Genomic DNA, 144,179 nt, shown 5'->3' on the forward strand with positions numbered 1-144,179 from the left:
CTTTTGCTCCAGATACTTCGGAAGTGGCAGTTGGTTTTGGTCTTTTTGTACCTTCCTGTTCATAATTGTTCCAACTGCATATATGTGCAGTTTAGTTGCTTATAATGTCTTTATGTTTTGTTGCCTGAAGAGATGTTTTTCCAGGTATAAGCACTGCAGCAAAGGGTCTCAGGTCCCAGACTGTCTCACTGGTGTGTTTTTATACCTTAACATTTTCAGGTTATTCACCAGAGTACGGTTTATCCAGTTTGCTAATTTCAATGTTTGCTAATAAAATAAATAGTTTATTTGAAATAAATATTTCCAATAAATATGTGTGAGCTAAATGTTTTCTCGTTTAGATGATTACAGTGCTTAAGACAATAGTAGTGACCAGCTTAGTATTCATTATAAACATAGCTTTGTTTGTGGTACCATTGATCCTATAACTAACTGGATGGAAAAATAAGTGAATGAATATAGCAATAAAGTAAACATCAAATGACTTTCGTAAGTAGTTTACATTTTTATTTCTTCCTTTTCCTATTCCCTCAATTTTTTTAAGATGCTAAAGAAATAAGCACTATTATTTTTATGCATAGTCTTATCATTTCCTTTTCACTTGCTAGTTTTGGTTGATATTTTATTTTGTATATAAGTAATGGCTATGAAAGGGAAGTAAGTGAACTAGTTTTTTTTGTTTTTTAAGAGAAAGTATTCTTTTAAATTGCATATGTTTTTAGATTTGTATTTTTATTTTTTTATTTTTTTAATTTTTATTTATTTATTTACTTTTTTATTAGTTGGAGGCTAATGACTTCACAATATTGTAGTGGTTTTTGTCATACATTGACATGAATCAGCCATGGATTTACATGTATTCCCCATCCCGATCCCCCCTCCCACCTCCCTCTCCACCCGATCCCTCTGGGTCTTCCCAGTGCACCAGGTCCGAGCACTTGTCTCATGCATCCAACCTGGGCTGGTGATCTGTTTCACCCTGGATAATATACATGTTTTGATGCTGTTCTCTTGAAACATCCCACCCTCGCCTTCTCCCACAGAGTCCAAAAGTCTGTTCTATACCTCTGCGTCTCTTCTTCTGTTTTGCATATAGGGTTTAGATTTGTATTTTTAAAATTACAACCAAATAAGCTGGCATGCTTGTGCAAAACCAGTTCAAACATAGATAATCATTGCTGAACAATATATAGTCACTGGGTATCAATATTTATAGTAAAATGAGCATATAGAATGGCTAGTGTTCAGATTGACATCTATTAAAAATTTTAAGCTAGTGAATTTACTTACTGAATACTCTTTTTTCCTACTTCAAAATAATGATATTATTTTCTATTTATAACCTTGGTACTTTAAATCAGCATTTAGGAACTCAAATGCTGCTCATATTTAGAAGGAATCTAGTATATTTTATGCCATCAAATTCTTGGTTCTCTCTCTAGGGAAGCTTCCCTAGAGACTCAGTTGGTAAAAAATTTGCCTGCAAAGCAGGAGACCTGGGTTCAATTCCCAGGCCAGGAAGATCCCCTGGAGAAGAAAATGGCAACCCACTCCAATAATCTAGCTGGGAAAATCCTGTGGGCATAGGAATCTGGTAGGCTACTGTCCATGGGGTTGCAAAAGAGTACGACAAAAGACTGAGTGACTTTGCTTTCACTTTCCCCTTAAGGATAAAGCTATTTCAAGTAAAATAAATGCACTGAAGCTATTTATTGAGATTTGATTATGACTACTTCAAATCCTGAATGATGATGCTGTTAAAGTGCTGCACTCAATATCCCAGCAAATTTGGAAAACTCAGCAGTGGCCACAGGACTGGAAAAGGACCGTTTTCATTCCAATCCTAAAGAAAGGCAATCCTAAAGAATGCTCAAACTACAGCACAATTGCACTCATCTCACATGCTAGTAAAGTAATTCTCAAAATTCTCTAAGCCAGTCTTCAGCAATATGTGAACAGAGAACTTCCAGATGTTCAAGCTGGTTTTAGAAAAGGCAGAGGAACAAGAGACTAAATTGCCAATATCCGCTGGAGCATTGAAAAAGCAAGAGAGTTCCAGAAAAACATCTATTTCTGCTTCATTAACTATGCCAAAGCCTTCGACTGTGTGGATCACAATAAATTGTGGAAAATTCTGAAAGAGATGGGAATACCAGACAACCTGACCTGCCTCTTGAGAAACCTATATGCACATCAGGAAGCAACAGCTAGAACTGAACAAGGAACAACAGACTGGTTCCAAATAGGAAAAGGAGTACGTCAAGGCTGTATATTGTCACCCTGCTTATTTAACTTATATGCAGAGTACATCATGAGAAACTCTGGGCTGGAGGAAGCACAAGCTGAAATCAAGATTGCTGGGAGAAATATCAATAACCTCAGATATGCAGATGACACCACCCTTATGGCAGAAAGTGAAGAAGAACTAAAGAGCCTCTTGATGAAACTGAAGGAGGAGAGTGAAAATGTTGCCTTAAAGTTCAACATTCAGAAAACTAAGATGATGGCATCTGGTCTCATCACTTCAAGGCAGCTAGATGGGGAAACAGTAGAAACAGTGTCAGACTTAATATTTTTGGGCTCCAAAATCACTGAAGATGGTGATTGCAGCCATGAAATTAAAAGAAGCTTACTCCTTAGAAGGAAAGTTATGACCAACCTTGATATCATATTAAAAAGCAGAGACATTATTTTGCCAACAAAGGTCCGTCTGGTCAAGGCTATGGTTTTTCCAGTGGTCATGTATGGATGTGAGAGTTTGACTGAGAAGAAAGCTGAGCGCCAAAAAATTGATGCTTTTGAACTATGGTGTTGGAAAAGACTCGTGAGAGTCCCTTGGACTGCAGGGAGATCCAACCAGTCCATCCTGAAGGAGATCAGTCCTGGGTGTTCATTGGAAGGACTGATGCTGAACCTGAAACTCCCTCATGTGAATACTTTGGCCACCTCATGTGAAGAGTTGACTCATTGGAAAAGACCCTGATGCTGGGAGGGGTTGGGGGCAGGAGGAGAAGGGGATGACAGAGGATGAGATGACTGGATGGCATTACCGACTCGATGGGCATGAGTTTGAATAACTCCAGGAGTTGGTTATGGACAGGGAGGCTTGACGTGCTGCTATTCATGGGGTTGCAAAGAGTCGGACATGACTGAGCGACTGAACTGAACTGAACTTGAATATTATTTCACAAAATTTTGAATGGTCTTATAATGAAGTTGAAGCCTACAAAAAAGAAAGTAAAAAGAGGGAAAGTGGAAGGAAGTAGTCTGGCTGTCAGAGCTCAGGTTTGCTAACCATGTGACTTTATATAGGTCACTTTGTACATCCAACTATCATCTATGAATGGAGAGTAGTAATAGCTCTTCTGCTTATTTTAAAGTTTTTTTTTGGAAGTATTACATTGGATAATATATTTGACAGTTGTCACAAATATGATGTGATTTGACAAATGAAAAGTACCACTAGAAATTGAAGCAATGCTCATTATTGAGATGCATAATTTACTTAGGCATAAACAGGATAAATCATGCTTTTTTAAAATTCTGTGACAGCACTTAGTAACCACTCTGGGTGACTGGGTATTGTTGCTGTCAGGATCTATATATACATTTCATTCATTATCTCATTTAATCTTTACAGCAAATTTCTGAGATTATGAAATTCATTAAGCTTAAATCTATATGATTCTAACTAAAGAAGTTGCATTAATCAGTATTTATAGTGTTGTCAGCACATTAAATATCTGAGAGTATGGAGATTCCGATATTCCTACACATCAAAGAAACAGAACTTGCAAATGGAGATAAGCCATTCAAATATTCACAATACAAGTTTGTATATGTGATGGATTTTTAAAGTATGTAACAAAACACTTTAGAGCGAGTTAAATCATGTACATGATTAGCAAGTATCACTTTTTTTTTAAAATATGCAATTTTATTGAGACATAGGGGATAATCAAAGATGAATGGAAGAGCACCTTAGAAATTTGGCAAGTGAATCAGTACCCTACAAATAATTATACTAAAGCAATAGACTTAAGTCAGGACTGTCTAGGCAAAGCAGGATGGAGAGTCACCAAAACAATGTTATTAATTTTTTTAGAAATAAAAATAAAAATATCAAGTCTTTCTACACATTCTTAAGAGAAACAACATATTCAAAATATATTTTTGTATTTCAAGGGTATGAATTGCTTCAGTAGTAAAGTTTGCCTTATGCAAACATACCTTACAAAGAAATATTTACTTTATATTCTACATGGTAGCAATATCATTCTGGACATTACTAAATTGAAAAGAAAATAGCTGTAAAATCTAGTGGCACTTTTTTAGACTGAATTTAATCTTATTGAGCAAGTAACTACTTCATTAGTCAATTATGCCTCAAATAATCTTACTCCCTGTTCATTTTGGTATTTGTTTTGAGGACTACAATGTCTGTTTAGAATTCAACTTCATGAACTGGAATCCTCTGTATTTGTTAATATGTACACTAATGACCCAGATAATCACAATGGTGTGGTCACTCACCTAGAGCCAGACATCCTGGAATGCAAAGTCAAGTGAGCCTTAGGAAGCATCACTATGAACAAGGCTGCTGGAGGTGATTGAATTCCACCTGAGCTATTTCAAATCCTAAAAGATGATACTGTGAAAGTGTTGCACTCAATATGCCAGGGAATTTGGAAAGCTCAGAAGTGGCTACAGGACGGGAAAAGGTCAGTTTTCATTCCAATCCCAAATAAAGGCAATGCCAAAGAATGCTAAAACTACCGCACAATTGTACTCATCTCACATGCTAGCAAAATAGTGCTAAAAATTCTCCAAGTCAGCCTTCAACATAGGTGAACTGAGGACTTCCAGATGTTCAAGTTGAATTGAGCAAAGGCAAATGAACCAGAAGTCAAATTGCCAACATCCATTGCATCATAGAAAAAGCAAGAGAATTCCACAAAAAAATATCTACTTCTGCTTTACTGACTACGCCAAAACCTTTGTCTGTGTAAATCACAAAAAAGTCTGTGGAAAATTATTAAAGAGATGGGGATATCAGATGACCTTACCTGCATCCTGAGAAACCAGCATGGAAGTCAAGAAGAAACACACAGAACCAGACATGGAACAATGAACTGGTTCCAAATTTGGAAAGAAGTATGTGAAGGTTGTATATTGTCACCTTGTTTATCTAACTTATATGCAGAGCTTCATGCAAAATGTCAGCATGGATAAAGCAAAAGCTGCAATCAATACTGCTGGGAGAAATATCAATAAACTCAGATTTGCAGATGACACCACCCTTATGGCAGAAAGCAAAGAGGAACTAGACCCTTTTGATGAAAGTGAAAGAGGAGAGTGAAAAAGCTAGCTTAAAACTAAACTTTTAAAAAATGAAGATATGGCACCAGTCCCTTCATTTCATGGAAAATAGATGCACAAGCAGTGACAAGTTTTATCTTCTTGGGCTGCAAAATCACTGCCAATGGTGACTGCAGCCATGCGATTAAAAACTGCTTGCCACCTTGGAAGAAAATATATGACAAAGCTACACAGCATATTAAAAAGCTGTGACATTACTTTGTGGACAAAGGCCCATCTATTCAAAGCTATGGTTTTTCCAATAGTCATGTATGGATGTGAGTGTTGGACTGTAAAGAAAACTGAGTGCCAAAGAATTGATACTTTTGAACTGTGGTGTTGGAGAAGAGTCTTGAGAGTCCCTTGGACTGTAAAATCAAAGCAGTCAATCATAAAGGAAATCAGTCCTGAATGTTCATTGGAAGGACAGCTGCTGAAGCTGAATGTGCAATACTTTGGCCACCTGATGCAAAGAACTGACTCATTGGAAAAGACCCTGATGCTGGACAAGACTGAAGGCAGGAAGAGAAGGGGACAAAAGAGGATGAGATGGTTGGATGTCATCACTATCTCAATGGACATGAGTTTGAGCAAGCTCTGGGAGCTGTGATTTACAGGAAGCCTGGCATGCTGCAGTCCATTGTGTTGCAAAGAGTTGGACAGGACTAAGCGAATGAACTGACCTGAAATGAAGTCTCTTCAGAGGTGTCCAACTCTTTGTGACTCTATCCTATGTCGTTCATCTGTCCATGTGTTTCTCCAGGCAAGAATTCTGGAGTGGGTGGCCATGCCCTCCTCCAGGGAATATTCCTGACCCAGAGACTGAACACATATCTCTTGGGGCTTTTGAACTGCAGGCAGATTCTCTATCACTCAGCCACCAGCAAAGCAAATTTGTTAGTATAGAATCAACTAAATATCAGTTTGCCCTCTTTCTTCCTTCTTTTCTTTCTTTCTGTCTTTATTCCTGTCTCCCCTTCCCATTCCCCCTCTCTTCCCTTTCCTTTCCTCGTTTACACTTCAATTTTTCTTTTTTTTTAAAGCAAGATATTACTTTTCACAAAGAACAAGGTAGACCTTTCTGCAACATAACATTTCCTAAAAGTTATCTTAAATATTTTAACTATCAGTTAATTTTTCCTTAAAAACAGTTTTCTAGTGCCTCATGTCTTGTCTCATGATGTGCTATTTGCTGATGGCACATTGATTCACCTTTCAGAGCTCTACCTGCCCACACATTATAATCCACTCTTCCCTTCAACCTGCAAATAATGTAAAATTGACTCACACTCAGCTAGGTAATCCAGAATGCTTGCATTTACCCAGTCTGCAGGTTTCTTTATTATGTATCCATTTCCCTTATCTGAATAGTACTTCATGTGGAAAACCCTCTTTGCTAGCAAGTTAGAATCCTTCCTCCTGCTCTCAGGAGCAGAACAAGCCTAGTTTGACTGAAAATATTCAGCTAAAATGTTCTTTGAAATAAAAATTTCCAAGATAATTTTGAAAAAGACTAAGTCACAGTTTGTGACATACAAGCATATAAACACTTTACTCTTATGTTTGATTTCTCTTCAGTTTTCCAACATTCAGTTCAGTTTCGTCCAGTCATTCAGTCGTGTCCTACTCTTTGTGACACCGTGAACCACAGCACACCAGGCATCCCTGTCCATCACCAACTGCTGGAGTCCACCCAAACCCATGTCCATCGAGTCGGTGATGCCATCCAGCCATCTCATCCTCTGTCGTCCCCTACTCTTCCTGCCCTCAATCTTTCCCATCATCAGGGTCTTTTCCAATGAGTCAGCTCTTCGCATAAGGTGGCCAAAGTATTGGATTTTCAGCTTCAACATCAGTCCTGCCAATGAACACCCAGGACTGATCTCCTTTAGGATGGACTGGTTGGATCTTCTTGCAGTCCAAGAGACTCTCAAGATTCTTCTCCAACACCACAGTTCAAAAGCATCGATTCTTCAGTGCTCAGCTTTCTTTATATTTCAATTCACATCCATACATGACCACTGGAAAAACCATAGCCTTGACTAGATGGACCTTTTTTGGCAAAGTAATGTCTCTACTTTTTAATATGCTGTCTAGATTGGTCATAAATTTCCTTCCAAGGAGTAAATGTCTTTTAATTTCAAGGTTCCAATCACCATCTGCAGTGATTTTGGGGACCAGAAAAATAAAATCAGTCATTTTTTCCACTGTTTCCCCATCTATCTGCCTTGAAGTGATGAGACCAGATGCCATCATCTTAGTTTTCTGAATGCTGAAATTTAAGTCAACTTTTTCACTCTCCTCCTTCAGTTTCATCAAGAAGCTCTTTAGTTCTTCTTCATTTTCTGCCATAAGGGTGGTGTCATCTGCATATCTGAGATTATTGATATATCTCCTGGCAATCTTGACTCCAGCTTGTACTTCCTCCATCCCAGAGTTTCTCATGATGTACTCTGCATATAAGTTAAATAAGCAGGGTGACAATAAGTCGAAGGCTTTGGCATAGTCAATAACGCAGAAATAGATGTGCTTGTTTGTTTGTTTGTTTTCTGGAACTCTCTTGCTTTATTGATGATCCAGCGGATGTTGGCAATTTGATCTCTGGTTCCTCTGCCTTTTTTAAAACCAGCTTGAACATCTGGAAGTTCATTGTTCACACATTGCTGAAGCCTGACTTGGAGAATTTTAATTTTTACTGCTTTATTAACTATTCCAAAGCCTTTGACTATGCGGATCACAATAAACTGTGGAAAATTCTGAAAGAGATGGTCATACAAGACCACCTGACTTGCTTCTTGAGAAACCTATATGCACGTCAGGAAGCAACAGTTAGAACTGGACATGAAACAGCAGAATGGTTCCAAATTGGAAAAGGAATATGTCAAGGCTATATATTGTCACCCTGCTTATTTATTTATATGCACAGATATATTTCACAATATTTATATATCTTGAAAATTGTCTGGCTGAATGAAGCACAAGCTGAAATCAAGATTGCCAAGAGAAAATCAATAACTTCAGATATGCAGATGACACCACCGTTATGGCAGAGAGTGAAGAAGAACTAAGGAGCCTCTTGAAAGAGGAGAGTGAAAAATTGGCACAAATTCAACATTCAGAAATCTAAGTTCATGGGCATCTTTTCCTACCATTTTTTGGCAAATAGATGGGGAAATAATGGAAGCAGTGAAAAATTTTATTTTCTTGGTCTCCAAAATCACTGCAAATGGTAACTGTAGCCATGAAATTAAAAGATGTGTACTCCTTGGAAGAAAAACTATTACCAAAGAAGAAGAAGAAAAACTATGACCAACCTAGACAGCATATTAAAAAGCAGAGACATTACTTTGCCAACAAAGTCTGTCTAGTCAAGGCTATGGTTTTTCCAGTAGTCATGTTTGGATGTGAGAGTTGGACTATAAAGAAATCTGAGCACTGAAGAACTGATGCTTTTTAACTGTGGTGTTGTTGAAGATTGTTGCAAGTCCCATGGACTGCAAGGAGATCAAACCAGTCAATCTTAAATGAAACTAGTCTGAATACTCACTGGAAGGACTAATGTTGAAGCTGAAACTCCAATATTTTGGCCACCTGATGTGAAGAAGTCAGTCATTGGAAAAGACCCTGATAATGGGCAAGATTGAAGGCAGGAAGAGAAGGGGACACAAGTGGATGAAATGGTTGGGTGTCATCACTGACTTGATGGATGTGAGTTTGAGCAAGCTGTAGCTGTTGGTGTTTGACAGGGAAACCTGCCTTGCTGCAGTCCATGGGATCACAAAGATTCGGACATGACTATGCAACTGAACTGAGATGAACTGTTTTTCTCCCTGGAGTTATCTATATGCATCATTCCTCTCTTCTTCATTGCTAAACGAATATTAATTTTATTTTCATGGCTACTTTTTATCATAAGAGAGAGCCCATGTAAGAGACAGAGAATGGGCAGATTAAAGATCATCACAGGAGTCGCTGAACCCAGCCAAACCTGAAGCCAGACTGCTTCTGGCTTCCTAGGTCATATTATTCAATAACTTAATTTATTATCATCAAAGATGATTGATTGGGATCTCTTCATTTGTAACTGAAGGAGGTCTGATTAATTTGCAGGAGGTCTGGGGAAAAGTTTACTGCTCATGTACTTCTGGCTATACAAATACATTCACTACCAATTTCATTAAGATGTTTTTGCTAAAAAATCAGTCTTTTTTTTTTTTTTTTGCATGAGTGGAACGTTTGGTTGTTGTTGTTCAGTTGCTCAGTAGTGCCTGACTCTTTGCGACCCCATGGACTGCAGCACACCAAGCTTCCCTGTCTTTCAATATTTCCCTGAATTTGCTCAAACTCATATCCATTGAGCTGATGATACCATCTCTGTGGAGAGAGCAAATTAGCCAAGATGGCATGTTCAGGCTCTCTCACCCACGTTTGTTGACTATGTAACAGCTGAGATTACTTGTAGCACTGTGCATGTGTATCACGAGGTACTCGCTTAATCATGGATTTGTGTGTGGCACGCCTGCATGAGCTCCACCCATAAAGTGATGGGAACTGCTGCTGCATCATGGCTCTGTCCTTCAGGTCAGCCACAAGTGGAAGAATATAGTGTGAATACTGTTATGGCTTCTGTGGCAGCCAGAAGAGAATAAATGTGTCTGCAGTTTCCATGGCATCTTCTTCCACGCTCTTAACTTGTGCCTTACTTACCCTGGGTTCAGCGAACAGTGCAGAGAGTGTGAACAGCAAGACATTTGGTGCCACAAACAGGATGAAGCACAATACACCATCCAACCATCTCACTCTCTGTTGGCCCCTTCTCCTCCTACCCTCAATCTTTCCCAGCATCAGGGTCTTCTCGAATGAGTTGGCTCCTCACATAAGGTGGCCAAAGTATTGGAGCTTCAGCTTCAGCATCAAAACTTCCAAGGAATATTCAGGACTGATTTCCTTTAGTCTTGACTGATTTGATCTCCCTGCAGTCCGAGGTACTCTCAAGAGTATTCTCCAATACCACAGTTCAAAAGCATCAATTCTTTGTCTCTCAGCCTTCTTAATGGTCCAACTCTCACATCCCTGGATAACCATAGCTTGGACTAGATGGACCTTTGTCAGCAAAGTGATGTCTCTGCCTTTTAATGCCCTATGTTTTTCATATATTTTCTTCCAAGGAGAAAGTGTATTTTAATTTCATGACTGCAGTCACTGTCTGAAGTGATTTTGGATCCCAAGTAAAAAGAAAAGTATCTCAATGTTTCCTTTTTTTCCCATCTATTTACCATGAAGTGATGGAACCAGATGCCATGATCTTAGTTTTCTGAATGATGAGTTTTAAATCAGCTTTTTTACTCTCCTCTTTCACCTTCATCAAAAGGCTGCTTAGTTCTCCTTTTTTTTCCTGCCATTAAGATGGTATCATCTGTATATCTGAGACTATTAATATTTCTCCCAGCAATCTTGACTCAATCTTGTGCTTCATCTGGCCTGGCATTCCACATGATGTACTCTGCATATAAGTTAAATAAGCAGAGTGACAGTATACAGCCTTGATGTACTTCTTTCCCAGTTTTGAACCAGTTCATCATTCTATGTGTGATTCTAACTGCTGCTTTTTGACCTGCATACAGGTTTCTCAGGCAGCACCTCATGTGGTCTGGTGTTGTATCGTAAACATAATACAAAAACCACAGTGTGTTTATATGTCTACAACTGATATTTATTTCCTAATAATCATTTATGGGTTCATATTTCTTTCCTTGTTACTGACTTTACTATAATAAGATTCCTTTAAAGATGAGACAAAGTACATTTACTCTTCTGTCGCAAAAGACCAGGTTAGTCTATATCCATTCATTGGATATCTTGATCAAAGTAATATTCCTTCATTTTCAAAAATTGTCTAAGACTTCCTTATGACATAAAATAATATGTTTGATGCAGAGACACATTCATGAACCTGTGTACATGGCAGAAACTTCTGGACCTTCTGATAAAATAGAACTAGAATCTGGAAATACATTAATAACTGTTTTTGTAAAAATGGCATGCACTAAGAGTTGGATATGACTGAATTGACTTAGCATGCCTGCATGCTATAGAGCATATACCAGGAGTACATAGGAAATATGAACAAACATTTTCAGGAATGTAACAGGAATGCAAAGACAGAACAAAATGTGATGGGAACACTGACAACCTGATAGTAGTAGTAACTATGAAGCAGATAATAGAATACTTTTCCCTTTAACAAAGATCAAGGGTGAAACTTTTTGAGAAAAATATTCAATAGCAGGGGAAGAGCTACTTTATTCAGCAGAATTATTCCTTTTTACTTATCCTACTACACATTCTCAGAATATAAGTAACAGTTGAGTTGTAGCAGTGTGGTTCCTCTATTTCAATATAGCCTCTTTATTTTCACCAGAGATAATTTTGTATCTAGGACATGGGCATGTTTTTTCAAATGACATTTTTTGATAATTTATTTTCAATTCATAAGTGCATGTAATAGATGTATGTAATCCAGTGAGATTTCTTTCCTGTGGGATGAGAGAAAGATAAGTTTGGAGATTTCATAAAAGCTTCTCATCACCCATCAGTATGGTCATAAATTCATGTGCCCCTGAGCACTCACAATAATATCTCATGCACAGTTTAAACTGCACTATCATATGTGAGTAAAATCTTGTCTTTTTTTCTTGAAACTTCATCATTCTACATAAAGCTTCAGAGATTATGACTCCTCAAAACAGTGATTTGGGTAGAGTGACAAGTGGGCACAGTAAACCTTGTATTTATCCTTTCTTAATTGTTATTTAGCACAAAGAGATGTTTGAAGTAAGTATCACATCTAAACTACATGAAAGTGAAAGTGCTAGTATCTCAGTCGTGTACAACTCTTTGTGACCCCATGGACTGTAACCTGCCAGGTTCCTCTGTCCATGGGTTTCTCCAGGCAAGAATACTGGAGTGGGTTGCCATTCCCTTCTCCAGGGGATCTTCCTGACCCAGGGATCAGACCCAGGTCTCTCACATTACAGATGGATTCCCATCTGAGCCACCAGGGAAGCTCTCTAAACTATATATATACACACACACACATATACATATATATGTATGCACATATGCATATGTATATGTATATATGCATATGTATATATACTATATATGAATATAAACTATAAACTATATATAAACTATAGATAAACTATTAACTATAAACTATAAACTATATATATTATAAATATATGCATATGTATATATACATATATAAATACATATATTTAATATATATAGAATACATACATGCATACATATATACATACATATATGCATATATTAACATGCATATATTTACATATATATAAATATATATTTAATGCACACATAAATACATATACATATAAAATACATATATAAATATATATACTATATATAAAATATAAACTATATATAAAGTTAATAAACTATATATAAACTACATATACTTGTATGCGTATGTATATATGTATACATATATATGCTTATATACTTACTATTGACATTCCTGGTATTGCTAAACCTCTATAGAAGATCAAAAGCTAAAGTCTGCACTATTACTTTAAGAAACTACTATAGACTATTAACAAGGGCTTGACTGTAGAATATTTTAGACATTGTGCCCTGATTTAATTTTATAGTTATTTAAAATATAGTCTATATCAAAGCCATCATACTTTTTTAGAGAAAATATTTTGATTAGATTTTATTTTTGAAGTACTAAAATGATGAACCACAAAGAATCCCAAGAGTTAACATCACAGTTAGACAGGACTTGGAAGTTTCGCTAGAACTCTTGACAAGTTGTTGGTATCTGTCAAGAGATGGAATATGGTAAGATCCTGAGAAAAGAGGTGCAAAGTTTAAAGTCTGGGAGTTCAGCATTAATATTTCTGAAACTTCTTCAAAAATTTTAATCAGTATATAAATTTTATCACAATTTCAGTATAAGTATAAATATAATAACACAGCTACAATGATAATGTAACTACATACTAGACAACTACATTATAAATAGCATTAAAATTTACCCTGAAGTTGGGAATGCTCTGGGAGTTCAGTGGTTAGAACTCTGTGTTTTCACTGCTTGGGGGCCTGGGATTCAATTTCTGTTCTGGGACCCTAAATCCCACAAACTGCATGGCCAATAGGAAAAAAAAAATCAGTATTACTTTGATTTATGCTAAATCAATTTTTAGCCAGTAAACTATTGTGCTTTGTGTGATTGAAACTTGTAATCAAAATGATATTTCGATCCATTTTGGCCCAATGTCAAATGTGAGCTACGTAGTAAAGCACCAGAAATATTGTGATCAGGTTTTGCCAAAGAAAGTAAGGGCAAAGTTTCTGCATTGTGACTAGAACTGAGTTGAATTAATTTGGTCCCTATAAACATTAAACATTTTCTAGTGCAGACTAGGTAGACAGAGAAGAATTTAACTGTGATTCAACACAGGTCTGTTTTATATATAATACTTGTTTGAAAAAGTTCTTATTAAAAATATCAATGCTGCCTCAGCAATCCAACTACTGGGCATATACCATGAGAAAACCATAACTCAAAAACACACATGTACCCCGATGTTCACTATAGCACTCGTTACAATGGCCAGGACATGAAAGTAAATTAGATATCCATCAACAGATGAGTGGATAAAGAACCTGTGGTACATATATGGAATGGAATATTACTAAGCCAGGAAAAGGAAATAATTTCAGTCAGCTATAGTGAACTGGATTAGCTTAGAACTTGTTAAACATAGTGAAGAAAGTCAGAAAGAGAAAAACAAATATTGTATAATAATGCACATATTTGGAATCTAGAAAAATGGTTGGTAAACCTATTTGAAGGGCAGGAATAGAGATGCAGACATAGAGAACAGATGCGTGGACCCACGGGGAAATGAGAGGATGGGAAGAATTGAGAGAGTAGCACTGAAACACATACATTGCCATATGCAAAATAGATAACTAGTGGGAAGCTGCTGTATAACACACAGAGCTCTGTAACAAATTAGAGGGGTGAGATGGGAGAAAGGTTCAAGTGGGTGGAGACGGGTGTATACCTATGGATGGTTCATATTGTTTTATGGTATAAAACAACACAAAATTGTAAAGCAATTACTCTACAATTAAAAAAATTGCTTAAATAAATATAGCACAGCATAAAAAGATATATATTTAAGATTCTTAGAGACAAACGAGGTTGTTTTTTGGCCCTCCAGTGATGATACTTTTAGTGATGTAGTGGGCAATCAATTTGCACATCTCAAAATCTATTTTACACTGCATATCTTTTTCCCCTTCGTGGATCACAGCCTTGTTACCACGAAGGTGCTTGTATAAGTCAATGAAGCAATAACTCAATGAACGATGCCATGCAGGGCCACACAAGACGGATAGATCATAGTGAAGAGTTCTGACAAAACATGCTTCACTGGAGAAGTAAATAGCAACCCACTCCAGTATTCTCATCTGCAGAACCCCATGGACAGTATGAAAGGCAAGAGGATATAACGCTGGAAGATGAGCCCTCTAGGTTGGAAGGTATGCAATATAATATTGGGGAAGAGCAGAAGGAAATTATTAACAGCTCCAGAAAGGATGAAGCAGCTGGGCCAAAGCAGAAATGACACTCCATTGTGAATGTGTCTAGTGGTGAAGGTAAAGTCCAATGCTATAAAGAACAATATTGCCTATGAACCTGGAATGTTAGGTCCATTAATCAAGGTAAATTGGATATGGTCAAGTACGAGATGGAAAGACTGAACACTGACATTTTAGGAATCAGTGAATGGGAATGGAGGGGAATGGGTGAATTTAATTCAGATAAAATTGTATCTACTACTGTGTGCAAGAATCCCTTTGAAGAAATGGAGTAGCCCTCATAGTCAACAAAAGAGTCTGAAATACAGTAATTAATTTCAGTCTCAAAAAATGTAGAATGATATTGGTTCATTTATCACAGTAATCCAAGTTTATGTTCCTAACACTGATGCTGAAGAAGCTGAAGTTGACTGGTTATATGAAAACTTATAAAACCTTCTAGAACTAAGACCATAAAAAGATGTCCATTTCTCCATAAGGAATTGGAAAGTAAATGTCAACAGTCAAGAGATACCTGGAATAACAGGCAAGTTTAGGCTTGGAGTACAAAATGAAGCAGGGCAAAGGCTAACAGGATTTTATCAAGAGAAACCACTGGTGATAGTGAACAGGGTTTTTCAACAAGCCAAGAGATGTTTCTACACATGGACAGGACCACGTGGTGAACAGTGAAATCAGATTGGCTATGTTCTTTGCAGCCAAAGATGGGAAATCTCTATACAGTGAGCAAAAACAAGACTTGGAGCTGACTGTGGCACAAGGTTCATCAACTCCTTATTGGAAAATTCAGGCTTAAATTGAAGTAGAGAAAACCGCTAAGCCATTCAGTTATAACCTTAATAAAATTCCTTATGATTATAGAGTGGAGGTAACAGATACATTTAAAGGATTTGCTCTGGTAGACAGACTGCCTGAAGAATTATGAATGGAGGTTCATAAGATTGTACAGGAAGCAATGACTGAAACCATCCCAAGGAAAAAGAAATGCAAGGAGGCAGAGAGTTTCTCTGAGGAGGCTTTATAAATAGCCTCCTATTTATAGGAGAAAAGAAGAGAAGCAAAAGGCAAGGGAGAAAGGGAAGAATATACCCAACTGAACACAGAGTTCCAGAAAATAGCAAGGAAGGAAAGATAAGAAGGCCTTCTTAAATGAACAATGCAAAGAAATGGAGGAAAACAATTGAATGTGAAATATCTCTTCAAGAAAACTGGAGACATCAAGGGAAACTTTTATGCAAGGATGGTCATGATCAGGGAGACAAAGGGTAAAGACTTAACAGAAGCAGAAGGGATGAAGAAGAGCAGACAAGAATACACAGAAGAATTAAGCAATGTCTTAATGACCCAGATAACCAGGATGGTGTGGTAACTTACCTAGAGTCAGATATCCTGGAGTGTGAAGTCAGGTGGGCCTTAGGAAGCATTACTATGAACAAACCTAGATGAGGTTACAGAATTCCATCTGAGCTATTTAAAATTTTAAATGCTGATGCTGTTGAAGAGTTGCACTCAATATATCACCAAATTTGGTAAAGTCATCAGTGGCTACAGGAATTGAAGAAGTCAGTTTTCATTCCAGTCCCAAAGAAGGGCAATGCCAAAGAATGTTCCAATTACCATATGTGTGTTAGTCGGTCAGTCATGTCTGATCTTTGTGACTCCATGGACTGTAGCCTGACAGGCGTGGGATTCTCCAGGCAAAAATACTGAAGTGGGTTGTCATTTCCTTACAGTTGTGCACATTTGAGCACAATGTTGTACTCAAAATCATTCAAGCTAGACTTCAGCACTCCATGAACCAATAACTTCCAGATGTACAAGCCAGGTTTAGAAAATTCTGAGATAACAGAGATCAAATTGACAACATTCTTCAGATCATGGGAAGAACAAGAGAGTTCCAGAAAAATGTGAACTTCTTCTTCATTAACTACACTAATGCCTTTGACTATGTGGATCACGAAAAACTGTGGAAAATTCCTAAAGAGATAGGAGTACCAGATCACCTTACCTATCCTGAGAAACATGTATGCAGGTCAAGAAGCAAAAGTTACAACTGAGCATGAAAAAATTGACTTGTTCAAAATTGTGAAAGGACTACAAGACTGTGTATTATCACCCACCTTATTTAACTTCTAGGCAGAGTACATCATGCAAAATGCTGGGCTGGATATATCACAAGCTGGAATCAAGATTGCCAGGAGAAATATCAATAACCTTGATGAAAAATAAAAGAGCCTCTTGATGAGGGTGAAAGAGGAGAGAGAAAAAGCTGGTTTGAAACTCAACATAAAAACTAAACTAAGATCATGACATCTGGTCCCATCATTTCATGAAAAATAGAATCAGAAAAAGTAGAAGTGGTAAAAAAAATGTATCTTCTTGAGCTCCAAAATCACTGTGGATAGTGACTGCAGCCATGAAATAAAAAGACACCTGCTCCTTTTTAAGAAAGCTATGATGAACCTCGAAAGTGTATTAAAAAATGTCTTAGATATCTAAAAATAATCATTCTTTATTGACTGAGTCAACAAACATATATTGATTTCCTATCATGTGTCAAGTCTTGAGAGAGGTTCTGCTGAAATTAAACATGACATGGACAAGCCCTCAAGGATTTTTATTTCAAGGAAGAGACACATAGCTTAATTAACCATTAAACTATTAATACGATACAGTCAATGATTTCCCATTTAAGATGCACAAGCCAAGAAGATTTGTGGGTACTCACTCCAGCTTTCTTGCTGACTGTGACAACTCTAAGCTATGTGGCACATGATTTTTAACAGGCTCTCTGTCAGACAGGAGCCTTACATTCACAGCAATAACCTTTTTATTTAATCAATCTCTTCCGTATTTTATTTTCACACTCCCCTGCGATAATCCCGGGAACCTCAACTGTGGTAACTTCATGCAAATTATTTACTTCAATTCTTATTTTGGAAGAATCCAAGCTGAGACAGATAGCAAACCTTATGTCTTTGGGAATTATGGTTGATCAGATGTGGGCATGGGTCTGGAATAGTGCCAGCTGTGCCTCGAATTGATGCTTAAAGCAGCTTGCTTTTTCTGCCAGTGTTTCAATTGGTGCAGCCAACACCATGTTCCTTTCACATGGAGATCTATCTGTTTACAGGAGGTGGGAAAGGTGTGTGAAATAACATGTCTTAGAAGTTCCGATAATTTTTCTCCAGTTGTGCAAACTATCTGGCATTCTTCCTAGTTAGGTTACTGATAAATCTCATTTCTTATTTAAAAAAAATTTCATTTTCGTTTATATTGTATGTGATCAAAAGTCATGTATACTGAACACCCTGAAGGGAAAGAACTGATTAAGTAAGAGAATTTGGTGGCAGAGAGGTTCAGGAGAAAGGGGACAGACATAGATAAACATATGGCTGATTCATGTTGATGTATGGTAGAAACCAACACAATATTGTAAAGCAATTATATGCAAATTAGCATTGAAATATATGCACTACCATATGTAAAATAGATAACCAGTGGGAGTTTAATGTATGACACAGGTAACCCACAGTCTATGCTCAGTGACAAGCTAAAGGGCTGTGGTGGGAAGGAAGGTGGGAGGGTGGGGGTTCAGGAGTAAGGAGACATAACATAAAATTATGTTAAAAAGCTTATTACGACCTACTGAAAATAGTAGTTTTATCTTCTTTTTTTGCTATAATTCCTATTGTTGTTATTTCTTTTTCATTTTTTTTTAATTAGTTGGAGGCTAATTATTTTACTATATTGTAGTGATTTTTGCCATACATTAACGAGAATCAGTCATGGATTTACATGTGTCATTGTTTTTAAAGTTGAATTGGCAATGATTTTGCAATATTGGTCAATTTTAAAGAAAATATTAATATTGTATAATTATAAAACAAAAAGAAAAAAATATTTGTAAATATTTTCTGACTTGCCAAGAGATATAGCTCTCTTTTTACTTTCATTAAGCTTTTTTTTTTTACTTTTTTTTTTTCATTTATTTGTATAAGTTGGAGGATAGTTACTTTACAATATTGTAGTGGTTCTTGTCGTACATTAACATGAATCAGCCATGGGATTACATGTATTCCCCATCCCGGTCCCCCCTCCCACCTCCCTCTCCACCCGATCCCTCTGGGTCTTCCCAGTGCACCAGGTCCGAGCACTTGTCTCATGCATCCAACCTGGGCTGGTGATCTGTTTCACCCTTGATAATATACATGTTTTGATGCTGTTCTCTTGAAACATCCCACCCTCGCCTTCTCCCACAGAATCCAAAAGTCTGTTCTATACATCTGTGTCTCTTTTTCTGTTTTGCATATAGGGTTATCATTACCATCTTTCTAAATTCCATATATATGTGTTAGTATACTGTATTGGTCTTTATCTTTCTGGCTTACTTCACTCTGTATAATGGACTCCAGTTTCATCCATCTCATTAGAACTGATTCAAATGATTTTTTTTAATGGCTGAGTAATATTCCATGGTGTATATGTACCACAGCTTCCTCATCCATTTGTCTGCTGATGGGCATCTGGGCTGCTTCCAAGTCCTGGCTATTATACACACTGCTGCGATGAACACTGGGGTGCACGTGTCTCTTTCAGATCTCGTTTCCTCGCTGTGTATGCCCAGAAGTGGGATTGCTGAGTCATAGGGCAGTTCTATTTCCAGTTTTTTAAGAAATCTCCACACGGTTTTCCATAGCGGCTGTACTAGTTCGCATTCCCACCAACAGTATAAGAGGGTTCCCTTTTCTCCACACCCTCTCCAGCATTTATTGCTTGTAGACTTTTGGATAGCAGCGATCCTAACTGGTGTGGAATGGTACCTCATTGTGGTTTTGATTTGCATTTCTCTGATAATGAGTGATGTTGAGCATTTTTCATGTGTTTGTTAGCCATCTGTATGTCTTCCTTGGAGAAATGTCTGTTGAGTTCTTTGGCCCATTTTCTGATTGGGTCATTTATTTTTCTGGAATTGAGCTTCAGGAGTTGCTTGTATATTTTTGAGATTAATCCTTTGTCTGTTGCTTCACTTGCTATTATTTTCTCCCAATCTGAGGGCTGTCTTTTCACCTTTCTTACAGTTTCCTTTGTTGTGCAAAAGTTTTTAAGTTTCATTAGGTCCCATTTGTTTATTTTTGCTTTTGTTTCTAATATTCTGGGATGTGGGTCATAGAGGATCCTGCTGTGATTTATGTCGGAGAGTGTTTTGCCTATGTTCTCCTCTAGGAGTTTTATAGTTTCTGGTCTTACGCTTAGATCTGTAATCTATTTTGAGTTTATTTTTGTATATGGTGTTAGAAAGTGTTCTAGTTTCATTCTTTTACAGGTGGTTGACCAGTTTTCCCAGCACCACTTGTTAAAGAGGTTGTCTTTTTTCCATTGTATATCCTTGCCTCCTTTGTCGAAGATAAGGTGACCATAGGTTCGTGGATTTATCTCTGGGCTTTCTATTCTGTTCCATTGATCTCTATTTCTGTTTTTGTGCCAGTACCATACTGTCTTGATGACTGTATGTATACAGTCATATATATATGTATATGTAGAGTATAGTATACTATAGTATACTATAGTCTGTATAGTAGACTTTAATAGTATAGTCTGTAGTCAGGCAGGTTGATTCCTCCAGTTCCATTCTTCTTTCTCAAGATTACTTTGGCTATTCGAGGTTTTTTGTATTTCCATACAAATTGTGAAATTATTTGTTCTAGTTCTGTGAAAAAATACCATTGGTAGCTTGATAGTGATTGCATTGAATCTATAGATTGCTTTGGGTAGTATAGCCATTTTGACAATATTGACTCTTCCAATCCATGAACACGGTATGTTTCTCCATCTGTTTGTGTCCTCTTTGATTTCTTTCATCAGTGTTTTATAGTTTTCTATGTATAGGTCTTTTGTCTCTTTAGGTAGATATACTCTTGTTGACGAAAATGGGGAGATCACAACAGAGAACACTGAAATACAAATGATCATAAGAGAGTTCTACCAGCAGCTCTATGCCTATAAAATGGACAACTTGGAAGAAATGGACAAGTTCTTAGAGAAGTATAACTTTCCAAAACTGAACCAGGAAGAAATAGAAGATCTTAACAGACACATCACAAGCAAGGAAATAGAAACTGTAATCAGAAATCTTCCAGCAAACAAAAGCCCAGGACCAGATGCCTTCACAGCTGAATTCTACCAAAAATTCAGAGAAGAGCTAACACCTATCTCACTCAAACTCTTCCAGAAAATTGCAGAAGAAGGTAAACTTCCAAACTCATTCTATGAGGCCATCATTACCCTAATTCCAAAACCAGACAAAGATGCCACAAAAAAAGAAAACTACAGGCCAATATCACTGATGATCATAGATGCAAAAATCTTTAACAAAATTCTAGCAAACAGAATCCAACAACATATTAAAAAAATCATACACCATGACCAAGTGGGCTTTATCCCAGGAAAGCAAGGATTCTTTAGTATCCACAAATAAATCAATGTAATACACCACATCAACAAATTGAAAGATAAAAACAGTATGATCTCAATAGATACAGAAAAAGGCTTTGACAAAATTCAACATCCATTTATGATTAAAACTCTCCAGAAAGCAGGAATAGAAGGAACATACCTCAACATAATAAAAGTTATATATGACAAACCCACAGCAAGCATTACCCTCAATGGTGAAAAATCGAAAGCATTTCCCCTAAAATCAGGAAGAAGACAAGGGTGCCCACTCTCACCACTACTATTCAACATAGTTTTGAAAGTGTTGGCCACAGCAATCAGAGTAGAAATAGAAGTAAAAGAAATCCAGAAAGGAAAAGAAGTGAAACTCTTTCTGTTTGCAGATGACATGATCCTCTACATAGAAAACCCTAAAGACTCTACCAGAAAACTACTAGAGCTAATCAGTGAATATAATAAAGTTGCAGGATATAAAATTAACACACAGAAATCTCTTGCATCCTATACACTAACAATGAGAAAACGGAAAGAGAAATTAAGGAAACAATGCCATTCACCTTCCATTAAGTTTTCAAATCCAGGGAATTTCAAATTTTTATTAAGAAAAAATAAAAAGTTCTAATGCTTTTATAAACCATTTATTTTAATGTTTTTTTTTTTTTAATGTATGGTTTTTACATTATCTTGTTTGAATGGATGGAAGATACAGTCTAATTTTTCACTCTTACTTCATTTCTAATTACTCCATCCTATAAGATTGCCAATGTGTTTTGCCTATGTTCTCCTCTAGGAGTTTGATAGTTACACTCTCCGACATAAATCACAGCAGGATCCTCTATGACCCACATCCCAAAATTTCAGAAATAAAACCAAAAATAAACAAATGAGACCTAATGAAACTTAAAAGCTTTTGCACAACAAAGGAAACTATAAGCAAGGTGAAAAGACAACCCTCAGTTTGGGAGAAAATAATAGCAAATGAAGCAACAGACAAAGGATTAATCTCAAAAATATACAAGCAACTCCTCCAGCTCAACTCCAGAAAAATAAATGACCCAATCAAAAAATGGGCCAAAGAACTAAACAGACATTTCTCCAAGGAAGACATACAGATGGCTAACAAACACATGAAAAGATGCTCAACATCACTCATTATCAGAGAAATGCAAATCAAAACCACAATGAGGTACCATTACACGCCAGTCAGGATAGCTGCTATCCAAAAGTCTACAAGCAGTAAATGCTGGAGAGGGAGTGGAGAAAAGGGAACCCTCTTACACTGTTGGTGGGAATGCAAATTAGTACAGCCGCTATGGAGAACAGTGTGGAGATTTCTTAAAAAGCTGGAAATAGAACTGCCATATGACCCAGCAATCCCACTTCTGGGCATACACACCAAGGAAATCAGATCTGAAAGAGACACGTGCACCCCAATGTTCATTGCAGCACTGTTTATAATAGCCAGGACATGGATGCAACCCAGATGCCCATCAGCAGACGAATGGATGAGGAAGCTGTGGTACATATACACCATGGAATATTACTCAGCCATTAAAAAGAATTCATTTGAATCAGTTCTAATGAGATGGATGAAACTGGAGCCCATTATACAGAGCGAAGTAAGCCAGAAAGATAAAGACCATTACAGTATACTAACACATATATATGGACTTTAGAAAGATGGTAATGATAACCCTTTATGCAAAACAGAAAAAGAGACTCAGATGTATAGGACATACTTGTGGACTCTGGGAGAAGGCGAGGGTGGGATGTTTCAAGAGAACAGCATTGAAACATGTATATTATCTAGGGTGAAACAGATAACCAGCCCAGGTTGGGTACATGAGACAAGTGCTTGGGCCTGGTGCCCTGGAAAGACCCAGAGGGATCGGGTGGAGAGGGAGGTGGGAGTGGGGACTGGGATGGGGAATACATGTAAATCCATGGCTAATTCATTTCAATGTATAACAAAAACTACTGTAATGATGTAAAGTAATTAGCCTCCAACTAAAAAAAAAAAGTTTGTAAAAAAAAAAAGAGAAAGGAAATTAAAACTACATTGAGATACAAAAAAAAAAAAAAAAAAAGATTGCCAATGTGATCATTATAAAATATAGCTCTGAATGGTAAAATTCTTCCTAAATTTTTTTTTATTAAAACCTATATATTGTTAGTATACTAAATTCTATGCCACCCCTTCTGGAAAATAAACTATGTAAAGGCTACAATATTTAGAGTTGATAAAATATTAAGTGATTTAAGTACTATATCTGTAATCTACATTGACTGAATTCTGGGTCAGAGCAGAAGTTTAGTAACTAAATTAAATGCAAAAATGGCATTTATTAACTATTCTCATGCATTTGCAAAAATAGTCACTCAAGAGAACATTTGAGGATTGTTCACTATTTGTGTGTGAAGAACTGCAGTTAATAAAATAGATTTAGCTGAATATATTTGGATAGGGATACATAGGAGAGGAATAGCATAGAATTAATTCACTTGTTTTAAGTTATGACAGACTTTCAGCTGTCACTGCATATATTCATAACAAGTACCCTCCACATGAATATATATATATCAACTTCTAAACCCAATGATGATGGGAAATTTAGTTTTGAACTAAGTATATCTGCAAAGCTTTGGCTTATTTTAAATTAAATCCACATCTACTTTTTTTTTTTTTTCACTGTCTACTGCATTTCAGTAATCTCATTTCCTCAATTCATTGACATATGTTGCTAGTTGGTATCAAAGCTCCATCTCAGAAATGTCAAACTAAATGAATAAGGCAAAATCATGGAAAACAAGGTATCCTGTGAGCTCTCTAAGTTCCCAGGTTCTGAATGGTCTGATTCATCAGCCTTGCTGAGCTCAAGGAAGCACACTGCAGTACTCTGGCTGACCAGTGGCCCTGAGTTCCAGTGCCTCAAAAGAACATTTCTAAGAAGCAGCTTAGTGTCAAAATGCCCTGTCTCCCAGATAGTACCAGTTAAGCTCAAAGTAGAAATGGTGGAATACATTCAAATTTTTGTATCTTTAAGTTGCAAAAAAATTTAATCACAATGAAATATTTAAGGAAATAACATGTATTATAGCTGTACTCTGGTATTTACAATTTAAATATGACAGTAATAGTGATTGATAAATTGTGCTGAAGTGTGTTGGAATAATAACTTGTTCTTCTAAAGTAGAAGAACCATAATATCTTGAAAATAAATAATTTATAACAAAATTTTGTTCTGGTTGCTAAAGATGCAATGTCTACAGCAAGAATAAACTTATGATCATGGAAATTCAGAATTTAAATTGAAATATTTGATAATTGAGAAAGAAAAATTAGCTTAAATAATACCAATGCTTTTCTGAAGACTACGTGGTCTGCCAGTCACATAGGCATTCCAGGTTTCTTACTGTTTCATGGGGTATCTTTGTTTCATTATTCTACTTTCAACTTACTGTTGTCTCTATATGTCAAAGTAATTTCTCTTACATTTAATGTAGTCAGTGCTATTTTTTTTTTCAGTATGTTTGCTTCTGCATTTCAATTGAAATGTTTTGAAAAAATCATTCTTAATGCAATTGCTGCTATATATGGCTTTAAATAAGTCATCCTGCTATTTGTTTTCTACTTCTTCTATCTGTACTTTGTTCCTTTTCAATCGTCTCCTTTTGGATTAAGTTATTTTACATTTTCATATAATCTCTTATTAAAGAGGAAGTCGTATTTCAACTTTCCAAACTGTAACTGGAAGTAATTTTGACTTTTGACCTGATGACAGACACCACAGAGAATGGCCATGGCTTGTGGCAAGGTATGATGTAAAAATATAAAGCCAGCTGGTCCCAGATTCTTTCATGGGGACATGAGTGAGGAAATATGGAGAGAATTTTCCACTCAATGGTAGAGACTGAAGTTGAAAGGTCATGACGCAGAGATAAAAGACAAGGGAAGCTGTGCTGTGTCATCTACATGTCAATATTTACAAAAGATTTGAAACTTTAAACATGGAGAGATATTTGCATATAGAATAAAGAGATGAAACTATATAAGATACTAAAGGAGAAAGATGACCATTATGTTTAGACTACTCACCCTCTTTTTCCCTTATTTTTCAATTCTAATCCCACTCTGTGAATGCCACCAATAAAGTTATCTTAGAGTAGCTTGAATGACTATGCTCCTCAAATTAAAAAATCTGAGTAGTATCACTTCACTTATCTGGTGCTTACTTCTAGCACTGAAATAGTAAAAGAAAAGAAAATCTTCTTGTTTCTTATAGTTTCTAAAGAGTATAGAAAAAATATTGGCAACAAAATAAGTATACATATATATACCTAGTTGTTCTACTCACTATTCTATAGCCATGGAAAAAAGTTTAAATGGTCATCATAAATATTAAAATATTTAATGTATTTTAAATAATGACGCAATGCTATTTTTTTCTGACGCAACTGTGTTGAAATAATTACAACTGACTTTTTTGTGAAATTATAATTTTAATTTTGTTTATCCATTTTTTTTAATATAACTGGGATGAGTTTAAATGGATGGCTGATTATTTATCTATGAAACAAAATAATTTGCTTTCTTTGAATCACTCTAATATGAAAAGCAATGAAATAATATGCTTCATTTGCTAACTACTTTGAACACATCTAATCACTAAAGCTCAATTTTACTTTAAGATTGGTCATCACATTAACCCATTTGCTTTCCAAATCATTTTAATTATTTTTGTTTAATTTCTTAAAGACCTTAAAACAACTATGGCATTAGCATTAACTCTGCTTCCACAGGAGATTTAGTAGTTTTCCCCTGATTCTTTCATTTGAACCCATTAATTACAAGCTAGCATAATTTTATTCAGACTTTAAGTGAAATAGAGTTGTATGAGAAGCCAGTGATGAGGTGTTTTCCCAATAAAACAACAAATAAATTTCCACCATAAGCATATTCTTCAGAGTCTTTACTACTGATTCCAATTTTTGCATCCTAAAGTGAGGATTGCTCATCTCTACCCATCTTACCTGTCTGCAGGATTTAAAGGTGAACACTGTGAAATTAACATGAATGAGTGTTTTGCTTCTTTGTCACAACTGTGGTGACTGTAAAGATGCGTCAACAATTTAAGGTAGATAAACACATCTAGATACATGCTAATGGCATACATACCTATGGCAATGAACACATTGAACAACCCTTCTGCTATTAACAATTTGGTTATTTGACATTTGACTTTAAAATTTTATATCAATGGAATTATTAATTATCTTGTTTATAATGAATGCTTGCAGACCTAGGTTTTCTCAACCTCTGTGAGAAACAGTGTTTCTTTAAACCTTGCAACAATAATGGAAGTTATGTGGATCTGACAAATAGGTTAGCTGCTACATTTTTTTCTGAATCAATTACTTTATATGTAAAATGCAACAATAATAAAGATGCATGTACCCATTATTCAACTTAAGAAAGAGAACATTGCCAATACACTTGCGTTTGTCTTCATGTAATGGTCTATAGGGTAACAAAGACTCAAACACAACTGAAGTGACTTAGCAGGCATGCACTCTTCACTCTTCCACCCAATTATATTGAATATCCTGAATTTATGTTTATTTCCCTTGCTTTTAGTGTACATAATTTAACAGATTATATGTATGCCTGAACAAAACATTCTTTAGTTTGCATATCAATATAACTGAGGTAATACTGTATATAGACTTCTGACATAATTCATTCTCTTGAAGATGGCATTTCTGCATTATCTGTTGGTTATGCACCTGTTAGCTCATGCTCATTTTTAACTATTGTAGAATCTTCCATTTAAGTATATGTCAATAGCATTTATCATTCTCTTGGGTGTGGATATTTGGGTTATTTGTCTTTTATGTTTTAGAAATAATAATATTATTGAGGTTTTCAAATAGTCCTCCAAGTCTCAGAATCACTGTAGGTTTCCTATCCAGAGAATAGTTGGACAATGGGTAGACATGTTCACACTTACTCTGTCAGTTGTTGTTGTTGTTGTTGTTTTTATTCACTTTGAAAATGAAATGTTCACACCCTTAACAGCAGTGAATAACATTTTTTGCACTGTCAAAATTTTCTGTTTGGACTTATCTGCTACTTATGAATCATAACTCCTCATAGTTTTCCTGTTTTGCCCTGATGCTTATGAGACTAGGCACTTTTTCATTACATTCCAAGATGTTTCATTTCTTTTCTAGAAATGACTTTTTATGACTTATGCCTATTCTTGTTCTCTTCTTATTGATTTATAAGAACCTTTATATTCTGTTAGTTGTACATACTATTGAAAATATCTTCTACTGATTGTGACTTGGCATTTCACCTTGTTTATGAAGATTTTTGAGTTCAGTTCAGTTCAATCACTCAGTCGTGTCCAACTCTTTGTCACCCCATGAATCACAGCAAGCCAGGCCTCCCTGTCCATCACCAACTCCTGGAGTCTACTCAAACTCAGGCCCATTGAGTCGGTGATGACATCCGGCCATCTCATCCTCTGTCATCTCCTTCTCTTCCTCCCAACATCAGGGTCTTTTCCAATGAGTCAACTCTTCGCATGAGGTGGCCAAAGTATTGGGAGTTTCAGCTTCAGCATCACTCCTTCCAATGAACACCCAGGACTGATCTCCTTTAGGATGGACTGGTTGGATCTCCTTGCAGTCCAAGGGACTTTCAAGAGTCTTCCTCAACACCACAATTCAAAAGCATCAATTTTTCAGTGCTCCACTTTCTTCACAGTCCAACTCTCACATCCATACATGACCACTGGAAAAACCATAGCCTTGACCAGATGAATCTTTGTTGGCAAAGTAATGTCTCTGCTTTTTAATATGCTATCTAGGTTGGTCATAACTTTCCTTCCAAGGAGTTAGTGTCTTTTAATTTCATGGCTGCAATCACCATCTGCAGTGATTTTGGAGCCCCCCAAAAATAAAGTCTGACACTGTTTCCGCTGTCTCACCATCTATTTCCCATGAGGTGAGTAATAAGGCTTAATTTTAATGTAACTAAATTAGTCATTTTAAAATGATGTTTCTTATATTACCTCTTAAAATATTTAAAGTTCTGCCCTTTATATTTAAATCTTCATCTACTTGAATATTGTGTATGATGTAAGGTAGGTATATAAGTTCATTTTCCCCCCAGTTTTGGGAGAATGCATATTTCTGAGATTTGATACAATTCATTCAGGGTATAGTCTGTCTTCAGTTAAGTGTTTCCATCTCTCATCACCAAAAGTGGAATCTAACACATGCTCTGGAACCAATGAGAAATGCCTAACAGAAGGCAGGGGAAAACTGACACCAGCTTCTAAGTCCACTTTTTCAGAGCATTTAAAAGAAGGCTTATATGATGAGAAGTACAGACTCCTTTAGTCAGAGAGGAGTATTTGCCTCTCCAAGTAAGGAAGTTAAGGTGAACTCAAAAATTTGCAGAACTGAGCCATATCTATCTCCTGTCTACAAAGTTATTATCCAAGCTGTGTTGATTTGCTGTTGTCATTCTCAAAAGATTGAAACTACATATTAAAAAAAATAACTGTCATTTATTATTATTTTTGAATCTGTGGCCTTTGAAATTTGACTAATATCATTGTGTTCACCCAAGTTTCTCAGGGACACAGCTGATGGGGAAGGGTGTTTGCAAGTCTGTTACAGAAGCTGAAATGGCTCCACTAGAAATTTATCTTATCCTCTTTGGACTACCATGTTCTTCTCATGAAAGGGCAGAGATTCAAGAGAACAGCAGAAATATGGAAAACTTCTTAAGCCCTTGGCTCAGAAATAGCACCCTTCCTCTTTACCTATAGATTACTGTTCATAAAGACTCATGGCCAATCCTGAAAGTGTGGGGAAAATAAGTCATCTCCTTCCCATGGGTAAGCTCTGGCCAGGAAATATGGGGGAGAATTAAGAATTTTAAAAAAAATGTTATGAACTAAACAGGATCCAGGATTAGAACCTGGAAAATAGGTCCGTTATTTATAGACTGAAGCATGGGATAGTGATTGCCCTGCAGGAGACCTGAGATTTCTGAGGCAGAGACTGAGATGAAATACATAGTAGAACCAAAATCCAAATGAAGGTTTTTCATATGAATTCATTATATGTCCCATAAAGACCACTTTCCCAATTCCAATATAAGATCTTAAAGAGATACAGGGAGAAGCCACTCAAAATGCCCTCTGCTTAAAAGAGAACCACATTTTGGGTCCATGATCACAAGAATGATGAGTTCATTTATCGAGAGCTGACTTGATAACAGGGTTGATGTTGACCCTTCAATGTATCTTATGACAGTAACTTGTTTACCAAACTGAGAAAACCCATAAAAAGCTTGATGGAAAATAGCTAAGTACTACTGGTGAGCAAGCTGACAGCCCAACATGCAGATCACTGAAGAGTTTTTGTACATATTAATCCTCAATCTTGACTCATGTATAGGAAAAATGTCTGCCAATACAATATTCTGACTGAAATGTAATTGAAATACAGCCTCTTCAGACTTGAAATGGATATTTGTGATTTCTGGATATGGCTCTTGATTACCAGATTACTGGTGCCCTGCACACTGCCAGCATCTTGTTTCAAAGGACCTCTCCGGAGTTCAGAAAGTTAGCGAAGGTATTGTTGATATGCCAGCAAAGGCTGGTTCTATTTAGAGATATCTTTGGAAGACGATAGTGTAACAAACAGGATAAATTTAAAAACCCAAGAGATTTCCTTCTGGTTAAGGAAGCAAAGGCAGTAACTTTAGAAAACAATTTGGCACTTTCTTACAAAACTTACAATATAATAAAACAATCACACTACTTGGCATTCACCCAAATGAGTTGAAACTTATATTCCACTCAAATAGATGCTAATAGATGCTTACAGTGGTTTTATTCATAATTGCCAAAACTTGGAAGTAGCCAAAATGTCCAACAGTAAATGAATGGATAAATAATTCTTGTATATACAGACAATGGGTATTACTCAGTACTAAAAGTAAATGAACTATCAAGCTACAAAAGATTAATTCCCTGATATATGAAAGCATGTAAATGATAGCCCCAATTCATTTGCCATACAAAGTCATTGCAAAACTGGATTTTGAAATTGACACTTTCCGAAACTTAGTGGCATATATTTGCTATGCAATAGAATTAATGTATTTTTAAACTACACTTATCAGTTCACTTAGGTCACTAACTAAGTATTATATCATAATATCAAACTATTGAAAAGTATTATATCATGTCATAATATCAAACTATTGAAAATATATAGCTAAATGGGTGATTCATGTCAATATATGACAAAACCCACTACAATATTATAATTAGCCTCCAACTAATAAAAATAAATGAAAAAAAAAGTTGATAATGACAAAAAAAAAAAAAAGAAAATATATAGCTAAATGGAGAATTCACCAGAACAATAAGAGTAACAGTGGCTGCTCTGTTCAAAGAATAGAGAAGAAGAAATTTTTCCAAATGCCTTGCTGGTATTATTATAGCCTAATCATTATATATATATGTGTGTGTGTGTGTGTGTGTATACATACATACACAGTGTGTACTGTTCATGAGCTTAACAATTAAATACTTTAGCTAATATTATAATTTGGTTTCATAACTGACTAAAAGTTTTAAACTTTTATACAAGAATCTTTATCCAGGTGGTGCTAGTGGTAAAGAACCTGCCTGCCAATGCAGGAAACCCAAGAGAAGCTGGTCCAATCCCTGGATCAGGAAGATCCCCTGGAGAAGGGCATGACAACCCAACCCAGTAATCTAGCCTAGAGAATCCCATGGACAGAGGAACCTGCTGGGCTACAGTCAGACACATGTAAAGTGGTTTAGCACTCACTCAAAAAGTTCTTATTGTAAAGTTTCACCAACAATAGTTTATACTTTTATTTTTGTATTTGACTACAGGTTTTAATAAAATAATCTTTTGAGAGAAACATAGGTCAAATCTTAATATTACAAAAGTATTTTAAAGTCAAAACTTTTGGTAAAAACTCTATGTTTCAGATCTTGTAATATGGTTTAATCAATGTTGTGTGTGTTAGTCACGCAGTCATGTCTGATTTTTGTGACCCCATAGACTGTAGCCTGCCAGGTTCTTCTGTCCTTGGAATTCTCCAAGCATGGAGTGGGTTGCCATTTCCTTCTCCAAATCAAAGTAGTGGCTATATATTAAAATGTCAGTTTTCTAGAACATAAAGATAATTATTCAATTTATTAATTTCTTTCTCAGGTGAAATAAGATAAAAATAAGACATAAGAATGTAAAGCAGATTCATCTTAGGGCTATGTGTCCCTGTGACTATATTGTACTTTATCACCTTTTTTTTTTTTTTATGGCAGTATCACTGTATATAAATTACAATCACTCTTCTTAATCTCATCTTGATTTTGATGTATCAAATTTTCTTCAGAGGTTGCCTCTTAAAAATGCATTTTAGTGATAAAAAAAGTATATCAAAAATATAAGTAGAAATTTTTGTTTTACTAGTAAATTAAAATAATTTTTAAATGACATTCAAAATATTGATAACCTGTTTTCGTCACACTGCAACTTTTGAAATAAAAGCCTTATCTTTAAATTGGAAACTTCTATTTCATCAAAAATATATTACATGCTTCATGGTCATAATTGCTTCTTTGAAATAGGATATTTTTAATATGCATGCTTGATTACTCAGTCATGTCCAACACTTTGACCCCAAGGACTATAGCCCACCAGGCTCCTTTCTCCATGTAATTCTCTAGGCAAGAATACTGGAGTGGGTAGGCATTCTCTTCTCCAGGGGATCTTCCTAACTCAGGAATTGAACCTGGGTCTCCTGAATCCCAGGAAGATTCATTACCATCTGAGTTACGATTGGTTTACCTATGTGTATGTATGTATGTATGTATGTATATATATATATATATATATATATATATATATATATATATATATGTATATGTATATGTATATATATATATGTATGTATATGTGTGTGTGTTATAAGCATACATGCATATATATACAAACATATACAAAGATATAGAAAAGAACATATATGTATGACTATTCATATATAGGCACACAGTAAGGTATTTTTATGTATGCATGAGTGCTTACATTTTATTTATATGCATGAATGCTAAGTTGCTTCAGTTATGTCCAACTCTTTGGGATCCTATGGACTGTAGGCTGCAAGAATTTGCTGTCCATGGAAATTTCCAGGCAAGAATATTGGAGTGGGTTGCCAGGCTCTTCTGCAGAAGATCTTCCCAAACCAGGAATCAAACCCAAGTATCATTAAGTCTCCTGCATTGCAGATGGATTATTTACCAATAGTGACACCAGGGAAGTTAATTTGATTAATTGGATAAAATGAAAATCATGAATCAATATAAATACAAATCAATAATTGAATAAATGAGCAACAGAATAAGTGAACACAAGAAAATGAAAACCTCTTCCTAACAGTCAAATGTAATCCAGTAAATGCAGACTAAATGATAAGCTGGAAAAGTACCATTTGTCAAATTATGTAGAGATGCTTGATTCAATTAAGGCCACTGATGGAGTATATCTCCTATTTTAAGTTCATTGAAACCTCCAGATTCTAGGGTACTGATTTGATCATGAAACCACACAGGAACCTTTCTGTCATCACAGAAAATTAATTTAGGTGACAAAAGAAAAGGAATATGGATATTTCCTCACTTTCAAAATGAAAGGAGTAAATGAGACCATCCCCAAGAAAAAGAAATGCAAAAAAGCACAATGGCTGTCTGAGAAGGCCTTACAAATAGCTGTGAAAAGAAAAGTGAAAAGAAAAGGAAAAAAGGAAAGATATACTGATTAGAATGCAGAGTTCCAAAGAATAGCAAGGAGAGATAAGAAAGCCTTCCTCAGCGATCAATGGAAAGAAATAGAGAAAAACAATAGAATGGGAAAGACTAGAGATCTCTCAAGAAAATTAGAGATACCAAGTGAACATTTCATGCAAAGATGGGCTCAATAGAGGACAGAAATGGTATGGACCTAAAAAAAGCAGAAGATATTAAGAAAAGCTGGCAAGAATACACAGAAGAACTGTACAAAATAGATCTTTGTGACCCAGTTAATCACAATGGTGAGATCACTCACCATTAGGAAGCATCACTACAAACAAAGCTAGTGGAGGTGATGGAATTCCAGTTGAGCTATTTAAAATCCTGAAAAATGATGCTGTGAAAGTGCTGCATTCAATATGCCAGCAAATTTGGAAAACTCAGCAGTGGCCACAAGACTGGAAACGGTCAGTTTTCATTCCAATCCCAAAGAAAGGCAATGCCAAAGAATGCTCAAACTACCGCACAATTGCACTCATCTCACATGCTAGTAAAGCAATGCTCAAAATTCTCCAAGCCAGGCTTCAGCAATACTGAACTGTGAACTTCCAGATGTTCAAGCCAGTTTTAGAAAAGGCAGAGGAACCAGAGATCAAATTGCCAACATCTGCTGGATCATCAAAAAAGCAAGAGAGTTCCAGAAAAACATCCATTTCTGCTTTATTGACTATGCCAAAGCCTTTGACTGTGTGGATCACAATAAACTGTGGAAAATTCTGAAAGAGATGTGAATACCAGACACCTGACTTGCCTCTTGAGAAACCTGTATGCAGGTCAGGAAGCAACAGTATATTATCTAGGGTGAAACAGATCACCAGCCCAGGTTGGGTGCATAAGACAAGTGCTCGGGCCTGGTGCACTGGGAAGACCCAGAGGGATCGGGTGGAGAGGGAGGTGGGAGGGGGGACCGGGATGGGGAATACATGTAAATCCATGGCTAATTCATTTCAATGTATGACAAAAACTACTGTAATGATGTAAAGTAATTAGCCTCCAACTAATAAAAAAAAAAAAAAAAAAAGAACTGGACATGGAACAACAGACTGGTTCCAAATAGGAAAAGGAGTATGTCAAGGCTGTATATTGTCACCTTGCTTATTTAACTTATATGCAGAGTACATCATGAGAAACGGTGGGCTGGAAGAAGCACAAGCTGGAATCAAGGTTGCCAGGAGAAATATCAATAACCTCAGATATACAGATGACACCACCCTTATGGCAGAAAGTGAAGAAGAACTGAAAAGCCTCTTGATGAAAGTGAAGGAGGAGAGTGAAAAATTTGGCTTAAAGCTCACCATTCAGATAACTGAGATCATGGCAGCCGGCCCCATCACTTCTTTGTATATAGATGGAGAAACTATTGAAATAGTGGTTGTCTTTATTTTGGGGGGCTCCAAAATCACTGCAAGTGGTGATTGCAGCCATGTAATTAAAAGACGCTTACTCCTTGGAAGGAAAGTTATGACCAACCTTTACACAATATTAAAAAGCAGAGACATTACTTTGCCAACAAAGGTCCGTCTAGTCAAGGCTATGGTTTTTCCAGTGGTCACATATGGATGTGAGAGTTGGACTGTGAAGAGAGCTGAATGCCAAAGAATTGATGCTTTTGAACTGTCGTGTTGGAGAAGACTCTTGAAAGTCTCTTGGACTGCAAGGAGAGCCAACCAGTCCATCCTAAAGGAGATCAGTCCTGGGTTTCATTGGAAGGACTGATGCTGAAGCTGAAACTCCCAATACTTTGGCCACCTCATGTGAAGAGTTGACTCATTGGAAAAGACCCTGATGCTGGGAAGGATTGGGGGCAGGAGGAGAAGGGGACGATAGAGGATGAGATGCCTGCATGGCATCACTGCCTCAATGAATGTGAATTTGGGTGGACTCTGGCAGTTGTTGATGGACAGGGAAGCCTGGCGTGCTGTGGTTCATGGGGTTGCAAAGAGTTGGACATGACTGAATGACTGAACGGAACTGAAACAAGAGTGAGAGGAAATTCTAAAATTTTAATAAATCAATTTTTATTTAGTTTAAATTGAGAAAATCAATGGTCATTATTATGATTATATCATTGACAAGAAAGATGTCTTATAAATTCAAATATCTACAAAGTACAGCTTTCAACCTTTGGAATTATGATAGAACTCTCCTAAATACATTCAACAAAGCATAAATGGAGGTCAAAGTCATTATCCTGTACCTGTATATTTTGCCATATTGCAACATTTTTAAATCTTTCAGTAAGAGAAAATAATTTCTTAAACTTATCTTTAGTGGTCATTTACGAAACCACTGTGCCCATCCCTGGCCTACTGTGAGAACCCTTGAAGTCATCACAGTTTCATTGAGAACACACAACAGCCATCAAAAACAATATTGTTAAAAATGCATCTTGATTTTAGCAAGCATTTGCAAGATTCTTTACAAATTGAAAGGCAATATTGAGATAGTGGAGACAGACAACAATTTTTTTTTTCCCCCATTTGAACGTAACTTCAGAGAGTAAGAGCAACAATAAGTAACCCTTCAAAAGTAATTACAGTCATTTCCCTGCCACATGGAGAACTCTTGAGAAGTACAGTTCTGTTTAAACCCACATGCCAGGACACATGCAATTTTAATGCCTTCTTTTGTGATGGGCCTGGCGTGCTGTGATTCATGGGGCCGCAAAGAGTTGGACACGACTGAGCAACTGAACTGAACAGAACTGAACTGACTCAATGGATGCAAAGACCCTACTCTTACTTCATGATTAATTGGTAAACTATTTTCTGTCACATTCTCTAGAAGTTACCTCTCTTTTTATATAATCACACACCTATCTCTACTGGCATGTCTTTACTCTCCTTGGTTACATGCCCACATGCCTAAATTGCCTATGAGACTCAAAGAAACAAAACCAAGCTATTAACATCTGAATCTGGGTACATGAACTTAGTTAATGTGTGAAGAATTGAGAGTTTGGGCATGTTAGATTTCTTATGGTTATGTTTTTCCCTGATATTATAATTATGTCAAAACTTAATAGTACAATCTTGACTTATAAAAGGCAGAGGAATCAGACATTGATTTACCAACATATGTTGGATCATAGAGAAAGCAAGGGATTTATAGAAAACAAATATACTTCTGCTTCATTGACTACACTAAAACTTTTGTCTCTGTGGATCACCACAGCTGTGGAAAATATTTAAACAAATGTGAGTACCAGACCACCTTGCCCATCTCCTGGGAAATCTGTATGAAGGTCAAGAATGAACAGCTAGATTTGGACATGGAACAACTGACTGGATCAAAATTGGGAAAGGAGCTGACAAAAATGTATATTCTCATCATAAAAAATGCCATGCTGGATGAATAACAAGCTAGAATAAAGATTTCCAGGAGCAATATCAATAACCTGAGATGTGCAGATGATAATACTCTAAAGCTAGAAAATGAAGAGGAACTGAAGAGCCTCTTGATGAGGGTGAAAGAGGAGAGAGAGACAGAGGAAAAAGTAAATCTGGCTTGAAGCTCACCATTAAAGAAATGAAGATCATGGCATCTGGTCCCATCAATTCATGGCAAACAGAAAGTGAAAAAGTGGAAATAGTGACAGATTTTATTTTCTTGGGCCCTAAGATCACTGAGGACAGTGTCTGTGGCCATGAAATTAAAAGACCCTTGCTCCTTGGAGTGAAAGCTATGACAAACCTAGTCAGCATATTATAAAGAAGAGATATCACTTTGCCAACAAAGGTCTGTATAATCAAAGCTGGGGCTTTTTCAGTAGTCATATATGGATGTGAAAGTTGCCCATAAATAAGGCTGAGTACTGAACAATCAATGCTTTTGAATTATTGTGCTGGAGAAGACTCTTGAGAGTCCCTTGGACAGCAAGCAGATCAAATCAGTCAATCCTGAAGGAAATCAACCCTGAATATTCATTGGAATAACTGGTGTTGAAGCTCCAATACTTTGGCCACCTGATGAGAAGAGCTGACTCATTGGAGAAGCCCCTGACGTTGAGAAGGATTGAAAACAAAAGGAGAAGGGAGCAGCAGAGGATGACATAGTTAGATGGCATCACTGACTCAATGGACATGAATGAGGAAACCCTGGGAGACAGTGGAGGACAAATGAACCTGGCATGTTGCAGTCTGTAAGGTTGCAAAGAGTCGAGAATGACTTAGTGACTGAACAACAACAACAACAAAACTTAATTAGGAAGAATTCCTCACAACTTTGTAATAAAAATCTGTCTCAAAAGCATTGAAAGAATGCTTGGTAAAGCTTTTTATCTAGACTTCTACAAAAAGGGTAAAGTTCACAGCTATGTAGATATTGATTTGCTAAGTGCACTTTTCTATTTAATTTTATCTATGAAAATTAATTCAGTTTTTAATTAATATTTTTATGATTATAGAAGTTAAATTAGGGAAGATTTAATTATCTTCTTTATCCTTAACATCATTATTGATTTATCCTCAATTATTTGGGTGTTGCTTTTAATGATGTTATTCCATGTACACATACACTAGTCACAATTCATCTCTGCAACACTGGTCTTCTCTCTTCTGGCAAATAGATACAGACTGATTAGGTGATTAACCATAAATTTGTTTAGCACAATAGCCAAGAAGAGACTGAGAATAAATGCGAGGTATGTATATTTATATTTGTAGCTGCCACAGTTTAGACAACAGAGGAAAGAAGTCGAGTCAATTGAGACAGAATCTGAATTTATAGAAAGAAATCCACTTAAGAACAAGGAAACACTTCCAAATGAGATGGAGGACAAATCTGAACTCAGCAACTCAGAGTTATCAAAAGCTGATGCATAAGATAAAGAGGGAACAACTGAACACTGAAACAGCATTCAGATGAAATTTCTGGAAACCACTCTCAGTACCAAGGTGTGTGAAAGTCACTTGTGCCCTTAAGTTCATGACACTTTGATTTTGACATCTAATCAGTGAAAACAAATGATTTCTCCAACATCTGCCACTCTGATTAGGCACTAATGAAGTAGTTTTTGCTAAAAGGACTTTTAAAAAAATTAACCTGAAAGGCTTTAGTATTAGAAAGAATTGCCATCCAATCCATACAGAGAATAATTTCAATTTTCAGTATAGAATATTGTTAAAGTTGATGTTTATAAAGTATTGAAATAAATGTAAGTACCAAATTAATTTCAATAATATCTATCAAATTTTAGTAACTATCTGTCCAAATACATTCATAAAGTACCATTAAGGAGTAAATGTCTAGAAGATTGTTAGAGGTGGTCATCTAGAGATCTTGACTTCTGTTGATTCATTAACACGTCCTGGATCATGGAAGGCTCCTCCCTCCATCCCCCTCCTTGAAATGTGCATCCTCTCATCATTCTCATGCTAAGAGCTAAATCAAGGATGCAGTCTTGATATGATGATGTATTACTGAGACCATGTGAATGGTACTCATGCCAGAACTTCCTTAAGGCCTCTGTATGAACTCAGCCTTGTGGCTGCCTAACATGAGCCTATTATTTAAATTCCCTTGCCACCTACTGATCTGGGTAGTCTGCCCTCTATATTTAGTTTATTCTTATTCTCTCTGTATGTGGCCAGTTTCAAATTTTACCTGGGGAACCCCAAAGGTTTTGAACCAAGAAAAGTGAATTGTAGGGAACTTCCATGATGATACAGTGACTGGGACTGCACACTTCCAATGCAGGGTGCCAAGGTTCAATCCCTGGCTGGAGAATTAGTTCCTACATGCTTCAACTAAGACCCAGTGCAGCCAAATAAATAATTTTTAAAGTGAATTGCAGGATCCTCTATGGCCCACCTCCCAGAATATTGGAAATAAAAGCAAAAATAAACAAATGGGACCTAATGAAACTTAAAAGCTTTTGCACAACAAAGGAAACTATAAGCGAGGTGAAAAGACAGCCCTCAGAATGGGAGAAAATAATAGCAAATGAAGCAAAAGACAAAGGTTTAATCTCAAAAATATTCAAGCAACACCTGCAGTTCAATTCCAGAAAAGTAAATGACCCAATCAAAAAATAGACCAAAGAACTAAACAGACATTTCTCCAAAGAAGACATACAGATGGCTAACAAACACATGAAAAGATGCTCAACATCACTCATTATCAGAGAAATGCAAATCAAAACCACAATGAGGTACCATTCCACACCAGTCAGGATGGCTGCTATCCAAAAGCCTACAAGCAATAAATGCTGGAGAGGGTGTGGAGAAAAGGGAACCCTCTTACACTGCTGGTGGGAATGCAAACTAGTACAGCCGCTATGGAGAACAGTGTGGAGATTTCTTAAAAAAGTGGAAATAGACCTGCCATATGACCCAGCAATCCCACTTCTGGGCATACACACCGAGGAAACCAGATCTGAAAGAGACACGTGCACCCCAATGTTCATTGCAACAGTGTTTATAATAGCCAGGACATGGAAGCAACCTAGATGCCCATCAGTAGATGAAAGGATAAGGAAGCTGTGGTACATATACACCATGGAATACTACTCAGCCATTAAAAAGAATTCATTTGAATCAGTTCTAATGAGATGGATGAAACTGGAGCCCATTATACAGAGTGAAGTAAGCCAGAAAGATAAAGACCAATACAGTATACTAACACATATATATGGAATTTAGAAAGATGGTAACAATAGCCCTATATGCAAAACAGAAAAAGAAACACAGATGTACAGAACAGATTTTTGGATTCTGTGGGAGAAGGCGAGGGTGGGATGTTTCAAGAGAACAGCATTGAAACATGTATATTATCAAGGGTGAACCAGATTTCCAGCCCAGGTTGGATGCATGAGACAAATGCTTGGGGCTGGTGCACTGGGAAGACCCAGAGGAATCTGGTAGAGAGGGAGGTGGGAGGGGGGATCGGGATGGGGAATACATGTAAATCCATGGCTGATTAATGTCAATGTATGACAAAAACCACTACAATATTGTAAAGTAATTAGCCTCCAATTAATAAAAATAAATGGAAAAATAATAAAAAGAAAAAAATGTAATCATTTACAAATCTAAAAGAAACTAAAGTGAATAGTGCTTTCTTCAAAGGAAAAAATAAATAAATAAAAGTAGAACACTTACATAAGCTGTCTGACATATAAATGAATTATGTATTTAATGACATGATTTTTGTTGTTATAGTATCTCCATTTTTTCCCTAAATTTTTATGTAATTGTGAACCTAGTTATCATGGAACTTCCTGTGAACTTAATATAAACAAATATGAAAACTCACTTTGTCCTGAACGAGAAAATTGTGTCAACAGGACATGTAGATACATCTTCCTCTGTGCTCATGGTGGTTCAGTTGAATTTCTACCCACTCTGTCTATATTAACATGTTTATTTTAAATGACTGACACTCCCATATCTACTCTGCAAAACCTGAAATAACCTGTCCCATGCAAGTGGGGCAGAAGGGTCAAGGGGCTTTTTATCTTTTATAAAATAAATTAGTAAAAGCAAAAATTATGATTTTTAATCTAAAATTCACCAAAGACTAAGAAATATATGAATTATACATTGATGTATTTTACATTTTTATTCTTTTTGAATTGAAGTTAAACTGAAGTGTTTTTATATGCTTGCAATTAATTAAAATTACCATATGAATAATCTATTAATAAGATAAGTAGTAGTTATATCCATTACACAAATGTCACTTTAAAAACTCCACCAGAATGTTACTAGAGCTAATCAATGAATAAAGTTGCAGGATATAAAATTAACACACAGAAATCCCTTTCATTCCCATACACTAACAATGAGAAAACAGAAAGAGGAATTAAGGAAACAATTCCATTCACCACTGCAATGAAAAAAATAAAATACTTAGGAATATATCTACCTAAGGAAACAAAAGACCTATATATAGAAAACTATAAAACACTGGTGAAAGAAATCAAACAGGACAAAAATAGATGGAGAAATATACTGTGTTCATGGATTAGAATGATCAATACAGTGAAAATGAGTATACTACCCAAATCAATCTATAGATTCAATGCAATCCCTATCAAGCTACCAATGATATTCTTCACAGAACTAGAACAAATAATCTCACAATTTGTATGGAAAAACAAAAAAACCTCGAATAGCCAAAGCAATCTTGAGAAAGAAGATTGGAACTGGAGGAATCAACTTGCCTAACTTGTCTCTACTACAAAGCCACAGTCTTCAAGACAGTATAGTACTGGCACAAAGACAGAAATATAGATCAATGGAACAAAATAGAAAGCCCAGAGATAAATCCACACACCTATGGACACCTTATCTTTGACAAAGTATTCAAGAATGTACAATGGAGAAAAGACAATATCTTTAACAAGCTGGGAAAACTGGTCAACCACTTGTAAAAGAATGAGGTTAGAACACTTTCTAACACCATACACAAAAGTAAACTCAAAATCGATTAAAGATCTAAACATAAGACCAGAAACTACTACACTCCTAGAGGAAAACATAGTCAAAACACTCTCCAACATAAACCACAGCAGGATCCTCTATGACCCACCTCCCTTAATATTGGAAATAAAAGCAAAAATAAACAAATAGGACCTAATGAAACTTAAAAGCTTTTGCAGAACAAAGGAAACTATAAGCAAGGTGAAAAGACAGCCTTCAGAAAGGGAGAAAATAATAGCAAACGAAGCAATGGTAAATAATTAATCTCAAAAATATACAAGCAACTCCTGCTGCTCAATTCCAGAGAAATAAAACACCCAATTAAAAAGTGGGTCAAAGAACTAAACAGACATTTCTCCAAAGAAGACTAACCAAAGATGGCTAACAAACACATGAAAAAATGGTCAACATCACTCGTCATTAGAGAAATGCAAATGAAAATCACAGTGAGATACCACTTCATGCCAGTCAGAATGGCTGCTATCCAAAAGTCTACAAGCAATAAATGCTGCAGAGGGTGTGGAGAAAAGGGAACCCTCTTACACTGTTGGTGGGAATGCAAACTGTACAACCACTATGGAGAACAGTGTGGAGATTCCTTAAAAACCTGGAAATAGAATTGCCATATGATCCAGCAATCTCACTGCTGGGCATACACACTGAGGAAGCCATAATTGAAAGAGACACGTGTACCCCCAGTGTTCATCATGGCACTGTTTATAATAGCCAGGACATGGAAGCAACTTAGATGTCCATCAGCAGATGAATGGATAAGAAAGCTCTGGTAAATATACACAATGGAATATTACTCAGCTGTTAAAAAGAATTAATTTGAATCAGTTCTAATAAGGTGGATGAAATTGGAGCCTATTATACATAGTGAAATAATCCAGAAAGAAAGACACCAATACAGTATACTAATGCATATATATGGAATTTACAAAGATGGTAATGATAACCTTGTATGTGAGACAGCAACAGATCCACAGATGTATTGAACAGCCTTTTGAAATCTGTGGGAGAGGGCAAGGGTGGGATAGTATGGGAGAATGGCATTGAAGCATGTAAATTATCATATGTGAAAGGAATCACCCTTCCAGGTTCAATGCATGAGACAGGGTGCCTAGGGCTGGTACACTGGGATGATCCAGAGGGATGGGATGGGGTGGGAGGTGGGAGGGGGGTTCATGATGGGGAATACATGTACACCCAGGGAGGATTCAAGTCAATGTATGGCAAAACAAATACAATATTGTAAAGTAAAATAAATAAATTAATTCATTAAAAAATAAATACAAATGCAAATCTAGTAAGATTAGCTCTTTTAAATACGCTTATATGCTAGAAATCAACCTGGGAACATTTCTGCATTTAAAGTTCCAGAATAACATGATTTCGAATCAGTTAGGTCAATATCAGTCATTCTAATTTGGATGGACTAAATTCTATTGAATAATAAAAGGCAGAAATAACCAAGGAACTTACAAAGAGTGTTAGTCCTCTATCTTCTGCTGAGAAATTGCATTTATGAAATACAAAAAGATGTATTGTTTTGGCATACCAATGTTAATTATGTGGGCCCAGCAAGAATGCATTCAAATCTTAAATCATAATTTTTAATATCTGAATTCTACACCACTGGGACTTTTGTATTCCTTTTCTGAAGGAGGGGGGTTAAGTGAACCTAATACTAGATTCTATACTCTTAGGGGCTTCCCTGGTGGCTCAGATAGTAATTAATCTGCCTGCAATGAGAGAGACCTGGATTTGATCCCTGGGTCAGGAAGATCCCCTAGAGAAGGGAATGGCAACCCACTCCAGAATTCTTGCCTGGAGAATTCAATCGACAGAAGAGCAGGGTGAGCTACACACCATGGGGTCACAAAGGGTCAGATACACTGAGCAACTAACATGTTTTCTCATATCCTTAGGAGTGGAAAAAAAAAAAACTAGACAAATAGAAATGATACTAAAAAACAAAATTGATAAAGAATAGGAGCATTTCAAGCATTTCCAGTGAATAAGTGAACAAAAAGCAAGAGGAAATTGTCACTTGAACAAAACACATGCAGGTGTCTTTCCTGAGGAATAACAACAGTTTGTTACCTTGGTAACAATTGTTACAAGCACAGAAGACTTAGCTAAAAGTAAAAGAAAGATTAAACTACAATCTACAGATGTTATTACATAAGTAAGGAGCAGTACATTTTGGCTATTAAAATATCTTTTCAAAATTTCATATTGCCCTCATCTTCCAAATGATTGAGACTTGTACTTGGGTATCCAACCAGTGATACCAATCTCCATGTTGTTGTTGCAGCTGCTACCGCTGCTAACAGTGTGAAAATCAGAAATAACACATTGAGCTTAAAGTGATCGAGGAACATGTTCACAAAGCTATTTGATAGAGCACATTGTTCTGATATTTTAAATTCATCCTAAAGTTTAAATGATTTTGTGTTTCTCTTTCACAACCTATTTCACTGCAAGCTGTGGTTCAGAGAATTTTCAAAATTGAAGATGGTGTTGTCAGAAACCGCAATGGAGAAGCTGAGTGCACATCTGGCTATATGAGGTGGTCTCCAATTGAAACACACATGGGGGAGTCTTCAGATACACAACTGTGGTGCTGGGCAGGCTCACATGTAAAGACGTGTGAATTATTTCAAGCAGAGGCAGTGATTAACGTTGTCAAATATTATTATGTCAAGTAAATAAAGACTACATATTAACCATTGGCATTACCAATACAAGAGTCATTGGTGACAGTCAAGGAAGCAGCTTTGCTGGAGTGGAGGGTGTAAAAGTCTGTTTGAGGTAGATGTAAGAGAAACTGGTAAAATTTCTTGGATGAATATAGACAGTTTATTAAAGGACTTTTTATTATTATTTTTTAAGAAGGAAAGAAGAAATGGAGCAAGAGTTTGAGGAGAGAGTGAGACTGAATATAAAGTTTTGTTTTAATTTACATGCTTGTAAAATGATTGACTCCCATGTGGAGAATGAATTAGAGAGTCTCAGTAATAGAAGCAGAGAAACATCTGAAAGTTTGGTCCAGGCGACAAATTACAGTGAGATAGATTAGCACTGCCCAGGAGAGGTAATGAGAAATGTCCACACCTCATACTTGTTCAATAAATATTCATAAATGAAGAACATCTAATCAAATATAAATAGTAAAGTGTATCACTGAATGAAATATCATTTTATTAATCATTGATGAATCAAATCATGTTCCCTTTTTATTTTTAATGAGAAAACTTCAACTTCTTCTCATTGATTCATTGGGATCTGAAACACTTTGTATTTTCAGTTATCTTGAGATCTCAAGCTTTTTTGGAACAACGCTCACATAAACTCTGGAAGCTCAGATGGTAAAGGATCTGCCTGCAATTCAGGAGACCCAGGTTCGATTCCTGGGTTGGGAAGATCCCCTAGAGAAGAGAATGGCTACCCATTCCAGTATTCTGGCCTAGAGAATTCCATGGGCTCTATAGTCCATGGGGTCACAAAGAGTCAGACACAACTGAGTGACTTTCACTTTCATATATATATATATACATATATACATATATATACATATATAACACACACACATATATAATTATATTTATATTATATATGAAATTATATTTATATATTACAAATATATTTGAAAATATTATATATATATATATATATATCTCAAATATGTTGTGCTTAGTCACTCAGTCATGTCTGACTCTTTGCGACCCCTTGGACTGTAGCCTGCCAGGCTCCTCTGACCATGGGGATTCTCTAGGCAAGAATATTGGAGTGGGTTGCCATGCCCTCCTCCAGGGAACATCCCCAACCCAGGGATCAAACACAGGTCTCCTGCATTGTGGATGGATTCTTTACCATCCAAGCCACCAGGGAGAGGCTGTAACTTAACATGGTATATAGCAGATACACTAGTTTCCATAAAGGGGAAATTATGTAGTAAAGCAATTATAAGGGTATGGGATAATTTTAGGAGTTGCGGAGTTGAATTTAAACAGACAATTCAGGAAAAGCCTTGAAAACACTGGTTTTGTTTAAGATTGAAATACCATTCATTTATTGGTAGATTCATATATGGGGCTTCTCAAGTGGTTAAGCAGTAAAGGAGCCACCTACCAATGCAGGAGATGTAGGTTCAATCCCTGGGTCAGGAAGATAGCCTGAGCAAAAGGCAACCCACTTCAATATTCTTGCTCAGAAAACCCCATGAACAGAGGAGCCAGGCAGGCTACAATCCAGAGTGTTGCAAAGAGTCAGATATGACTGAGGACACACACAAATACATATATATTTTACATTGCAGTATAGCTGAGTTACAATGTTGTGTTAGTTTCAGATATACAGCAAGTTGATTTATATATGTATATAAAGAGAGATCACCTAACGCTTGACTATTGACTGATGAGTTTGGCACATGTGTGAGAAATCTGAAAGGCCATTTATCAATAGGCCTTTTTCCTTTTACTGGTTTTCCTGGGAAGGAGGGTAAATGAAATGGAGGTGAGGATCAGAATGCACCTGGAAAAATTGTTTGACAAGGTTGCGGTAAACTAGAACCTTAGGACCAGCAGACAGTTCTGATGATTAGAAGCAGCCAATATGTATTAGAAGAAGTAAATACTAAATTCAAGTTTTTCTTCTAATGTGCTTTAAGTTACTTCGAATACAGAGTAATTATCTGTTAGTGGAACTTTGGGGAAAGAACCAGATCAATGTATCTGTAGCACAGGGCCAAGTAGAGCAAAAAACAGACAAAAGTTGCAGGAGGAATAAAGCAAAGCAATGAAGGTGGGGTTGTGGCATTGGCTGAAGAGGTGAGTAGGAAACTCACAAGTCCTCCCAAGAGTTCTTGCTCCTCAATGTTATTTTCAAACCCTTGCTTCCTCCTCCCATGGAATACTTCTCTCTCTTTTCCCCCAACCTAATTCTGTGGCTTGCAATTATGACCACTGCCTTATATTATCATAAATCTGTCTCCTTCCATAAAGTCACCTCAAAACACCTCTATTCTGAAGTCAATCACAACTTCCCATATATTGTTCATTCACACAGGTAGCATAAAACAAGAGAAAAAACACACATATACATAAACACATACACACATGCACACACTCACACTCATTTTCTGGATCCTCTTGCCTTGACTTCCTGATCACAGCCTTCAAGAGAGCCCTTCAAACTTCTGAAAGGTACTGCTTCTCCCTAATCAATCTAATTTCCCAGCATTCTAGTCTATTATTTCTCTCTCTCTCTCTCCTGCTTTAAAGTTCCCATCAATATTCTCTTTACTTAAATTCCAGTTTATGTTTTTCTCTCTCATATTCCTGAGAAAGTAAAGTGATCAAAAGAGAATTTCTTTTTTTCCTACTAACAGCTAGCATCCTACAGAGATCTGTACTCATACACTGCACTTACAGTCAGATTCCCATGCTCCTATTGGTAGTTATCCCTTCTACTGGCAAATTGCTTCTGTCCACTATTGCCTATCTTTAAAGATATTCATCCTGCAATTATTTTCTGCAATGCACACTCTTTGTTTCATACTATGTAACTACTACCATCATATAAATATTAATATTTACCTTTTTTCTCATTTCATTTTTGAATCTCTCCCTCTTTATACTTCTATTAAACTACACATTTCTATTTTTTAAACAGAATTATCAAATCTATTGTCTATCTTGAATATCACTTCCTAACTGTCCATTCTCTTCAAACCTATTCCCAGTCTTGCTTTTAATACCAAGACTAAAATGAAGCTGTTCACATCAGAGGTGATCAACTTGCACACATCGACAAATTCAAAGGCAGATTCTTCTTCCTTGTCTTTGTCCTACTTTTAGTAGCATTTTATACATTCCTTCCACTTAAACCATTTCTAGACCTTAGATCCCACGTTTCTACAAACAATTTCTTCGCTGATTTTCGTCTCCTTTGATGAATCCTGTGCCTGGTCAGGAATTCACTCTTCATCTCCTTCCTCTAAATACATTCATCCTCTAAGGGATTCCATCCAGATTCCTGTTTAAATATCATTCATATACTGATGATTAACAAATTTGTTTTCCTGAGTTGTGGACTCTTCCCTGTACTCTAAACACATATACTTAAATAATCACTCAATTTTTCTTCTTGGATTTCCATCTGATACCTCTAAAAGATCTCTCAGAACTGAGGAGTCAGCCCAGCCCTGCTTCACCCTGTGCTTTTGTATCAGTGAATGGTGGCATAGTTCACCCAATTTTTCAGGTTAAAATTATAAAGCTATTCCTCACTCTTTGTTTATACATCCCATGAAATCCATCAGCAGATCCCATTGGCTGTACCTTTAAAATATACTTAAATTTAACCACTTCTCACAACCAGCATTGCAATCACCCTGGTCTAGGCCACCATTTCTTCTTGCCTAAACTATAACACCTTATTTCCAACTTCCATTCTTGTCACAAAAAATGTATACCCCTTTAAATACCCAGAGTGGTCATTTTAAAATATGAAATGGATCATTTTACTCCCAGTCCAAATCCATGATTTTGCATAATGCTTTGAATATGACACCCACTCCTTACTTTGTCCTGTTATATCCTATGTAGTCAGTTCCTGGCCACCTTTCCAACCCAATTTCTACTTCATCCTCTTGGTCCCCACCTGAAGTGACCTCCTGCTGTTCCACCTGGTAATGAATGATTCCGTCATATATGTACAGTTTTCTCAGTAATTTCATTGGGTCCCCAGTGTGAGTCTCTCTAGAGACTTGTCCATATTATATAAAATAATATAGACTCTACCCACCTGCTTTTTTTCCATCACAATGATTATCACTATCTTGTCTGTGTGCAAGCATGCTAAGTTGCTCCAGTCATATCCAACTCCATGTGACCTTGTAGACTACAGCCTGCCAGGCTCCTCTTGTTCACATGATTTGCCAGGCAAGAATACTGGAGTGGGTTGCCATGCCTTCCTCCAGATATCTTCCAGACCCAGGGATAGTACCTACATCTCTTATGTCTCCTGTATTGGCAGGTGGGCTCTTTACCTCTAGCGCCACATTTGAAGCCCTCTTGTCTTTATATCACTTAACTGATAATCTATTTTATATCATCTTACTAGAATTGAATCTCTTTGAGGAAGGATATTATTACTTTTTGCTCCTTGTTGTATCTGAGTGCTAGAAAAGTGCTAGGACATTAAAGGCATTCAAAGATTTTTAAAGTGAAAGAATATCTCACACTTTAATTCGATTGCTTAATTTTAGTCAGTTTCAATTTTTTCATACTAATGCACATGACTTTGGTTGTTATAGATTTATGTTTAGTATTTTCTCTTCATTTTCTTCCCATAATACTATTAAAATAGTTTTTTTAATATTTTATTGCAAATTAATTATAATAAATAAATTTTAAAAACTTTTAAAGTATCAATAATCAATAGGAAATAAAGTCTCACTTTTATAATGTTGATTTATTGACACTGTGGAAAAGTATTCCAAGAAAGAGAAAACCCTACAAACCTGACTCATTTTGAACTAAATGTATGCATATGCAGATACACAAAAACAATTCTCAATTCATGGGCTATATAATTTGATTTAATATTATCAATTAAACAGTTCTATGTAATAAGTCTTAAAGTGACCTAAAATGAAAAATATAGTTCTTATGTATTATCACTAACCCCCAGAAAATCTTTCTGAAAGCCTACCAATAGATTATTAAGCCCAGTGATCTTATTATTGTTGGTCTTTATGTAATATATAGCAATCATAAAACAGTTAATATTTTATATTACAAAATAACATGCTAAAATAATAGTTGAGATTATATACTGCCTATTAAAAGCATATTAATTTTCAGATATTTATAGGTCATTATTCCCTAATATTTAGTTTTCCAGGGCAGCAATTTTTATGTTTCAGAAATGTGTTCATTTGATATTTTACAGAGTAATTCAACTTAGAGAAATTCTATAGATTCTGGTATTCATCAGACTGCAATGGTATATTGATAGTATTATAATATTCTCACCTATAACATGGGTTATAAGTTTCTTCAAATTGGCTTGACCAGAAAACTCTATACTTTGGAAGGGCTTCAGGTTTGTCCATGAAAGTACAGGGATTTCTGTTCAAGTCAGTTTGAAGAACCTATAACCATCTTTCAAGGTGAGAACATTATAATGCTGCCAATCTCTCACTGTAAACAGTGAAAAGAGTTGGGAATGGAAAGAAGTTACAAGGCCAGCTTCTTGTAAGGACTGCAGTCAACTGAAGAGCGAAGACCAAAGTACACATGAAGAAAGGAAGGCTATGTGAAGAGCGAAGACCAAAGTACACATGAAGAAAGGAAGGCTATGTAGCTGCATTTCTAGAATGTAGGCATAGCTATTTCCTCTGGATGCCCAGGTCATGGCATCTCAGCCAGCCTCCAATTTCAGCAGCTTGTGAAGTGAACCATTCTGAATGATTTCAGCTCACCTCATGAGATGGTTCTCCAAGTTAAGAGATGCTGAGTTTCTGCTCCAAATCCAGGATCTTTTCCTACACCATGGGGCCAGCTTAGCCCACATGCAAAACAGGCTGACTTCAAAGAACAAGAGATGGAAGTCAGTTTATAGTCTAACCACCTTCTTTTTGGTGAATAATCCTGGATATACATCATTCGCTTCTTAAAAGTTTAATGTGCAGTCATGTCCCCATCACTAGGGCTGCTTCCATGGACTTTGAATCATTCTCTGGTCTCATTATGCCCTTTGCCCACACAACTTCCTCCTTATTACTTTGCAAGGTGACCTGCTGAATAAATTGAATTTTGAACTCAGGTTCTGATTTCAAGAGAATCCAAACTAAGACAATGGATTTAATGACAACAGAGCAGGAATCCAAGGAAGCAGCCCAAAGCCCCAGTATGAAGAGTATTTCCATGCCATCAATATGAGACACTGCCATTGAAAAACAGATTTCTCCTAACTGATTAGAAAGAGAAGGAAAGAGAATCCAATGTACTTACAATTCTGCTTTTTTGAGAAGGAAATCTACCAATCAGAAACTGGGGAATGAGGCTATAACCCCAAAACCACATAAAATAAAATGTGATTTGAAACACTCTGTGGTGGAAGTATTTTCCTAGTCTATAAAGGACTAGACTTTTTCTGACATCTCCAGGAGGTCAGTAGTTTTCATCTGTAATAGGTGCCTTTTTTAAATGGAAATGTTCTGTGGTTCTACAGAACATAAACAGATTTAAAGAAATTGTAAATATATTTTTAAAAATCAAAGTATAGAAGTACTACCAGTCCAATTAAACCTGACTTTTAAAGAGAGAAATAGAAATATGATACATTACAAAGCACACGTCTTTGGAGACATTTGAAATTTGAAATCTAAACCCCAATAACCCCAATAACAATGTAATGCACAGATAATAAAAATGTATCTCCTATGTTTTGAAAGGATTTTTCTATCTGGCCCTTTAATGGGTAATAAATATCACTGGGGAGAAGGCAATGGCATCTCACTCCAGCACTATTGCCTGGAAAATCCCATGGAGGGAGGAGCCTGGTGGGCTGCAGTCCATTGGGAAGTGAAGAGTCGGAAACAACTGAGCGACTTCACTTTCACTTTTCACTTTCACGTATTGGAGAAGGAAATGGCAACCCACTCCAGTGTTCTTGCCTGGAGAATCCCAGGGACGGGGGAGCCTGGTGGTCTGCCGTCTATAGGGTCACACAGAGTCGGACACGACTGAAGTGACAGCAGCAGCAGCAAATATCATTGCTCTATTTTAGTTACTTATTCTTTCTCTCTGAGACTTTCTTTTACATGATTTTCTTGTCTTAAGTATCTTTTTTCTCTAAGTCAATTTCACAAGTCCCCAACAAGTGAATAATGCATGTCGGGTCGTATGGAGCATCTTTATCAAGACATAAATTAGCAGGTAAGCCTCTCAACTCCAAGTTCCAGCCATTCTTCTCGGGCTCTATGCTGAGCTTCTACAACATGACTGCTTCTCTAGGTACCGAAAAGTGTGCACAAGACAGACTAAACTACTCATGTTCTAGTTTGAGAGCCTGGGAGAATTCAAGCGTTCCTGTGTTTACTCCCGGTCTCAGCCTTGACAAAGCTGGAACTCTGAATTTCACTGACAATCAGCAGCAGGTAAACATCAAGTAAAGATGAAATAGCTGGTATTTTCTCATCTCTTAACACAGGAGATCCAAGTACTTCTCCCTGGAGGCCGAGGACACGTAAGAGATGGTCTCCTTTTCCACCTCCTCCACTTCCGCCTTGGGTTATGCTCAAGACAAGACTGTACTGAACCTTGTGTCGCACAAGACATCGTCAGTCAGTCAGTTTTTCTATCTTCAGAAGATATGGGTTTTGACTTTTTACACCATGACTTTCCACCATTTAATTATTACCCACCTTTTTAATGTGACCAACAGGTTGAGCCCAATTCTGTTTGATTGGATAGTATGATTTATAAACACATATACACGCACACACACATATATATGACATTTTAAAATGAGGTTAAGGCATAATACTCTTAATTTTGCTTTTTTCAATTAAAAAAGACAAAAAACACAGAAGTCCTGGAAATGTTGGGCATATATTTTCATTTTGGAAAATATTGGCTGGCTGTGAGGAGCAGGGAGCTGCTTGAGATGGGACACAGTCTCCACCTTTTACCTGAATCATCAGCTGCACTTATTTGTACTATTTTCCTGTCCATGACACACCTTTGAACTTCCTACCACTAAAGTTTCAGAGGACTGCAAAAACAAGATTCACGTCCAACATACCGCCGCCCCCTACATTTGCTATATTGTTCTAATTCTCCAGAAGAAAACTTTTACATTCAGTTTTCAGCCCACTGCTCATTTTATTGGCAATTCACTGGTTTTTCATGCTCCTTGTTTGTCATCACTTGACTTCCTTTTCTTTTAGAGGCATAATGGAAATGCCTTTCTGCCTTGAAACAGTTGGGATTTAAATTTCCCAAGGGATATTTCTATTTAGGAAAATGTTTATACTCATAAAATCTCACCTCTTCCAAAGAGGAATAAAACAAAGCAAGGTCATACCTGTAACATTCTGCAGAGTTCTTGACACTGCGGTAGTGTTTGCATTCACAGCATCCTATCTGTGTGCGAGTTGATGTAGTTATACATTTACTTACCAACTCAGAACAGTTCTTTTACCTATGTAACCTCTCTAAGGAGGAAGACTAGAAGAAAAATGACATTTTTTTCTCCTAGGTTTTTTTTTTTTAATTCTAGCTAAGGTATTTTATGAACATCATATTAATTTCAGACCTAAAAGAAAATATGTGCTGGTTCTGATAATTTAGAAACATTTACCTTCAATAGTTATGCACAGCTAATCTTTACAAAAGAGGTATATTGGGTGTGTGTGTGTGTGTGTGTGTGTGTGTGTGTGTGTGTGAAGCATTCCAGGAAGAACTAGGGAAAAGTAATTTTGTCTAAGCATGATGTGCTCCTCAAAATATGCACTAGAGTCGCAATAAGAATATATTTAGAATGAAGAACATCAGAATTTTCTGATTAGGGCAAATAACTTCTCAATTCCATTTACCTTGTTCAACCTACCATACCCAACCTATACCAGTTCAAATCTGAAGCTGAATTAATCTTGACACAGAGCTCTGAGTAGGTGCAGTTGTTTGCGTTTAAAAGCACCTGAAATATCCCTGACCAGGGAACCCAGAGATCAGTCAAGATATGTATTCTGAGACAAAATCCTTGCCATATTCTAGTTTACTATTCTCTAAAAAACAGGACATCAATCCTCATGGTCCTAAGAAGCAACTTATGTCTTTTCAATAGTCAGTTTTAGAAGATAACACCTGGAATCTAAAAAAAAAAAAACATATTATTATATTTGATTGTAAATATGATTATATTTATTTACTTACAAATTGTTTAAATATATATTCAAGCCTGCAGAATTTGGATATAGCGTGTTCCTGTCACTCCAGTGAGTTTCCCAGTCCCCAAAGTTCTCTTCAATTGCCCTCCTGGATTGATTAATTCTCCCCTGGTTTAATGAAGAGATGTTCTCTGTCTGTCTCCCTACCTCCATCCTTGCCCTTCTGCAATCAATTCTTTATAGAATCATTCTATAGCAAAAGCAGGCCTTATAACTCTCTCCTTGGAATAAGTCATTGGATTCTTAGAATAAGATAAAAAATCCTTAATCTAGCTCTCAAGGGCTTATACAGTCTGCTGTGTCTCTCAGTTTTATATCAAACTGTTATCTTCTTTTCTCACTTGACCACATATGCACTGCTTTCAAGCATACTACTATTCTTTAATATGATACTTTCCATTTGGTGCTTTGTTCATCATGTGTCCTTTAAAAAGTGTGCTGCCCTCTTAACAGCATATGGCCACTTGCATCTCTTCCTTTAGGTTTCAATGAAGATTTTATCTCTTTAAAGAGAACTATTTACAGTGAAGTATCCCTTAGTCACTTTCTCCAATATATCAGCCTTTTGGTTTTCTCAGTTCAGTTCAGTTCAGTTCAGTCACTCAGTCATGTCTGACTCTTTGCGAACCCATGAACCGCAGCATGCCAGGCCTTCCTGTCCATCACCAACTCCTGGAATCCACCCAAACCCACGTCCATGGAGTCGGTGATGCCATCCAGCCACTTCATTCTCTGCCATCCCCTTCTCCTCCTGCCCTCAATCCTTCCCAGCATCAGGGTCTTTTCAAATGAGTCAGCTCTTTGCATCAGGTGGCCAAAGTATTGGAGTTTCAGCTTCAACATCAGTCCTTCTAATGAACACCCAGGACTGATCTCCTTTAAGATGGACTAGTTGGATCTTCTTGCAGTCCAAGGGACTCTCAAGGGTCTTCTCCAATACCACAGTTCAAAAGCATCAAGTTTTTGACTTTCTTTATAGTCCAACTCTCACATCCATACATGACCACTGGAAAAACCATAGCTTTGACTAGACAGACCTTTGCTGGCAAAGTAATGTCCCTGCTTTTTAATATGCTGTCTAGGTTGGTCATAACTTTCCTTCCCAGGAGTAAGCATCTTTTAATTTCATGTTTGCAATCATCATCTTCAGTGATTTTGGAACCAAGAAAAATAAAGTCAGCCACTGTTTTCACTGTTTCCCCATCTATTTGCCATGAAGTATTGGGACCGGATGCCATGATCTTAGTTTTCCGAATGTTGAGTTTAAGTCAACTTTTTCACTCTCCTCTTTCACTTTCATCAAGAGGCTCTTTAGTTCTTCTTCACTTTCTGCCATAAGGGTTTTCTCCAACCTGACCTTAATTTGTAGTTTTTAAATTTATTATTGTAGCTGACAATTGTAGGTCTCCCAGGCAAAGTTTCATGAGAACACAGAATTTCTCCATATTTCTTGTTCTATATGTAGACAAGATGCTTGAAGGCTCACAGAAATAGAGAACAGAATTGTGGTTGCCAAAGGAGAGGAGGAGTGGGGAAGGCGAGGCTTGGAAGTTTGGGATTAGCAGATGACAACCATTATATATAGAATGAATGAGCAACAGTGTCCTACTGTAACAGCACAGGGAACTACATTTAATATCTTGTGACAAATCATAATGGAAAATAATATGTATGTTTAACTGAATCATTTTCCTGTAGAGCAGAAATTAGCAAAACATTGTAAATCAACTATATTTCAATTTTAAAAAAATGTTGGCAAAGAGAATGAGATAAGATTGAGAATCACATTTTGTGGCAAAATCAAAGTGAATAAAAACAACTGAGCATGGATTAATATATTTTTGTTCACATTTACCAAGCAAGAGATTTTTTTCTTTTAAACTTAGAAGTCTTAAGACAGATTCCTTATTGACTCAAAGTGGAGAAGAGAACCATTATATAAATATAAAAATAAATTTATTTTCTGATAAAATCATAACTGAGAAATCATAACTTTGTTATAAGAAATACAAATTTATAGCATATTAGCTAATTAGGAAATTACCATTTAAAGGATTCAGTATATTAGGTTTATCTAAATTAAACATATATATTCTGAAGTATTTAGATAATAAGAATATAATATATACTGAGAGAAAGCAGAAGAGGAAGAATGCTTACCTGGAACAATTTTTAGCAAGTCCGTGGATAACACTGACTATGGAAGAGAAAGCTACAGAAACCCTTTAGGGATTGAGTATTTAATGCCTCTTTTTTTTTTTTTTTTTTTTTTTTACACTGATTACTTCTGTAGTTCAACCAGCAGAAATTTACTAAGAAAGATATTTCATTATAATTGATAATTATTTTAAATGCCCTTTGTTAATAGTGGGCTTTCCCGGTGGCTCAGACGGTAGAGAATCTCCCTGCAGTGTAGGAGAACCTTTTTTGATCTGTGGATCTGGAAGATCTCCTAGAGAAGGGAATGGCTACCCACTCCAGTATTCTTGCCTGGATAATTCCATGGTCAGAGGAGCTTGGAATGCACTTTTGTTAAGAGAACACCATTATGTACCCATAATAAAATGTTATACTGTTTAATTTTCCTAGAAAATAGTGAGCTCACAACCATGAATTTTTCTGAACATCTTATTTCAGTAAGGAAACTTTCTGGATTATCATGTGTAATCAGTGCCAGCACATTTAGTTGTTACAACAAGAATCGTACAGGGTAAGCAAAACCAAAATTTGTTCATTGATTATGTAATGAGGATATGTAAAATTTTTGCTTATATCCTGGCCATAGAAATCATAAATTAGGGCTTGGAAGTACAAGAGGGTAAATCTCTATGAAATCACATTATCTCTGGAAACAATAACTAGTTTATATGCAATAAGGAAGTAGTGAACAAGCAGTTTACACTTGTAACGTTCTGTGCTTTTGCCAATAATATATATTTTGTAACATGCATTTATGTTTCAAATAAGTAATAATGAATTATCAATGTAGAGATTAAAAAATAAAATTTTACATGAATGCAGATTTTTTGTTTATTTATTCATTAATATATTTCCAGAGTTCAAGCAAGATTTGCCATATTAAAGAGCTTAATAACTACTTTAAGAAACAACTGAATGGTAAAATGAGAAAACTTTAAGCAATAATTGTTTAAAATTTTTTAAAATATAATTCAATTTGAGGGCTACTTTTCACCTTGCTTATAGTTTCCTTTGTTGAGCAAAAGCTTTTAAGTTTCATTAGGTCCCATTTATTTATTTTTGCTTTTGTTTCTAAAATTCTGGGATGTGGGTCATAGAGGATCCTGCTCAAAAATATACAAGCAACTCCTCCAGCTCAACTTTAGAAAAATAAATGACCCAATCAAAAAATGGGCCAAAGAACTAAACAGATATTTCTCCAAGGAAGATATACAGATGGCAAAAAAACACATGAAAAGATGCTCAACATCACTCATTATCAGAGAAATGCAAATCAAAACCACAATGAGGTACCATTACATGCCAGTCAGGATGGCTGCTATCCAAAAGTCTACAAGCAATAAATGCTGGAGAGGGTGTGGAGAAAAGGGAACCCTCTTACACTGCTGGTGGGAATGCAAATTAGTACAGCCACTATGGAAAACCTTGTGGAGATTTCTTAAAAAGCTGGAAATAGAACTGCCCTATGACTCAGCAATCCCACTTCTGGGCATACACACCGAGGAAACCAGATCTGAAAGAGACACGTGCACCCCAATATTCATTGCAGCACTGTTTATCATAGCCAGGACATGGAAGCAACCCAGATGCCCATCAGCAGATGAATGGATGAGGAAGCTGTGGTACATATACACCATGGAATATTACTCAGCCATTAAAAAGAATTCATTTGAATCAGTTCTAATGAGATGGATGAACCTGGAGCCCATTATACAGAGCGAAGTAAGCCAGAAAGATAAAGACCATTACAGTATACTAACACATATATATGGAATTTAGAAAGATGGTAACAATAACCCTATATGCAAAACAGAAAAAGAGACTCAGATGTATAGAACAGACTTGTGGACTCTGTGGGAGAAGGCAAGGGTGGGATGTTTCAAGAGAACAGCATCGAAACATGTATATTATCTAGGGTGAAACAGATCACCATCCCAGGTTGGATGCATGAGACAAGTGCTCGGGCCTGGTGCACTGGGAAGACCCAGAGGGATCGGGTGGAGAGGGAGATGGGAGGGGGGACCAGGATGGGGAATACATGTAAATCCATGGTTAATTCATTTCAATGTATGACAAAAACCACTGCAATGCTGTAAAGTAATTAGTCTCCAACTAATAAAAATAAATGGAAAAAAAATAAAAAATAAAATATGAAGACTCAAAAAAATGTATATATATATTTCAAGTAAAATAAAACTGATAGTATTTAAACATTTTTACAGAGCCAATCTTTTAAAGATTTTGAAATACACCATTTTTTTTTCTGTATGTCCGTGGTGGCTCAGATAGTAAAGAATCTGCTTCACTGCAGATCTAGTTTGATACCTATTTCGGGAAGATCCCCTGGAGAAGGGATTGGTTGTCAACTCCATTAGGACAGGGGAGCCTGGCAGGCTACATCCCTTGGGTTTGCAAATAGTTGGACATGACTGAGTGACTAGCACACTCTCGATATGAACATTGAAACAATCTATGGCCCTGGAGCTTCTTCTAAAATGTACACAAGAATTTTATTAACCACAGGGTTTTATTAAAGAAATGAAATAAAAATTAATGATGATCTTAGTGAAGACTGTCTAATGATGTCAGTTGTCTAATGAAAATTCATTGTTTGACAAATGTTAATTGGAGATAAAAGGCCAGGAAATATACACAAAAAATTACAAACTACTTAGTCTGAATCGATGTTTTCAAAAGCAAAACCTAATTTTGTGTATTTACTAACATGGACTAAAAATATTCTGGGAACTCAAACAAAGGAAGTTTAAGAGTCACCACTATAAAAGTTTCAGTGATTTAAAAAAAAAAAGTTCACTTCAGTAAGTCAATATTGGGCCACATATTATAATGATGCAATTAACATCCAAGAAATAGCTCTTGCCTTCAAAGAATCCCATTAAGGAGACAGGGATTTGTAGAGAACTACTTACAGAGCCTATTTAAGGGAAGAGAGAGAAAGCTTTCAGATTTCATTGACAACTATATACATAGACAAAGTTTTGGTCCACATGTCACAAGTCAACTTGCCAGCTTGTCTGAGAAAAGCAGGAGGAGAGGGAAGTCTGTGGCTCCTGTTGAAGGTCAGGCTTAAAAGCATCTGTCACTTGATGTCTTAGTAAACTGTTAAGCATTATTTCCTGCTTAAAGTTAAGGAGATAAGCCAAATTTAAATAAGGTGTCTGAGGTCAAAATGCTCATAAAAAATTTGAGACTGAAATCCAGGTGTGGCATTTTCTTAAGCATATAACTCATTCTGCAGAAACTTAAGGTAAATGCAAACCAACCAACAAATATTCCATAAACTTTTAATTATAAAGTCCTAGGAAATCAGTCATCTAAAGCTGAAAATAAAATGTAACAGGTGGTCTCTAATGTTCCTATGCCTCCATTTGAACATTTGAATTTGATTGACACTTTTTGAATCATAGCTATATTATGAATTACTTATTCATAGTAGATACTTCTCTCCCAAATATTCTTGCCTTGCAAAGTTCTTCCAAATCTACCAAGAGAGAAAACTCACCCAGCTATTCAGGCATAGATATAAATTTCTGGAATGTGAATGTGAAAATGACAAACCCATTATGTAAATATTAATTAATGATGGAGTGAGGTTTTCATTTCATTTTAAAATCATTTCCCTTTTCTTTTTTATTTATGTTCACCATCTGCCAATTTTATTGAAATAGGGAAATTTACATGCTCAGTATTTACATGAACTGTATGCAGGTCAGGAAGCAACAGTTAAAACTGGACATGGAACAACAGACTGGTTCCAAATAAGAAAATGAGTACATCAGGGCTGTATATTGTCACCCTGCTTATTTAACTTATATGCAGAGTACATCATGAGAAACTGTGGGCTGGAAGAAGCACAAGCTGGAATCAAGATTGCCAGGAGAAATATCAATAAACTCAGATATGCAGATGACACCACCGTTATGGCAGAAAGTGAAGAACTAAAAAGCCTCTAGATGAAAGTGAAAGAGGAGAGTGAAAATGTCGACTTAAAGCTCAACATTCAGAAAACTAAGATCATGGCATGCAGTCCCATCACTTCATGGCAAATAGATGGGGAAACAGTGGAAACAGTGGCTGACTTTATTTTTCTGGGTTCCAAAATCACTTCAGATGGTGATTTCAGTCATGAAATTAAAAGACATTTACTCCTTGGAAGGAAAGTAATGATGAACCTATACACCATATTAAGAAGCAGAGACAAAAAAATAAAAAATAAAAAGCAGAGACATCACTTTGCCAACAAAGGTACACCTAGTCAAGGCTATGGCTTTTCCAGTGGTCATCTTTGGGGATGAGAGTTGTACTATAAGGAAAGTTGAGTGCTAAAGAATTGATGCTTTTAAGCTGTGGTGTTTGAGAGTCCCTTTAACTGACTCTTGAGAGTCCCTTTAACTGCAAGGAGCTCCAACCAGTCCATCCTAAAGGAGATCAGTCCTGGGTGTTCAGTGGAAGGACTGATGTTGAAGCTGAAACTCCAATACTTTGGCCACCTGATGCGAAGAGCTGACTCATTTGAAAAGACCCTGATGCTGGGAAGGATTGAGGGCAGGGGGAGAAAGGGATGACAGAAGATGAGATGACTGGGTGGCATCACCGACTCAGTGGACATGGGTTTGAGTAAACTCCGGGAGTTGGTGATGGACAGGGAGGCCTGGTGTGCTGTGGTTCATGGGGTCGCAAAGAATCATACATGACTGAGTGACTGAACTGAACTGAACTGAACGTGCCAAGTACAATAGAGCCACTTTAAAATATTTATTTTATAATAGAATTTATCATTGAAAAAATCAGTTTTAATGTTTAAAGATATATTTTATACAAATGTATATTTTACTTTAAAGTAAAACTATAAATATGATTTAATAATAGAGCTCAATGTTAGAAATCTAACATCAGAAAATTCTAAGTTAAAATAATGGCAAACACAAGTTTAGAATAAAGAGATTCTAACCATAAGCGTTTTGAACATATTTAATCTTTCTTCAGTTGAAGAAAGGAAATTAGATTGCTTTAAATATCTTAAAGGTTTTTGAATAAATAATAAACCATAGAGAAACGTGGCCTATATTGGTATGTTAAGGGAAAAAAAAGAAAAACTTGATGAGCTATTCACTTTTATATTTCTACTTTATAAAATGTGGCTTCCAAGAAATTCTGGTGGGAGAAACAGCTCCCAAAGTTTAAGAGAAAAATTCAGAATTTCTGATGCCTTTAGGATGCTTGCATCCACATGAACTAGAAAGGCTTGAGTTAAGTTATCTGCAAAAGAGAAAGAGCCAAGTCTTTTTTTTCTTTAAATGTGACTAGTTTGTAAGAAAATTCAAATATACATGAGAAAGATGTGATTAAATGTTATAATCTTGCCAGACAGATGTCAGGTATTTTCATGAGCAATGAAAGACTGGGTTATAAAATCTAGACAGTTTGCTAAATGTAATACTGTAATAAAATTATATCAAAATAAATAACAACAGAACAAAGTCAACTTATTTTCCAATGATGCATTGTGAAAACTTAATGTCTTCAGTTGATTACTTAATAAGAAACGTAAACTTATCTGTAACAGATTGTGAAAATTTTGCATTACTTCTACTCCATCTCAGTGAGAGCCCCCTGGCCCCATTCCAGTTGTTACCAAGTCGAAGTTACTACAGCTCACACACAAGTCAATAAGCTGAAAGACAAGGTGTTGGGGCAAGGAATAACAACTTTAACTAGAAATCCATCAAACCAAAAAGATGGTAGACTAGTGTGCTGAAGAACAATATTAACTGGCAATTTAATTCAGGCTTCTTTTATGTTACAGGAAAGGGGAGCTGGAAAGCTAAAATGAAAAGGTAAAAGTGGCAGGCTGACATCTTGGAGCCAATTGACCGCTCAAGGAGAGCCTAATATTTCTTTTTTCAGCTTCTCTAATAGGTTGGTTACCAAATCTGAGAAAACTTCAAATTGTTAGAAAATATTTTTAGCCCTCATCTCCACTTATTAGCAAGCTTAATGGAGTGAAAACAAACTTTTCTATAACAAATAGTTGCTATGACCAACTTAGGACCCTGGGATTGTAATTTTCTTCAGGGAACTTACTGAGTTTAGTGAGGTATTTCGGCACAAGCAACATTTCCATAATATTTAATTCTTTATGTGAATGCTAGTGTAAAAGACATCAGTTCAGTTCAGTCCAGTCACTCAGTTGTGTCCTACTATTTGTGACACCATGGACTGCAGCATGCCAGTCTTCGCTGTCCATCACCAACTCCCAGAGCCTGCTCAAACTCATGTCCATTGAGTTGGTGATTGCATCCAACCATCTCATCCTCTATCATCCCTTTATTCTCCTGCCTTCAATCTTTCTCAGCATCAGGGTCTTTTCCAATGAGCTAGTTCTTCCCATCAAGTGGCCAAAGTATTGGAGTTTCAGCTTCAGCTGAACCAGTCAATCTTAAATGAATATTCAGGATTGACTTCCTTTAATATTGACTGGTTTGATCTCCTTGCAGTTCAAGGGACTCTCAGGAGGCTTCTCCAACACCAAAGTTTCAAGAGCATCAATTCTTCCATGCTCAACTTTCTTTATATTCTAACTCTCACATCCATACATGACTACTGAAAAAGACCTACCTTTGACTAGATGAACCTTTGCAGGCAAGGTTTCTGCTTTAGTATGTTGTCTAGGTTGGTCATAGTTTTTCTTCCAAAGAGCAATTGTCTTTTAATTTTATGGCTGCAGTCACCATCTTCATTGATTTTGGAGCCCAAGAAAATAAAGTCTGTCACTGTTTCCACTGTCTTGCCATCTAATTGTCATGAAGTGGTGGGACCAGATGCCATGATCTTTGACTTTTCAATGTTGTGTTTTAAGCCAATTTTTATATTCTCTTCTTTCATTTTCATGAAGATGCTCTTTAGTCCCTCTTCACTTTCTGCATAAGGATGGTGTCATCAGCATATCTGAGGTTATAGATATTTCTCCCGACAACCTTGATTCCAGCCTGTGCTTCATCCAGTCTGATATTTTGCATGATGTAATCTGCATGTAAGTTAAATAAGCAGAGTGACAATATACAGCCTTGACAAATGCCTTTCCCAATTGGTACCAGTATATTGTTCCATGTCCAGTTCTAACTGTTGCTTCCTGACCTGCATACAGATTTCTCAGAAGGCAGGTAAGGTGGTCTGGTATTCCCATCTTTTGAAAAATTTTCCACACTTTTTTTTGTGTGTGTGATCCATATAGTCAAAGGCTTTGGCATAGTCAGTAAAGCAGAAATAGATGCTTTTCTGGAACTCGCTCACTTTATCAGTGATCCAAAGGATGTTGCCAATTTAATCTCTGGTCCCTCTGCCCTTTCTAAATCCAACTTGAACATCTGGAAGTTCACAGTTTACGTACTGTTGAAGCCTGGCTCAGAGAATTTTGAGTACTACTTTGCATGTGAGATGGGTGCATTTGTGTGGTAGTTTGAACATTCTTTGACATTGCCCTTCTTTGGAATTGACATAAAAACTGACCTTTTCCAGTCCTATGACCACTGCTGAGTTTCCCAAATTTACTAGTATATTGAGTGCAACACTAACATTATCATCTTTTAGAATTTGAAATAGATCAACTGGAATTCCATCACCTCCACTAGCTTTGTTCTTAGTGATGCTTCCTAAGGCCACCTTGACTTCACATTCCAGGATCTCTGGCTTTAGGTGAGTGATGACACCATTGTGGCTATCTGGGTCAAGATCTTTTTTGTATAGTTTTTGTGTGTATTCTTGACATCTCTTCTAAATCTCTTCTCCTTCTATGAAGTTCATACCATTTCTGTCCTTTATTGTGCTCATCTTTTTATGAAATGCTCCTTTGGTATCTCTAATGTTCTTGAAGGGATCTCTAGTCCTTCCCATTCTATTCTATTGTTTCCCTCTATTTCTTTGCATTAATTGCTGAGGAAGACTTCCTTATTTCTCCTTGCTATTCTTTGGAACTCTGTATTTGAATGGGTATAGCTTTCCTTTTCTCCTCAGCCTTTAGCCTCCCTTCTTTTCTGAGTTATTTGTAAGGCCTCCTCAGACAACCATTTTGCCTTTTTGCACTTCTTTTCTTGGGGATGGTCTTGATCACTGCTTCTTGTAGTGTCATAAAACTCTGTCCATATTTTTTCAGGCACTCTGTCTGACAGACCTATTTCCTTGAGTCTATTTGCCCCTTCCACTGCATAATCATAAGGGATTTGATTTAGGTCATACCTGAATGTCCTAGTGGTCTTCCCTACTTTTTTCAATTTAAGTCTGAATTTGGCAATAAGGAGTTCATTATCTGAGCCACAGTCTGCTCCCAGTCTTGTTATTGCTGATTGCTTCTGTTGTTGGAAGAGGGTGTTTGTTGTGACCAGTGTGTTCTCTTGGCAAAACTCTTTTATATCTAATCTTTGCTGTATGAGTTTAGGTGCTTCTATGTCTGGCACATATTTTCAGGCGTTACATCCTCTGAATCCCTTAACCATTATGTAGTGTTCTTCTTTGTCTCTTGTCACAGACTTTGGTTTAAAATCTGTTTTGTCTGATATAAATATTGCTACTCCAGTCTTCTTTTTATTTTCATTTGCATAGAATGTTTTTCCTATCCCCCATTTTCAGTCTATGTGTGACTCTAAATTTGAAGTTAATCTTTTGTAGGCAACATATCTGTGACCTTTTTTTATCCATTCAGGAATCTATGTCTTTTGATTGAAGCATTTAGTCCATTTGCAAGTAAGTTACTTATTGATAGGTATGTACTCCCTAACCTTTTGCTGTGTTCTGTTTGTTAGGTAGTTTCAGTTTGATACACTTCTTCTTCTCCAGTTCTTTTCCCTTATGATTTGATGACTTTCTTTAGTATTATGTTTATATTCATTTCTCTTTATTTTTTGTGTATCTGTAAAAATTTTGATGTGTGGTTATTGTGTGCTTCATATACAATAATCTTTGTATATTATAGCCTATTTTAAGTCAATGTACACTCTAGTTTGAGCACATTTAAAATGCATTTACTTTGTTTTTTAAATGAAAAAAGTATAAAGCACTCCTCCCCCATGTTTTATGTTTTGACCTTATATTTTACATATTTCTATTTTATGTATCATTTTTCAATAATAGATATAGATAATTTTACTACTTTTGTATTTTGACCCTCTTCACACTAGCTTTATAAGTGTTTGATCCACTATGCGTTAGCCTTTAGTAGATTTTTTTTTTTTTTTTCCCCCATAATTTTCTTGTTTCTTGTTATGGCTTTTTTTTTTTTAAAGAAGTCTCTTTTACATATTTGTAAAGCCAGTTTAATGGTGATGGACTTGCTTACTTTTTGTTTACCTCAGACAATCTTTATTTCTTCTTCAGTTTGGAATCATATCTTTGCCATGTAGAGTATTTTTGTTTCGAAGTTATTTGTTTTTGTTTTTGTTCCCCCCACCCCCCAGTATTTCTCAGTATTTGATACTGTGCCAGTGCTTTCTGGTTTGTGAAATTTATGCCAAAAAATCAGCTAAATAATTTGTGGCAATTACTTAGTATATAAGTAGTTCTTCCCTCTCACTGGTTTTAATATTTTCTTTTTATCTTTCACTTTTGACCTTTTAATTACAATGTGTCTTGGTCTGTGTCTGTGTTCTCTTGTTTTAAGACTCCCTATAATTCCAGAACTTGAATGCTTTTTTTCTTCACAATGTTAGGGAAGTTTTCAGCCATTATTTCCTCAATTAGATTTTGCTGTTGTGATTGGAAGATTTCCAGTACATTATTCTCCAGATAGCTGATACATTATTCTTCATCCTCTAATCTGCTGTTGATTTTGGCTTGTGTCTTTCTAATTTCAATTATTGCATTATTTAATGCTGATTTTTTAAATATTTTCTAATTCTTTGTTGAAGTTCTTACTGAAATTATCCATTCTTCACTTGAGTTCAATGAAGACCTTTAGAATCCTTTTGTTGCTTATCTGTTTCATTTACTTTATTTATTTTTTCCTGAGATTATATATTGGTCCTTCATTTTGAAGGTATTTCAATCAATTCATTTTGCCTAACTCTCTGTGTTAGTTTCTATGTAGTATGTATATCAGTTATGTCATCTAGTCTTGAAAAAGTAGCATTATGTAGAAGTTATCTTGTAATCCAGTGGCATAATCCTCCCTTGTCATTAGATACAGGTATACTGGTTATATCCTTATGTGTCCAACTTCCTACATGGTTAGTTTACAATAGCTGAGAGAAAACTGGTGGGTAATGTTGACATCAGTGGCTGGCTGTGAGTTTTGGCCATGACTACTGTGAATGTGCTAATGAGCAGGACTGATCTACGAGAGTGAGAGTCTCTTTGGTGCCCATGGAGAGGAACTGTTGCCAGTTATGGCTGCCTGCTGAGCTATTATTTCTTTAACAACATGTTTCTGTTCCCTGATTTCTTCTAGCACTCCAAGGATACATGCATTATATTCTTGAACAGTGCAGAAGAGTGTTCAAACTACTCTAAAACTGTGCTGATTTCATATGCTCAAAAGGTTATGCTTAAAATCCTTCAAGCTAGGTTTCAGCAGTATGTGAACCAAGAACTTCCAGATGTACAAGTTGGGTTTAAACAAGTCAGAGGAACCAAAAATCAAACTGCCAATATTCACTGGATGACGGAGAAAGTAAGATAACTCCAGGAAAAAAAAAAAATAAAACTACTTTTACTTCACTGACTATGCTAAAGCCTTTGACTGTGTGGATTACAAGAAACTGTGGACAATTCTTTAAGAGTTGATAATATCAGACAACTTTACATGTTTCCCAAGAAACCTTTACATGGTCAAGAACAACAATAAAAATTGGGCATTGACCAATGGACTGGTTTAAAATTAGGAAAGTAGCACAGCAGAGTTGTATATTGCCATACTGGTTACTTAATCTATATATAGACTGCATCATGATAAATGCCAGGCTGGATGAATCAGGGTGGAATCAAGAGCGCCTGGAGAAGTATCAAACCTCAGATATGCAGATGATATAGCTTTAATGACAGAAAATGAAGAGAAACTAAAAAGCCTCTTGATAAAGGAGGAGAATGGGGAGAATGAAAGAGGATAATGAAAAAGTCGACTTAAAACTCAACATTCAAAAACTAAGATCATGCATCTGGTCCCATTGCTTCATTGCAAATAGAAGGGGGAAAAGTGGAAACTCTGACAGATTTTATTTTCTTGGGCTCCAAAATCTCTGTGGAGAGTGACTGCAGTCATGAAATTAAAAGACACTTGCTCCTTGGAAGGAAAGCTATGACAAACTTAGACAGTATATTAAAAGGCAGAGACATCACTTTGCTGACAAAAGTCCATAATGTCAAATCTATGGTTTTCCCAGTAGTCTAGTACAAATGTGAGATTTGGACCATAAAGAAGGCTGAGTGTTGAAGAATCTATGCTTTTGAACTGCGATTTTTTTTTTCCATTTATTTTTATTAGTTGGAGGCTAATTACTTTACAACATTGTAGTAGGTTTTGTCATATATTGAAATGAATTAGCCATGGATTTACATGCATTCCCCATCCCGGTCCCCCCTCCCACCTCCCTCTCCACCCGATCCCACTGGGTCTTCCCAGTGCACCAGGCCCGAGCACTTGTCTCATGCATCCAACCTGGGCTGGTGGTCTGTTTCACCCTAGATAACATACATGTTTCGATGCTGTTCTCTTGAAACATCCCACCCTCGCCTTCTCCCAGAGTCCACAAGTCTGTTCTCTTTTTCTGTTTTGCATATAGGGTTATCATTACCATCTTTCTAAATTCCATATATATGTGTTAGCATACTGTAATGGTCTTTATCTTTCTGGCTTACTTCACTCTGTATAATGGGCTCCAGTTTCATCCATCTCATTAGAACTGATTCAAATGAATTCTTTTTAATGGCTGAGTAATATTCCATGGTGTATATGTACCACAGCTTCCTCATCCATTCGTCTGCTGATGGGCATCTAGGTTGCTTCCATGTCCTGGCTATGATAAACAGTGCTGCGATGAACATTGGGGTGCACGTGTCTCTTTCAGATCTGGTTTCCTAGGTGGGTATGCCCAGAAGTGGGATTGCTGGGTCATATGGCAGTTCTACTGCCAGCTTTTTAAGAAATCTCCACACTATTTTCCATAGTGGCTGTACTAATTTGCATTCCCACCAACAGTGTAAGAGGATTCCCTTTTCTCCACACCCTCTCCAGCATTTATTGCTTGTAGACTTTTGGATAGCAGCCATCCTGACTGGCATGTAATGGTACCTCATTGTGGTTTTGATTTGCATTTCTCTGATAACGAGTGATGTTGAGCATCTTTTCATGTGTTTTTTTGCCATCTGTATGTCTTCCTTGGAGAAATGTCTGTTTATGAACTGCGATTTTGGGGAAGACTCGTTAGAGTCCCTACGTCTACAAGGAGATCAAACCAGCCAATCCTGGAGCAAGTCAACCCTGAATATTTATTGGAAGGACTGATGCTGAAGGTGAAGCTCCAATACTTTCACCACCTGATACGAAGAGCTGACTCATTGGAAGAGACCCTGATGCTGGAAAAGATTGAAGGCAGGGGGAGAAGCGGGCAACAGAGGATGAGATGGTTGGATGGCATCATTGACTCAATGGATAGGAGTTAAGAAAATTTCAGGAGAGAGTGAGGGACAGGGAAGCTTGAATTGCTGCAGTTACTGGGATCACAAGGAGTCAGACATGACTTAGTGACCGACCAACAACTACAACAGTCTTCCCATGAGTCCACAAGACCCTGTTCTCATTTTTATATTTTTCCTTTTCTTTACTCATAGCCACCCCCCCATTTTAATTGCAGTTTTTTGTTTTTTGTTTTTTACTATATCTTCAACCTCAGTGTCTACCTTTGTGTATGTTATATGTTCAATTGAAAGCAATGTATCCTATGCAGTTTTTGGTTATACTGCTCTATAAATAAGAGTTAGAATGATTTAGTTAGTAGATTGTTCAAATCTTCTAAGTCTTTACTGATTTCGTCATATACTTTTCCTTGAATTTGAAAAAGGATTTTTAAAATCTCCCACTGTAAATGTATGTGCCACTTTAAAATTTTAGTTCTATGTATTAACTTTTGATTCTTGCATTTTGAATGAATTATCCCAAAATGGAAACATAAATAGTATTAATGAAAATATAATAAAAATTTGCTACATTTTGGGTCTGGTATTTCAACTTAAATTCAATAAATTAACAGTCATGGACTTATGTTTGAACTTAACTATATACAATTACTTCACCAACAAATATTTATATTATGTATGCTAAATATATGTCATTATTTATGTATTTATTCTAATATATATTACATATAGGTAGATGTAAGGTATAACACATGTGTGTGTATATACATGTATATTTATGTCAGTCTATTCATAAGTAGTGCTGGGAAAGCTGGACAATTACATATAAATGAATGAAACTGAACACTCTTTAATACATAAGCAAAAATAAACTCACAATAGATAAGAGACCTAAATAAAAGGTCTGACACTATAAAACTTTTAGAAGAAAACACAGGGAGAACACTCTTTGACATAAATTGCAGCAAGATATTTTTGACCCACCTCCTAGAGTAATGAAAATAAAACAGAAATTTAAAAACGAGATCTAATTAAACTTAAAATCATTTGCATAGCCAAGGAAACCATAAACAAGACAATAATCCACCCTTCAGAATGGGCAAAAATATTTGTAAATGGAGCAACTGACAAGCAAGTAAGCTCCAAAATATACAAAGAGCTGATGCTCAACATCAAAAAACAAATAACCCAATCAAATGAGCAGAAGGCCTAAGTAGACATTTCTCCAAAGACATGCAGGTGGCCAACAAACACAAGAAAGCATGCTCAACATCACTAATTGTGAGAAAAATGCAAATCAAAACTACAATTAGGTATCATCTGTGACCAGTTGTTATCTGTGACCAGATATCACATCGGTCTGAATGGATATCATCAAAAAATCTATACACAATAAATGTTGGACAGCATGTGGAGAAAAGGGAATCCTCTTGCACTGTTAGTAGGAATGCAAATCATCAACCACTACAGAAAACAATGAGGAAGCTCCTTAAAAAATGGAAAAAAAAAATACAACTACCTGTAAGCTGCACTCCTGGGTATATACTCAGAGAAAACCATAATTCAAAAAGATACACGCTCCCCAATGTTGCTTGCAACATTATATGCATAGCCTGGAGATGAGCATAACCTAAATTTCCATCAATAGATGAATGGATAAAGAAGATATTGAGTAATGGAATATTATTCAGCCATAAAGAGTTAAATTGTGCAATTTACAGAGACATGGATGAACCTAGAGACTGTCACACAGAGTGAAGTAAGTCAGAAAGAGAAAAAAATATACCACATAATATTGCTTATATATGCAATCTAGAAAAATCATACAGATGAAATTACTTGCAAAGCAGAAATAGAAACAAAGATATAGAGGAGGGACATATGGATACAAGGGTGGCAGGGGTTTGAGATGAATTGGAAGTTTGCCATTGACACATATACACTACTATGGATAACATAGATAACTAAAGAGAACCTACTACATAGCACAGAGCTCTCTGGTGACCTAAATGGGAAGGAAATCCAAAAAGAGTGGATATATGTGTATGTATAGCTGATTCACTTTGCTGTACAGCAAAAACTAACACCACACTGTAAAACAACTATATTGCAACCAAAATAAATAAAAAGTAATTTTAAAATAATCTATCTTATTATTGCATCCACTTGTATATTGAATATATTTGTCTTATATTAAAAGCACACATAAAGGAGAATTAGGAATTTAAGCATGGCATAATAGCATGTTATACAATGCATTATATTTCCTTATATTTAATATTTTAAAGGCTTAATTCCAAATATAAATATATTTGGAGAAGAAGCCTTTGGGAAATAATTAGGTTTAGATGGGGCCATTTGTTTTACCCTCATAAAGGATTAGAACACTTATAGAAGCCACTAAAGAACTTGATGTCCCTGTCTATCTCTCTTTTCCTTGTTGAGACACAGCAAGAAGGCAGTGATCTGCAAGCCAGGAGGACAGATCTTATCAAACCAGATCCTGTTTGGATCCTAATTTCACACTTTCATTCCAGAAATATGTGAAAAAAAATTCTGCTTTTTAAGCTACCCTGTGTCTGATATTTTGTTTTGGTAGTCTGAATAGACAAAAACATAGAATTATAAGGTTTCCCCATAAAGCCTTTATTTATAGAGGAAAATGTTTCAGAGGGAAACAGATATTGATTGCTAAACAAAGAGGTTCAGTGACAGAGTCAAGTGCATCCAGAGTTTAAAAGCCCAGATAAAGTGAGTGTGTGTGTGTGTGCATGTATGCCCCCTCAGTTGTGTCCAACTCTTTACAACCACAAGAACTGTAGCCTACAAGGTTCCTCTGTCCATGGAGGAGTCCAGGACAAAAGTCTTGTCCAGGCAAAAATATTGGAGCAGGTTTCCATTTCCTTCTCCAAGGGATCATCCTAACCCAGAGATCGAACTTGTGTCTCTTGTGTCTCCAGCATTGACAGACAGATTCTTTACCACTACACGACCTGAGAAGCCTGATAAAGTGAGTATCTGAAACATTTTTAAAGAAGTTCTTTAGGAGATTTAGGAGGGCTCCCCTAGTGACTCAAATGGTACATAATCTGCCTGCAATGTAGGATACCAGGATTCGATCCCTGGGTTGGGAAGACTCCCTGGAGAAAAGAATGGCTACTCATTCCAATATTCTTGGCTGGAGAATTCCATGGGCAGAGGAGCCTGGAGGACTCCTGTCCATGGGCTGTCAAAGAGTCAGACATGACTGAGCAACTAACACTTAGGAGATTTAAGAGGAAAATAATTACACAGCTGAACTCTACAAATTTTTGGTATAAGACATTTTTGTCTCTCTTGTCTCAAAAAGGACTTCCCAGATGGTGCTAGTGGCAAATAACCTGCCTGCCAATGCAGGAGATATAAGAGACACAGGTTGGATCCCTGGGTCAGGAAGATCTCCTGGAGGAGGGCATGGCAACTTATTTCAGTATTCTTGCCTGGAGAATTCCATGAGGACCCTGGCAGGCTACATTTCATAGAGTCACAAAGAGTCAGATATGATTTACCAGCTCAAATAATGTTAACAAACAAGCAAGAAACAAAAATTCCCTCATTTCCATCTCCATGTCTACTCTATTTTTCCCCCATATCTTCTGCTTCAGTGTCCTAGAGCTACTGTAACAATGAAGAACATACTAGGTAATGTAAAATAACATACTTTTTTTTCTTATAGTTCTTGTGTCTAGAAGTTTGAAAACGAGTCTTCAGGTGGGCCATGCTCCTTCTGAAAGTTCTAGGGCAGAATGTGTCCCATGCCTCTCCTCTGCTTTCTGGTGATTGGTGGAAGTCCGTTTTCAACTCTCTGTTCTTTCAGGTTTCACAATTACCTCCTTATACAAAAAAACTATGCATATTTTTCAATATACATCTAACTTGGTCATTTGTTGACTTCTTTTCCTGGGTCTTTTTTCCTCTTACCCTATGTGTTACTACGCTTTTCCTCCATTCTACTGCCACTTTGGGGATCTGTCTCCTCCTTTGCTGGCTCATCCACCTCTTTTTTGTTATTATCTCCTGAAGTTTAAGAAAGTCATATGCCCATTGCTTTAGTCACTTTATATCCATGCATAGTTCTCATTTATATACCATAATTTATGTTATTGTCTTAATGCCTTGCTTCGTATCTGAATATCAGACCCTTGTAAATCGACATCTTATTTTACATGTTAGCAAACCACTTCAATATCAACAAGTAAGAAATGACTGAGTTTTCAACTCAAATCAATGAAAGGCACAGAAATCACTCAGATGTGTAAACCATGAATCTCTAAAATTTTCACAATAGCCTGTTCATCTCTTCTAGTATATCCAGTTCATAACACAGTAGTGATCTTTGATAAACTAGATATCTCAAAACAAGACATGTCTCTGTATCTCTACCATCATCAACCTAGTATGACATTCTATTATTTGTGCTTCATCTTTTTTGATCACCTTTTAGCTCATTTACTTTTATCTCCATTGTGACTCATGAAACCTTGCTTTCACTGCTAGTGTCTAACATATTATCTTTATGCTCAAAAAAACTTTAATAACTTTTAACTTTTCTATCACAAGTTCTAAAATAGTTGTGCATAGTCTTTCATCTAATATTCTACACATCTCCCCTGATTTTGTGTTCTCCATCTATTTTGATCTTATTTCTGTGTCTAACGGGCCTAAATAGATTTCTGAAAATCTCTTCCCTTCCCTACTCACTTAGATTCCATGTATAGTTACTTCTTCAGGAAAGGCCCTTTCTTAACATTTAAGAATTACTCTACTGATGTTTTTACAATGTTAATCACAATCCCTTCAAGGCATTTTTAACTGTTTTAATTTTACATGTATTTATCGAATTCATTACTTAACATGTAACTCGGTACTAAGATGTAATCTCAAAAAAGACAAAGAGGTATTTGTTTTTGTTTGCTGAATAAGAATGGCATTGAATAGGCTTGCTATTAATGTTGATTCAGTGCCACTGAATAAGTGAATATGGTTAGGAATTTTCACCTATATTTTTGACTTCAAAAGTAATGGTAAACTATAGGCAAACAATTTTAGAATAATATAGAAATAAAGCTCTTTTGCTTATACATAAAATATGCTTCCTTGTTTATAAGAATAACTAGTCATTTTTATTATTTATTATGTGCCAGTTGATTTTAACCATCAGTTCTTTTATTACAGCCAATAAACATTCATGGAAGTCATGATTAAACTCAATTTTTGTAGATAAAAATTAAGCGCTTGTGATAAGCAGCATTTTGGGAATGGCTCCCAATAAATATTGTCTTACTAAAATCTTCTTCCTTTTGAATGTCATTGAAACCTGTAAATATAATGAAATGTACTCCAATCATTATGTTAAATTATATAAAGAAATAAAGATTATCTGGACAAATGTAATTTAATTATATGAGCACTTTAGGAGCAGAAAGTTTCCCCCAGATGATGAGAAAAATAGGAAAAGAGATCTAAAGGATTTGATCTATCCTTGCTTGCAGAATGATGGAAAGGGCAACATTTGAAGCCATTCAATTTTCCTTCCAAAGAGTGTCCACGGCTGACACCAGTAAAAAAATGTAAATGTGTACAGAACTGAATTCTACCAACAATATGAATGAGTTTAGAAACCAGATTTCCCTGGAGCCTCCAGATGAGATCCTAGATCGCTCAATAAAATTTATTGTGACCCAAGTTTGTCATCAAAATGAATTTCAACTTTTGTATATGTTCCACTTGTTGTGGCTAACAGTTATATTTTAATGATAACAAATAATGTAGAAGGATTATTTTAAAGCCCTACTGCCTTCATGTCTGTCAATATCATTTGTTACCTAGACAGCATATTAAACCTATGAAGCATATTAAAAAGCAGAGACATTACTTTGCCAACAAAGTTCAGTCTGGTCAAAACTATGGTTTTTCCTGTAGTCATGTATGGATTTGAGAGTTAGACTAGAGAAAGCAGAGTGCCGAAGAATTCATGCTTTTGAGCTGTGGTGTTGGAGAAGACTCTTGAGCATCCCTTGGACTGCAAGGAGATCCATCCAGTCCATCCTAAAGGATATCAGTCCTGAATATTCATTGGAAGGACTGATGCTGAAGCTGAAACTCCAAAACTTTGGCCACCTGATGCGGAGAATAGACTCATTTGAAAAGACCCTGAGGCTAGGGAAGATTGAAGGCAGAAGGAGAAGGGGATGACAGAGGATGAGATGGTTGGATGGCCTCAGTGAGTCAATGGACATGAGTTTGAGCAAGGTCTGGGAGATGGTGATGGACAGGGAAGCCTGGCATGCTGAAGTCCATGGGGTCACAAAGAGTTGGACATGACTGAGCTCCTCAACTGAACTGAACCATTTGTAAATCAGCCAGGGAAAAATACTGTAAGAATATTCAAACTGCATGATTCAAAATGTTCAAGGATTAAATTCCAAACTGAAACAGAAATTTCTAACCTGATAAATAGCATTGAATAAATTACCTAGGTAGAGTCTGTGAGCTCTCATCTTCCTTTGGAACATTAAATATTGGCTACTGTTATAGGAAGGATTTTACACTAGATGGACTTGCACTATGGTCCACAGCAGCGATTTCTGAATTTATCATTCTTCCTTCTCTTTTTCTGTATAACTTACCCAGTTCTTACTATTTACATCAGCTGAATTCTCTTGTTCAGAGTGACTAAGACATTTATCCTCCAGCTCATACACCTGATCTACACTCCCTCCCCCCTCAATTTCCATTGGAAACAAGCTATTTGTCAAAATTCTGTATCCTATGTCTGTTGATTGTTTGAAAACATCAACCCATCATTATATATATATCTATCTCCAATGTCCCAGCAATTCAATCAACTGAAAAGATTTCCCCAGGAATGTTTCTTCCTTTTATAATCTTTACTGTAAAAGCAGTTTCAACTCCTCATAAACAATATTCAAACCTGTAGATCAGTGTTTACAATTCAAGAGCAACTGCTGCAGTGTATGTAAATTCCTGATTTTGCACAATCGAAGTATAGCTTTAGTCCCTGAAATTTATTTAAAATTTTTGATATCCTTCTTAAAATAAATGAAGCAATAAAATGCATTTTTATGGAAAATTATCTGAGAAATCACCAAATTATCTAATAAAATTATCATATTCAAAATAATTATTTCCATACACATTAAAGAGAAAGCAACAGGAATTTGTGCCAGGTACAAGACCTGCTGAAATGAAGTTTTAATGAGATCAGAAACCAGCAAATGAATCATTAGCCTGGTGATAACTGTTCAGCCATACAAAGAAAGGAACTACTATCCTAATGTGTCTCAGAATTATCTAAAAATAACATGGCATATGAGTTCAAAGGAAAACACGCTTCCACAATTTGGAAAGCTAGGGAAAAGGAGTTAAAGCTATGTCGCATTAGGCATTTCCAATGAGTGATAAGAGCATGAATAGAGTTACATTCTGTCTAAGTGGATCACTGTGACATTAAGAGGTAGAGACGATTTGAAGAGTAGTATGCTTCCCTGGTGGCTCAGATGGTAAAGAATCCACCTGCAATACAGGAGACCTGGGTTCAATCCCTGGGTCAGGAAAATCCCCCGGAGAAAGAAATGGCTACTCACTCCAATATTCTTTCCTGGGAAATCCTGTGGACAGGAGCCTGGTGGGCTAGGTTCATGACGTTGCAGTCAGATACAACTCAGTGACTAAATTACACTCATGCTATGATATCTTTTTTTCATAAACAGAAGAAGAAATATTTAAAAGCTATCTAGCAGAAAACATTAAAAGTATTACTTCTATTTTATGCATATAAGTGGAATCTAGAAAGATGGCACCAATGAATGTATTTGCAGGGCAACAATGAAGCTGCAGATGCAGAGAACAGACCTATGGATATGGGTGGGGTGGGGGGAGGAAGGAGAAGGTGGGAAGAAGGGAGAGAGTGCCATGGAAACATATGTACCATATGCAAAATAGATAATCGGTGGGAATTGCCATATGACTCAAGGAACTCAAACCAGGGCTCTGTCACATCTTAGAGGGGTAGGAGAGGGAGGGAGGTAGGAGGGAAGCTCAAAGGGAGGAGATAGATCTATACCTATGGCTGACTCATGCTGAGGTATTACAGAAACCAATGTGATATTGTAAAGCAGCTATTCTTCAATTAAAATTAAATTTAAAAAGAGGAGGTAGGAAGAACACAGATCAGAGAGGAGATTGATGGCAGAAGCAGAGACTCCATGTTTGAGGCCCAACTCTAATAATACTGTAGCTTTTAGAAATCGACATGCACTGGGAAGACCCAGAGTGATCGGGTGGAGAGGGAGGTGGGAGGGGGGACTGGGATGGGGAATACATGTAAATCCATGGCTAATTCATTTCAATGTATGACAAAAACTACTGTAATGATGTAAAGTAATTAGCCTCCAACTAATAAAAAGAAATGAAAAAAAAAAAAACAAAAATAAAAAAAATTTTAAAAATAAATAAATAAAAAAGAAATCAACATGGAAAGCAGTAAATTCTTTCCTGGAGGCTCTGGGAGAAATCCTGATCCATACTTTTATTTTAGCCCTGTAAGATTCAGTTCAGACTTCTGGCCTCTAAAAATGTGCAATATTTTTTTTTCTTGTCATTTAAAGTATATGTGTGTATATATATGTGTTTGTGGATATATATATACATGTATGGATATATATGTGTATATATATATATATATATAGTTTGGGTTTTAGAAAATAAGTTAATATTGTGGGGTTCAGTGTAAATACAAAAAGGATTTTGCTGAAGTACAATTTTTAAAAATCACAGTTTAGACATAATGAACTTCTGAGCTAAAACAGTCTTCAGGGAAATAGAAAAGAAAGTAGACCAACAAAGTATTATTATAGAAAAGTCAGATATGGAATGGAAGCATTTGTGGTTATTTCAGACTTTTAAAATTTGTGCTCCTGAAAGTGAAGTTAAAGACATGTGATGCAAAATAATCAATAGCAGCTATTTAAGAGAAACATTTTTTGTTTAATCACTGTAGTCATTTAAGTATGATAATATCTAGAAAGTCTGAAATACACTTAGCAAAATAGTTAGAAAGTTTGTAATACAGTTAGCATTCTTTACCTGCGGATTCTGGATTCAACAAACCATGGATGAAATTCAAATAATTACTCCATTTATATAAGGGACTTGAGCATCTGCAGATTTTGGTACCTACAAGGAGTTGGGAGGATGGTTCTGGAACCAATTCCCTGTGGATACCAAGGAATGACTGAAACTTACTTATTTTTCTGAGCTGAAATTTTTTTCTCTAGGTTAACTGAAATGTAATTGACATATAGCAATATACAAGTGCACACATGCTGCTGCTGCTGCTGCTAAGTCTCATCAGTCCTGTCCGGCTCTATGCGACCCCATAGATGGCAGCCCACCAGACTCCCGGGTTCCTGGGATTCTCCAGGCAAGAACACTGGAGTGGGTTGCCATTTCCTGCTTCAATGCATGCAAGTGAAAGGTGAAAGTGAAGTCGCTCAGTCTTGCCCGATTCTTCGCGACCCCATGGGCTCCAGCCTAACAGGCTCCTCTGTCCATGGGATCTTCCAAGCAAGAGGACTGGAGTGGTTTGCCATTGCCTTCTCTGTGCACAGCATAATGATTTGATTAACATATATTGTGAAATGATTATAATTTTTTTAACATTTTCTCACATAGTTATTAAAAACAAAGAAGAAAAACAATTTTTCTTGTGATGATAACGCTTAGGATTTACTTCCTTAGCGACTTCCAGATGCAGCCTACAGTCCTGTTAGTCAGCATGTTGTATATTACATCATGGTACTTATTTATCTTATAACTAGAAGTGCGTACTTTTCCACTATCTTCAATTTCCCCTCCTCATACTCTATGTCTGTGTGTCCCTGAGGAACCCCCAAATCCAATCTCTTTTACCTTAAATTCGATTGTGTTTTTCTTAGATTCCACATTGGACTTCTGTGGTGGCTCAGTGGCAAAGAATTCACTTGCCAAGCAGGAGACATGGGTTCAATTCCTGGGTCAGGAAGATCCCCTAGTGTGGGAAATGCAACCCACTCCAGTTTTTTTACCTGGAAAGTCCCATGGGCAAAGGAGCCTGCCAGGTTACAGTCCATTGTGTCATAAGAGCCAGACATGACTTAACTAAACAAAGATTTCTCATTATACACTATTCTGTCTGACATTTCTAGCCTAATACACACTTAGGTCCATCGATATTGTTGTATATGGCAAGATTTCCTTCTTATTTTTCTCATTGGGATGTAACTGAAATACAATGTTATATCAGTTTCAGGTGTACAATGTAGCGGTTTGACACTTATTATGAGATGATTATCACAATTAAGCCTCGTTGCTAACTGTAAAGTTAAAGTTATTTTAAAGTTACTTTGACATTTAAAGTTATTACATCACTGCTGCCTATATAGCTTACTCTGTACATTGCATTACTGGGATATATTTATTTTAAACGTGAATGTCTGTTCATCTTAATCTCCTTCACCTATTTCTCCCATCATAACACTCCATCTTCTCCAGAAACCACCATTTTGTTCTCTGTATCTATAACTCTATCTTTGTGTTGTTGTGTTTGCTCATTTGTTTTTTAGATTCCACATATTAAGTGAAATCACACTGCTCTTATCTTTTTCTGTCCTATTTAACTTAGTATAATACCATCTAGGTCTATCCAAGTTGTTCTGAGTGGCAAGATTTCATTTCTTCATTCCCTTTCTTGATTGAATAATAGTCCATTGTGAGTATGTGTGTGTGTACCTCAACTTTCAACCAATGATGTACTCTTAGATTGTTTTCATGTCTTGATTGCTGTTGATGATAATGCTATGAACATAGGGTTGAAGATAACTCCCTGACATAGTGGATTCTTCCCTTTGAATATATTGTTCACTCACTCAGTCATGTTCAATTCTTTGTGATGTCATAGACAGTAGCATGCCAGGCTTCTTTACACTATCTCCCGGAGTTTGCTCAAACTCATGTCCTTTGAGTTGATGATGCCATCCAACCATCTCACCTTCTGTTGCCCTCTTCTCCTGCCCTCAGTCTTTCCCAGCATCAGGGACTTTTCCAATGAGTCAACTCTTTGAATCATTTGGCCATAGTATTGGAGCTTCAGCATCAGTCCTTCCAATGAATATTCAGGATTGCTTTCTTTTAGGGCTGACTGATATGATCCCCTTGCTGTTCAAGGGACTCTCAAGAGTCTTTACAGCACCATAGTTCAAAAGCATCAATGCTTCAGCTCTCAGCCTTCTTTATGGTCCAACTCTCATATCCATACATGACTACTGGGGAAAAAAAAACAAAAACAAAAACATAGCTTTGACTATATGGACCTTGGATGGCAAAGTGATATCTCTGTTTTTTAATATGCTGTCTAGGTTTGTCATAGCTTTTCTTCCAAGAAGTAAGCATCTTTTAGTTTCATGACTGTAGTCACTGTCTGCAGTGATTTTGGAACCCAAGAAAATAAAGTCTTCCACTGTTTCCATTTTATTTCCCCCTATCTATTTGTCATGAAGTAATGAGATCAGTTTACATGATCTTTGTTTTTTAAATGTTGAGTTTAAGCCAGCTTTTACCCAGGCATTTAATTGCTGGATCATTAGTTCAGTTCAGTGGCTCACTCCTGTCTGATTCTTTGTGACCCTATGAACCACAGCATGCCAGGCCTCCCTGTCCATCACCAACTCCCAGAGTCTACTCAAACCCATGTCCATTGAGTCGGTGATGCCATCCATCCATCTCATCCTCTGTCATCCCCTTCTCCTCCTGCCCTCAATCTTGTCCAACTTTGGTCTTTTCAAATGAGTCAGTTCTTTGCATCAGGTAGTCAAAGTATTGGAGTTTCAGCTTCAACATCAGTCCATCTAATGAACACCAGGACTGATCTCCTTTAGGATGGACTCTTTGGATCTCCTTGCAGTCCAAGGGACTCTCAAGAGTCTTCTCCAACACCACAGCTCAAAAGCATCAATTCTTCGGCACTCAGCTTTCTTTATAGTCCAACTCTCACATCCATACATGACCACTGGAAAAACTATAGTTTTGACTAGACAGACCTTTGCTAGCAAAGTAATGTCTCTCCTTTTTAATATGCTATCTAGGTTGGTCATAACTTTCCTTCCAAGGAGTAAGTGTCTTTTAATTTCATGACTGCAATCACTATCTCCAGTGATTTTGGAGCCCAGAAAATTAAAGCCAGCCACTGTTTTTACTGTTTCCCCATCTATTTGCCATGAAGTGATGGGACCGGATGTCATGATCTTAGTTTTTTGAATGTTGAGCTTTAAGCCAACTTTTTCACTCTCCTGTTTCACTTTCATAAAGAGGCTCTTTAGTTCTTCTTCATTTTCTGCCTTAAGGGTGGTTTCATCTGCATATCTAAGGTTATTGATATTTCTCCCAGCAATCTTGATTCCAGCTTGTGCTTCCTCCAGCCCAGCATTGCTCATGATGTACTCTGTATATAAGTTAAATAAACAGGATGACGTACTGCTTTTCCTATTTGAAACCAACCAATCTATTGTTCCATGTCCAGTTCTAACTTTTGCTTCCTGACCTGCATACAGGTTTCTCAAGAGGCAGGTCAGTTGGTCTGGTATGCCCATCACTTTCAGAACTTTTTCAGAACTTACCACAGTTTATTGTGATCCACACAGTCAAAGGCTTTTGCATGGCCAATAAAGCAGAAACAGACTTTTTTTTTTTTTCCTGGAACTCTTGCTTTTTTGATGATCCAGCAGATGTTGGCAATTTGATCTCTGGTTCCTCTGCCTTTTCTAAAACCAGCTTGAATATCTGGAAGTTCACGGTTCACATATTGCTGATGTCTGGCTTGGAGAATTTTAAGCATCACTTTACTAGCGTGTAAGATGAGTGCAATTGTGCAGTAGTCTGAGCATTCTTTGGGATTGGAATGAAAACTGACCTTTTCCTATCCTGTGGCCACTGCTGAGTTTTACAAATTTCCTGGCATGTTGAGTGCAGCACTTTCACAGCATCATCATTCAGGATTTGAAGTAGCTCCACTGGAATTCCATCACCTCCACTAGCTTTGTTCATAGGGATGCTTCCTAAGGTCCACTTGACTTCACATTCCAGGATGTCTGGCTCTAGGGAGTGATCACACCATCATGATTACCTGGATAGTGAAAATCTTTTTTGTAGAGTTCTGTTTATTCTTGCCACCTCTTCGTAATATCTTCTGCTTCTGTTAGGTCCCTACCATTTCTGTCCTTTATTGAGCTCATCTTTGTATGAAATATTCCCTTGGTATCTCTAATTTTCTTGAGAGATTTCTAGTCTTTCCCATTCTATTGTTGTCCTCTATTTGTTTGCATTGATCACTGAGGAAGGCTTTCTTATTTCTCCTTTCTGTTCTTTGGAACTCTGCAGTCAAACGTGGATATCTTTCCTTTTCTCCTTTGATTTTCACTTCCCTTCTTTTCACAGCTGTTTGTAAGCCTTCCTCAAACAGCCATTTTGTTTTTTTTTTTGCATTTCTTTTTCTTGGGGATGGTCTTGATTCCCATCTTCTGTACAATGCCACATACCTCCATCCATAGTTCATCAGGCATTCTATCAGATCTAGTTCCATAAATCTCACTTCCACTGTATAATCATAAGGGATTTGATTTAGGTAATACCTGAATGGTCTAGTGGTTTTCTCCACTTTCTTCAATTTCAGTCTCAATTTGGTTGGATCATATGGTTGTTGTATTCTCACTTTTTTGAGAAATTCCCATATTGTTTTCCATAATAAATTAATTCTTGATTGGTAACAATATTTAACTGTATTTTATTTTGAATAAAATAATAGAAATCTATAATCTATTTCACATTAATTGCATATAAAAAATCTAATACTTCCTTCAAATGCACTGCATTACCATGTTAAACAATCCCTAAGTACAATGTAATTGCATTAATATGAAAATCAATGGTGACATCTCAATTTAAATTAAAAAAATTCTTATCACTAACATATTAGTTAAATATTCCTTTGATAAAATATAACAGCTAGTAAAGCTAAGAATGTTTCTATATTTTATTAAGGATAAGATTGTATAATCTTTTATACAGCAACTATGAATTCAAACTGTGAAAGATCTTATAAGACTAAAGTTTTTCCAGTTACATTTGCAAGAAACCCTCCCCAAATTGTTATTTCCCATCCCTCCCTCCTGCCAACTCAAATTGCCTAAACAACAGTAGGAGAGCTGTTATAGTTTCCTGGCTGCCCCTGCTCCCTCTCCTGTGACTTACATGCCCTTAGATTCCCAACACCTTCTGAGAATGTGAACAGTGTTCAAGTTTAGGAACAACTGAACTCTAAATAATTTTAATTCTCCCATGTCACAAAGTTTTAATAAAAGACTTTAGATAATGATTTGTTATTATTATTTTTAAATTTCCTTTCACAAAGTTCATTATTGGTAGGATAAACTTTGATTTACTTTTTGCAATGCTAGATGAAACAGAAATGTGGACCCTGCTCTTTACCCTTAGTAATGGATAGTCATTGAAAGGTTTTGAGCCAGGGAATGGCAATACAGAAACTATTTCTAAAAGACAATTGACTCTGTGATGCACAAGTTACATTGAAAAGTATCCAGAAGTCTTCTAGATGATAAAGTAAATAGGAGTTTTATTTGCACTTATGACACTGGAATGGAAAGAGAGGGACAGTTATATAATGCTTCATGCAGCAGTCTTTTTTTCTTTTTTTCCATTTATTTTTATTAGTTGGAGGCTAATTACTTTACATCCTTACAGTAGTTTTTGTCATACATTGAAATGAATTAGCCATGGATTTACATGTATTCCCCATCCTGGTCCCCCATCCCACCTCCCTCTCTACCCGATCCCTCTGGGTCTTCCCAGTGCATCAGGCCCGAGCACTTGTCTCATGCACCCAACCTGGGATGGTGATCTGTTTCACCCTAGATAATATACATGTTTCAATGCTGTTCTCTTGAAACATCCCACCCTCGCCTTCTCCCAGAGTCCACAAGTCTGTTCTATACATCTGAGTCTCTTTTTCTGTTTTGCATATAGGGTTATCGTTACCATCTTTCTAAAGTCCATATATATGTGTTAGTATACTGTAATGGTCTTTATCTTTCTGGCTTACTTTGCTCTGTATAATGGGCTCTAGTTTCATCCATCTCATTAGAACTGATTCAAATGAATTCTTTTTAATGGCTGAGTAATATTCCATGGTGTATATGTACCACAGCCTCCTCATCCATTCGTCTGCTGATGGGCATCTGGGTTGCTTCCATGTCCTGGCTATTATAAACAGTGCTGCGATGAACATTGGGGTGCACGTGTCTCTTTCAGATCTGGTTTCCTAGGTGTGTATGCCCAGAAGTGTGATTGCTGGGTCATATGGCAGTTCTATTTCCAGCTTTTTAAGAAATCTCCACACTGTTTTCCATAGTGGCTGTACTAATTTGCATTCCCACCAACAGTGTAAGAGGGTTCCCTTTTCTCCACACCCTCTCCAGCATTTATTGCTTGTAGACTTTTGGATAGCAGTCATCCTGACTGGCGTATAATGGTACCTCATTGTGGTTTTGATTTGCATTTCTCTGATAATGAGTGATGTTGAGCATCTTTTCTTGTGTTTGTTAGCCATCTGTATGTCTTCCTTGGAGAAATGTCTGTTTAGTTCTTTGGCCCATTTTTTGATTGGGTCATTTATTTTTCTGGAGTTGAGCTGGAGGAGTTGCTTGTATATTTTTGAGATTAATCCTTTGTCTGTTGCTTCGTTTGCTATTATTTTCTCCCAATCTGAGGGCTGTCTTTTCACCTTGCTTAGAGTTTCCTTTGTTGTGCAAAAGCTTTTAAGTTTCATTAGGTCCCATTTGTTTATTTTTGCTTTTATTTCTAAAAGTCTGGGATGTGGGTCATAGAGGATCCTGCTGTGATTTATGTCCGAGAGTGTTTTGCCTATGTTCTCCTCTAGGAGTTTTATAGTTTCTGGTCTTACATTTAGATCTGTAATCCATTTTGAGTTTATTTTTGTGTATGGTGTTAGAAAGTGTTCTAGTTTCATTCTTTTACAGGTGGTTGACCAGTTTTCCCAGCACCACTTGTTAAAGAGGTTATCTTTTTTCCATTTTATATCCTTGCCTCCTTTGTCAAAGATAAGGTGACCATAGGTTCATGGATTTATCTCTGGGCTTTCTATTCCGTTCCATTGATCTATATTTCTGTCTTTGTGCCAGTACCATACTGTCTTGGACTGTGGCTTTGTAGTAGAGTCTGAAGTCAGGCAGATTGATTCCTCCAGTTCCATTCTTCTTTCTCAGGATTACTTTGGCTATTCGAGGTTTTTTGTATTTCCATACCAATTGTGAAATTATTTGTTCTAGTTCTGTGAAAAATACCGTTGGTAGTTTGATAGGCATTGCATTGAATCTATAGATTGCTTTGGGTAGTATAGCCATTTTGACAATATTGATTCTTCCAATCCATGAACACGGTATATTTCTCCATCTGTTTGTGTCCTCTTTGATTTCTTTCATCAGTGTTTTATAGTCTTCTATGTATAGGTCTTTTGTTTCTTTAGGTAGATATACTCCTAAGTATTTTATTTTTTTTGTTGCAATGGTGAATGGTATTGTTTCCTTAATTTCTCTTTCTGTTTTCTCATTGTTAGTGTATAGGAATGCAAGAGATTTCTGTGTGTTAATTTTATATCCTGCAACTTTACTGTATTCATTGATTAGCTCTAGTAATTTTCTGGTAGCGTCTTTAGGGTTTTCTATGTAGAGGATCATGTCATCTGCAAACAGAGAGAGTTTCACTTCTTCTTTTCCTATCTGGATTCCTTTTACTTCTTTTTCCGCCCTGATTGCTGTGGCCAAAACTTCCAAAACTATGTTGAATAGTACTAGTGAGAGTGGGCACCCTTGTCTTGTTCCTGATTTCAGGGGAAATGCTTTCAATTTTTCACCATTGAGGGTAATGCTTGCTGTGGGTTTGTCATATATAGCTTTTATTATGTTGAGGTATGTTCCTTCTATTCCTGCTTTCTGGAGAGTTTTAATCATAAATGGATGTTGAATTTTGTCAAAGGCTTTTTCTGCATCTATTGTGATAATCATATGGTTTTTATCTTTCAATTTGTTAATGTGGTGTATTACATTGATTGACTTGCGGATATTAAAGAATCCTTGCATTCCTGGGATCAAGCCCACTTGGTCATGATGTATGATTTTTTTAATATGTTGTTGGATTCTGTTTGCTAAAATTTTGTTAAGGATTTTTGCATCTATGTTCATCAGTGATATTGGCCTGTAGTTTTCTTTTTTTGTGGCATCTTTGTCTGGTTTTGGAATTAGGGTGATGATGGCCTCATAGAATGAGTTTGGAAGTTTACCTTCTTCTGCAATTTTCTGGAAGAGTTTGAGTAAGATAGGTGTTAGCTCTTCTCTAAATTTTTGGTAGAATTCAGCTGTGAAGCCATCTGGTCCTGGGCTTTTGTTTGCTGGAAGATTTCTGATTACAGTTTCGATTTCCTTGCTTATGATGGGTTTGTTAAGATCTTCTATTTCTTCCTGGTTCAGTTTTGGAAAGTTATACTTCTCTAAGAACTTGTCCATTTCTTCCAAGTTGTCCAGTTTATTGGCATAGAGCTGCTGATAGTAGTCTCTTATGATCCTTTGTATTTCAGTGTTGTCTGTTGTGATCTCTCCATTTTCGTTTCTAATTTTGTTAATTTGGTTCTTCTCCCTTTGTTTCTTACTGAGTCTTGCTAATGGTTTGTCAATTTTGTTTATTTTTTCAAAAAACCAGCTTTTAGCTTTGTTAATTTTTGCTATGATCTCTTTAGTTTCTTTTGCATTTATTTCTGCCCTAATTTTTAAGATTTCTTTCCTTCTACTAACCCTGGGGTTCTTCATTTCTTCCTCCTCTAGTTGCTTTAGGTGTAGAGTTAGGTTATTTATTTGACTTTTTTCTTGTTTCTTGAGGTAGGCCTGTAATGCTATGAATCTTCCCCTTAGCACTGCTTTTACAGTGTCCCATAGGTTTTGCGTTGTTGTGTTTTCATTTTCATTCATTTCTATGCATATTTTGATTTCTTTTTTATTTCTTCTATGATTTGTTGGTTATTCAGAAGCGTGTTGTTTAGCCTCCATATGTTTGAATTTTTAATAATTTTTTTCCTGTAATTGAGATCTAATCTTACTCATGCAGCAGTCTTATAAAAGGATTAGAAATGGAATTTACCTCTAAACTGTTTGAGCATCAAACAATTTACAGTAAAAAAAAAAAAAAAAAAGGAAATTCAGAAAAAGAGAAGAGAAGTTTTCCTTTGTGGAATGGTGAAAGTAGAATGTTGATAAGGAAGGAATTATGGAGGGAAGCTCTGTTTTAAACTTAAAATTAAAATCATGTGGGAGATTTCAAGTAAGTCATCAAAATTGAGGGTATGAAGCTTAAAAAGTAAAAATGATGACAGATGAGTATACATGAATTACTTGCATAAAAAGGATGTGGAATCAAAATATCCCTGAAGAGATTAGGAAGAATGAGAGAAGGAATGAGAGAGAGGACAGTACAAAGTGCAGGCAAAATGAGAGAAGTAGAGAGATCCCTCTATTGGAAGAAACTTGAATAAAATCCACTATGTCTCACCACATCTAAGTGCCCTCTTTTGTAAGACTCACCATTGTTTTATGCACCGTATAGAGTGGGAAATATGTACCAAATATGTACATTACAGAATCAAAGAAATACAGCATGTTTAGGATACAGCAGGGGGATGGCTAAGAGTCTATCATAATTATAAATAAATGCTTTACAATATAGCAATAATTACTAAAAAAAAAAAAAGAAAAAGAAAAAAAAAGATCAAGTATTCTGTAAAACATTGTTTATAATGCTTAGTTCCCTAAGGTGAAAATCTGTGTATATCTGCTATCTGTTTATAGCTGGTGAGTATATATGTATAATAAAATAAATAAATAAATAAATCATTTGAAGTGAAAGAGTCTAAAACTTTGACGTGTAACTCACCCCAAATCATGGTTGTTGGAAGAACCATACAAGGAAGTTGGGAGAAGGTGGTATACATGTCTCTGTTAATTTCCAAAGGAAACTATTTTCATGACGATATTAGAATAAAGGTTTGAACATAAAACAGAAATTACTAGCCCCTTTCTCCTGTTTGAGACTGACCAAAAGAAAGAAAGAACAGCTTCCTCTGGAGAAAATTTCAAAAACTTGGTGTTATCAGGAGAAAGCAGTGTGAACTTGAGAGAGGTTTCAGTTAGAATTAGAAAGTGAAAGGAGGGTCCAGGAAAAAGTCTAAGTACAGAAAAAAAATGATTCACATGGACAGGAGACAGATTTACTTGCTAAAATCTAGCTGAAAAATCTAATGCTATTAGAAAACTTTCCTGGGACTTATCTCTCATAATTGGTGTTATTTGGAAAGTATTTTGAGAAATGATTCACTAATGGACATCAAGGACTGAATCTACACCATTATTCAAAATAAATAAATAAATAAATCAAACAATGTGAGAACTCTAAATTACATTGCTTTATTTCTATTTATTTATCATAGTACTCAATTGTGTGTGTGTGTGTGTGCATACTCAGTTGTGTCTGGCTCTTTGTAATTCCCATGGACTGCAGCCCACCTCTGCCCATATATTTTTTCTGGCAAGAATACTGGAGAGAGTTGCCATTTCCAGCTTCAAGGGATTTTCCTGACCCGGTGATGGAGTCTGCATTTCTTGTGGCTCTTGCATTGGAAGGTAGATTTTTTTTATCATAGTCAGGGTCATACTGAATTATTGACACTATTTTGAGAAAAAAAAAGAAAATGTACAAAATAGCTATACCTCAGTCTATGGTTTTCTCATGATATGTGGAGACCCAGAGAATAGTAAAATCAACACTGACCTTGTTAGGGAACTTCAGCTTAACAGAAAAAGGAAAGACATAGCATACCAGATAACCCTTTTGCATCTATTTTCCGTCTCTTATTGACTTATAGTAGAAAAATGCATCCCATTCCTTAGTTAAATAATGTCCTCCTAGCAAATAATTTTATCTTAATAAAAGTTGTCTCAGTGTTAACTATAAGGCAACACCCTTAGCATTAATGGACCAAATGATAGTTCTTCTGGTGGAGTAGTGATGCCTGGTTCTTGGAATATGAACACTGACTTACAGAAAGTGGTCTCATCAATTCCTACAGTTCATGGAGAAGTTGTTTTTTACCCATTACAGCCAGTTCCTCAAGTACTATAGTTCTAATAGTGGGCTCTGGAATTAGAATACTTGGGTTGAAGAGGTTAATCTGAAAAAATAAAATGCTAATCACTCAGTCAATTCCAACTCTCTGTGACCCCACTGGCTGTAGCCCATCAGGCTCCTTTGTCCATGGAATTACCCAGGCAAGAATAGTGGATTGGGTACTATTCCCATCTCCAGGGGATCTTCCTGACTCAGGATCTTTGGCATTACAGGCAGATTCTTTACTGTCTGAGCCAACCAGGGAAGCAAGGGGGGAAAAAAAAGGAAATCAAACTCCTGATACATAGCATTTTCTGACTTCTGTGGTGAACATAAACCCAGCATCATGACTGATTTCAAACCACCAACATACTGGCATCCATGGCCCACAAAGTTGAAAAAATTTAGATTGACTCTTACGAGTGCCCCCAACACATCACTTATTTAGAAAAAATAATCCTGAAGTTTGTAATGAAAGATATAGACTCTGGCCCTATCTTGACTTTCCACTAATCTTTTAAGTTCTGGTGAACAGGAATTATCCATTTCCTGTTGATTGCCATTCTTCACTTCCTGCTAGGTATGAGGTATTCATTAGAAGGATGGTAGAAATATGGCAGAGTAGCTACTATTGTTATTGTTTCCATTTGTCACAAAAAGTTGAAAGGCATTCAAGGTAAATAATTAGATTTGAGCAATATAACAATAGAGACTAACCTTTAAAATTACCTCTACATTGACACTTTCATTTTAATTTCAACTATTTGCACATCTAGGGAAGTAGCTTTATTTAAATGGGTTGTTTCATAGACTTTATAAATATGAGCACATGGTAGAAGTTGCTCTGCTCCTCCAGGAGTTGGTATGTGTATCAGGTCTATCTCCTTCCCAAGATCTACATCAAGGACTATCACAGGAGGTGGAGGATCTTACTCTTTCTATGTACTAAGCACACATATTTGTGGCATTCAAATTTAATGGTGAGATGTGATTAAGAAAAAAAAAAGTCCACAAGGACTTCTTTTTTTTTTTTTTTTTGTAAGTTGAAGCACACTGGTTTTAAGATTCTGTGTTAAAAGAGGTGTTTTAGCCTCTGCTATGCATAAATTGCAGTAGCCACTAGCTGCATGTGACTATTGAGAAATTGTTACTAGTGTGAATGAGGAAATGAGCTTAAATTACATTTATTTTAAATTAACTTTAAGTATTAATAGCTGCCTGTACCTGTTGCTGCAGTACTGGATAGCACAATTCTAGATCTTAGTAGGAAAAAAAAAAAAGAATTTAAAGACATATATCGATGTCAGTTATGGAAAAACAAAACAAAACAATATTTAAGCAGTTATCTAACAGTTGTTACTGAATAGACTCAACTTTTTTTCATTACACTAGCTCATCTGTTGTCAGTTGGTTTATGGTTTTATACCCTGTAGAGGTATCTTAGTTCTCAAAAGACAGTAGAAGCCTGTATCACTCACAAGTGAATCAAAAATGTTAAGGCTAGTCTTAAGGTGGGAAAGTTCTTGCCACCTTTCCCTTGAAAAACAAAAGTAAAAACATATTTTGAAGGAATAAATAAAATGCACAGAGAAAATAAAATATATGAAAGACTCCAAAATGATGCCCTTCAATCAAGGGGTTCCACCTAGGAACAAACCCACTAAATTAAATGTAGACAAGGAGAATTATCAAAGTCCATTGTTCATTCATTGCTATTTTTGCGACTTTCTCAGAATAGTAAAAAAAGAAAAAAAAATGTTGTGAGATTGACTTTTATTACTTCCATTTGTAATGGCTCATCTGAACCTTTTCCAAGATAGTAGATTAATAATATTTTCTCACTCAATTCCTAGATAATAATATCTAATAGCATTCTATAAAAATAATAGTAAGTATGAGTATTTTTCAGCACCATGCTAGTTAAACTTACAGCAACACTGTGTAAGTAGAAGTCATGACAAGTTTATACATTATAGCAAAATTAAGGTCACATATAGTAGTTAATAAAATAGAAGCAGCAGGATTCTGAGTACCACTTGATATAATATTTGTGTTCATAATCACAATTATATAGTTACTTATCATGAAAGAAAGAGTAAAATACACTATTTAGAATGATCTTGATATGTGAACTGATGTCTATATGTGCACTGTGAGCACAAAAAGAACTAGCCACATATTCTAAACTCCTAAGGATGGTGAATCCAGTTCTTGAAAAGAAGAATTATTTTGAAGGAGTGTATTATTAACAATATTTTTTAATGACAAGCTTATTTGCACAATAAATTTTTACTAGAAATGAATATTCCTATATGTAGTATAATATAGCAATGGTGCACAAAATTTAAAAGAAAAAGTAAGGCAATTCATTTTTATATTTTTCTCGTACTGAAATTACACAAAAAATTATCATGTAACCAATTGTGTCTAAAAAAACATATTTGGAATTGGCAATTATCTAATGACTAATTAAATTTATGCATCCAATCTAACTTTCCAGAATAAAATAATGGCTTTTCATTGTATTTATAGTGAACTATTCAAGCAAAGTTAATTCAATGTGATTAAATTGGATCAATGCAGCAGAAACAAGGCAGATCTAGAAAGCATAGCAAAATATTTTTAATTGCAAGATATTAATCATCAAAAATAATGACGGATATTTTTGTTATATAGAATTGGTAAGATCTCAAAAGGAGATAAAATAAACCATCGTACCTTATTTTGATATATATGTTTCTGTATCTTAATACTGAAATACGGATTACAGTTTACCATAGAACTGTAGCCCCTCCTAGTTGCTTACGGTTTTCATATAAAATGCAATCATGTGTATTATAGGTAGAGTCAAGCATTAAAGAAAAATTATAAAGTGGTCTATAAGGAAACAAAAGGAGAGAATTTCAGTTATGTTGTCCCATATATATCCATTAGAAGATGGATATTTTACAGAAAAATTAAATATACCAATTATTATAACATACATTTAATGAATTAAAGACATATAAGCTGCTTAGTTCAGTTCAGTCACTTAGTTGTGTCTGACTCTTTGCGACCTCATGGACTGCAGCACACCAGGTCTCCCTGTCCATCACCAACTCACAGTTTACCCAAACTCATATCCATTGAGTGGGTGATGCCATCCAACCACCTCATCCTCTGTGGTCCCCTTCTCCTCCCACTTTCAATCTTTCCCAGCATCAGGGTGTTTTCAAATGAGTCAGCTTTTTTTATCAGGTGGCCAAAGTTTTGGAGTTTCAGCTTCAACATCAGTCTTTCCAATGAATATTCAGGACTGATTTCCTTTAGAATGGACTTGCTTGGTCTCCTTGCAGTCTAAGGAACTATCAAGAGTCTTCTTCAATATAAGTTGCTACTACATATGACATATATATATATATATATATTCAGAGAGAGAGACTTACTACACAGTAGTCTACATTCTTACATGTCTTTTATTTTTACAAAACACTCAAATTCATTTTCCAAATGAAAATGGAAAATAATAACAGAAATTTTACTGTATTTGCTAGCCTGAAAATAACATACATAATTGCTTTATTCCCATTAAACAGCACCATCCACCCATAGTCAAAGGGATATATGCAGAACTAGCCACCAAATGAAATACTTCCCTTAGGGGCTTCTGGATTTGGCTTTTCAAACATAAGGATTTCATGTGAAAGTTTTAGCACATCAGCATTAAGTTTGGCAAGAATTTGTCCTGTTTTCTTCTTCTGATAAGTCAGTTCTCAATCTTTACATCAACTTGAGGTTTATATTGATGAAAAAATGAGAACTTGTTCTTGTATCACCAGTTTGTCCAGAACGTCTTTTTACTAGGGCTATTTCACAAGAGCAAAATCATCGGGGTATGTTTTATCCTCCTCCTTGATAATAGCAATATGGGCTCACATAACATAAGGTGTCAGATAGATAAGATCCAAACTTCTATTTAGCTCAAAAACCACATAAAAGTATTTTCACATTTATAGTCTCCAAAAGCATGCTAGCTAAGTGACTTTTTTTCTGTAAAAGAAAACCTGCAGATGTAATATAAATATAGAAAACCACTATCAGGTAACAAAAAAGAATTCCTGAATTTGAATGTAGTGGTAAAAAGAACTCTTAGAATAAGCCTTGGACAGTCATTGATATAAATAAATTCATCACTAAATAAAACAAAACAAAAATAATGATATTACTGAGAATTATTTACTTTTTTCTAAAATAGTTTATAAAATTATAAGATTGGGGTGGCAGAGAGTCAGACATGACTGAGTGACCGAACTGAACTGAACTGAAAATAGTGTAAGACAAAGTAATAATTTAGAGCGTAAAATGGAGTTTAAGATCATACTTTTATGTGATAGACGAATGAAGTAATTGAAAGAATGCTCCTCAATTAAAATCTCTGCCTTTGATATTCTTATTTCTAAAATTATAAAGTTATACCAGCATATGATTCAGCCATAAAAAAGAATGAGATTCTGCCATTTAGAGCATCATTGATGGACATAGAATATATTATGCTTTATGAAATGTCAGACAGAAAAAAACAAGCACTGTATTATATTACGTATATGTAGAATCTGAAGAATAATACAAACAAATATATATAGCAAAATGGAAACAGACTCACAGAGAAAACAAACTAGTCGTTACCAGAGGGGGAAGGTGGGGGTGGGGGGAAGATAGGGGTATAGGATTAAGAGATACAAACTATTATGTATAAAATATATCAGCAACAAGGAAGTGTACTCCACAGAGGAATGTAGCCATTATCTTGTAACAAGTTTCTGTTTAGTTCAGTCGCTCAGTCATGTCTGACTCTTTGCGACCCTATGAATTGCAGCACACTAGGCCTCCCTGTCCAACACCAACTCCCGGAGTCCACCCAAACCCATGTCCATCGAGTCAGTGATGCCATCCAACCATCTCATCATCTGTTGTCCCCTTCTCCTCCTGCCCTCAATCTTTCCCAGCATCAGAGTCTTTTCCAATGAATCAACTCTTCACATGAGGTGGCCAAAGTATTGGAGTTTCAGTTTCAACATCAGTCCTTCCAATGAACACCCAGAACTGATCTCCTTTAGAATGGACTGGTTGGATCTCCTTGCAGTCCAAGGGACTCTCAAGAGTCTTCTCCAACACCACAGTTCAAAAGCATCAATTCTTTGGCTCTCAGCTTTCTTTATAGTCCATCTCTCACATCCATATATGACTACTGGAAAAACCATAGCCTTGACTAAACGGACCTTTGTTGGCAAAGTAATGTCTTTGTTTTTTAATATGCTATCTACATTGATCATAACTTTCCTTCCAAGGAGTAAGCATCTTTCAATTTCATGGCTGCAATTACCATCTGCAGTGATTTTTTTTTTTTTTTAATTTTTATTAGTTGGAGGCTAATTACTTTACATCATTACAGTAGTTTTTGTTATACATTGATATGAATTAGCCATGGATTTACATGTATTCCCCATCCCAGTCCCCCCTCCCACCTCCCTCTCCACCCGATCCCTCTGGGTCTTCCCAGTGCACCAGGCCCGAGCACTTGTCTCATGTACCCAACCTGAGCTGGTTATCCGTTTCACCCTAGATAATATACATGTTTCAATGCTGTTCTCCTGAAACATCCCACCCTCTCCTTCTCCCAGAGTCCACAAGTCTGTTCCATACATCTGAGTCTCTTTTTCTGTTTTGCATATAGGGTTATCGTTACCATCTTTCTAAAGTCCATATATATGTGTTAGTATACTGTAATGGTCTTTATCTTTCTGGCTTACTTCGCTCTGTATAATGGGCTCCAGTTTCATCCATCTCATTAGAACTGATTCAAATGAATTCTTTTTAATGGCTGAGTAGTATTCCATGGTGTATATGTACCACAGCTTCCTCATCCATTCGTCTGCTGATGGGCATCTGGGTTGCTTCCATGTCCTGTGCAGTGATTTTAGAGCCCCAAAAAATAAAGTCTGGCACTGTTTCCACTGTCTCCCCATCTATTTCCCATGAAGTGATGGGACCAGATGTCATGACCTTAGTTTTCTGAATGTTGAACTTTAAGCCAACTTTTTCACTCTCCTCCTTCAGTTTCATTAAGAGTCTTTTTAATTCCTCTTCACTTTCTGCCATAAGGGTGGTGTCATCTGCATATCTGAGGTTATTGATATTTTTCCTGGCAATCTTTATTCCAGCTAGTGCCTCTTCCAGCCCAGATGTTTCTCATGATGTACTCTGCATATAAGTTAAATAAGCAGGGTGACAATATACAGCCTTAACGTACTCCTTTACCTATTTGGAACCAGTCTATCATTCCATGTCCAGTTCTAACTGTTGCTTCCTGATCTGCATACAGATTTCTTGAGAGGCAGGTCAGGTGGTCTGGTATTCCCATCTCTATAAGAATGTTCCACAGTTTATTGTGATCCACATGGTGTAACAACTTTAAATGGTGCATAATCTGTAAAAATAGTGAATAGCAATACTTGTATAACTGAAATTACTATAATATTGTATGTCAACTATTCTTCAATAACATATATATATATATATATATATATATATATATATATATATATATGTCAACGTATGGCAAAAATCATCACAACATTGTAATTATCCTCCAATTAAAACAAATCAATTAAATTAAAAAGATAAATTAAGGAATAACTAAAATTATATAAATATTCAATTTGTTTAACATGAATGTGAATAATATTTAATTCTAATCATTCTTACTGTGTGAGTGAATTCACTCATTCAAATCATTCATTCACTCATTCAGAAATCATAAATTTCATAAAGTGTTATATACTTCTGTCTGGTGCAAAGATAAAAGAGAAAGTCCTCACCTTTCAAGGGGCCCATAGATTAGTGAACAATCTCGACAGCAAAAGTGAGAGAGCGAGAGAAAGGAAATGGAGAGAGCAAAAATTAAAGAAAGACTCTCATAAAGGACTGAATATAGTAAATCTTAAACAAACATAAATGTCTTTAAATTGTCCTCTTAGGAGAAGTCAGCTGAAGCAGATTCAAACCAGTCTGAAGAGATGGTATTTGAAATATCTTACCAAAAAATATTTGAAGAAGAATAATCTACGAGATTGGTTACGCGTAGTCGCTAACAGCAAAGAAAGTTACGAATTGCATTACTTCCAGATTAATCAAGATGAAGAGGAGGAGGAAGATGAGGATTAAAACTTAAACGGGAATATTTGTATAAGTTCTTAAATAAAATTTATCAACCAAAAAAAAAAAAAAAAAAAAAAAACAAAATCCCAAACTAAGCTACTTTTTCAAAACACGTACAAAGCTACGTGACACAGGAAAACACACATACACACACAAACACACACAAAGAAAAGACTAAGCAACAATGCATCAATAATTTTGAATTAAAGCAAGAACAAGTAGTGTTAAAGGTCATTGGAAAACGGTGTGGCTTTTTGGAAAGATATTGGCTAAATAGAAAGGACATGAATATATTCACTCTATTTTTTAGTTAAAAAGTCTATCCTATAAAATATATTTTGTTATAAAAAAGTGATAAATGTGAAAGGTAGATATAGGAAAATAAAATCTCATAAAGGGAAGATTACAGGATACCTACCATCAGAAAGTAACAGTTCTATAGTGCTATAATATTATTTGAACTAGTTTATGCATGACTTGTGGGCTTCGCAGGTGGTTTTAGTGGTAAAGAATCCAGCTGCTGATGTAGGAGACATAGAGACATGGGTATGATCCCTGGGTTGAGAAGATCCCGTGGAGGAGGGCAGGAAAACCACTCCAGTATTCTTGGCTGGAGAATCCCATTGGACAGAGGAGCTTAGCGGGTTACAGTCCATAGGGCTGCAAAGAGTTGGACATGACTGAAGTGACTTAGCACACAGGAACATGCATGACTTGTATCATCTTCACACTCATAGTAGTATAAAATCCTGCCCCAAGTTGCCTTTTTAATTCTCCTACCCATTGCAGTGTTGGTTAGTGACTATGTTTGTGACTGTTGAGAAGAGCCTTTGCCATTCACACACATTATGCAATTTTTTCTCATACCATTACCATACCCCAACAGCCATAGATATCCACCTGGGTGGCCATTCCTGATCTCTATTATGTATATATTTTGAGTTCTCTAAAATCCTGATCAGCCTTAAGTCAGTTCAGTTCAATCGCTCAGTCATGTCCAACTCTTTGCAGCATGCCAGCCCTCCCTGTCCATCACCAACTCTAGGAGTTTACTCAAACTCATGTCCATTGAGTTGGTGATCAAGCTTAAAGTAACAATCAATAAAGTACCTTCCCAGGATTGTAATGGAGCTGGCTTATATTGGCTCAAGGAATGCTGAATATTAATTTTCTGTAACTTTGTGAGCTGTGGTTGACATAATTCTGGCACACTGAGATTAAAAAAAAAAAACAGAAGATGAGACTATTCGCACCAGGGAAATTAGATAATAGTATAAATAAGCCCTCTCCTCCTATTTTTCTCTTTTTTTTTTTCCTCTCAGCAGCCACTTGTTAAACACTTACTGGCAAACTATTATATTTTTGCACTTTTAAGCTCTCTTGATTCTTACAGAACACGTTGGGCTGCTCATTGTAAATCAGAATACATCTTTTTGAAGCTTGCTTTCATGACACATTGAAGTAGAAAGCCGTCGCTCAGCAGGACCTCTCAGTATGCCCCATCTGTCTTCTGTGGATAAAATTGACTTGACAGCTTGGTTAAAGAGTAAATCAAATGAATCCATAGCAAATTCATTTGCAAATCATTTATTGAAATACGAAGGGAAGTGCTGTAATTACCACTTAACATTTCATTTTAACTTGAATTTAAAATTAAATATTTTAGAGACATCATTGTTTTTAAAATGCTGCTCTGGAAACAAGAATGTCTTGCTAAGTTATGAACGAACACACAGCTCATAAGCCATAACCTATACCTTTTATACAAAGAAAATTCTTTGCTATTGATTTAAGGATTAAAACAAGCAGTTAGAATACAGTCCTCTACATTGGAATATTAAATCTGAAAACACCAAGGTCACTGGATATTTTTAACCATGGATCTTAAATTCTATGATGAAACTGACTTAGTTTTAAAGTGTGTTTCTTACTTATGTAAATTGTAGAATTAGGCATATAAGGAACAATAGAAATTGTATTAATTAATTACTTTTTTTAAAAAAATTTCCATGCATCTTGGTATTAAGAACAATAAAACTAGAATGGATTTACTGTGAAACTAATGAGGTTAAACTTTAGGGCACTTCACTTATTAATAGAAGTTGTTTTTTTTAACTTTTTATTTTTAATTTGAGGCTAATTACTTTACAATATTGTAGTGGTTTTTACCATACATTGACATGAATCAGCCATGGGTGTACATGTGTTCCCCATCCTGAACCCCACTCCCACCTCCCTACCCATCCCATCCCTCAGAGTCATCCCAGAGCACCAGCCCTGAGCACCCTGTCTAATGCATTGAACCTGGACTGATGATCTATCTCACATATGGTAATATACATGTTTCAGTGCTATTCTCTCAAATCATCCCACCCTTGCCTTTTTTAAGGTCTTGTGTCTAAGTTTGCATTTGTAATTTAGTGTACTTTTCATTAAAGCAGATCCCCAAATCATAAGAGACCAGGCCCTTTTCCAGTTCTACCCTAAGAGTAATGGTTCACAGCTCAGGCTGAGTGGCTGGTCTCTGTGCCTTGTTTTCCCAGAGGGTCTCTCTGATGTCTTCCACTGATTCAGTGGATCTAAATCAATCTTCATGTCACAATGTGTCTGCCACAACCCAGAGGCTGGAAGGTAAACAAAATCTTTAATCAAGATTCTGGATTCAGGGCTCTTTCAAAAGAAAAATTTAACAAAAAAAAATGAGCATTTCATTGATCTCCAGGTTCTTGATGAAGTTGTCAGAAATGAGAAAAACATAGTTTGCAAAGTGTCATGCATTTTGTTCAGAGCCCAGGACTCTGTAAAGTGCCTCTGTTTGTAAACTTCCAGTCAAAAAATTGTAGACCTTTTAATCTTGCCTTTTATTGTTTTGAATTATTAAAGAAAGATTTCAAGTGCTTAAGATGGATTTCCCCTGTAGCAGTAAAATTTGAACTACTAATGACAATAGACTGACTGGTTCTTTTTGTCAGATTGTTTTTCAGTAGCCAAGTCATGTCTGACTCTTTTGCAGCACGCCAGTCTTCTCTGTCCATCACTATCTCTCTGAGTTTGCTCAAACTAATGTCCATTGAATCACCAATGCCATCCATCCATCTCATCTCTGCCACCCCCTTATGCTCTTGGCCTCAATCTTTCCTGGCATCAGGGTCTTTTCCAATGAGTCAGTTCTTCACATCAGGTGGCCAAAGTATTGGAGCTTCATCTTCACCATCAGTCCTTCCAATGAATATTCCTTTAAGATTGATTTCCTTTAGAACTGACTGCTTTGATCTCCTTGCTGTCCAAGGGACTCTCAAGAATATTTTCTAGCACCACAGTTCAAAAGTATCAGTTCTTCAGCATTCAACCTACTTTATGATACAACTCTCATATCCATACATGACTAATGGAAAAAACATAGCTTTGATTATACAGACCTTTGCTGGCAAACTAATGTCTCAACTTTTTAATATACTGTCTAGGTTTGTAATAGATAATCTTCCAAGGATCAAGTGGCTTTTAATTTCATAGCTGCAGTTACCATCAGCATTGATTTTGGAGCCAAAGAAAATGAAATATGACACTGTTTATTTATTTTCCCCATTTATTTGCCATGAAGTCATGACATATGTCATGATATTAGCTTTTTGAATATTAAGTTTTAAGTCAGCTTTTTCACTATCCTCTTTCACTTTCATCAAGAAGCTCTTCAATGCTGTTCTCTCAGATCATCCCATCCTCGCCTTCTCCCATAGAGTTCAAAAGTCTCTTCTGTACATCTGTGTCTCTTTTTCTGTCTTGCATATAAGATTATCATTACCGTCTTTCTAAATTCCATATATATTCCAGGTTGGATGCATGAGACAAGTGCTAGGGGCTGGTGCACTGGGATGACCCAGAGGGATGGGATAGGGAGGGAGTTGGGAGGAGGGATCGGGATGGGGAACACATGTAAATCCATGGCTGATTCATGTCAATGTGTGGCAAAAATCACTACAATATTGTAAAGTAATTAGCCTCCAAATAATAAAAATAAATGGGGAAAAAAAAGAAGAAGCTCTTCAGTTCCTCCTCACGTTCTTCCATTAAAGTAGTACCATCTGCTTGTCTGAGGTTGTTGATATGTCTCTCAGCAATCTTGATTCCAGCTTATGCTTCATTCAGCCCAACATTTTGCATGATGTTCTCTGCATAGAAGTTAAATAAGCAGGATGACAATATAGAACCTTGACACACTCCTTTCCCAATTTGGAACCAGTCTGTTGTTCTATGTCTTTTTCTAACTGTTGCTTCCTGACCTATATACAAGTTTTGCAGGAGGTAGGTAAGTTGGTCTGGCATTCTAATCTCTTTAAGAATTTTCCAGTTTGTTGTGATCCACACAGTCAAAGGCTTTAGCATAGTGCATAGTCAATGAAGCAAAAGTAGACATTTGTCTGGAATTCTCTAGTTTATCTGTGAATCAACAGATGTTGGCAATTTGCTCTCTGATTCCTCTGCCATTTCTAAATCCAGCTTGCACATCTGGAAGTTCTTGGATCACATACTGCTAAAGCCTAGCCTGAAGGATTTTGAGCCTAATCTTGCTAGCATGTGAAATCAGTGCAATTGTACAATACTTTGAGCATTCTTTGCCATTTCCCTTCTTTGGTATTAGAATGAAAACTGCCTTCTCCAATCCTGTGGCCCCTGCTGAGTTTTCCAAATTTGCTGGCATAATGAGTGCATCACTTTAACAGCATCATTTTCTAATATTTGAAATAGTTCAGCTGGTATTCTATCACACCCACTAGTTTTATTCATAGTAATGCTTCCTAAAGCCCACTGACTTCACTCTCCTGGATGTCTGGCTCTAGGTGAGTGACCATATCATCATGGCTAACTGGGTCATTAAGAGTTTTTTGTACAGTCCTTCTATGTATTCTTTCCATCTTTTCTTAATCTCCTCTACTTCTGTTAGGTCCTGACAAGTTTTTCCCTTTAAGGTGCCTATACTTGTATGAAATCTTCCCTTGGCATCTCCAATTTTCTTAAAGAGATAACTAATTTTTCCCATTCTATTGTTTTCCTTTATTTCTTTGCGTCATTCACTTAAGAAGGCTTTCTTATCTCTGCTTGCTATCCTCTGAAACTCTGAACTCAGTTGGGTATATCTTTCCTTTTCTCTTTGCCTTTCACTTCTCTTCTTTTCTCAGACATTTGTAAGGCCCCCTCAGACAACCACTTTGCTTCTTACAATTTTTCTTGTGGACGGTTTTGGCCATCATCTCGTGTGCATCACTTCCTCTCGGCTCTAGGACAGCCAATGGCAGCAGCGAGGCCAGGGTGCCCTCTGCTCCAGGGCATTATCCAACATCAGCTCCAACCTCCCCCGGCCTCCTTTTCCAGCTCCTCCTGCAGGGCCTTTGTCTCAACTCCTGGCCACATGTTGATGGACACTGGATTGCCAGTGAAGTGTTGAACACTTAACAAGGACCAACAGTGGGGCAACCAGCACACCAGGAACATCATCCAGCTATGCTGAGTGTCTGAAGGGCATGTCCCTGCTAGTTAGGTTCTGACCAAATGTGGTCCACTGCAGAAAGGAATGGCAAACCACTTCAGTATTCCTGCCTTGAGCACCACATGAACAGTATGAAAATGTTCTTTTTTTGATTGTTACAATATAGTAAGAGTAAAAACTAACTAAATCTAGCTTCGGTGATATGAGATACTTTAAAAAAATATTTGCTACATTTATCTTCAGAAGTGATAATAAAATTATGCAATAATTGGTTGACACAAGCAGACCTTAATGTTCCTGGGTACATGTCACCTCTTACTTGCTGAGGGTGAAATCTGGACAGCCAGAGTAGAGAGGCTGGGGCAGCCAGGAAAGCTAACTACACTCAGTGGCTAGTTATATGAATATTTCAATATTTTTACACCAGTCATGCTGTCCTATTATCAGTACTAAATTTAATTATTCTACATTCAGAATTTAAGCATATGAAAGTATTTGTTAAATATAAATGCAAGTAGCTTAAAACCAATTATTTTTAAAGATATTTCTAAGAATACTATTTGCAAGATGCATTGAGACCAGTGATGTGTCAGTGAGTAGAAATTACACTCATCCTTTAACAGGTAAACTATTTAAGAACACTTCTAATAAAAGAGGGCTACTTGCAAGTTGAGTTGAAAATATTGTTATAAATAACTAGTAATATATAAAGCAATGCTATGCCTAATTGTAACAGTGAATGAAAGTTACACCTATTCTTTAATTCATGTAGAGCAAAAAAAAAAATGATGTGCATATAAGATGAAATAAAATCATGATTTTGAAGCAAAATGAATAAGGTATGTACAATCAGAAACAGAAAATTGTATGTGTTTACCTTCATAAATTTTAAACTATGAAATCAAACCAAACAAATGGTCTCAATTCTCATATTTTGAGTTTAAAAGTGGTGCACAGAATTCTAACTTCTGGAACTGTAGTCGTGTTTGAGACACTAATTCAGATGAGTTTATATTCTTCATTCCTGAAGTGTTTCCTTCAAGGTGTTTACAAAATAGTAACTGTGTAGCCACACAACTCTCAAGTAGCTCTGTTGTTGTTCAGTCACTCAGTTGTGTTGATTCTTCAAGATCCCATGACTCTTCGAGACCCTCAAGTAGCCCTGTGAGATATGAAATAGAAATCACCATTTTATACATGATTAAATGTCAGCTTTCATTCTAATCCCAAAGAAAGTCAATGCTAAAGAATGTTCAAACTGCTGCACGATTGTGCTCATCTCACATGCTACCAAATGAATGCTCACAGTTCTCCAAGCTAGGTTCAACAGTACGTGAACCATGAACTTCAAGCTGGGTTTAGAAAGGTCAGAGGAACCAGAGATCAAATTGCAGGCATCCAATGAATCATAGAAAAAGGAAGACAATTCCAGAGGGGAAAATAAAAAGCAAAAATGATTTCTGCTTCATTTACTAAGCTAAAATCTTTGACTGTGTGGATCACAAAAATCTGAGGAAAATACCTCAAGTGATGGGAACATCAGACCAGCTTACCTGCCTCCTGAGAAATCTGTATGCAGGTCAAGAAGCAACAGTTAGAACCAGACATGGAACAATGGATTAGTTCCAAATTGGGAAAGGAGGAAATCAAGGCTGTTTATTGCCACCTTGCATATTTATCTTATATCCAGAGTACACTATGTGAAATGCTGGGCTGGATGAAGCACAAGCTGGATTGCTGGGAGAACTATCAATGACCTCAGATATTCAGAAGACACCACCCTTATGGCAGAAAGCAAGAGAAACTTAAGAGCCTCTTGATGAAAGTGAAAGAGGAGAATGGAAAAGCTGGCTTAAAATTCAACATTAAAAAAACTAAGGTCATGGCATCCAGTGCCATCATTTCATGGCAAATGTGAAAACAATGGAAACAGTGACAGGGTTTATTTTCTTGGGCTCCAAAAATCACTGCATCAGTGATCACAGTCATCACAGTCATCAGTCATCACAGATGATGACTGCAGCCATGAAATTAAAAGATGCTTGCTCCTTGGAAGAAAAGCCATGAGCAACCTAGACAGAGTATTAAAAAGCAGACACACTAATTGGCCAACAAAGGTCAGTCTAGTCGAGGCTATGGTTTTTCCAGTGGTCATGTATGGATGTGAGAGTAGGACTATAAGGAAACCTGAGTGCTGAAGAATTGATGCTTTTGAACTGTGGTGTTGGAGAAGACTCTTGAGAGTCCCTTGGACTGCAAGGAGCTCCAACCAGTCCATACTAAAGGAGATCAGTCCTGAATATTCATTGGAAGGACTGAAGCTGAAGCTGAAACTGCAATACTTGGCCACCTGATATAACGAGCTGACTCATTGGTAAAGACCCTGATGCTGGGAATGATCAAAGGCAGGAGGAGAAAGGGATGACAGAGGATGAGGTGGTTGGATGGCATCATCAACTCGATGGACATGAGTCTGAGCAAGCTCCAGGCGTTGGTAATGGACACGGAATCCTAGCATGCATGGGATCACAAAGAGTTGGATACACCTGAGTGACTGAACTGAACTGTACTGAACATGATTAATAAGATTTTGTTTGTTTTAACTATGGCACAACCTGTTAGGTGAGCAATGCTTCAAAGAATTATCTATTTACTGCATGACATGAGCAAAGGATTGAATAATTTATTTGAAGTAAAATTTCCTGCATTTATTTGGAGTAAAATTGATACATTTTAAAACTTGCATTTTTATGTATGTGCGAATTTCATCAATTCTGAAAATATTTTATCATGTTAGTTTCGGTCAACACAAAAAGCCCTAAAATGATGAGTGTCTATATATTAGAATAGGTTCTGACTCATTTAGAAGCTCTATTATGGATGATAATACCTTTTGTTTGATATACTCCACTTTTAACCTGCTCTCATATATCTGCTTGCAATTATACACGTACTGCTTACCTTTACACTGAACATGTTCTTACTTTTCCAAAGTTCTCAACATAGTTGCCTAATTAAACACATGCCTCATTTAATATGCCTTTCTAGACTCAGTCATTTTGTGTGACTTACAAATAATAAGGAAGGAATATACATGGGTTGGAATTTGCTTGTCCTAGCAGCTTTGTCAAGGGTATTTTGAATTACCCCTTCAAATGTTCCATCTAATGGCATAGTAATTGTTTTCATGAATCTTCCAGTGAACTATGAAGTACTCGCTTGTCAGGGCCCAGTCTTCTGAGGGACTCCCTCATTTAATCCAAAGCTGATATTGAAGTGTTTCTCCCATTCTTTTTATTCAGAAGATATGAAAATATGAGGAGAGATAAGATGCAAATGAGTATCATTAGTACCCTCATTATTTTTATCATCAAATATTTATTGATATTTGTCCTTTACCCAAAGCAGTAAGGACTATTGTAATGATTTCAAAAGCCCCTGTTCAATCTTGGAATATTTATAGGCAGAAAAATAAAGCATCAGCAAAAGTTCCTTGGAGAGCTGTTGAAAATACACATGTACTATATGATATCCCCATAAAATCTTTCCAGACAATGAGAATATTAGCAAAACAGTTATTAAATGCTTAAGCCATCTTATTTAACCCAGTATGTGGTATATTACATTCTTATCGACTGCTAATCCAACATTTAGTTATGTAGGTTACCTCTTGAGATCACTATATAATCTAATTACACTTGTTTTATGGTATTTGGAATATAAATTCAAACTTTTTTTTTTCAAATTTTATCTTTGTATTATTTAGCATTTCCATTTACATATTGTAAAAATAACTTACTTCTCATATTTGATATTCATATATCCAACTGTTTCACTATTTTTGCATATCTGTCATATTCTCAATTCTTTCTCTGATAATTTCAACTTCTGTTTAATTTTTAGGTCTCATTCCATTGATGACAGTTTTTCTTGCTTTTGTTGAATGCCTCATAATTTTTTGTTGATATGCATTGAAAGAACAAGACTCTATGTTTCCCTGGATTATTCCTTAAAGAATGGCATTTGCCTGATGACCAAAATGGAAACATTGTATATATCAGTTGAATTCTTTTAAGTATTGTCAATAATAAAATATCTTGTTATAAAATTCTAATCTTGATTTAAAGAAGCTCTTATTTTTAAAATGGTTACAAGTGGCAATTTTAATTTTCACTTACTGACTCCTAAATTCATTAATCGTGTGATTATTGTGTGACTGTATTAATTTTATTAGGTTAGTCATAAACATAATTTTATTATTTAAGTTGTAATAACTAAATATTACCACTATCTGAATGTATTCAACAGGAAATAAGATTATTTGATCACTGGAAAAGTTTTGTATTTGACATTTTTAATAAAGTAAAAATAGATAAGTATAATCTCTGTCCTCAAATAACTAATAATCAAGTATGAAAGATAAAACAATGATTCAAGTATAATTTAGGTGTAAACTGTTAAATATTGTTAATTCTTTCCTTAGCTGGTATCAGTGGAAATTTATGAAATAGGCTAGAATCTTGATAAGATCTAAATTAAAAACAGGTTTTAAACAAGCTAAAATGAAGACATAACATTCCAGGAAGAACCATCAGGTAAAGAAAATAAATAAGAATATAGGAAAATACAGTGTTTAATTCTAAATTAGTTTTATAAAAGCAGGTGGCCCTCACATTTACCTGTGTTTTAGAACCATCTAGAAATAGTTTTCTTTTTTAATGTATTTTCTTAGGCCTACTTCTCAGAGACTCAGAATTAGGAAGCTGTGGCTTCAAAAACTCCACAGGTGATTCTATTATTCAACCAGGTTTGTAAACTAGGGGACTGGCATATTGAGAATGTCAGAGGAATGCTAAGAAAGGCAAGATTGACTCAGAGATTAAGAAGAAAATATTTATTTCAGGAAGCAGTAAAGACTCCATGAAACATTTTGTTAGGATAACACATGTAAAATGATTAGGAATCAGAAAATTGATTTTGGAAAGCTTCTGAACATATAAAACTAACAAGTGGGGAGAAGTTAAGTGAAGAAATCTTGGAAAGAAAGTAAGGGAAGGAACAGACATTGAAGAAGAATTAGTCAGAGAGAGAGTGATGATATATAGAGAGAGATACAGATTATTTATTTGCATATATTATTTGTGGCATAACTGTGTGCATACAAGTACATGTCTTACTGAGCAGGCTTCTCAATTTATATGATTTGATGGCTTATTTCTGCAAAGGATTCTTTAATTTCTGATGTGAAAATCTTCAATAGAGAGGCAGGTATTGAGGCAGTCTAGTCAAGAGGATTTTGACCCAGGCAAGGACATGGAAAGTCTCTGAATTGCATAGGTAACCATCTACTGTGCTTAGGAATGGAGTTGCCTATGCTACTAATAAAATTGAGAACTATCATTTTAGAACAGCAAATTGAAAATTATTCCAAATATAAATTATTGTGGCCACAAAGCAACCCTCAGCAGTGAAAGCACAGAATCCTAACCACTGGACTGCCAGGGAATTTCTGTGAACAAACAAAACTAACATGAAATACAAGACATAAATATACACACACACACACACAACAGCAATGTGTTTACCCAACATAGATTTCAATGAATGCCATACTGAACTAGATATAAAATCCGTGCCTTCAAGGAGGGCTTAAAATGGGGAAGAAAGGAAAAGAAAATAAACAATGAGTGAATCTTATAGAATGCTAGAAGGAGATTGCTTTCTATGGTGAAAAAATGAATATCAAACAGGATAATGGTGATTACAGGTGAAGGGGATACAATTTTAAAGTGTGGTCTCCTTGAGAAAATGACATTTGAATACAGATCTGAATAAATAAAGCAGTGACTCATAAATATCCATGGAAAGAAAGTTCTAGAAAGAGGAACAAGGTGTTTGAGGCAACACATGGAAGTCAATGTAACTATAACAAGTGGTCAAGGGTGAGGGTAGTGCAAGATGAAGTTAAAAGGTGAAAAAAGGACCTGATTTTTATGATACTGAAGGACCCTGCTGTTAAAGACCATGCTATTAAAAATGAAAAAGGTAAGCATTTAAAGGTCCAAAATGTTCAGATCAATCAATCATTACATTCTTATTCTCTCTGGAGGCTAGTTGGGAAGTCAAAGCATAACCACGGTTTAATTAATGAATAAAGCTTCGGGTGAAAAAGTTCCTAAGGTAATGTGCTCCAGCTACACTGACACAGCTTGCCTTCCACAGAGGAGTCTCCTGTCTCCAAAAAGTATTGGATACACCTGCACAATTCTGCCCCTCACTGCCACTTCTAAGCAAAATACATCATTTCCTCTTAACTGAAGCTTTCACTATTGATTTTGCCAGCACTGTACACAGACCTGCAGAGAAACAGTTCACTTACCTTCTTAATTGGAATAATATGCTTCTAGAAATATCTACATAAGCTATTTAATATAGCATAACTGTAAAACTTTTCTTAGGAAAATAACAGTAATTAAGTGTTAAATGTGTACAAGGCCCTGGGCTAGTTGTTTTTTGCTTGTTTTGTTTGTTTTTATTTTTTTTAATGTTTTCATTTATTTTTATTAGTTGGAGGCTAATTACTTTACAATATTGTAGTGGTTTTTGCCATACATTGACATGAGTCAGCTATGGATTTACATGTATTCCCCATCCTGAACCCCCCTCCCACCTCTCTCCCCATGTTTTAAGTACATGGTTTTACTTTGTGTGTGTGCATGTTAAGTGGCTTCAGCATGTCCAGCTCCTTGTGACCCTATAGACTGTAACCTGCCAGGATCCTTGAAAACTGGGATGGGTTGTGATGTCCTCCTCCAGGGGATCTTCACTACCCAGAGATCTAATCCAAATCTCTGACATCTCCTGCATTAGCAAGCAGATTCTTTACCACCAGTGCCTACTGGAGAAGGAAATGGCCACCCACTCCAGTATTCTTGCCTGGAAAATTTCACGGACAAAGGAACCTGGCATGCTACAGTCCATGGAGTGGCAAAGTGTCAGAAACGACTAAGTGATTCTCAGTCACTCACTCCAACCAAGAAGCTTGGCTTTACTTTATTATCCCAATAACTTATGATGCACTAACGGATGATCCTCAAAAGTGAGAAGTTTCAATGATTTTGTCTGCACTAAACTTTACTATTGTCACAAATATCTGCCATTTCCTAATGGAATGCCATTAATTCCTATACCATTTATGTTGTCTTTGGCCATGTGACTCGGATTGGCAAATTAAATATATGCAGTGGATTTAAGAGTCTTTCCTGGTGCCTCAGGCAGTGAGGAATCCTCCTGCAACTCAGGAGACATTAGCGTGGAAGACCCCCTGGAGAAAGGAATGGCTGCCCTCTCCAGTATTCTTTCCTGGAGAATTCTATGGACAGAGAAGTCTGGCAGGCTACAGACCATAGGTTTGAAAGAGTCACACAATCACTGAGTAACGCACACATGCACACACACACACACACACACACACACACACACCATAGATTTAAGAGCCAGTATTATACCCTTTTCCTTCTTCAACAGTGGTGATGATCTCCCAGATAGAGGATGCTCCATTAACCTGAGTCCCAGCATGAAGGTAACACAGACTGGATCAGTGGCTCCCCTTTATCATGAACTATGACAAATAAACCTGTGTGTCATGTGTCACTGAAACTAAGAGAAGTGTGTTCATTTTTAAATTTATTACTGCAACCTAATGTAGTCTGTCATGCCTTTTTTATCTAAATACTAAATATAAATCTTGGTGGTACTTTTAGATATTGATGTATATTTTACCAGTGTACATATATTAATTTTATGGTATCTTTACTATTCAAAGTTCTGTATAGATAGTGGCAGTTATATTAAAAAAAGAAAGAAAAAAAGAGTAACCCCCAAATAATAGGATTTTGACTGAAAAGCTATCTACAGAGAGAATTTCCAGAAATATGTATTTTTTCCATTGGAAGTTTCATTTGCAATAAATCACAGACTCCTGGTGTGACTACTCTAAATAATGGTCACTTAAATCAAACTTCTGATATGGCATATAAATTGATAGTTAAAATGTGAAATGGCTGTCATTCTTCCAAGAGCACTGTCCCCAAACTTTTACCTGATATCCAAACAAATACTGATAGTGTTTCAAACTGTTTGTTTGAATCTATTTATTTGAATCTTTTAAGAAAAAAAATTGGTCTTCAAAAACACTAAGTATTTAGTCAAAGTTAGATTGCATTTAGCAATCTTAGTTAACTTTTAAATCATCTGCTAAGACCAATATAGAAAGATTCAAACTTTAATATCTGCAAATAGTGATCATTATCAAAAAAAGGTATGAATTAGTATTCACATTGACAACTTAGTGAAATTCATTACTTCATCCATATCCTTAATATGTTCTCCAGAAACAAATCATTTAAGAAGATTAAGTTTATGTTTTTCTTTCCTCATGCACTTTACATTAGTCTGAGAGTTCATAGACATAAGAATGTTTAACCTTGAAAACTGTTTTTTTTCACTCCAAGATGTCCAATATTATCTTTAATGGAGGGGATCTTTATGTCTTGGTGACGTTTTGTGTAATGAACAAACTTTGGAGTTTTGCATTTAAATAGTCTAGCATTTTATCTTGTCTCTTCTAACATAGGCATTGATTGTGAGGTAAATATAGATGAATGCCTGTCAAAGACCTGTCTCCATGATGGGACTTGTGTTGATGGCATCGATCATTACACCTGTGACTGCAAGAGTGGGTTTTCCAGAACACACTGTGAAGAGAAGGCAAATGATTGCCTCTTACATCCGTGTCTACATGGCAGGTAGTTATTTTTATGTTTCTGTTATTAAATATAAGAAGGCAAATGTAACTCAAAATATTTAAAACAGAATGTCAAAAGGAAAAGTTGATGAAGGTAATTTTAATTATGCTTTTTCATAAAACAAGAGTTAAGTACAGTTAAAATGACAGATGCTGCCTGTTTAACTTAACGCGATGTGCTGATATATTTTCTCTGACCTCATTTCTACTCATTAGCATAAGTGATTTTCCATAAATATGGATCAATTAGGCTTTAGTAATCTTAAAGGTAGCACTCACAGTAATAGAAATAGCAGGTAGGATGATGAGAGAATACATTACTTGCTCTGTAAAGGAATAATGCCCTACACTTAGTATTTAAAATGTTCTTAAGTAGACTAGTCCTTTCAGCCCTATGTGAATATAAGACATTTTTTTTTTTTACTCTCTTAATGGGATTGTATTATAAGTATTCTACTCATGGATAGAATATTAGTTTATTCTATTTAGGCTATTTCTAGGAAATGCAGTTGGCAAGGGAGAATGACTCATGGGACACCCAGCTGCCTTTGCAGCACTATTTTTGTTTCCCAGTCCTTCTACAGACTCTGTAAGCCAGGGAAGGAGGATGAAGAAGGAGGATAAGTTCATTGCAGTGTAATTTGGCCCTAGCTGGCTACGGTTTCCTACAGAAGCCGTAAACAAATTTTTTATCTCTTAAAACTTTTTTTTTTTTCTTTCGATCACCATGCGGAAGATGGAAAAAATGAAAATTGTTTTGTTCTTTCAGTCCAGTCACCTTGAAGGATAAGAAAGCAGAAACACACCCTGCCTTATTTGCTCATGAGAATGTGTGTGCTTATTTTTCACCTGAACTAGAAAAGAAAAAAAAATTAAATTGTGAGCTCTATTGAAATTATTCTTTAATTGTTTTACTTATTTAAAAATGTAATTCTATGTTCCAGATGTATAGATTTCATTGATAAGTATCAATGAAAGTATTCATGTGGCACAGAGTGGACTAGCTCAAGATATGAGATCAAGATTAATGTAAAGCTTTATATTTTCATTAAATTTAAAGTAATTTAAAAGAAATATAAAACAGTTACCAAATGTCTGGTCCTCTCCAAAAGTCCTTGACATTTGGACCTGCCCCAAACACTGAATAATGGGCACAGTATGACCTTAGACCTTTTGGATAGGACCAAATGTCCTGTGGAAATCAAACTATTTACTTTTTTCTCTTGGTTTAAGAGTCATTATTTCAGCAGACACTGATGATTTAAGTGCTCTGTCTTTCACGTTTCCCTTGGATTTTTTTTTCTTTTTGGAATCTTCACTGGCTCCAAACAAAACTAAAAATCACAGCTTATTTCACCTCCCCCACCCCATCTCTTGCTATCATAAACTCCTGCAATCTGGAATCCTCATTCAACTAAATCCTGGAAATGATCACTGTTCAAAAAGAGCTTAGGAGGTTTATGATCTGCCATCTGCCTCCCCCTTTCTGATATTAGGATACACAGGTGTCTTTGGATGTGTAGGGAAGGGAGGGGATTAAATTGATCCATATACCACAAGGAGAAAATAAGTACCAGATGAACATGCCAAGGGATGAGTACATTTAAAGAACCTCAATACCTGTAAATGTTCTCAGAACTCTTCTTCAAATCTTTAGGGGAACAACTTGATATGATAGACACATGCTGTTTTATGTATAATGCCACAGCTGCTGAGAAGTTTTGTTTACTTGAAGCTTAAGACCATTCTTGGTGGGTGAGAATCTCATGAGTTCTCCTGGATGATGGGAAGTTCTTCCAAATTCCTCTTGGCTGACAGTGACTTGGTAAAGGAAGCAAGCACAACCACTAAAACAGCATTCTATTTTGTGAAACTTTGGACACTTTATTTAAAACCTTTGTGTCTCTTTCCTTTATTAGTAAAATATAGTTCCTATTTCATAGAGTCATTCTACGATGATACTCATAAGTGTGGGAGCTACTCAGGAAATGATTCTTCTGGAGGGGGAAACAGAATTGAACAGCTCTGTTGCTAGTTACCTGCTGTGTGAAAAGTGAGTGTGTGTCGCTTGGTTGTGTCAGACTCTTTGAAAACTTATGCACTGTAATCTGCCAGGTTCCTCTGTCCATGGGGTTCTCCAGGCAAGAACGCTGGAGTTGGTTGCCATTTCCTTCTCTAGGGGATCTTCCCCACCCAGCGATTGAACCCAGGCCTCCCAAATTGCAGGCAGATTCTTTACCATCTGAGCTGCTGTGTTCTCTAGGACAAATTACTTATAATCTGAAATCATGTTTTAGCTATTGAATGAATGTAATCATAGTAACTACTTGCTAAGTTGATGTGAGAATTAAATTAGATAATACAACTCACACATTTTATGACATTTTTTAAAAGCCTAATTATTTATTTGGCTTCCCTAGGGATTAAGTTAGTAAAGAATCCACCTGCACTAAAGGAGATCATCTGTAATGCAGGAGACTCAAATTCAATCCCTGAGTCTGGAAGATCCCCTGGAGAAGAAACTACTCCAGTTTTCTTGCCAGGGAAATCCAAGAGTCAGACTTGACTTAGTGACTAAACCAAACCACCAATGATTTATTGACATACTGACTTGATTTTAGATAGTGCAAGTCGTACTTGATGTGGGAAAATAGATAGTGTAATTAAGGAATTCCCTGATAAAGGATGGAGGTGGCATATATCTTGCCTTCATTGTTGCATATATTGCTTCAATAATTTCTAAATCCCTATCTCTTGAGAGTATACATGTAGCATTCTTCTGAATTAAATATATAAAGAAATATTTTCTTTCATATATGAATTTGTATTAGCTCATATACACACCCAATATTATGTGAACAATTGTCAAAATGCTACCTATTTGCTTCTAGATGATTTTTCTTAATGTTTTTATGTTAACATAGACCCATTATGTTTCTTTTTCAGTAACTTTGGCTTTCACTGAGTATGTCTTAAGGACCACCCCATTGTAATACAGAATCCTGGCTCAATCTATGGAATAACTATTAAGTGTTCTGAATAAGTGTTTTGAGAAACCACACATATTTATTGAGACTGTGGGCATGTCCAGTGCAATGAACATGGGTTTAGGCAAAATCTGGGAGATGGTAAGGGACAGGGAGGCCTGGGATGCTGCAGTTGATGGGGTTGCAAAGAGTCAGACATGGCTGGGCCACTGAACAACACACAAATGGGTATGTCAGCTTCCCTAAATCCTATCAAATGAAATGTCTCTTTTTTATTTTTTTAAGTACTGATCAATTTGATGAGGAAAATGTAGCATGTCATGATTTTCATGTATATTTCTCTGGATTATTATGAAAATTGAACACATTTCCAGGTTGCCATATGCTACATGCATTTCTTTGTTTGGACCTTCATATTCACAGTTTTTGACTGATAATACTTTTCTTTTGATGTGCCTGCCCTGTCTTTTCAGATTTTATATATTACTTAAAATTATGCATAAATTCCTCTAAAAACTGCAAAATTGCAGATCTCAACTAGAGTTTGACCTTTTTTTTTAATAAAACTTTCAAATTATGGTATTTTCACTTTTCTTTACCTTTTTTCTTATGACACTAAGCTTTGCCTCTTTTAAGGTCTTCTCACACACACAGGAATATTTAAGTCATTTTCTCATATTTTCACCTAGTATAATTTTAGGACTATCAACACTTTTAGTACTTTAACCCATAGTGAATATTTTATAACTGATTAAATGAATCCAATTTAATTATTTTCAAAAATATAATTTTCCTAAAACTTTTACCAAAATATCTACAATTTCTATACTGTTTTGGGATACCTCACTTTTTATGCACTGAATTCCCATATATGGGTCAGTTTCAGGACTATTTACTCTGTTTCTCTTCTTTTTGATATCTTATTCGGCCATCCATGTTAATTATTATAGTTAAAAAACTTAAGCAAAGTTTTTTAATAATCTTTTTATGAACACAGTAATTGCATTCCACATGTAATTTAGGCCACTTATTCTGTAAATACTACATATGTATAATTTATGAAAAACTAAGATATAATAATTTTCAGATATAACTCCTGCCTCACCAACTCCATTTGGTGATATGGATTATGGGTCCAGATATGTATCTTACTTATCTCACCTGTTTTTTGTGAAATTTCTCTGTGTGCAATGCCCAGATAGTAGCTTCTGAAGGGCATTTAAGGATTGAAGGTTGAGTCTGTATTTCTAGTCCAAAGAGTCAGGAGCAGTGGTGAAACACAGTCAGTACTGATTGAAAAGAACTGTTGGGTCAATATGTATCTTAGCATTATGGGAAAATGTAAAAAATCTCATGCTAGGGCTTCAAACCAAAACAAAAGCAAAAATGTTTCTTGTCAACCTAAGAAGTTTAGACACTGTTAAAAATGTTAGAATTAATACTGGAGTGCAATGTACTTATGTGACACTCTTTGTGACACCATGGACTGTAGCCTGCCAGGCTCCTCTCTCCATGAGATTTCCCAGGTAAGAGAACTGGAGTGGGTTACCATTTCTTACTCCAGGGAATCTTCCCATCCCAGGGATCAAACCCACATCTCTTGGATCTCCTGGATTGCAAGTGGAATCTTTATGACTAGCACCACCTGGGATGCCTAGGACTAGTGCTAGAGAAAAGCAAAGTCATGATGGCTATGGACTGGATGTCATGGTTAGTGAAAAAATGTAATACAACTCTGAGTACCTACACACACACCTACACCTAAAAGCAGAGAGAATTGAGTAACATAGAAAGCAGCTATTTCTATATTGTTAGGGCTTAAAAGGATAATTGCTTTAAAGGATCAGTGTTTTGCTTTGAATATAAACTTATAAGTATACAAATACTAACTAAAAATAAAGTAAGATTTTTATAATAAAAAGAGATAAAGATTCTCAGATGAAGAGAAACTAAGAGTTTATCTTGAAGGACTAAAGGAAATTTTATAAACAGAAAAGAAATGACCAAAGAAAAGAACTGAGTGTATTTATTTGTATTTCTCCAAGTGTGAGCAGAGATTTACAAGGGGCTTTTTATATTATGGTAATAATATTTGTTACACAAACAGATTTTATTCTTTCATTGCAGATTATTATACACACACACATACACATATATACTTCTACTTAATTCTTATTAATATTCTATTGTATGGAGGCACTGTATTTGTTTCATCCATATCCTTTTGATGAAAACTTAAGATATTTTAAGATTATTGACCTTAAAATCTATGTATCCTAGATGCAGAAGTTTGAGGGATTTTGTTTGTTTCTTTGTTTGTTTTAATTTCTTTTACCTTATTTTATGGTAAGAAAGAATTGTTTGTTCTTTGAAAACTCTCTTCATGCTTATTTGTGTAATATTGGTGTATTTCCTTTTTACTTAAAAGTGCTTTTTTTCCCACCATATTTGCGTGGTTATTAAGAATTTCTTCTACATATTGTTTTTCTATTGATTCCATTATTTGTCCTGTCCATAAATCTTGAATCTCCAAGATAGAGGCAGATTTCTATCACTATTTCTGAATTAAAGGGGCAAAACAGGTGGAGGAGGGGAGTTGCCCTTTATTTTCAACCTCTCTAGAATATCAAAACTGACTCCATGTCTTATGTAGTGTCACAAATTCCTTAGCGATGTTTAATTATGGTCTTTTGTAAGTGTTCATGATTGGCCCTTAATTTTGCCAAGTTAGAGTGCAATATACTACCAAGAATATATGCTTTAGATTTCTTTTGCAATATTCTTTTCTTTATCTGAGGATATAGGAGTGGTTTTAAGTGACCTTTTTAAATAGGTTTGGAAATTTGCATTATCTTTAAAAAATTCTTGATTTTTCTTTATAAATTTCACATCATGTCTAGCCCCGATTATTATATTTCATAATCTTAATTTGTGCATTTTCAGTTTCAGAAATAGTAAATAATATAGGTAGATTTTATTCAAAGTTCAACAAAATTCAAGAAATTTTAGGAAATTTAGCAAGTCTTGATTATGGACCAAAAACAGGTCTGTCCTTAGGTGAGCCAGAGTTGTTTCCATTCAGAGAAAAGAACATATGACCAGATTACAGTTATGAGAATTCTCTTGGAAATTCTGGCCATTCAGAAAATGCAGCAGCTGGGAAGCTACTACCCAGCCAGAGGCAACGTTCCCAAACCCTTGTAAGTCATGGGTTCCAGTTCTCCCAGTGGGAGAGATCAAACCCTGAGCCTTTGAAGTGGGAGCACTGATTCCAAGACCCTAGACTAACAGAGAATTAGCCCTAGGGAGTATCAAATAGTGAGAACAACCACAAGGGACAACACTTGACTATAGACACCACATCACTCAAACACCAGTAATACCCTGCGCAGGACACCTCACCCAAACAGCAAACAAACAAAATTCAAACCCAATCACCGACAGACAAGATTACCATGTCACTCATCCTTGCCCATCAGAGGAGAAACAAAACAACAACAACAAAAACAGCGTAAATCTCACTATACAAAGCTCTCAAAAACTACTGCACCAACCTAGTGGGTAGAAGCCAAAAAGAAGAAAGAATTCAACCTTGAAGCCTGGGGAAAGGAGACCTCAAACACAAGAAGTTTAAAAAATTAATGAAAAGGCAGAGAAAAACTGCACAAATGAAGGAGCAAGTTAGAAACAGAGAAGTCCAAATAAACAAAGAGGAAATAAGCAAACTACCCAAAAATAATTCAGAAAAATGATAATAAAGATGATCAAAAACCTTGAAAACAGAATGGAGAAGATGCAAGAATCAATTAAAAAGACTTATAAAATTTAAAGAATAAACATACAGAGACAAATAACACAATTACTGAAATTAAAAATATTCTAGAAGAAATCAATAACAAAATATCTTAAGTAGAAGAATGAATCAGTGAGCTGGAATATAAAATAGTAGAAATAACTTCTGAAGAGCAGAATAAAGTAAAAAGAATGAAAACAATTGAGGATTGTCTCAGAGACTTCTGGGACAATAACAAATGCACCGACATTCAAATTATTGGGGTCTCAGAAGAAGAAGAGAAAAAGATGATGTATGAGAAAATTTTCAAAGAGATTACAGTTGAAAATTTTCTCAACATGGAAAAGGAAATAGTCCATCAAGTCCAAGAGGCACAAAGAGTCCTTACAGGATAAACCCAAGGGGAAACACACCAAGACACATATTAATCAAACTAACAAAAATTAAACACAAAGAAAGAATATTAAAGGCAACTAGGGAAAAGCAACAAGCAACATACAAGGAAAATGCCATACATTTAACAGCTGATCTTTCGGCAGAAACTCTGCAGGCCAGAAGAAAATGGCAGGATATATTTAAATTACTGAAAGGGAAAAGTCTGCAAAAAAAATTACCCAGCAAGGATCTCATCATAACTGATTGAGAAATAAAAAGCTTTGCAGACAAGTACAAGTTAAGAGAATTCATTACCATCAAACCAGCTTTACAACAAATGTCAAGAAATACAAGAGAAGGAAACAATCTACAAAATCAAACCCCAAACAATTAAGAAAATGGAAATAGGAGCATATATATCAGTAACTACTTTAAATGTAAACAGATTAAATGCTCCAACCACAGACACAGATTGGCTGAAGGGATACAAAAACAAGACCTATATATATGATGTCTATCAGAAACCCATGTCAGACCCAAAGACACATATAGACTGAAAGTGAGAGGATGGAAGAATATACTCCACACAAGTGGAAAGCAAAAGAAAGATAGAGACATCCTCAGATCAGACAAAATAGACACTAAAATAAGGAATATCACAAGAGATAAGGAATGACTTTACATAATGATCAAGGGATCAATCCAGGAGGAAGACATAACAACTGTAAATATCTATTCACCCAACATAGGAGCACCTCAATACATAAGACAGACACCAACAGGCATAAAAGGAGAAGTTGACAGTAACAAAATAATAGTAGGAGACTTTAACACCCAACTCATGCCAATTGATAGATCATCAAAACAGAAAATTAATAAGGAACCACAAGTCTTGAGTGATATATTAGATGAGATGGATCTCACTGATATCTTCAGGACTTCCATCCAAATGCAGAAGAATACACCTTCTTCTCAAGTGCACATGAGACATTCTCCAGGATGGACCACATCTTGAGTAACAGATCAAACCTCATAAATGTAAGGAAAATTGAAATCATATCAAACACCTTTTCTGACCACAACACTATGAAACTAAATATCAATTACAAGGGAAAAAAAAGCTCTAAAACCACAAACACATGGAAATTAAGCAATACTTTTCTAAATAACCAACAGGTTACTGAAGAAATAAAAAGGGAAATCAAAAAATTTCTAGAAAAAAATGATAATGAAAACACGAAAACTCAAAATCTATGGGATGCAGCAAAAGCAGTTCTAAGAGGGAGGTTTATAGCAATGCAAACCTACCTCAAGAAACAAGAAAAACATCCAAGAGACAACCTAACTTTATTCCTAAAGCAACTGGAAAAATAAGAAAAACAACAACAAGAAAAAACAAGCAAACAAACAAAATACAAAGTTAGCAGATGGAAAGACACCATAAACATCAGAGCAGAAATAAGTGAAAAAGAAATGAAAGAGAAAATAGTAAAGATTAATAAAACTAGAAGCTGGTTCTTTGAGAAGGTAAAATTGGCAGACCTTTAGCCATCTTGTCAAGAAAAAAAAAAAAAAAAGAGAGAGAGAGAAGAATCAAATCAACAAAATAAGATATGAAAAAGGAGAGGTTACAACAGACAATGTGGAAATAAAAAGGATTATAAGACCATTATGAGCAACTATATGGCAATAAAGTGGGTAACCTGGAAGAAAAGTACAGATTCTTATTAAAGTTCAATCTTCCAAGACTGAACTGGGAAGAAATAGAAATTATGAACAACCCAAATACAAGCACTGAAATTTGAGCTGTGATCAAACATCTCCCAAAAACAAAAGCCCAGGGCCAGATGGCTTCACATGAGATTTTCATCAAACATTCAGAGAAGATCTAATGCCTATCCTTCTAAAGCCTTTTCAAAACATTGCAGAGGGAGGAACACTTCCAAACTCATTTTACTAGGGTACCACCACCCTGAGACCAAAACCAGACAAAGACAACACAAAAAAGAAAACTACAGGCCAACGTCACTTATAAACATAGATGCAAAAATTCTCAACAAAATTTTAGCATACAGAATTCAACAACACGTTAAAATCTCATACACCATGATCAAGTTGAGTTCATACCATGGATGCAAGGATTCTTCAATATACTCAAATCTATCAATATGATACACCATGTTAAAAAATCAAAAGATAGAAACCATATGAAAATCTCAATAGATGCAGAAAAAACCTTTGACTAAAGTAATCACTCATTTATGATTAAAACTATTCAAAATTGGGCATATAAAGAACCTACCTCAACATAGTAACAGCCATTTATGATTAGCCTACAGCAAACATTATTCTTAATGGTGAAAAATTGAAAGCATTCCCCCTAAGATCAGTAACAAGACAAGGGTGGCCACTTTCACCACTATTATTCAACATAGTTTTGGAAATTCTAGCTATAGCAATCAGAGAAGAAAGAGAAATAAAAGGAATCCAAATAAGAAAAGAAAAAGTAAAGCTTTCACTCTTTGCAGATGACATGATACTGTACATAGAAAACCCTAAAGGTACTATCAGAAAATCACTAGAGCTAATCACTGTTTAACAAAATCAGAGGATATAAAATCAATAAAGAGGAATCACTTACATTTATATATACTAGCAATGAAAAATTAGAAAGAGGGATTAGGGAATCAATTCCATTTACCTTTGCAACATAAAGAATAAAAAATCTAAGAATTAACTTACCTAAGGGGACAGAAGAACTGCACAGAGAAAAAATAAGACACTGATGAATAAATCAAAGATGAAATAAACAGATGAAGAGATATTCCATGTTCCTGAGTAGGTAGAATCAATATTGTGAAAATGACTATCATTCCAAACACAATCTACAGGTTCAATGCAATCCCTATCAAATTATAAATGCGTTTTTCACAGAACTAGAACAAAAAAATCACAATTCATACGGAAACACAAAAGACCCTGAATAGCCAAAGCAGTTTTGGGAAAGAAGAATGGAGCTGGAGGAATCAGCCTTCCTGACTTCAGATTACACTACAAAGCTACAGTCATCAAGACAGTATGGTACAGGCATAAAAACAGAAATACAGGCCAATGGAACAAGATAGAAAGCCGATAAATAAACCCATACACCTATGGGCACCTTATTTTTGACAAAAGAGGCAAGAATTTACAATGGAACAAAGACAGCCCTCTTCCATAAATGGTGTCAGGAAAACTGGACAACTGCATATAAAAGAATGAAATTAGAATGCCTCCTGTCACCATACATAAAGATATCAAATTGTATTAAAGACCTAAATATAAGACCAGAAACTAAAATACTGTTAGAGGAAAACAGGCAGAACACTTGATGACATAAATCAAACTAAGATCCTCTATGGCCCACCTACAGTAATGGAGGTACAAAAGTAAACAAATGGGATCTGATTAAATTTAGCTTTTGCACAACAAAGGAAACTACAAGCAAGGTGAAAAGACAACTTGCAGAATAGGAGAAAATAATAGCAAATGAAACAACTGACAAAGGATTCATTTCCAAAGTATACAAGGAGCTCCTGCAACTCAATGACAGAAAAACAAACAACCCACGCAATCAAAAAGTGAGAAAAAGACCTAAACAGACTTTTCTCCAAAGAAGACAGATAGCTAACAAACACATGAAAAGATGCTCAATATCACTCATTATTAAAGAAATGCAAATCAAAACTGCAGTGAGATAACACCTTACACTGGTCAGAATGACCATCATCAAAAAGTCTACAAACAATAAATGCTGGAGAGGGTGTCGAGAAAAGGGAATGCTCTTTCACTGTTGGTGGGAATGTAAATTGATACAGCCACTATGGAAGATGGTATGGAGATTCTTTAAAAAAAAAACAGGAGTAAAAGCACCATATGACCCAGCAATCTCATGCCTAGGCATATATCCCAAATAAACCAGGGCTGAAAAAGACACATGTATCCCATTGTTTATTACAGAACTATTTACAATAGCTAGAACATGGAAGCAACCTAGTTGTCCATCGACAGATGAGTGTATAAAGAAGTAGTGGTACATATACACAGTGGAATAAGAAGGAACACATTTGAGTCAGTTCTAACGAGGTGGATGATTCTAGAGCCTATGATACAGAGTGAAGTAAGTCAGAAAGAGAAATATAAATATTGCATACTAACACACATATTGGCATGAGTTTGAGTAAACTCCAGGACTTGGTGATGGACAGGGAGGCCTGGCGTGCTGCAATTCTTGGGGTCGCAAAGAGTCGGACACGACTGAGCGACTGAACTGAACTGAACTGAACACATATATATGAAACCTAGAAAAATGATACTGAAGAATTTATTTGCAGGGCAGCAATGGAGAAACAGACGTAGAGAATAGATTTATGGACATGGGGAGATAGGAGGATATGGTGAAATGTATGGAGAGAGTAACATGGAAACTTATATTACCATATGTAAAATACATAGCCATCAGGAAATTGCTCTATGTTTCAGGAAACCCATACAGGGGCTCTGTATCAACTTAGAGGGGTGGGGCGGGGAGGGAGATGGGAGGGAGATTCAAAAGGGAGGGGATATGTGTATACCTATGGCTTATTCATGTTGAGGTTTGACAGAAAACAGCAAAATTCTGTAAAGCAATTATCGTTCAATTAGAAATATAAACTTAAAAATAAAATAAAAATAAATCTCTGCAGTGGATGAGGGAGGGCCCTAATGGCTACAATGTTCCATTTTCATTCTTCAGATAGACAATTGCATGACTTCTGGTTTAACATGCTTTGTTTCTCTGTGATCTTATTTGAAGAAAGTATCCCACTTAAAAAAAAAATCAGGGGTAAAAAGAAAAACATGATTTGCTGAGAGAAATGTTATGGTGAATATGATCTTGGACAATAACTTTCTATCCTTCAGGGAAGTTCAGAGATCACAGAACAAAGTTTTGGACCTAAACCATCTCTACTTCAGGATACAACACAACTGTCTGAGAGCTAACTTTCCTGCTTACTAGCATAAGTTGTCCACAATGAGTATATCAATGCTCTATTACTCTTACACTCCTGTACATGTCCTGGTTTGGGGGTTCGAGTTGAATGAACGTTGAAGACTAGCTCAATTGTCTAAATTGCCCTGATCTGCAACATTTCTCCCAATCTCCTCCCCTTTTTGTAAACATGCCAGCCTTTTATTCCTGTCATTTTCTAAATTAAATGTAATGGACTCTTCTTGGGAATCACTTTATTATATTAAATAGAGTATGGAAAGTCATGCAAATAATGATGAACAAAAGAAAAGGCTTCCTTAATTTTAAATGAGGAAAGATCATGAACTTTAAATGATGATTTTTTTTCTAAAAATAAATTGTTTTGCATTTCCCATTAAGTCTTCTAATTAATCTAGTGAGTCATATAAACCCTGGAGGCAAAACTTTTGTCAGTCTAAAACCTTTCTCTTTGTTCCCATTGGAGATAGAACTCAATTAGTTTATGTAGTGCTTTCTAATAAGTCATTCTAAATATACCTTGCTGTTAGGATAAGTGGGATATATGGCATTTCCATATCATTCCCCTTGGAATCCTGCATTTACATTCCATAAAAATAGCTATAGTATCTGCCCCAAATCTAAGTGCTCTTGGTTATCCTTATGGAGTTCACATTTTCAGCAAAAGTAGAACAGATATCAGAATGGTATTCATTTATAAAAACATATATTTAACTCTATCACTTGGGTAAATGTAAAAGATCACCATCTGGATTCCAAATATGACCTGAGTTTTATATTCAAGTGCACAGTAGATTTTTTTATTGAAAATGACACCAATTAAACTCTCTGATGATTTTGACAAACTTTTAATTTTTCCATTTGACACATAATGTGAATACAATACTTCCCACATTAGCCTTGTCAGTTTGAGTTTTTATTGTTATATTAATACTTGATAAAAGTCAGTAAATATTTGCAAGTGTGAGTGACAACTAATGACAGCTCTAGAAAACTATTACTTTTCAGGGTAAAATGTTAAAAAGCCATCTCATGCTTATATAGGCATTCATCTTTGAAGATGTAATAACTAGACTTGTCCATGGACTATAAGACTTATATGATAGATCAGTTGGTAAAGAATCAACCTGCAATGCAGGAGACCCTGGTTGGATTCCTGGGTTGGGCAGATCCCCTGATGAAGGGAAAGGCTACCCACTCTAGTATTCTGGCCTGGACAATTCCATGAACAGTATAGTCCATCGGGTCACAAAGAGTTGGGCAGGACTGGGTGACTTTCATTGTCACATGGAAGATAAAGGCACTCCACATGCATTTGCTGTTTCTTCTAGCCCATAAGGGCAAGGACTGCAATATGAGTTCCAGGTGATACCTAGTCTTGGGTTTTGCTATGCACTGGGGATGTAACTGTTATAGCTACTGCTGCTGCAAGATGTAAATCCAAGAGTCAGTGTTACCTGCCAAGAGACTATCACAGAAGATGGTTTGTCTGTAGATTGTGAGGATAGAGACCCTAGAGGGGTGGAATGTGGGGAGAGAGCAAATTAGCCAGATGCTGTGCTCAGGTTCTCTTGTGCCATGTTTTGCAAATAATGGCTATGTAACAATGGAGATCATTTATATCACTGTGCATACTCATCGTGGGATACCACTTGCTCACAAGCTACTTTGCTCTGTAGGGATATGTGAGCTCCACCTAGAAAGTGGTGGCATTACTGCAGCATCATGACTGTGTCCATTGAGTTAGTGAGGACACAGAGGAGAGGAGAGGAGAGAATATAGCAGGCCTCCTGTTATGGCTACCCTGACAGCCAGGAGAGAATAATCCTGTCTGCAGTTCCGACAGCTTCTGGAGTCTCCTTGCAGCCTCTTAGTTCACGCCTTGCCTACCCTGAGTTCAGCAAGAGTGTGCACAGCAAGGCAGTTGGCACTGTGAACAGGATAAGTGACGCAGTGGGAATCTTTTTAAAACGTATATCAAATCATCCATTTACACTATAAATAAATTACAGGTATTTTGTCAATTATACCTCAGTAAAGCTGAAAAAATATATATGCACATTAATTCTGCTAAAAAAGACTGAATGGAATAAAAACTCAAATATTATGTCAATAGATGTTTTTAGAAGAATATAAATCAATTGCCTATTCTATGTGTGTGATCAAACCCAAGAGTCCTTTGAGACTAAACAAAACATGGTTAATCATTTCCTGAAAACAGCAGAGTTAAACTGAGACTACCCAGGCAAGTGGAGATACATGGTAGATACTACGGGTCAGTGAATTCCTGATGTTGTATACATAGTACATAATTTAATAAAATTTAATAAAGTTTTTTTTCTGAACAATCAATAATAAAACATTTGACAAATACTCTGGTGGTAAAAGTTAAAAATCATTTATTACTAGAAATTTGTATTTTAGAGCAAGTGAATATCAGATAAGCTTGAATATTGGTTTCCTAAGCATGTTTAAATAAAATATAATTTTAACACAATTTCTAGTTTTAACACTAATAATTAAATTTGATTTCTGTTTCTTGATTTAGGACTGCATATCCAACCTTTGTATGAATGAAGGTTTCTGCAAGAAGGCAGCACATGGCTTTACTTTCATTTTCCTAAATGGTACATATTGTGAAATAAATTTTAGCAGTTGTGCTGAGCCTGAACTGAGCATGGCCCTCTGCCTTAATGGAACTATTTGTGCTGAAGGACCTGGACACACTCTTTGTTGCAGGTCAGAATATATTTACCTAGAAATAATTGCATATGAAATTATGAAAGTTTATAAAATTCTCACCAGTTAGACACTCTGTAATCCTAAGTTTGAAATCAACAATTCTACAAAAAGCTTTGCTTATGTTTTACCAGATACCATGAATTCATATCAACTCCAGTTGGACTTTCAAAAGTAGTCCTCCTTCATTTTATAACTGTTTCATATCTCTGTGCTTTCCCAGAATTTTGTTCTTATTCTTTTTCTTAAATATTTCATCACATGAATGATTTAAAAATAATTCAGATTTTTAGTAAACTTCTTAACAGAGTTTCATTTAACTGCTAGTATCTTAACAATGATAAAAAAAAAAAAGTTTTATTTAAGATTTATAAAAGAAAATTTGGAAATCATCTGGCCTTTCAGTTTAACCAATCAGGGTAACAACAAGTATGGCAGTCAACACTCCCAGAACATATGCTGTATTTTTAAATTAATTATTATTTACGGTATCTTTTAAAAAGTCTTAGGAGATAAATTCTCATTATCTTTTGTTATTTATTATGATATAATACTTAAAACTCTCCAGTACTCACCTGGAAAATCCCATGGACGGAGGAGCCTGGTGGGCTGCAGTCCATGGGGTCGCTAAGAGTTGGACACAACAGAGCAACTTCACTTTCACTTTTCACTTTCATGCATTAGAGAAGGAAATGGCAACCCACTCCAGTGTTCTTGCCTGGAGAATCCCAGGGACGGGGAAGCCTGGGCCTGGTGGGCTGCCCTCTATGGGGTCGCACAGAGTTGGACACGACTGAAAAAACTTAGCAGCAGTAACAGCAGGAATATATAAATAATTTGTTGGTCATATATATGAAGGAATTGGCAATCCACTCCAGTATTCTTGCCTGGGAAATTCTACGGACAGAGGAAACTAATGGGCTTCAGTCCATGGAGTTGCAAAAGAGTTCGATATGACTCAGTTACTAAACAATAGCATATATGCATATAAAAGTGAAAGCACAGAGTCTTAACTACTGAACCAACAGGGAGGTCCTGGGCCATATTTCTAATCAGGCATAAACATATGTTCATTTCCAAATTTATGGCCATATTGAGTTCAGCACTTTAACAGTACATCTTTTAGGATTTGAAATAGCTCAGGTGAAATTCCATCACTTCCACTAGCTTTGTTCGTAGTGATGCTTCCCAAGGCCCACTTAACATCATGCTCCAGGATGTCTGGCTCTAGGCGACTGGTCACACTATCATGGTTAACAAGATGTTTATGTGAAATGTTAATGTCACATAAACCTAAAATTATTATCTTTCATTTGGCATATGCAGATAGTATTTATTTCTATGATATAGATTGCTTTTATTACATATTGCCTAATGGGTGATTTGCATTAGTAATTGTGTGTGTGTGTGTGTTGCCTCATATTTTGTATTTTTGAACATGGATTTTGCTTATTTCAGTCTAGATGTTTATAAATATAGGCAGTAAACATATTTCTAACATTAATATTAATTTTATATAATAAAACTATAGAAATGATCACTTGGCCACAGGAATACACTTCAGGTTATAATCTAATACATAGCTGGATTAAGTTAGTAACAATAGGTTGAACACTTATTCTCAGTGTATATGATATTACAAATCAAAGTTCCTTTCATGGAAACCCATTATGTTAAATCAAAAAATTAGAAATACTTGAATCTAAAACTAAAATGTATGTTTTTACAACCTACATTTGTATATTATTTGTTAAATCAAGCTCTATAAATGCTATGCTGTCACTGTTCCTTTGGGGGGATGTTATATATGGCTGGTTAGGCTGACCTTTCTGAAAGTGTAAAGTTGACAGAATTCAGAATGAAGACACTTGCTTCTTCTCCTGTGTATCTCCAAGGGGCAAGTGTTCAGTTCATTTCAATTCAGTCACTCGGTCGTGTCTGACTCTGCGACCCCATGGACACTAGGCCTCCCTGTCAATTACCAACTCCCGGAGTTTACTCAAACTCATGTTCATCAAGTCGGTGATGCCATGTAACCATCTCATCCTCTTCTCTTCCCACCTTCAATCTTTCTCAGTATCAGGTTCTTTCCCAATGAGTCAACTCTTCCCATCAGGTGGCCAAAGTTTTGGAGTTTCAGCTTTACCATCAGTCCTTTCAATGAATATTCAAGACTGAGTTCCTTTAGGATTGACTCATTGGATCTCCTTGCAGTCCAAGGGACTCTCAAGAGACTTCTCCAATACCACAGTTCAAAATCATCAAGTCTTCAGTGCTCAGCTTTCTTTAGGGTCCAACTCTCACATCCCTGCATGACTACTGGAAAACAAATTATATATATATATATATAATATATATATATATATATAATCTTTGACTAGACTGACCTTTGTTGGCAAAGTAATGTCTTTGCTTTTTAATATGCTGTGTAGGTTTGGTAAAAAGAAATGCAAAAGTGCGCAACGGTTGTCTAAGGAGGCCTTACAAATAGCTGTGAAATGAAGAGAAGCAAAAAGAAAAGGAAAAAAGGAAAGATATTCCCATTTGAATGCAGAGTTCCAAAGAATAGCCAGGAGAGAGAAGAAAGCCTTCCTCAGTGATCAATGCAAAGAAATAGAGGAAAACAACAGAATGGGAAAGACTAGAGATCTCTTCAAGAAAATTAGAAATACCAAGGGAATATTTCATGCAAAAATGGGCTCAATAAAGAACAGAAATGGTAGGGACCTAACAGAAGCAGAAGATATTAAGAAGAGGTGGCAAGAATACATAGAAGAACTGTACAAAAAGATCTTCATGACCCAGATAATCACAATGGTGTGATCACTCACCTAGAGCCAGACATCCTGGAGTGTGAAGTCAAGTGGGAATTAGAAATCATCGCTACAAACAAAGCTAGTGGAGGTGATGGAATTCCAGTTGAAGTATTTCAAATACTGAAAGATGATGCTGTGAAAGTGCTGCATTCAATATGCTAGCAAATTTGGAAAACTCAGCAGTGGCCACTGGAAAACGTCTGTTTTCATTCCAATCCCTGAGAAAGGCAATCCCAAAGAATGCTCAAACTATGGCACAATTGCACTCATCTCACATGCTAGTAAGGTAATGCTTAAAATTCTCCAAGTCAGGCTTCAGCAATACGTGAACCAAGAACTTCCACATGTTTAAGCTGGTTTTAGAAAAGGCAGAGGAACCAGAAATCAAATTGCCAATGTCAATGTTTTCTTGGAGCATCAAGAAAGCAAGAGAGGTGCAGAAAAACATCTATTTCTGCTTTATTGACTATGCCAAAGCCTTGACTGTGTGGATCACAATAAACTGTGGAAAATTCTGAAGGAGATGGGAATACCAGACCACCTGACCTGCCTCTTGAGAAACCTATATGCAGGTCAGGATGCAACAGTTAGAACTGGACATGGAACAATAGACTGGTTTCAAATAGGAAAAGGAGTACATCAAGGCTGTATGTTGTCACCCTGCTTATTTAACTTATATGCAGAGTACATCATGTGAAACATTGGGCTGGAAGAAGCACAAGTTGGAATCAAGATTGCCAGGAGAAATATCAATAACCTCAGATATGCAGATGACACCACCCTTATGGCAGAAAGTGAAGAGGAACTAAAAAGACTCTTGATGAAAGTAAAAGAGGAGAGTAAAAAAGTTGGCTTAAAGCTTAACATTAAGAAAACTAAGATCATGGCATCTGGTCCCATCACCTCATGGGAAATATATGGGGAGACAGTGGAAACAGTGCCAGATTTTATTTTTTTTGCCTCCAAAATCACTGCAGATGGTGATTGCAGCCATGAAATTAAAAGACACTTAGTCCTTGGAAGGAAAGTTATGACTAACCTAGATAGCATATTAAAAAGCAGAGACATTACTTTGCCAACAAAGGTCTGTCTGGACAAGGCTATGATTTTTCCAGTGGTCATGCATGGATGTGAGAGTTGGTCTGTGAAGAAAGCTGAGTGCCGAAAAATTGATGCTTTTGAACTGTGGTGTTGGAGGAGACTCTTGAGAGTCCCTTGGACTGCCAGAAGATCCAACCAGTTCATCCTAAAGATCAGTCCTGGGTGTTCTTTGGAAGGACTGATACTGAAGGTGAAACTCCAGTACTTGGCCACCTCATGAGAAGAGTTGACTCCTTGGAAAAGACCCTGATGCTGAGAGGGATTGGGGGCAGGAGTAGAAGGGGATGACAGAGGTTGAGATGGCTGGATGGCATCACTGACTCGATGGGCATGAGTTTGAATAAACTGCAAGAGTTTGTGATGGACAGGGAGGCCTGGCGTGCTGCAGTTCATGGGGTTGCAAAGAGTCGGACAGGACTGAGTGACTGAACTGAACTGAACTAGGTTTGGTCATAGCTTTTCTTCCCAGGAGCAAGTGTCTTTTAATTTCATGGCTGCAGTCACAATCTATAGTGATTTTGGAGCCCCCCAAAAATAAAATCTCTCACTGTTTCCATTGTTTTCGCATCTATTTGCCATCAAATGATGGGAACAGATGCCATGGTCTTAGTTTTCTGAATGTTGAGTTTTAAGCCAGCTTTTTTACTCTCCTTTTTCACTTTCATCAAGAGGCTCTTTAGTTCTTTTTTGCTTTCTACCATAAGGGTGGTGTCATCTGCATATCTGAAGTTATTGATATTTCTCCCAGCAATTTTAATTCCAGCTTGTGCTTCATCCAGCCCGGCATTTCACACAATGGACTCTGCATATATGCAGAGTTTAAATAAGCAGGGTGACAATATACAGCCTTAACTTACTCCTTTACCGATTTGGAACTAGTCTGTTTTTCCATATCCAGTTCTAACTGTTGCTTCTTGAACTGCACACAGATTTCTCAGGAGGCAAATCAGGGGGCATGATATTCCCATCTCTTAAAGAATTTTCCATAGTTTGCTATATCTACAGAGTCAAAGTCTTGGGGTAGTTAATAAAACAAGTGTAGACATTCAATGTTTCTACATGGTTATTCAAATACATTTAAATGTGAGTCTTTGTTTTCAAAATTTTCATTATTGATTCGTGCTCCCCCAAAGCCCCTGAAAGTCTGAAGTAAAAACCTGTGGAGATGCATATTCTAAAGGACTTGCTAAGTGACTTAGAGAAACAACCAGAGTTGTTTCCAGGTTCGCACAGTCCTCAGACAGTCTATTGAAGCATATTATGGGAGGGAGAGTTTTGCAAGTTAACTCATCAGATTTGTATGTTTGCTACAGATTATCTTATTACATATCCAATTAAATCATAATAATTAAATATATATATATACATACATACATATATATCACTCATTATTAGAGAATATCAAATCACACTTCTCAGAATGTCCATTATCAAAATGTCTACAAGCAATAAATGCTGGAAAGGGTGTGGAAAAAAGGAAACTCTCTCATACTGGTCATGGGAATGAAAGCTTGTACAGCAGTATGGATATTTCTTAAAAAAAGAAACTGGGAATAGAACTGCCATATGACCAAGAAGTCCCACTCCTGTGCATACACCCAAGGAAACCAGTATTGAAAGAGACACACATACCCCAATATTCATTGCAGCACTATTTACAGTATCTAGACATTGATGAAAACAGATGTCCATTGACAGATCAATGGATAAGGAAGTTGTGATACATAAACACAGTAGAAAAATACTCAACTATAAAAAGGAACATGTTTGAGTCAGTTCTTATGAGGTAGATGAACCTGCAGCTTATTACACATAGTGAAGTAAGTCAGAAAGAGAAAGATAAATACTGTATATTCACACATATATATGGAATTTAGAAAGACAGTACTGACAATCCCACATGAAGGCAGCAAGAGGACACATATATAAAGAACAGACTTTGGACTCAGTGGGAAAAGTCGCGGATAGGATGATTTGAAAGAATAACACTGAAGCTTGTACATTATCATATGTAAAATAGATGACCAGTGAAAATTCAATGCAGAAGAAGAGCGCAGAAAGGCGGTGTTCTGGGACAACCCAGAGGAATATGATGGGGAAGGAGGTGAAAGAGGGTTTCAGGACTGGGGAGGACGCATGTATACCTGTGGCCGATTCATGTTGATGCTTGGCAAAACCATCACAATATTGTAAAGTTATTATCCTCCAATTAAATTAAATTGACTAAAAAAATCATATTCCTATACAAATTCAAAAAGATAATAAAATAATCATTTTAATTGAAAATAAATATATGGCAAAACCCACTACAATAAAATAAATAAATTAAAAAATAAAAACTAAAAAATAAATAAAAATAAATCAAACATTGATCCTTATTTGGCTTTTTTCCAATTTAATTTGAAAATCTCATTCTTAAAAGAATGAACAACTTTTTCTTGTCTTCTTTATGCTCATTTTCCTTCAACGTTTATATAAATCAGTTAATGTCTTGGTTCTCCTTTCAGGTTTGTTAATCAGTTTCAAAATTGTGTTTGACTTTAATTGGGAAACTACTTATCCAAACCTATAAGTTTCTGCCTTAAGAATATTTATCCTGAAGTCTTATTTTGAATGTAAATGTCCATATTAAAATATTTTAACCCTCAATGACTTGTAGAATATTCTATACTATTGGTTCCCTAATGATTTTAGAGAATTAATTTTATTCCAATTGAAAACTTATGCTACAATCACATTTGAAAAAAAAAAAGAAATAGAGTATATTACTGTTTCACATTTCCTGGAAAATCTGGAATTGCCAACCTAAAATATTTTGTTTTTTGACTTCACATATGAATCAAAACTTAGCAAAGTTCACATTTCTTAGATCTTATGTTCACCGAGGATTACACAGTTGATGCTATAATTTGGTTTTCATCTCTATCATCGCAGAAAATACAGCTTTCATGAGCACTATGCTTCATGAATTTGGTTTATTCACTTCCTTCATGGAAGCTGACATAATTTTTAATTTCTTTAATTAAAAAAGATGTATGAAATATTTATTGCAATGACTGGCATGTTGAGGTCTTGATTTAATTCCTTTCCTTTTATCTTCAAAGTTCAAGCATTCAATCAGGGTACCTGATGTTATATATTTCTCTTATTTGTTTCTTCATGTCTGGAAAGTTTTCTTGTAATATTCCTCTATCATTCTTTTGTGAATAAATATTGGTTCACTAATGCTTCTTTGGGTACTAATATTGCTTACATATTTTATACCATAAATTTAAATCTCCAATTTTCATGCATTTCACTCTTTCTATTTATATCCTTCATTTTTTTATTTTTAATTCTCTATGTACTTTTCAAGTTTATATTTTTTCTGAACAATTTTCTTATGAAAATATTATTTATTTTCTTCTACTTTTCAATACACATTAATTCCTAAATAGATATTTTATTCCATTGTAAATGCAATGCCCATTTATAAAGTAATTTCTCTTAAGTGTTCAATTTTTCAGTCATTGTTATTGTTACGGAATTTTTTAAGTTGACTCACAGTCTCAGTTACTAATATTTCTATGACTGCTTTATTGCTGTCATACAGGTGTCTTGTAAGACTACTTTTATATCCCAGTTGTAAAGGCCAGATTCCTCTTTATTGAATTACTCCTGTGTCACAGTTATAAGTGAGAGGTCTAACCATTTAAGGCCTGGCAAGCAAGCATTGAGCAGAGGCACACCTGAGGAATCCTATTCTGGGATGAAATTGCTGAGCATGTGTGGATCCCCTTAAACATCTCCACTTTACATTCAGATTTTAATTATTGGTTTCTTTAGGCTTGCAGTGTGTCAGATTTCTTTTTTCTCAAGTCATTTGATAACTTTAGATTATTTTGTAGTTGCAAAAGTGATATATAATAAGTAGCTAGTTTTAGCTCTTTCATTTTCCTGAAGTAGTATAGTAATTGTATTTTGAAAAGCATAGGTAGTCTTTAAGTAGAAAAAAAGTAGAAAAGATTACTTAGACCTGAAGTTATGAAAATGAATAAACCAGTGATATATAGCTAGTTTTCTCACCACTGTGAACAAATAACATAGGTGATAGTGCTTTGAATACATTATAAGCGAACCATTTCAAGCAAAATAAGTTAATATCAGTTTTAGATAAACAGTTACTGGGCTGTTAAGTGCACAGTAACATAAAACGTGCAAAATATTTTCTATAGTCATACTTCAGATCATTTCTGGGGAAGTGAAGGGGCTTCAAACATCTAAACTTAATTTTACTAATCTACATGTTAGGCATTTCAGATTCTTATTTTTAATTTTTATATGTTTCATTTGTTTTTATTGAGGTAGAGTTGCTTTACAATGTCATGCTAGTTTCTGTTGTACAAGGAAGTAAGTCAGCTATATATTTACACATATCTGCTAGCTCTTTGTCCTCTCTCCCACGTTACCCCAAATTCTATCCTTTAGGTCACTACAGAGCACTGAGCTGAACTCCTTACACTATAAAACAGGTTTCCATTTATTTGTGTGTGTGTGTGTGTGTTTTTTTTTTTTTTACTCTCATATCCATACATGACCACTGGAAAAACCATAGCCTTGACCAGACGGACCTTTGTTGGCAAAGTAATCTCTCTACTTTTTATTTTATTTTAGTTTCTTCACTTATTTTTATTAGCTGGAGGCTAATTACTTTACAATATTGTAGTGGTTTTTGTTGGCAGTGTATATATGTCAATCACAATCTCCCAATTCATCTCACTACCCCTTCTCCCACACCTCATGTCTACATGCCCTTTCTTTAGGTCTTCATCTCTATTCCTGGCCTGAAAATAGACTCCTAAGTAAGAAAATTTACATTGTTCAAAGAAGAAATCAAATTAACAACATGAATATTTAAAATACAGAAAAAAAACCATGATTGACAACTGAGATGATTTTTCAAAATCTTTGCCATTCACGCACCATGTTTATTATCTAAAATAAATAAAACATCTTTTGCTCAGAAAATGCAATATCTCATTATTACATTTCAAGCCTTAAATGCAAGTGGATGTTTCTTACTGGCTTAATGAATTTTATGGCTGAAGAAGATTATAATTATTTCTGGTAATCTAGTTGTTGCATAGATAAATATGCAAAGTCCTGCAGAGGTTTATACTTTGTCCACTGCCTGTAAATTCAGGATCAATGAGAAAGTCAATACTAGATCCCAATGCATTGCTCCTTTCTTTTTATTAGAGTATGCTTTATTCAAAATGCAAAATATAAAAGACATAGCAAAAATACATGGTAAAAAAAAAGAAGAAATATATATATAGTCGGATATCATGACTATTATCTAGACGCAGTTAGACATCTGTTTTATATTCTATATCTTGGTGAAAAGTTTAAAACATTAATGACTTTGTTCAGTTTAATAATAGCAGCTTTCAGAAGTCCATAAATATTATTAACCATGTGTAACAGTTTAATAGCATTTTAATGTGTTCAAGTTTTATTAAAATATAAAAAGTGTGCTGAAATTACACTAAAATCCAAATTAAAATCACATAGCAGAGGACTAGAGAAAGAAGTGAAAACATCACACATAACTTTTTTCCTCTGGCACCATGTGTATTGTAAATAGTATTGCAAATAATTTATAAAACAAAGCACTGAGACACAAAAATACTTGGTTTTATTTTTAATATGTGAAATCCTGTTGCAGACAGTTTTCTCCTTTGAGTTCTATGTCTCTGCTTTTTCAGAGTTCCCTCCATCCCCCAAATGAGGGAAGGAGTACATCACACTATATATTGTCACCCTGCTTAATTATCTTATATGCAAAATGCATCATGTAAAATGCCAGGCTGGATGAAGCATAAGCTGGAATCAAGATTGCTGGGAGAAATAGCAATAACCTCAGATATGCAGATGACACCAACCTTATGGCAGAAAGCGAAGAACTGAAGAGCCTCTGATGAAAGTGAAAGAGGGGAGTGAAAATGGTGGCTTAAAACTCAGCATTCAAAAAAGTAAGATCATGGCATCCAGTCCCATCACTTCATGGCAAACAGATGGGGAATCAATGGAACCTGTGACAGGCTTTGTTTTCTTGGTCTCCAAAGTCACTGCAGATGGTGCAGCCATAAAATGAAAAGATGATTGATCCTTTGAAGAAAATATATGACCAAACCTAGATGGCATACTAAAAAGCAGAGACAACACTTTGCCAAAAAAGGTCCATCTAGTGAAAACTATGGTTTTTCAGTAGTCATGTATGGATATGAGAGTTGAAACATAAAAAAAGCAGAGCACTAGAGAACTGATGCTTTTGAACTGTGGTGTTGGAGAAGACTCTTGAGAGTCCCTTGGACTGCAAAGAGATCAAACCAATCAATCTTTAAGGAAATTTGCCCTGAATATTCATTGGAAGGACTGATGCTAAAGCTGAAACTCCAACATTTTGGCCACCTGATGGGAAGAGTTGACTCATTGGGAAAGACCCTGATGCTGGGGGAGGGATTGAAGAAAGGAGGAGAAGGGGATGACAAAGGATGAAATGGTTGGGTGACATCATTGACTGGATCGACATGAGTTTGAGTAAGCTCATGTAAGTTGGTGATGGACAGGGAAGCCTGGCATGCTGAAGCCTATGGGGTCACAAACAGTCAGACATGTCTGAGCAACTGAATTGAACTGAACTACTTCCCCCTTGACTTCCCACAGTCTGCTGCCAGTGTCCCTAACTCAGATGCTTTGTTCCAAATTCAGCTCTCCCTGATCGCTACCTCCACATTCTTGAAGTGCTTCTCATTCTGGCCCTTCTCATTCAACTAAAATTCATTTCATTTTCTACCATGAACTGAGCATACTCAGTTCATACTACTGACTGTAGTAACATTAAAGGCAAGCGTTGTTATGTTTCATTTCTCTCATTAGAATCACTCCTTTTACAAAAAAAAAAAAAAAAATCAATAAAATCAGTAAAAGCTAACAAATTTTTTATTATGTGATTTCAGCAACCATAACATACTGCTAAATGATACATCTGAGATAAGCAGGCCCTCCTGAATGCCCCTGTATCATTCTTAAGGAAGAATGGATGCTACATCTTTATATACTGGGATAGAAAATTCAGAAATGCTGCCTCAGAGATGGTAGGTAACTTATGAAAGTTATTGGATAAGGGTATTGATTATATAATAACCCATTGTTAGCAATCATCAATCATCTTTTTGTTGCAAGTTAATTGGATTTATAACTTGAAATAAAATATCTGTATTTTAACAGTTAAAGTTTGGTGACTTTCCATTATATAGATATTATGTTTTCAAAAATATTAAATGGGCCATGAAAGTGAAAAAATGAAAGTGTTAATCGCTTTGCTGTATGTGACTCTTTGCGACCCCATGGACTGTGGGACTGATGGGGACCCTGGGGACCATGGACTGATGATTGCCAGGCTCCTCGTCCCTGGAATTCTCCAGGCAAAAATACTGGAGTGATTGGCCACTCCCTTCTTCACTGAATCTTCCCACTCCAGTGATTGAACCCAGGTCTCTTGCATTGCCGGCAAATTTTTTTATCATCTGAGCCATGTAATACTTTAAATTTATACTTATTTTAGTCTCACACTCCAAAAAAATAAACTTTTGCTCTAGAATCAAAAAATGAATTAATAACAGGAAAAATCCATTTATGAGAAAAATAAATTGCATGTTTTGCATTTTACAAAATGTCTCAAGGGATAGCATAAAAACCTGAACCCACATTTATTAATATTAATAGGACCTAATATTCTAAAATAGGACCCACATTCCTTAATGGACATTATATTTCCTATTTTAGCACTCAACTTCAGAACATGAAGAAACAATTTTAAAAATTTGAATCCTTTGTTAGTTATAGATAAGGTGTTTTAATAATTACAGTATAATTTTACTTTAAAACATATATTTTATTTATAAAATTAGTAGACCTTCTGTTGTATTAAAATGTAGGCTATATGTTTTCAACATTTATATTCAATTTCATTTGATGATATAAATTTGATTCCTTTTGATGATCTGTGAACCACCACACAACACTTATAGCAATCATGAAATATTTTTCTATGCCCATATTTTGAAGACAGTTACTGGCTTTTTGAATTTCTTTGCGGTGATTGGTAAATTATATATTTCACAGTTTTTCTCCAAATGAAATGAGCCACTGTACTTTAACAACTGATTACAGATTTTTCAAAACAGTATTAATAAACAGCTCTAAAATAAAAATGTACTAAAAACAGATCATGACAAAACATTAAAGCAAAATTACATAAAAATATGCATAACTTCTGTAATTGAATTTAAATATAATATGTTACATTTTCTTCTCAGTTTAGTGCTGTTATAATATATATTTTTCTTTGTCATTCAACAACCAAATAAGTAAATAGGTAAATGATTAAAACTCTATTATTAACAGTGAGCATATTTATGGTAGTTTGCCTTTCAAAACTCTTGGCAATAATTAATGACCAAATCGTTACTTTTTAATAAATAAACATAGATTATTCTAAACACAAAGTTAAATTAACCAAATGTGGTGGTAAAACTACAAAGAAAAGTGAAATTTATGTGTTGAACAGAAATTTAAAGTAGTGATGGAGAAAACATATTTATTCAATATGATAGATATGATTCTAAAAAAATACACGGAGAGTTTGTCCTGTTTCACCAACTTAAAATTTAAATACATGAATTTTTATTCCACTTGGGGACACAATTATTTCCACTTTATTAACATATGTAGAAAATGAAATAAGGCCATGCTTATTTAATCTACTAGGTATTAAAGAACACTTATATGCTATTCTCAAAATTATGAAATTTAGTGATTGCTATATTTTTCAGGCAAATATTCAGCTAATTAAAATAATATTAGAATTAGCAAAAGCATGAATTTCATTATAAAATATAATTATTAAATAATTTAATTCAACAAATATTTCTTTGAAAATCACTGTGTATTAAAAAATCATTCAAATTAGAATATTCAAGTTTAAAAGTCAAAGCCTTATTTATATTTCCTTACAGAAATTACTGTAAATTATAAAGATTTCAGCAGAAGCTACTATCTATGTGATAAAATTTGGAGGATTACTGTGCCATTTCAAAACTGAAAATTAGTTTTAATCTCAAATCACATATGTTTGATTTCTTTGCTCATCTTGAAATATCTTTGAGGATGTACAACAGAATTGATAAACACAGAATATAAGCAAATCTCCTTAAGTTGAAGTAGAGATAGTTCTAAATTGGTTAGTACATGTAGGTATACATATATATGAAGAAGGAAATGGCAACCCACTCCAGTATCCTTGCCAGAAGAATACCATGGACAGAGGATTCTGGTGGGCCACGGGGTTGCAAAGTGTTGGAAATGACTGAGTGATGAAGCACATATACACAGACACAAATCTTTGGCATGACTATCAAGTTCAAAAGAATTGGAGAGGAGCATATCTGATCAGAACATAGTGAGATTCATTATTTCTTGGAATCAGAGGAATAAAGAAAGGAGAAATTACACAATTTAATTGCTTTAAACTGATTTGTGACAGTAGTAATTCCGCATTAATAATGGTCAGTTGGTTGTTATGCCTACACATTGAATGAGTTTGGTGATTTTTTTGCAGGAGGTAAGTTGGGAGAAATAGTGAAAATAAAATTCACTATTAAAAATTTGACACAAGTAAAAAGCAACTGTTATAACTCAATTTACTTAACGAATAAAACATGAAAGAAAGTCAATGTTAACAATCACTTCTACTAGCTTTAAGCTTAGTCTCTAATCTTTGAGTGTGATCCTCCAGCCTTACTCTTTTTTTCTGAAGATTGCTTTGTCAATCTGTGGTCTTTAAGGTTGTTTATTGTAGTTCTGTGGAAAATGTCATAGATATTTTGATAGGGATTGCATTAAATTTGTGGACTTCTTGGGGTAGAAAGGCCATTTTACAATATTAACCCTCCAAATCTAATATTAATCCCGGCATGGGCTGTCTTTTCTTTTGTGTCTTCTTCAATTTCCTTCATCAACGAAGAACTATTTTTTTTTTTTTAACTGAATTGCAAGAGAGACATTTTCTTTTTGTTGTTGCTTTGTTTTCATTTAAAAAGCATATCTTTATAGGGAGCAACCCTATACAACCTGCACATGCCCAACTGGTTTCTTGAGAGAGCTAAATTTGATGTGAGCAAAAGTGACGTCTTTCTCCAAACTGTGCCGGTTGATATCAGCTAGGTAGGGTGTGGGACTGGAGTCTGAGGGGCTAGAGCCAGAGAGAAGGTGAACCAGGGTTCTCCAAAGTTCAGCGGCCTTCAGTGTCTATCATTCAGAGATGTAGTCAGATCTCAAGGTGCTGGAGCAGACCCTGGAGATTAGGGTTCCAGTTGACTCAGTTCCCTTTAACTGAGGGCCCAGCAACTTCGGCCTCAGAGAAGAGCAGTGCTGGGGCAATCCAGGCTGGCGTGGGTATTCTGTAAGCGTCAAAGCCCAGGCTGTGGCCATCTGGCCACCCCGAGACATCGTCTGGTCTGCATCTGAAGCTCCACCCGTGCAAGCTGCCGGCAATGCTGCCCGACCCCGCTCAGACGGTACTTGAGGTTTGAGCCACCGTCGCGCTTCACGCGCAGGAGTTTTCCTCAGTCATGGCGGCCCTCACTCTGGTAATGAGCTGTGACCAGAGGCAAATGGTGCCGGGGTACTGGAACATTTATTTGGCTCAGGAAGGTGGTCCCTGAAATGAGTCAGCCAGCACATGCTTTCTATCTGCTTCAGGAGCAAGTGTTTGTGCTCCTTATGAAAGGGGTTGGCTTTCTACAGGCCTCTTGTTAGTCTCAGGGCTTCTTCAACCAGTTAAGGGAGCTGGTCTTCCTGGTGTCAGACCGCAGGGCTGGGACACCCCATGTGTGGTTTGACTCCCTCCCTCCCCAGGGGGGCCTCTGCCGTGTAATTTCCTTTTTCCTCTGAGTCCGTCCCAGAGGTATAGATCCCAACCTGGTTCCTAGGCTCCTCTTACTAGCAGATTTGTGTGCTTTTTTTTTGTTTGTTTTTCTTTTTTTTGTTGTTTTTGAACCTTGATTGTACAGGAGTTCTTCTCCCAGTTTCCAATCAGTTTCCAACGAGAATTGTTCCACTTGTAGAAGTATTTTGATATGTTTGTAGAGGGGGGTGAGTTCAGCATCCTCTTGCACCACCATCTTGTTCAAGTGGAACTAATTCTTATAAAAGTTAATCTTTAATAATGTGTGTGCATGGTTAAGTCTCTTCAGTCGTATCAACTCTTTATGACCCTATGCACTGTAGCCTGCCAGGCACCTCTGTCCATGGGGATTCTCCCCACAAGAACACTGGAGTGGGTTGCCATGATCTCCTCCAGGGGATCTTCCTGACCCATATACTGAGCAAGTTATTCCAAGTAGAATAATTTTTTTCCAGAGGAAGAATTTAAGGTAGTTTAATTGACAGATATCTAATGGTTGTTTCTAGGAAAAATGCGACAATTATTCCATGACTTTCATAAATAACAAATGATATATACCTCAGAAATTCAGCCAAATAATCTTGGTTAGTCTGTCTAGTCTCAGCATTTTTTTCATAGCTAACTAGGTATACACAAATAGAAATGTAGAAAACTGGCACATAAGCAATGTTAAAAAGTAATTTAGCTGCATGTTTCAGTAGTTAAGATCACTCAGTAGTTGAAAATGATAAAATGTGAATGAATAAGTAGGAATTAATATGAATTTTATAAATTGGGATAATATAAAATCAAGTTTCTTGTCTTGCTTTTGTCATCATGGCAAGTAGTGAGCCATCTTCCAGGACTTAGAAGGACCTGCTTCATCTGATAAGAAAGTATTACCTAAGGCAAGAGCAAGGTCTGTGAGGTCAAAGTATTACCCTAGGAGCCCATAGTGCTGAATGCTTACATAACTTAGAACAAGTCAGTAAACCTCACTAAAGCTTAGCTTCTTCATTTATTAAAAAGTTAGAAAATCAAAACTAATCAGACTGTGGCAAGGACTTCATGGGATAAAGATAATTTATACTGAAAACTTCTATTCAATGATTAGTTAGAGGAAGTAGGCTATGTTTCTTTCTACTCCTTCTACTTCATACAACTCCTTTTTCCAATATGTGTTGTAAAATAATTAGAAAATATGTAGTAAAATAATTAGAATAAAAAATAATGTATCACACTCACTCTTATATATATTAGTTTCAAACTTTGGTGTTAGCTATTAGTCACAGCATTTTAAACAAAAATTTATATATATATATATATATATGGAATTGAAACAAAGAATGACTATGGCTAAATTGCTAAAAAATATTTAATTAATTCACAAAGGAAGAAATTTGAATTCATTGTAACCCAGACATACAGCCATTTCAGCAGCTCTTTTTAAAATTTAATACATAAAAAATATTAAAATGCATGAAAGTCACTTAGACTTGTGACAGTTCACTTTTCTAATGATTGGGAAAAAATATCCTTGAATAAGAAATGCATTTTTAGTCCATGTAATTTAATAGTTCCTCACGGGTTTAATTTGTTTGGGTTATCAGCAGAGAGAACAACAGTTTAATGCTTCTTTTTCTTCAAAAGTATAATTTTGCTAAATTGCTTGTCATTCTCAATGCTTTGCTTGTATAAAATATAACTGTGTGAAATATGCAATTATTCAATCCCTTCTATTAATTACTGGTCCTAAAATCATTATGTTTATGTATATTTTAATGTTTGCTGAAAGTAATACCTTTCTTAAAGTAAAGATGCATTTCCCAGAGTTTTAAGTTATAATAATCACATTAAATGTGATTAATAGTTTAGTCAATTTGACAGAGAATCACAGAAATATTGATTTTGAAGAGTGCTAACCTCTCTGTGTATCTCTGTTAATGCAGACTGATCTGACTTTTGCAGTTGCTGAAATTAAGTGTTTTAATTCTATATCTTTTTCTTTATTGTTTTTAAAAGTATAACATTTTTGCAGCTAGGTTTTCAAATTTGAGCTCGACTTCGTTATTGGATTCTGTTGAATTGGAAGGAAAAAAACATTCTATCCACATCATTTAACTGGAAAAGATAAAACTTTTAAAATTCTAGTGTTCTAATACCAGTTATTTGATATTACATTTTCTCCAATTAATACACAAGTTTTTAACCCAGTTACATAACAATGACGTGAAAGTTGTTCAGTTGTTGTCTGACTCTTTGTAACCTCATGGATTACACAGTCCATGGAATTCTCCAGGCCAGAATACAGGAGTGGGAAGCCTTTCCCTTCTCCAGAGGATCTTCCCAATCCAGGGATTGAACGCACATCTCCTGCATTGCAGGCAGGTTCTTTGAACCACAAGGGAAGCCCAAGAACACTGGAGTGGGTAGCCTATCCCTTCTCCAGTGGATCGTCCCAATGCAGGAATCTAACCGGGGTCTTCTGCTTTGCAGGCGGAATCTTTACCAACTGAGCTAGCTATCAGGGACTATACAACAGTACTAATGCAAAAAAATAATAGGCCAGGAATCTAAAGGATTAAAAAGGGGGAAAGGTTGAACTTCAAAATAAATAAAATGCTTGCTCTGAAAATGCAGAATAAACTGTTCAATTATACTTTACATTATACTTATGCATATATTTGATTAATGAAATAAAATTAAACCTGGGAATGGTTCCTTTTGGCTCTGATAACATTTTAGCTTCCTACATCCTTTATAAGAATTTTCAGAAAGTTCCAATTCTTTTACCAAAAAACAAACAAACATAAAAAAATTAAAGGTCGTCATTTTTTATCTCTGCCAACCTGGTTGGATAGTTAATGCTATACTCTGCAGTCCAGGTCGATAGTACTTTTCCATCACAGACACAGAGCAGTGAGAACAGAAGGAAGTGATCATACTTCCTACTGTCAGTGGAATTATGGTATCTGCACAGGTCAGGGCACCAGCACCTTATAGCTTACTTTAGTTCTTTAGCAATACCTTTTGTAGATCAATTTGTACAGCTGAAAACTCTTCTTGCCTTCCAATTTTAAAAGCATGCTTTTGATTTTTCTTTATCCCTAAATGTTTACAAAATTCTTCCAAATGTGTTGTCTTCATAAATATAAATTGATAATGAAAAATTTTAAGATAAACTTGCAAGTAGTTAAAACTGAAGTATCAGTGTGTGTGTATGTGTTTGTGTGTGTATGTGTGTGTTTGAGACAGATAGGATGATGATGTTTCAAGAGAACAGCATCAAAACATGTATATTATCAAGTGTGAAACAGATCACCAGCCCAGGTTGGATGCATGAGAAAAGTGCTCGGGCCTGGTGCACTGGGAAGACCCATAGGGATCGGGTAGAGATGGAGGTGGGAGGGGGGATCGGGATGGGGAATAAATATAAATCCATGGCTGATTCATGTCAATGTATGACAAAACCCACTACAATATTGTAAAGTAATTAGCCTCCAACTAATAAAAATAAATGAAAAAAAAAAAGAAATAAAAAACATTCATGTTTATATGTATATATGTGTGTCTGTGTGTATACACACATACTTAAGAGATCACATATATTTATAATGCAACAGATATGTATTGCATTATACATGACCTACTCACTCTACATAAACATGTTTTTAAAATTGATTAACTTGTCTATACTACAAGCATTCATTGACAAATAAAGTAGATACGTATCTTAAATGAATAAACTTGTAATTTATTAAGGAAATCTGTAGGATATTGATGAAATACAATTCATATTTTATGCATAAATTGTTCTTTTCCCATTCTGGCCTCTTTTCTCCCTTTAGTGTGTGTCATGCATCCATGTAAACCAGACCTCCTTCGAAGATAACATTCATTCTTAGTCACATCAAGGGTCAAAAC

Source organism: Odocoileus virginianus, chromosome 19 (assembly GCF_023699985.2).
Source record: "Odocoileus virginianus isolate 20LAN1187 ecotype Illinois chromosome 19, Ovbor_1.2, whole genome shotgun sequence".
Taxonomy (NCBI): domain Eukaryota; kingdom Metazoa; phylum Chordata; class Mammalia; order Artiodactyla; family Cervidae; genus Odocoileus; species Odocoileus virginianus.